We start from the raw sequence: 135,606 nt of genomic DNA, 5'->3' as shown, positions 1-135,606 counted from the left end.
GGAACCCTATAGGCTACAAAGCAAAATTCAGGGGGAATGAGGAACAGATAGATGGTGAGGGGATGTCGTGTCCAGCACATGTTTATTGAGAGAGTCTACACAGCAGCCCTAGAGCAGGTTCTGAAGATATAGCAGTGAGTTACTTATGACTCCTGACCTCCCATAGTTCCCAGTGTTGGGGGAAAAGTGGATCCGGAAACCACGGCTATTTTTACTCTTAGGAGCATATCAGAGATGGGACACCCCAGGGCAGGGAAAGGATGTCATCTGAGTGGAGCGTTGAACTGCTCCCAGTGGCTAAGACTGAAAAGCTGTGCTGAGCAGTAGAGAGAGAGACCAAGACTCTGGCTGTCCAAGAGCCCAGATCCTTTAGGGTAAGGCTGAGTGTTGAAGGGCCTGTGTCTGCAGCTGAGGAGTTAAAACTTCATTCTGGAGGTGAGCAAGTGGCAGGGAAAGAATTCAAGCTGTGGCCTTGGTCAGAGTCGTGGCTTCTCAGTGCTTGTCCTGGGAGGCAGGAGTCTTCTGGGAACACATGATGGTGCTTCAAGTTGTGCAAGCCTATGGCCTTTGACAGGGCGAGGGTCCAGTGGTCTCACTCAGTTCTCAACAAGGTCTATGATCACAAGTGGTGGAGAGCAAATGCTCAGGATGCTGTGTGGCCAACTGTAGAGGCCATTCTAGAAGGCTGGTCCATTAGTCCAGGAGCCAACTGGGAAAGGTCTGAAAGGCAGGGAAGGAGTCATTCATTCATTCACTCACTCATTCAAGATGTACATACATACATACATGCACACACACAGCCATCTGTGTACCAGTCAAGGTGCTAGACTTTAGAGATACAATACTGAGCAGGATAAACATGGTTCCAGAGCTGACAATTGAGTGAAGGGTGGGGGGAAGCAAACAGATAGGTAAAGGGTGACAAGGTCAAGGGCTGGGTGTGGAAAAGATGGTAGAGAGAGCAAAGACTAACCATGACCAGAAATGGTTTAAAGATCTGTAAGAGTCTCCTTAGGGCCCAGAGCCGTTGTTCTCAGCCAGGGCTGATTTTTGCCGCCTTGGACACACTTGACAGTATCTAGAGACAATTAAAAAACATTTTTTTAAATTAATTAATTTTTGGCTGCACTGGGTCTTTGTTGCTACAGATGAGCTCTCTCTAGTTGAGGCAAGTGGGGGCTACTCTCCAGTTGCCATGTGTGGGCTTCCCATTGAGGTTTGCAGAGTTTGGGCTCTAAAGGCACGCAGGCTGCAGTGATTTCAGTGCACAGGCTTAGTTGCCCCATGACATGTGGGATCTTAGTTCCTGGACCCAGGGATTGAACCCACGTCCCCTGCACAGGCAGGTGAATTCTTAACTGCCGGACTACTGGGGAAACTCCTGGAAGATGGTTTCATGAGTGGTGGGACCATTCATGAAGTCCATTTTGGACAAGAAACTTCAGACATCTTTGGGGTGCCATCAAAATACTCTTCCTGCCCTCCACGTCTCCCTGCTGGTCAGTCTCTTCTCCCTTCACAAAGTTCTAGAAAGCATCATCTACACTTGCTGTCTCCATGTCCCTACCTTGCATTCACTCCACCCACTGTTATCTGACTTCATTCCTGTGGCGGAGTCAGTGGGCCTCCTTCTCCAACAGTCAATCTCTCTTTTTGCCCTTGTGTCCTTGTGCTGAGAAAGGAGCCCGGCCCCAGTCCTCAGGGAAGGAGTCGTATTCAATCAAGTCAATCATAGTTATTATCCTTGTTGATGATTGGTTTGGGAAGAGGTTTGTGACTCATATATGGCCAATGAGGTGAGAGGAAGGTGTGGTGATTACTAATGGAAAGGTGCTGGAAAAGTTTCTTAAAAAGTTTTATCCCCAATAAGAAAGAACAGATCCTTCTCTAGAGGATCTTCCCGACCCAGGGATTGAACCCAGGTCTCCTGCATTATAGGCAGACGCTTTACTGTCTGAGCCACCAGGGATGTCTAAGAAAGAACACACAAGGAGGCAAGCCTTCATCTTTTGTCTTTTAATCTTGTTATGGAAAAAAGGTGATGCCTGGAGCCATGGCTGCCACCTTGTGATAATGAGGGGCAAGCCCGAGAAAGCAGGTTGACACACAGGATGGCAAGAACCCGATGCTCCAGGAGGCTGTCAAGAAAGAACCAGTTCTGGCACGTCCCTACTTCCAGAGGTCTTTTAGATGGGATCATAAATCCCTCATTGTTAAAGCCGTCTTTGGTTGGGTAGTGTGCTACCCACAGCTCAAATCGTCGTTGTTGATCGATTTCGTTCTGCTGCCCTGAAGACTGTTTTTACTGCAGTTGCCAATAACCAGGGCGGCCGCGTACAGGCACCACATCTGAGACATTATGAGTTTATTATTTATTATAACAGTTTTCCCACAGATGGCAGTAAAGTGTTTTGTTCTAATAAAATCAGCGTGTTACGGCTTTCTGATAGAAGTAAACTACCTTGAGGAAAGGGCACCTTTTTCTAATTCGCACCAGGGCCCTGTCTACCCTGGTTGTTAAATCTGTGGACGCTTACCCTCCCGACTCTCTGCAGCGGCTGGAAGCACTGCGCGTGCTCTGCTTCTTGATACACTTGTGGCCCTCATTCTTACTCTGCACACCGCCTTGGCCGCCTCACTCACTCCTGTGGCTCTGATTGCTCTCTACAGACTATTGACCCTGGAACCCCTATTTTGAGCCCCATTTTTGCCCTGTGCTGCAGCCATGTTATCCAACTGCTTACCCAGTGGGTGGCTCCCGCAAAGTGACTTAACAAGCACCGCAAACTCAACCCCTGCCCACCACCCCCGCTCGACATCTCTGTCCTCCACTCCATGAGAACAGGCTCTGCCCTGCTGTTCCCTCCATTGACCCCATTACTGGAGCTCAGTGTGTAGGAGGCATCCCTGAGTCCTACCTCCTCCTAAGCCTATATCCCAAACATTGGCATTTCCCACCAATTTCCCAGCTCTTGAATCTCTGTGGATCAAGCTACTTTTCTTCCCAATGCTGCCACCCCCATTGACTATCAGGCCCCCAGCAGGCTGGTCATTGGAACCTAGGTGCCACTCCATCAGCCTTCTCCTTCGCCATGCCCCAGTTCACTGTCCATGGGTGGCCAACCCGGGACCCAGCTGTGGCCCCTCCTCCCAGCCCCATCCTCACAAGGGAGGCCAACCATGCTGGCCCAGGCTTCTCAGAGGACGATCCTTCTGTCTTTCCTGCCTCACCTGTTGCTTTTCCCTGTGCTCTCCTAGATGCAATCCTGAACAAGCCTGGCTTTGGCCCGTGGCTCAGGCTTCAGCGTGGTGCCTTCCTCTAGGGGGTCTCCCGCGACCTGTCCTGGTGCCCATCGACCACCGAAACCCCGGCCCACTTGACTGTCCCCGCCCCCTTCCCCCCCCTACCCTGTGCCTCCAGGGCTGAAATCACATCCTGGTCCTTAATGAGATGTCTGCTTCCTTCACTAAAGGGACTTTACTGAGTGTTTCATTGCATGTTCTCTGTAAATAGGCAGGCCCTCGGAGCCATGGCAAATTGGATTTTTATGTTCTGAAATTCGGTTAGTTTTCAGCATTGGAGACCTATTCTTTTGCAAGGTGGAGAATCACTCTCATCTGTTAAAAAAAAAAAGGTTCAGTAAAACTTCATACACCTTTTAAATTCAGAATACTCAGCTCCCTGCCTTTATTTTCTCTGCTGGTGTTTTGAAGAGAGATATTCTGCTCACATGTGCAGACACACACGTACACTCACATGTACACACACACACATGAATGCACCCGCACACCATTTTCTGTTCCTTTTCCAGGGCTCTGTGGACGGTCCAGGCTGGTGTGACAGGGAGCTTGGACAGACAGGAAGAGCTAACTGTAACCCAGCCCTGGCTTGCAGCCCCCTCCCCGCTGCCCTTGCCCCCAGGGAATGCAAACTTGTCTCAATCCTCTCTCCACGTGTTTCATAAATGCAGGATTAGGGGATTTCCAGGGAGCCAGGTGGGCATCCCCTGCCTGGGACGTGGGGACAGCCCAGGAAACATTTTTTTTTTTTGCTCTCGGGTGAGAACAGGGTAAGGGCCAGGGTCTGCTGCCAGGCGGGCCCTTAACTGTGGCTGAAACTCCCACATGAAGAGTGGGAGCCTCCCTCTCCCTCCTTGCCCGCTTGCTGCTGCTCCGTCCTGTCCTCTGGGGGCGTCTCGCTGCAGTTTCAGCGCCCTGCGGCTTGGCCCCGTGTGGGCTTCATGCTGTTTCTCTGCCTTTGTTTTGGTCTTGATTTTTCATGGTGTACGTATTTGTCTGTGTGTGTGTGCATGCACGCACGTGTGTGAAAGATAGACAACAGTTGCTGCTGCTGCTAAGTCGCTTCAGTCGTGTCCGACTCTGTGCGACCCCATAGACGGCAGCCCACCAGGCTCCCCCGTCCCTGGGATTCAGATGTAAAGAGAGACAGATTCATGATGAGAGACAGAGACAGACACAAAGAAAGTACAGTGGGGACAAGAAAGAGACCAGAGCCTTTCTTGCACGTGCTAGATGGAGCATGGCCTCAGCTGCCCTCATTCCTTCAGAGCCGGCTCTTTTCCGCCCTCCACACTGGCTCCCAAGCTTATTTGGTTAGACACAGAATATAGAAGGAAGAGAGGGGCAACCTCCCTGGTCTGGCCACCCCACATCTGGTCAGGGAAGCCTCACATCACATTTCCCCGGAAACCCAGTAATTCCTCATAGGCTCCATCAGTTACCTCGGGCTCCGAGCCCCTTCACTCTGCAGGGCTGGCCAGGGTGTGTTTGGGGTGGGGTGGAGCAGGGCGCCAGGGTTGGTTCAGCTCCCAGGCAGAGCAGCTGAGTGCCACTCCTAGCCCGGCTGGTTCTCCGTGTCAAGAGTCTGGGGCTGGAGCCTGGTCACTCCTTCCCAGTGCAGAGTCAGGAGAACGCTGGGGCCTCTGGGGGCCTCTCCTGAGGTGACACACAGTGCCTGACTCATTGTGAGAGCTCTGTTTCCTTTGAAGAGGAGCTCTGAGCTGCCTGGGGTGTTGGGACGAGGGAGAGGGCTGAAGAAGGCAGGACAGGTGGGGGACTCCCCTTTCTGGGGGGCTCCTCCACTGCGAGGGTGACAGGGGCCCCATTTCTTCACTCGGCAAGGACAGGGCTTGTTGCTCTCTGGATGTGGGAAAGCACAGCTGTCCTGCCAGCCGGGCAGTACCCACCACATGGGCAGTCTTGGCCACCACGTCTGGGCTTTCCTTTCCTGGAGAGCAGTGTGACCTCAGCTATTCTGCCTGCCACCTTGGGAGGGGCTGGGTCACACAGTCCCCCACCAGTGACCAGAATGGGGATCCCTACAGTAGTGCATACTAGACAGACCCCTTAGAGACCCCTAAGAGACCCCACCCCATAGAGACCCCTTCGGCAGATGGCCACGGCCAGTCACGCTTGGACCTGCCCAGGAAGCCCCGTGCTCTCTGGGACGTGGTCGTACATGCCGTCGTCGTCACAGGCGCATGCCTGTGCACTCAGGACACGTGTGTGTGTGTGTGTGTGCATGTGTGTTTCACATTTTTGGCCAGAATACACTCTGGAAACCTAAGCAGAAAAGAGCGTGTGAATGTGGCCATCATCAGGGATAAATTAATCCCAGACATGTAAAGGGTTTTCTTTTTTCATTCTCAGCCCGACTGCAAATTCAATTATAACTCTCTGCCAGCTACTGAAATGAGGGGACCAGTACGGACGTGGCTGAGCCTGGAAAGTGGGGCAGGCCAGCGGACGCTCTTGCTCCCCTCCTGCACCCTGCTTCCCTGCTGTCCAGGACCCAGGAAAGACTTGCAGTCATTCCTGGATACCACACACTGGCAGAGCTTTGGGGCAGCAGCCAGGTACCAGCCAAGAACATGGGGCTGGTGGAAGCAGAGCTGCCCTCTGAGACCTGAGCAAGGAAATGGCCACATGTGGGGTCAGACCACAGGCTGGCAAAGGCTCTCTTACGAGGCGACCGTTCCCAGGGCCTGGCCAATCTAGGTGGCACACGTATCCACCCACCCGGGGAGAGAACCAGGAGACTCACCTTAACTGGCTCGGGGGAGAAAGTCTTGGCTGGAGGCCCCTTGGCAAGGTTTTTTACCTGCCATGGTTATCGAGCCCTGTGGCCATGAGAGCCTGACTTTTCCCCTCACCCTCGCAGGCAAACTTCTGATGGTGATTTGGCTTCCAGCGCCCGCCTGTGTGTCGGGCAATGCTGCCCCTGCACACTGGCCCGCTGGCTTTAATGTTTGTGTACCCTTTCTGAGCCCTGCTAATGACAGTCTCCCCTTGGAGCTGGACCCGCCTCCCTCAGACACATAATAGGGGTCTCCGCCTGAGAGTGTCTGTCTGAGACCCCTTGAGAAGTCCTACTCAGGGAAACTGCAACCAGTCTCTCCTCGGTCATACCCTTCCCTTGGCTGCGGGAGGTTTGGGCATGTCTGTCTGCTCCAGGCTGAGAACAAAGAGTGTTCCCTCTCTCACTGAAGCTTGTTCCTCTGTTCCTCTTCTCATCTTATTCTTTCAGAGGCAGGGAGGGGAACTGAGTTACTTCAAGGCAACTGCAGGGATGGAGGGTGGGGGGAATTGGGCATTCCACATGAATTCCCAAAGAAGGTCAGGTGAGGCTAGTTTTAAAAGAGAATGGATGAGTTGTCGGAGATTCGATTTTGAATGGGGGTTTGTGGGGGGCGGGTCGTGAGTTGACAGTCGGGGGAGGCTGGGAGGGAGGTGGGGGGAAGGAAGAATGGTCCTGGTGACCCTGAACAGGGAGATTGAAGGGGAGCCAAGGGGCCCATAGGAAGAGGCTTGGAGGGGCAGGCCTCAGGCTGGAGGTAGGGGCTCCGACTGCCCCTTCCCTGGGGCCTCTGGGGCCTTTTACATAACCTAGGCCTGGCCAAGGAGAGCTGGATTTTCACAGTTAGGCTCAGGCTGCCAGAAGAATGAGAAAAATGGGCCGGAGGGAACACCTCCACCGCAGAGAATAGGAGGGAGGAGAGTAGGAGCTAGGGATGGTGTGTGTGTGTGTGTGTGTGTGAGAGTATGAGAGAGAGAGAGAGAGAGAGAGAGAGAGAGAAAGAGAGAGGGAGAGAACTCTGGCTCTGTGAGCTTCTGGCCAGCTCTGGAGGAGCCCCAGTACCTGCCTCCCCCAAGGGTCTTAGAACAAGGAAGCTCCCACTGAATCCAGTCAGTCCGGCTGCCTCGGATGCCTGGGACCCCATCCCACCAGGTCAGAGAGGCACATGCCCCTCTCCTTTCTTATTCCCATCAAACTGGGGGAGCAGGACACTCCTAGGAAGACCCAGGTCTTTCCAGCCTCAGTCCAGGGGTGAGGATGAAGTTGGAGGTTGGTCGGAGAGGAGCCCTTGGCTACTGAAGCACTCTGCTACATACAGTGTCGCCTTTAACCCACACCTGTGAAAGGTAGCTGTTTGGAGCCCCATATTAGAGACAAGAAAACTGTGACTCGGGGAGGCCGCACATTTGTTAATGGAGGGTGTGCCCAGCCATGGCGATTCAGAGTCCTTGTTCTCTGCACCCCATCGCCAGGCCCAGACACCTCCCAGTCTTCACAAACGGTGATGTCCTGACCAGACCCAGGGCCACGCCCGGTGTGGGAGCTGTGGGAGGCAGCAGGCAGGTGGGGGTGACTGTGTGTGGAGCTGGCTCAGATATGGTGACGTTTTCTGGTTTTTCATTCACTCAGCAAGCATTTTTTTTGAGCACCTGTCCTGCCCAAGCTCTGCTCTAAGCACAGGATTCTTACCCTTGTAAAAGTTCTCTGTCAGGGAGCCAGACGAAAAAATCATTTCAGGCAGTAATGAATGAATGCTGGAGGCAAAATAAAGCGGAGGGAGAGATAGAAATAACAGGGGGTCATTTTTAAAACAGGTTTGAGGCAAAGCCCTCTGGAAATGCGACACTGGCTGACCTGAAAGTGTGAGCAGGCAAAACCAGGGTGAGAGCACTCGAGGCCCAGGGCGGCCCAAGTGCAAAGGCCCTGAGGCAGGGCTGAGCTGGCTGCGGGCTGGCGCGCACTGGTCTCTGCCTGGGAGCTGGTGTCCTCCCCCCCCCACGCCTCATCTGGAAATCCTGGTCTCAGCATTGTCATCAGGGTTCACCCCTGTTGCTCCATGTGGACTGACAAGGGCGCCTCAGCCACTCTGGGCCCACTGTGACCCAGACCCCCAGCCGGCCTCCTCCCCACGGTTGGCAGCTTCGGGAAGTCCTTCCAGCATTCGCACTCCTCACTGCCCACTCTAACCCCTGCCGCCAAGTCAGGCAACATGCTACTTCCAGATGGGCAAGGGTGACTATTTATTTTATTGTTAAAAATAGCTTTTATTGGGTTTTGTCTTATTACAAAAGTAATATACGTTCATTATAGAAATCTGAGAAAACAGCTAGCAAAAGGAAGAGTATAAAGGAGCCACTAACTAATCCCATTACCCAGAAAGAACCACTGTTGGCACTTGGGTATCTCTAGAATTTTCCATGTGAGTATAAAATATATGTTAGTATTTTTTAAAATATGACCTCACTGTTTATAGTGGTTTGCAACCACCATACTGTGACTATCCATCCGCATCACTGAGTGTGCCTCAACCGCACGGCTTTATGGCTCCATTACAGTCTATCATTTGGATAAGCCAGGGTTTATTTAACCAGGCCTCTACTGACGGACTTGTAGGTAGCTCCCCCTGCCCCCACCCCCTCTTTGAGCATCTTGTCCACAAGGTTTTTTCCTAGCCATTCTAGGAGGCTATCTGAGGTATCTGGAAAGTTCTTGAGATATCACGCAGGGCAAGACACGTCTGGATGCCAGAGGTCAGGACAGGGGTTTGGGCTGGTGGGTGGGTCTCTGCTTCCTTCTCGGAAGGGGATCAGGAACCCTTTAGGCCTCTTAGCCACCCCCAAGCCCAGGAAGAGTCACTGGGAAGACCGAGGAGACAGGATTTAACTAAGAAGACTGTGTTTTCCCTACAGGTGTCCATAACAGTGCTGCTTCTGGAGAGAGGAAACTTTAGACCTCTAGCCTGTCTGAAGCAGGCTTGGGGCAGGGAGTGAGGGGGAGGGGTGGGAGGGGAACTGAATCCTAGAGCACGGAGGGGCATGGGAGCCCAGCATCTCCTGCCCTGAGCTGAAGGTCCGAGAGTCTGCAGAATACAGATGCTCCCAAAGCCTTGCAGGAAAGCTGCTGCTGGTGGTGGGAAAGGGGAGGACACCAGGGGAGTGGAGTGCCGTATGGACAGGGTGGCTGCCCAAGTGCCACTGATGGTCCAAACCCCTCTTGCCTCCTCATGAAGCCGTCTCTGGTTTCTCCACTGGGGCAGGCTTAGAGACTTTGCTGTCATAGTTTGTGTCTCGCTCAAAGCCTTCACACTTGCTGCTCACCGTCCCACTGGTTCCTGGGGCCAGCCTGAACTTGACTGCCAGCTCTCAGGATTCTCTCACCACCATCTGTGAGACCTGGGACAGGCCTGCTCCCTGCTCCAAGCACACCAAGTGTGGAGTCATCGGACCCCCTTTGGAGAGGGCATGTGAGGCCCAGAGGCCAGGAATGCAGAGTGTGACGCTTGATAGATACTCAGTTATAAAATACTTCTTTTGCATTTTCTTCTCTCTCCTTAGGCTAAGACTTTGAGGGGAATAAAATGTTTTCACCATCGCTTATGTCTTCCCCTATGTCTCAGTGGGTCTCCACACACTTCAGGATGTGCACCATACTTCACTGGGTTATGGGAAGAAAATATTTATAAAATCATCGCCATCACTCTTGCCTAATTTGCAGTGTTCAGATTGATCTTGACCTTCATTTATGCTGTATGGCAGTTGGGCATGGGTTTTATGTCATGGGGTATTAGAAGCATCACCGTTGTTAATTGTTTTTTTGTTTTTTTTGCATACTGGCTTTTGGTGTGAGCTTGGTGAAGAGAATTGACACATTACATTATCTGGATTTATCTAAGTAACCCTCACAAAGAGGACACTTGGCTTAGAAAGATTCCTTCCCTGAAAACACTCTGACTAAAGATAAGTTAACAAAGCAGACAGAAAAGAAAAACAGATCGAAAAGAAGCTAGCAATGCAAAGGAAAAAATGCCGGACAGAGTGGGTACACACATCTCCTAGCCCAGCAAGGGCTCAACTGACAAGTTCATTAGGAAGCAAAACAAACAAACTCAAAGCAACGAAGACTTAATCAGATCTGACAAGAAGCAGTGACACAAACAGAGATACTGAGAGAACTGGTTGAAATGAGGCCTGTCCCAGTGAACCTTGTCCCAAACGTCAGCTCATGGCAGCTGTAATTTACGGAGAGATAAATAGCCATATACTGAGAGTGTTTGGATTTTTTAGTGCTATCAAAGGGTTTGGAGACCCCTGCCCCCCGGCCTCCAGTACCAGGCCTGGCCCCCAGCGGGGCTCAGGAAGCTCGTGTGGGGCTGACCTGTGCCTTCTGTGAGTGTGTGTCTGTAGGAGGTTTTTATGGCTGTGCAAGTGTTCCGCTCCCTCCCTCATCTCCCTTCCTCCTCCTGCCCCCCATTACTTTTCCTCTCATTTATCCCCTCCTGCCAGTGGGTGCCCCTGCCTGACCCTCATTAACTCAAAGTGTAAAAACCATTTGTCTGCAGCCCGCTTTCTCCCCACCTCCCCACGCTGGGGCCAGGCCCTTCTTTCCTCCCATGACTGTCTGAACCCAGGTTGCTGTGATTTTTATGACTTAGATCCAAATCTGCGGGGCCCCAGAGAGCAGGCAGGCCCTTAGGGGATAGCTGCAGGGCTGCCTGGAAGACCTACAAAGAACGGACGATGCCTTTGGGGGAATCCAGATCTGCCTCTCTCCTCAGAAGGCTGCACAGCCACGCACCGCTCACCTCCAAGGGCTCCAGCCTTCAGAGCAGTGATGTGGATGACACCGCCCCTCCTCAGGGCTGGGTGGGACATGCCCGGTGCAGCCATGTGTGGACACCCCCTTCACCTCTCTCCTCTCCATCTCTGCCCCAGCCTCCGGGGCAGCTCCTGCCCCAAGGCCCTCTGGCCCCAGCCTTCCCACCTGGAGAGAGTGACAGGGAAGAAGGGTGGGAAACTGGGCCTGGGATTATACCAGATAATAAATGTTGAGTGGTTGGAAGCATGTAGAAGTGTTTGCTGAGGTGCATATACCACAGGGGGAGAGGGCCTGTGGCCTTTGGGTGCGGCACTAGAGTTGTTGAGGATGGAGGGGACCACATTCTTCCCTCGCTCAGGCTGCCTGAGGGGCCAACTGCCTGTCTCCCTGAGGGCGGCCCCGCAGGGTGGGCAGAGGCGAGCCAAGCGGGGGTGTCCCTCCTCCACCCGCACGCTGGCAGTGGCCCAAGGGAACCTAGGAGTCAGAAGTGGGTCCGGGGTTTGTGGCCAGGAGCCCAGCCTGGCCTGGCATAAAAAGGTGCTTGAATTTTCCTCACTCAGGGGAGCCACAAATTGTCTTGATGAGCGTGGTTGGGTTTATATAACATAAACACCTCAGCACACAGCATCCACCTTTCAGGGAGGGCTGCTGGAGGCCCTGGAAGGGCTAGCCAGCCCTGGAGCTGGGTGGGGGCCACTGGGGCAGTGTGCCAGGCTGGCACAGAGTCCCAGATTCCCCAGCCTGAGCTTCACTCACTGGCTTTGTAACCACTTCTCCCAGCTCCTTATTTAAAGAACAACCCACTTTCCACTTCCAACGGAGGGTGACTGGACAGGCTTCCCCTATCATGTAAGTTAGCTGAAACCCTCGCTTCCTTCTTCTAATCTTCTGACTTTGGTGGCCCAGAGCATCTTCAAGGACCTGGGGAGGCAGGCAGTGATCCTTGAGTAGAACTGGGCATGGGGATGGGGACCAGACTCTGTCACTCGGCAGGGTAGGAAGGTCCCTTCTGTGCAGGCTCTCTTGTTCCTTGGCCTGAGGCGGGGGTAACTGTGGTTGCTTGGTGGGCTGCTTGGATGGTTCTCAGCTACCCTGGGCTGCCCACCCTCCTCCTTACTCCCCCACAGCTGTCCCATCCCAGGCCCTCATTGGGCCCTGTGGTGGCTTCTCTGGGGCTCATTCAAAGCCACGGCTGACCTGCCTCCCCACCAGGGTAAAAATAGATGTTTCCACCAAGGCCACCTCCGCAGCCTCAACTTTCTCCCACTTGAGTTCCTGCCAGCACTCGCTCTGCAGAGCACGATTCTGAGAGTTGAGCCTGGCCTCGGGGCCCCGTGGAGGAGCCCAGCTGCTGTGGAGGCCACCCTGTTTCCGGAGGTGACCCTGTGTGTCGCTCCGCCTGGCCCAGGGCCTACCCCGCTCACCTCCAGGTGTCTTTCGCTTCTCATCGGCCTTCTGCCTGTCTGGCATCTCAGTCGTCTGTCCCTTGCCTTGTCGGATGAGAGGCATCGTCTCTCCCTTACAGGGCCAGCCTCACTGGCAAGGTGACCTGTGCCCTGGGCCCCGTGCTGAGAAGAACCCTAAGCTTGGTTTAGTTTTCTGCTATCCCTGCCTTGAAATTCCTAAAGAGTTTTAAATAAGGGGCTGCGCTGGTGGCTGAGTGGCAATGCAGGAGACACAGGAGATGCAGGTTCAATCCTTGGGTTGGAAAGATTCCCTGGAGGAGCGCATGGCAACCCAGCTCCAGTGTTCTTGCCTGGAGAATCCCATGGACAGAGGAGCCTGGTGGGCTGCAGTCCATGGGGTCGCTAAGAGTTGGACACGACTGAGTGACTTCACTTTCACTTTTCACTTTCATGCATTGGAGAAGGAAATGGCAACCCACTCCGGTGTTCTTGCTTGGAGAATCCCAGGGACAGGGGAGCCTGGTGGGCTGCCGTCTGTGGGGTCGCACAGAGTCAGACACGACTGAAGCGACTTAGCAGCAGCAGCAGCAGGGTCTGGAGCACACAATAAATAAGGAGCCCTTCATTTTAATTTTGTACTGGGCCCCGTGAATTATGTGGCCAGGCCTGTTCCTTTAGGAGACGCACTCCGATAGGGGAGCCATGGGAGAGTTCCTTCCCCATGAAAAAGGAGGCTTCCTGGAGGAGGTGACCCACTCGAGGGGTTGGGTTTACAGGGGTTCTGAGAAAGCCTCTGTCTGCCCACCAGAGCACCCCTCCTTTGGGGGTGAACACTGCCCTCTAAGGCTCCTGGTTTAAAGTGACCCCAGGAGTCACCCAGAGGAGAGGCTTTTCTGAACAGTGTCAGGCTCCCCTGGCCCTCTGAGGAGTAAGCAGGCCCCCTGAGCAGAGACAAACGGCAGAGAAGGTGAGCCCTGGAATCTGTCCCCTCCATGTGAAGTCGATGCTCTGCCCTGGAGACCGCTCCCTGCATGGAGAGCCTGGGGCCGGGATGCTGGCTTGCCTCTTGCTTCCTCCTTTGGAATGGCAAGGGCACCTGGACCAGAGGCAGCCGGGCCTTGGGAAGTTCTCAGGGTCTTCTCAGCACACAGAATCCCAGCCTTCTGTGTGGCTGGGGCATGAAACTCTGAGTTCTCAGTGGGGTCTCTGGGATCCTAGAGGACCCTCTCAGTGGGGTGACAAGTAGACTATTCCATCAGGAATGTAGGAGGGAGGGGGCTGTTAAGAAGGGAGGAAAAAGAGATAGTGGGGAGAGGGCTTTGAGGGATAAGGGCAAGGGCTGGGCACAGATGGTTTTCCTTCTACAAAATAACTGTGTTGACCCAGGTGAGGTGGTAGGGGCCTCAGCTGTGGGGTCCACCCAGGCCTGCCTACCCAGCAGACAGTGACCCTTAACCAGACACCACAGGCATGGCCCCTGCCATGCTCAAGACCTGATCCCCTAGGTGTGCCGTGCACACGTGCAGCGAATGTTGGAGAGAATGTTGGAAGAACTCAGTTCAGTCTACTTCTGGGCTAGGGGAAAGCCCAGCATCTCTCCTGTGAGTCTCCTTTACTATTCACACACAACACTTCTGATACTTCTAGTCACCAAATGCGTAGAGGCTTTTCCTACACCAAGCACTGATCTGCAGGCGAAGTCCTGTAATTTCATTCAATTTTGATACTATCTACCTGGTTCAGTGGGTAAAGAATCCACCTGCAAGGCAGGAGACACAGGAGACAGAGTTCTGATCCCTGGATCAGGAAGATCCCCTGGAGGAGGGCCTGGCCACCTACTCCAGTATTCTTGCCTCGAGAATCCCATGGACAGAGGAGCCTAGCAGGCTACAGTCCATGGGGTTGAAAAGAGTCGGCATGCCTGAGCGACTGAACACATCACATATCACAGCGCATCTCCCTGGAGACAGTGTCACATTCCACAGATTAAGGGCTCAGTCCCACAAGACTATTCCCACCCCACTTCAGATGCCAGTTATAAGTAGTAGGTCTCCAGGTTACCCACAACTTCTGTTCAACTTGGCTACAAATTGGAGATTCCCATGATACCCCTCCTCAGGTTGGAGGTTAATTTGCTAGGGTTGCTCACAGAACTCAGGGAAATATTTTCTTATATTGACCAGTTTCTTAAAGGACATTATAAAGGATACAGATGAATAGTTGGAAGAAGAGACACTTAGGGTAAGGTCTGGGAGGGTATAGGAGTAGGTCCTCGTGCAGTTGAGGGGTGACATCCTTTCTGTATATAGTTTTGCTTGCGAACTTGGGAGCCCTCCAAACCCTATACTGTGGGGCTGTATGGAGGCTTCCCTGTGTAGGCATGCTCACTTGTTAACTTTGTCACCAGCCCCTTTTCTCTTTGTGGAAGATGAGAGATGGGGCTGAAAATTCCAAGCTTCTGATCACGGTTTGGTCTTTCCGGTGATCAGCCCCGTCCAGAAGGCATTCAGGAGCTCACTCAGAATTTCCTCATTAGAACAAAAGATGCTGCTAAGTGCTCTAATCACTTAAGAATTTACAAGGGTTTCAGGAGCTCTAGGCCAGGAACTGGGGGCAGAAACCAGTGTACATTTTCTATTATCTCACAGACAGTGTGCGCCGTGAGTTCTTACGTGCCCACAGTGGCTGGGCATATATGTCCAGCCACTGGACACATATGAGTGGTGGGATATATGTCCCTAAACACACGGTTTCTTGGATTGGGGGAAGCAGAGAAGAGCAGCAGGAAGAGCAGCCTTCCTATACTCTCTGTTTTTGTCTGATCCTTTGAATTAGGTCAGACAGCAGGAGGGAATGCAGTCAGACACCTAGAACTGGATGGCCCCAGGCACCGATACATCCTGTACCAATGAGCCAGCACTTGGGGAGTTTCTCCTTCCTGGGGGTCAAGGTCGGCCTGCATATGAAGCTGTGGACATGTGTGGACTCCGCCTCAGTCCGCACATGAAGCTGGATGGATCCAGCAGTAGCCTCCTCCCTGTAGCTACTCCTACAGAAGTAGCTCTGCCCTGTCCCCTCCCTTCCATCTAGGCTGCCACCTGCAGAGTCAGCTCAACCCCCTCCCAGAAGCGCCCCAACAGCTGAGTAAAGCAGTTCCTGGGCACCTTTCAGCCCCAGCACTTCAGATCCTACCATGTAGGGGAGACAGCACCCCCACTCCTAGCTCATCCAGTCCAACCCCTCCGGAGGCCAGAGATGGCAAGGAAGTTGCCTAAGTCTGAGCAGCCCAGCAGGGGAGAGCAGAGCATGGGGCTCCTCGCTGTCTCCCAGGCTGCCGGCTGCATGAGCGCTGTCCTGTCACTCACTCACTCACTCAGTCAGTGAGGATTTATTGAGTGTGTGCTGGGCACAAGAGCTTGTGCGAGGAGGGCAGAAAAAAGAGACTGATCTGCCCTCGGGGAGGCAGACGCAGGGCTCTGGGTGGGCGAGCATCCCTGTGCCCTGCAGGGTGGCTTTGGTGCCCTGGTGCGGTGGGTCCTCCTGGAAGTGGGGTTCCCTTGGGCGCTTTGGGGGAGAGACTTCTGGCCCAGGGCTTGTGGCAGGTGGAGGATGGGGTGAGGCGGGAGCTGAGACCGAGGGCTGGGACGTCTTGGGATGCGAGGGACTCACTGCCCCAATTTCCCCTAGGTCTGCCCCCACCAGGACTGTGTCTCTGCCTCTGTTTGACCTGGCCTCTCACCTCTGGAGCACGGCCCCTCAGCCATCTCCTTTGCTGCCCCTTGTGCCTCCCGAGGAAGCGTCCCCTCTCCTCGCCAGGCTCTCCCCCCTCCCCCTCCCCTCTCTGTCACCTCCACCCCAGAAAGAAGCCTTCACTTTCTCCACCAGCCTCTCTCCCCTCAACCCCCAGCAGCTGTGGGGGAAATTGGGCCATTTGAAGAATAAAGGAGAAGGCAGGAGGGAGGAAACCCCCATCTCAGGCCCGGTCCACAGCTGGGGTGAAAGCCTGTTCCTCGTTAACACCCCGACTCAGGGACCAGGACTGGGGTGTCGTGTCTCCTCCGCCTCCCGCGGGCCGGGAGGTGAAAGGCATGCTGGGAGGTGGTAGCCAGAGTTATTGGGAGCAGATGGGAAGGGATGGTGGAGGGGCAGGGCCGTGGGGGAGGGAGGGGCAACCTAGGGGTGGGAGGAAACCAAAAAGACCCTTACCCAGACCACTGGGGTCCTGAGCCAGTTATCTGGACGTTCTCCACGGGACATTCCTTGGTCCAGGTGACAGGTAAATCCAGATTTGAGGGATGGAGAGGCTTCAGAAAGGTCAATGCTAAGGCCATGTCTGTCTGGTATGGACCCTGGGGATCCACATCACCTGACCCTCTCCTGAGTCCCTCTGGGGTCTGAGGATCTGTGTCCAGGGGGCCTGACAGGGGTGGGGTGAGAGGTGGGAGCATGTGTTACATGTAGACTGTGCTCGAGGAAGACGGGGGCTGCTGGACTGGGAGTAGGAGGCTGGGCCCAGCGGTAGCTGACAGGAATGAGGTGGAGTCAGTCGAGGGGAAGTTCTCAAGAGCATTGAGGGCCAATGAGCCACGTTCCAAAGGTTGACTGTGATGCAGACAGGGATGCTGGTGAGTGTGGTGCTGGTTGCGGAGCTGACAGAGGCGGTGTGGTGGTGGCGATGGGGCCGTGAATGTGGAGCCTGATGTCCTCCGTGTCCAGTGACTCCACCCAGTTGCTCGCCTGCTTTTATGGGAGCCACTTGGTGAAACGTCCCTTTCTGTTTGGTAAGACCCCGCCCTCTCATCTCCAGTCCTTGGAAACACCTTGGTCTTAGCTGAGCTGAGTCCTGGTCTTCATCCCTAACCGTCTTTGCAGCCCCCAGACCTCGGCCCAGAGCTGAGTCCACAGAGACGAGTGGAAGGTGCTGAGTCCCAACCACTTTAGAATCCAAGCGGTTTAAGGTCTGGAGGAAGAGGTGGGGCCAGAGAGGGTGAGTCAGGACTGCAGTTGTGGACCCCCTTGGCCCCTGCTCCTTAGGCACTCCTCCTTCTTAGCCAGGCCAGGCAGGCCCCCGGGCCTGCACTTCCTGCCTCACATGGCTTGGGCCCAGATTCCTCCTCCAATGTTTTAATTAGATCCCATGCTCATTAGCTGCCCAAATGCCTTCCAGACACCCTGCAGCTGCTCTGGCCCTCCCCACACCTGCCCATCCAGCTGGGCCTCCCCCACACCTGAAAGACATCGGGGCTTAGAACTGCAGCCCCTCCCTGGGGCCTCCAACAGCCAGGACCAGGAAAGGAGAAGCAGGCTCTTTGGCTGAGGGAGGGTGGGAGGCCACAGGAGGGGCCTTGCTCTGCAGGGAAGCCTGGGAGGTGAGTTGTGGCACAGCCCAGGAGATAGGACGTTGGATGCCCCATCTGCCAATACCAGAGAGCCTGGGCTCTGGTCCCCTGCCACCTCACTGAGCCTAGGTCCTTCCCTCCTGGGCCCCCTTGAGAGGACTGATCAGCACCCAGGTGTTAGCCTTCTGTACAAGTGTAGTGGCCAAGAAGGGTGTGTGAGGGAGAAAGCTAGCCCAGAAAGGGTGCTTTGGGGAGCTGGGCTTTGATCTCAGCAGACTTCCTTGTAGGATTTGCCAGTCCAAATCATCACTCAGTGAGTGGCAGAAAGGGTCATATCCCAGATCATGGTAAGTGGCCCAAGCTTGAACTCGGATTCACCCCTTGCAGCGATTCTCCTTTCTGGTCTGTTGATTTCTACCAGCTCCAGGGACTCGAGCCACATAGACACAAATGAATTCATTAAACATTTGTTCATATACACTCATGAGGAGACAGACACTGCTGTAAGAACTCTAAATTCTAACTCACTTAATCTTGCAATAACGCTATGAGATAGAAATTATTTTTTATCCCCATTTAACAGAGCAGTAGTGGAGAAGGCAATGGCATCCCATTCCAGTACTCTTGCCTGGAAAATCCCATGGACGGAGGAGCCTGGTAGGCTCAGCCCCTGGGCTCTGCAGCCTCTCTAGAACAGAACATGTGTGGTGTTTCCTGGTGAGGGACAGTGGTGGCCCTACTTAAATCTTCCCTCCAGTAACCAGTAGGTTCTGGAACTACTGCTACCCCAGGAGAGATGGAAGATTTTGATTGTGTGGCCAGGGGCAGACAAGTTAGTTCCTGGCTTCCTGACTCGTTTTGTGTCCTGTGAAATGGGAAAGCCATTCTTAGCTTGTAGCATTGCCTTGAGCATTCAGCAGAGTGGCAGAGGCACTCCCGCTCTGCCCTGTCTGCTCTGTGATAATTTGGATCCTGCCTGGAGTGGCGGGAAATGAAAGTATAAGTTGTTGCTCAGCACCTCTGCTCCCAAGCTGGGTTTGGATGGGAGTGATGGTGAGAGGGTGGCCCTCAGCACTCTTCTGTTCCCCTAAGACACTTTGAAGAGCCTTAGGACTCCCCAGACCTCAGAATCATTGCCCTAAAGGGGCCAACTGACTACCTTTTGGAGGGCCAGCTGGTGCCCTGTTTGGAGGCCTAGCCCACCCCTCTGGAGTTTGCCTTGGGGCTTTCTCCCTCCCCTCACGTGATGACGATTCTGGGCTGAATGAGCTGGTCTGGGAGGATGCATGGAAATGAGCACGCTGAGCCAGGGCTCACTTACGCAGGTGGGGAGAAAGCCTGCCTGCCCAGCAGCCATCCTAGCTCTGTGTGTGTGTGTGTGTGTGTGTGTGTGTGTGTGTGTGTGTGTGTGTGTGTGTGTGTGTGTGTGTGTGTGTGTGTGTGTGTGTGTGTGTGTGTGTGTGTGTGTGTGTGTGTGTGTGTGTGTGTGTGTGTGTGTGTGTGTGTGTGTGTGTGTGTGTGTGTGTGTGTGTCTTTAGTGCCTTAACTAGTTTTTCCATCCGCCCTTCACTCCTCATCGTCAGTTTCCCCAGCAGCAGTCTGGAAGGCGCTGGTTGCCAGGACCAGCTCTAAATGTCAAGGCCTGGAAAATCCAACCAGCCCCTGGGCCCAGCATCCCCACCCCAGGTGGCAAGGTCCTGGGGACTGGCATGGGGAGAGAATGATGAAGCTAGCAGCCCCTACCCTACTGCATGTACCTCTGCACCTCTGCAGAATTATTGTGCTACTGGCTGGGATCCTGGGCCTCCCAGATCCAGGCTCCTCCCTGGACTAGACCAGGCGATGGCTTCCTACACCTGTACCAAGAAAGACCTTGTCATGGCCCGGCTGCTCAAGGTCTACAGTGGCCCTCACTGCCCGGCTGGTCCGATAGTAGGTCCTCAACTTAGTACTTAATTTCCTGCCATCAACAGTTCTCTTCAATTTGGTTGCTGGTTACTTCAAACATGACCACTCCATGCCCCCTTCTAGAATCCACCTTCTTTGAGAAATTTTCTTTGATCAAGGACTACTTTTCTTACTACCTAGTCTTGGGCTTCCCAAGTGGCTCAGTGGGTAAAGAACTTTCCTTCAATGCAGGAGACGCAGGAGGGGCGGGTTCTATCCCTGGGTTGGGAAGATCTCCTGGAGGAGGACATGGCAACCTACTACAACATTCCTGCCTGGCGAGTCCCGTGGGCAGAGGAGCCTGCTGGGCTACACTCCATGGGGTCACATAGGTCGGACACGCCTGAGGTGACTGAGCACACACGCAGTCTTGTGCTTAGGGAGAGACCCATTTGTCATGAGGGGGGAATCAAACCAGGCACATTGATGGCAGCCTCCTCAAATGGGGTCTTGTCTGCCATTCAGTCAGAACTGAGTTTGAATTTCGTGTGCTCAGTTCTGCCCAGCTGTATGGCTTCGGGCTACTCACTTTCATGCTCTTGGACTATAGTTTCTTAACCTTTAAAATGGGAATCATAGTCCATTTCCTGTCTACATGAAACTCATAATTCTCCTTGAAGATCAGGGGAATGAAGAACACAACTCACATCCTTCATTCCTAAGGTGAGTTCCATGCCGCCTTGTAGGAGGATGTACTGATTTGCTCAGAGTACCACAGACTGGGCAGCTGACAGAACTAATATGTATTTTCTCAAAGTTCCGGAGGCTCGGAGTCCAAGACCAAGATGCTGTTAGGATTGACTTCTGATTCCACCTTTCTTTCTGGCCTGTAGGCGGCCACCTTCTCACCGTCCTCATGTGGCCCTTCCTGGGTGCAACCAGCTGGAGAGAAAGACAGAGCGCGTGTCTTCCCCTTCTTTTAAGAACATCAGTCCTGCGGGATAACAACTCCGTTCTTATGACCTCATTTAGCCCTAGTGATCCACTGAAAGGCCCTATCTCCAAATACAGTCACACTGGGGGTTAGGCGAGTTACAACAGAGAACTTTTGTAGTGACATAATTCAGTCCATAACAATAGGTAAAGAAAAAGTTTCAACGTTGAGTAAGTTTGGGAACTTAAATGAATTAAATAGGGTTCTTGACTGAAGGTCTTCTCACAGGCTTTAACTGTGAACAGAACTCTCCAAGATGAGACTGTGTTTCCCAAACACATGTGACCTCAAAACTCATTTTTGATTGATTTTGCCAAGCTAGAGTTTTTAGGAGCTGTATTTGCTATCCTCTGTTCTAGTCAATTGTTGCATAGTTTTTTCTAACTTGAGTACCCATGGGGAAGGAAGTCGGAGAAGGCGATGGCACCCCACTCCAGTACTCTTGCCTGGAAAATCCCATGGATGGAGGCACCTGGTGGGCTGCAGTCCATCGGGTCACTAAGAGTTGGACACGACTGAGTGACTTCACTTTCACTTTTCACTTTCCTGCATTGGAGAAGAAAATGGCAACCCACTCCAGTGTTCTTGCCTGGAGAATCCCAGGGACGGGGAAGCCTGGTGGGCTGCTGTCTATGGGGTCGCACAGAGTCGGACAGGACTGAAGCGACTTAGCAGCAGCAGCAGCAGCAGCAGGGAAAGGAAGTTCAGCATTATTTACTGTTCACCTAGAGAACAGTAACCAGACAGCTTTCCTGGTGATTTTGCATCTCCAGCGAGTAATTCCAGTTTGTGATATTGCTGAGCTCACCTGTTAGAGTGCTGCATGAGGTCTCTCCAACCTACAAATTTCTTCCTTCTTTCATTTTTTGGGAGGCTCAGACTGGCAGCTGAATCTGCACGTGGCTCCAAGATCACAGTAGTTCAACCTAGGTCCCTGGAAGGCAGCTCTTTGCCATCATATGCCATCAGGCCTTTGCAACATTTCAGTTGTAGCCTTGTCTGGAGGCCGAGCGATGGACAGCTCTCAGCGGGATAACCCTCTTCCCCTTTCACTATGCATGCACCAAGCTCCTCGCCTTTTTGCTGAAACGGGCACTGTCCAGGAAGTTGTAGTCTGGAGCCTTTTACTCCCAGATCCGAGGACTATCATGGCACCATGTTGGGAGCTTGTTAGAAACGTAGCATCTCAGGACCCATTGCAGACCTATTGAACCAGAATCTGCATTTAGCAAGCTCCCAGGTGATTTATAGGCAGGCTTATTAAGGTTTCAAAAGTTCTAGTCTGGAACAGTGATTTTTCAGAAACACAGGTGGTGACTATAGTGGTCTGTGAAGATGATGCCATGACTTGCAATCACCGTTAAAAAAAAGAGTAGAATTGAAAATATAGGATACCCTAAGCAAGTATTTTTCGGGGGTAAACTTTGGGTTGTGACATAAAATATGTGTCACTATCAAAAAGTTTGAAGACAATGGTCTAGAGGCAATCAAGATAGTGAGACAGGGGACTGGCTCTGGTGACCTCTGCTGGCCCCACCCACCCCTCCCCACCTGGCCTTTCCAGCTGTACTGGCTGCCTAAGGGTTTCCTGCCACCAACCACATAGACCTTGTCACCACACCCTGTGGCCCAGTGCCTGGGTTTTGGGGTGTGGTGGGGGAGAGCTGGAACCCAAAAGAGTGACTTTTAAAATAGGTTCTTCCCCAGATTTATTTTCCCCTGGCTCCTTCTCCCCCTTCCTTTTCCAGCTCCTTGCCTTGTCCTCCTTCTCCCTCTCCTGTTCCGAGCTGGAAGGCGAAGCCAAATCCCGCTCATCAGAGAGTCTCCTCCTGCCACACGATACATTTCTCCTTCCCAAGGCCCCTCACCCCATGCTGAGGAGTCAAAATAACCTGACTGACCCCGCGCCTGCAGGGCCATTCCCACCTCTGGCAGTCGGCCACCAGCCCCAAGTCTGCCAGAAAATTTATCTGATCTTTGAACTTAGCACTCTCCCGGAGATAAACCTGGGCAACTGCTAAAGGCATCAGAGCTGCTGCAGAGTCTGAGAGTCAGGCATTCGAAGGTGAGCAGGGCGGGGAGAGGGCAGGAGGCCCTGGAGCAGAGATGCTGGGAGTCAGAGGGACTATCTACGAGCCCTTTCTCCCTCCCTTCATCCTCAGATTCTGGCCCATGGCCAAAATGGAATGTCTGAAAATCTACCAAGAGATCTTCTCTTTGGAAGTCCTTCACCATCAGCACCACCAACATCACTTTTATAGGCGACATAGGGTGATCCCATGTCTCCATATGCCTGGAATATTGGGGTTTGCATATTAATGGGCCCTTGTTTGACTATTAAGAGTGTTCCAATATGGATTTTAAATTATCTCGTCAATTGTTCTGGTCTATGTAGGAAAACTAAAGAAAACTTGACCAAAGGTCATAAAGTTTATCAGCAGTTCATCTGGGGCTTGCTGCAAATTATATGCTCCTCCCCAAATGCCTCATGCTCTTCCTAGGATGCCTCACTTCCCGCTTCTCACTCCACCTGATGGGAAGGATAGTGTAGATTGGTGTGTGAACTTGTGTGTTGGGATCCTAAACTCCTTACAGGCCTTGAGAGCTGGTTAGAGTGACCTCATTCACCCTCTAACAATCTTAACCAGCTGCAGGGTGCAGTAGAACTGAGAGAAATTTCTGAAGCCTCAAATTCTTCTTCATGGATGGATGGAGTTGAGACAGAAGCTGAAGTATTACCCAGGGGTGAAGGATCTTTCCTCAGGCTGCTCTTTGATTTTTCCCTTCAGGCTTGCTCAGGTGGAAGGTAGAAAGGTGAACTTTCTGAGAGTGTTCCCTCTTCCTGTTCTCTGCAAGGGTGTGTGTGGAGAGGGGAGTTGGGCAGGTGGACCTGGGAGTTAGTGGTTGGGGAGGAGGCAGGAGCTAGTGCTTTGTATGCTGAGGGACCTGGGGTCTGGAAACAGGGTTTGGGGATAGAGGGACAGCATTAGCTGCAGGTGATATGTTCTGGCAGTAACAGCCCATGAGCTTGGACTAGTTGGGGGAACAACTTAGAGGCATAAGCCTACCCAAAGGCTCTTGTTTTCCTTGTTCCTCCAAGCCACTCATAGGAATTGAACTTTTGACAGGTTCCTGGGTGTGTCAAGGCTACTGGCCACAGACTCAGAGGGCTTGAAATCTTGTCCCACTGAATGCAAACCCTTGAGATTTGCTGGGAATCTGCCATATCTAGTCCAAGGATTGTGCAGGAAACAGGTGAGCACATTGCTAGTCGGGGGTGGAAGAGCCACATATTCTCAAAAACATACACATATACAAAAGCACACATGTAGACACAACCCATAAATAACACAGTCACAATACTCATTTAACCCATGCACACCCACACGGATACCAAACACACATACTCACTGCTAGACACCTCTCACACACTCATTCATATTCATGTATATGTACACACGTACAAACATGCATGATAACACATTCATATACACGTGTATGTACAGCCACATGTATACATACATACGGGTAGGCACACAGCTGCATAGTAGGTGCTCACATGTGCATTGTCCCCTGGCCATGGGGAACGGTTCACTGCCATGAAAGAGGGAAGGTTCAGAGCTCTCAGAATAGGAGCTGTGTGCACGGAGAACATCCTGGTTCTTAGGTACTTGAGGCTCAGGAACACTGAGGACGGATGAGCGAGTGGGGCTTGGAGTATAGGTGCAGCAGATGGAATGGGGAAGATGTCATAACCAAAGCACCCTCAACCAGGCTCCCACCTCATTGTCCACACAGTGTCCCAAGGGATGAACTTCTCCTTGCCCCTTCTGTCCCATATCCCATCCTGACTCGCTGGAAGAGAATGAGTGGATTACATACAAAAGGAAACCCAAATCAAATTGACATCAGACTTCTCCCCAGCAATGATGTATGCAAGAAGACAGTGAAACATTTTTATTCAAGTAATGTTGATTTACAATGTTGTGTCAATCTGTGCTGCACAGCAAATTGACTCAGTTATGTACATATACACATTCTCTTTAATATTATTTTCTACTGTGGTTTATCACAGGGTAAGCTCAAATCATAGATATTATGTACTCATATCATAGAATACTGAGCACAGTTTCCTGTGCTATATAGTAGGACCTTGTTGTTTATCCATGTCTAAATGTAATACTTTGCATCTACTAACCCCAAGCTCCCAGTCTACCCCTCTCCCTTAGCCCTCCCCCTTGGTAATCACGAGTCTGTTCTCTATGAGTCTGTTTCGGTTTATAAAACAGATAGGTTCATTTTTGCCATATTTTACATTCCATATATGTGATATCATATGGTATTTGTCTTTCTCTTTCTGACTTAATTCACTTAGTAATGATAAGTCTAATTGCATCCATGTTGCTGCAAGTGGAATTATTTTATTCTTTTTTATGGCTGAGTAGTATTCCATTGTGTGTGTGTGTGTGTGTGTGTGTGTGTGTGTGTGTGTATACACACACCACATCTTGTTTATCCATTCATCTGTTAATGAACATTTAGTTTGTTTCCATGTTTTGGCTACTGTGAACAGTGCTTCTGTGAATATAGGGGTACATGTATCATTTTGAATTATAGTTTTATCTGGGCATATTCCCAGTAAACTGGAAAATTCTGAAAGAGATGGGAATACCAGACCACCTGACCAGCCTCTTGAGAAACTTGTATGCAAGTCAGGAAGCAACAGTTAGAACTGGACATGGAACAACAGACTGGTTCCAAATAGGAAAAGGAGTACGTCAAGGCTGTATATTGTCACCCTGCTTATTTACTTTATAAGCAGAGTACATCATGAGAAACGCTGGGCTGGAGGAAGCACAAGCTGGAATCAAGATTGCTGGGAGAAATATCAATAACCTCAGATATGCAGATGACACCGCCCTTATAGCAGAAAGTGAAGAATAAAGAGCCTCTTGATGAAAGTGAAAGAGGAGAGTGAAAAAGTTGGCTTAAAGCTCAACAGTCAGAAAACGAAGATCATGGCATCTGGTCCCATCACTTCATGGCAAATAGATGGGGAAACAGTGGAAACAGTGGCTGACTTTATTTTTCTGGGCTCCAAAATCACTGCAGATGGTGATTGCAGCCATGAAATTAAAAGACACTTACTCCTTGGAAGGAAAGTTATGACCAACCTAGACAGCATATTAAAAAGCAGAGACATTACTTTGTCGACAAAGGTCCATCTAGTCAAGGTTATGGTTTTTCCAGTGGTCATATATGGATGTGAGAGTTTGACTATAAAGAAAGCTGAGTGCAGAAGAACAGATGCTTTTGAACTGTGGTGTTGGAGAAGACTCTTGAGAGTCCCTTGGACTGCAAGGAGGTCCAACCAGTCCATCCTAAAGGAGATCAGTCCTGGGTGTTCATTGGCAGGACTGATTCTGAAGCTGAAACTCCATTACTTTGGCCACTTGATGCAAAGAGCTGACTCATTGGAAAAGATCCTGATGCTGGGAAAGATTGGGGGCAGGAGGAGAAGGGGACGACAGAGGATGAGATGGTTGGATGGTATTACTGACTTGATGAACATGGGTTTGGGTGAACTCTGGGAGCTGGTGATGGACAGGGGGGACTGCTATGCTGTGGTTCATGGGGTCATAAAGAGTCGGACACGAGTGAGCGACTGGACTGATCTGAACTGATTCCCAGTAGTGGGCTTGCTGGATTGTATGGTAATTCTATTTTTAGTTTTCTGAGGAAACTCCATTCTGTTTTTCATAGTGGCTGTATCAACTTACATTCCCACCAACAGTGTAGGAGGGTTCCCTTTTCTCCACACCCTCTCCAGCATTTGTTATTTGTAGACTTTTTAAGGATGGTCATTCTGACTGGTGTGAGACGGTACCTTGTTTTGAGTTGCACTTCTTTAATAATTAGCAATGTTGATCATCTTTTCATGTGCCTACTGGTCAACTGTATGTTTTAAGTAATCTTCCCCCCCCCCCCCTCACTGTGTGGCATGTGGGATCTTTGTTTTCTGACCAGGGAACAAACTTGTGACCAGCTGCAGTAGAAGTGTGGATTCTTAACCACTAAACCACCAGTGAAGTCCCAAAGACAGTGGAATTCCAAACTGGTTTCCACTGAATTTGTTGGGGGAAGCAAAACATAGCTCCTGTGTCTACTCTTAGAAAAAGAAGCTCCCCAGGGACCCTTTTAGAGGACATTTCCCATGAGGATCATATGTGTCAAAGCTGTTTGAAAATCTATGTGAACAGTCAGACTAGCCTACTCGGGCAGGTGGACTGGACATAGCAGGATTAGAGTAAGCAGAAAGGAGAAGAAGGCCTGTCTGGTGGGGAACTACAGGATAAGGTCCAGAGGCCATCAGGCATTCCAGAAAGTGCTTCTGAGCTGTCTTGCCTGGGAGCAGTCACTCAGGACCTGTTTGCTGCAGGGACTCTGAGTTTATATAGGACAGACCCTCCTCCTCCTGACCTGTCACTCAAGTACAGTCGGATGCTACACCTGTGAGGCTGTGCTATGGTTTGGTATATTCCACTAATGTTATTAATAGATCAAAGTTCAGTCAGTGGTCAGGGTCAGCATTGGTTTTTCAGCTGGGGTCAAGGCTAGTCTTAGGCCAGAGTCAGTTTGGTGGCCATTGTCAGAGGTTGGTCATGGCCAGGGCTGGAATCAGTCTGAGTCAGTGTCAGGGTCAGTCTGTGGTCAGTCTGAGGTTACATTGATGTGACCAGAATTAGGGCTGAGTGTGACTGGGAAGCAATTTATCCTCAATGTAATTGATGTGGATGAGACTTGCAGGGAGTCCTGTGACCTCCCAAAGCCCCAGCTGTTGAAAGGTTGCCTGGCCCCTCCTCCAGTGGAGACATACACTATCTCGACGTTGGTAGCTCCGAGTTCCCAAGTCTGTGGTGAGGCCTGGGGTGGGAACAGCATACCTGTCAATCCATGTGCTCCGCAGCTAGAAGGCCCCCGCTCCCCCACTGACAGCACTCCTGCACATGGCCTCAGCCTGGGAGGTCTCATGGGGGCCATGCAGATGGTGGCCCCGACTGTGGAGCTTGGCATCTGGAGGCCAGGCTTTGACATGGAATGTGGCCCATGGCAAGGGCTCTTCATATGTGTCACAGCTGGTCATGGGCTTCGTGGGGCCTCCAGCAAGTCTGAGTGACAACCTTCATCCCATGCAGACCCATTCTTCATCTGCGAAAACAACCAGCGATCCCACTTAATTCTGCTACTTTGCCCATGGAAAGGGGCAATGAGCAGTTTCTTTGCCCTGAGTTTATGCCTCTTTCAGTGTTTTGTCCTGGAAGCCGACCATTCCAGAAGGAGAAGCAAGGAAAGGAAGGGGATAGGAAAGCTAGGAAATGGCCAGGCAGTTGGCAAACTTATTCTGTAAAGGACAAGATAGTAAATGTTTTAGGCTCTGTAGGCCATTAAGTCTCTGCTGCAACAATTCTACTCTGTTGTCCTGCAAAAGCAGCCACAGGCAATACATAAATGAATGCGTGTGGCTGTGTTCCAATAAAACTTTATTTTTCTTTTGATATTTTCCCAACTCTTTAAAAATATAAGGAACTGTTCTCAGCCTTTAGACTGTGCAAAAACAGGAAGTGGGCCATGGTTTGCCGACCCCTGTTTCAAGCCATTGGGATTGAGGTGGTCTGTTATGCAGCAATAGATAACTGGAATACTAACCCGGCCTTGTAGATGGTTCAGTGAAATTGATGTGAAATTGAGGCACAGGCACTGAGAAACTCCTTTGAATTCACAGCCAGTCAATGTGTACTTAGCACATTGGTGCGTAGCTCATTTACAGGAGGCTGGGTGGGTTGGAATGGTGAGATTAGAATGAAAAAGATTGGAGGAATAAGAGCTGTTTGTTGCTTTCCAGCCGTGTTCAGGGAAGAGAGGCTCAGGAAACAGGGGAGGGCTCTCTTTTGTGGAGTTAAGATATTTTATTAGGCTTCCCCAGAGCACAGTAAACTTTCCCTCCAAGCCATTCCACACCCCCTTTCTAGTTCCACATTCACAAGGCAATCATCTGAATAAGAATTTGTCTTTGTAGGTAGTAGAGTTGTTATTATTAACATTTATCGGGGTGCTTACTGTATTCCAAGCACTGTTATAAGTTCTTTAGGTGCATTAACTCATTATCTTCACCATGATCAGTTATTACTCCTAATTTATAAATGAGGAAACTGAAATTCAGAGAGTTTAAATGTAGGGCTAGGACTTGAACCTAGGCAGCTTGGGTACTGACCCTGTGTACTTGACTATTCTGCTATTCTCTTCCTTATCCCAACCCTGGAAAAGGATGCCCTGGAGTGGAGGGCATATATTAGGCCTGAAGAAGGAACAGTCCCTGCTACAGAAGAATGAACTGACATCTTGTTTGAACTCTGGCTTGTGTGAATTGAGTTAATGCACTGTGATTGTGGATTTTTCAGTTTTTTGGAAGTTCTGATAATTTTTACTTTGTATACTTTTGAGGTTATGTTATTATATACAGAGAGTTTAAACTTGCTATACCTTTCTGGTGAACTAAATCTTTTTTGATTGTGACCAGATTCTTGGTTGGACATGACTGAGCGACTTCACTTTCACTTTTCACTTTCATGCATTGGAGAAGGAAATGGCAACCCACTCCAGTGTTCTTGCCTGGAGAATCCCAGGGACGGAGAAGCCTGGTGGGCTGCCGTCTATGGGGTAGCACAGAGTCGGACACGACTGAAGCGATTTAGCAGCAGCAGCAGCAGATTCTCGGTAATGCCTTTTTCTTAAAGTCTCTTTTTCATTACTGCAGCTTTTCTTTGGTAAGCATCCTTAGGTTTTTGATATCTTATGTAAATATTTAATTAGATTAAAGTGTTATATTTTAAATAATATGATAGTGAAAAACTGATTAAAGTTATGATCCCAATTACATAAAATCTCATAGCTCGAGATTCCTTGGACTCCCCCAGCAATACAGATTTGGTTAGTGATTCCAGTGAACGACCTGTAATTGTTCTGTAAACTCTCAGTGATGGGTTTCCTTGTCCTCTCTTTCTTCTCCCTTCTTCCTCCCCTCCCTACCTCTTCTTTTCCTTTCTTTTTCTTCTTCCCAGATCTGTTCTGTATCAAGCTAATTTTTGTATAATCCTGGGAGGCAGGATTATGTGTGTGTTTGTGTGACTCCCAGGTGGTGCTATTGGTAAAGAACCCCCCTGGCAATGCAGGAGACGTAAGAGACGAAGGTTCTACCCCTGGGTTGGGAAAATGCCCCGAAGGAGGGTATGGCAACCCACTCCAGTACTCTTGCCTGGAGAATCCCATGGACAGAGGAGTCTGGCAGGCTACAGTCCACAGGGTAGCAAAGAGTCAGATGGGACTGAAGTGACTTGGCGTGCACACACGTGTGTGTGTACACGCACCTGTGCGAGGATGCTGGGGAAGAGAAAGGGAGAGGCCATTTTACTCTTAATTCACCCTGGACAGTGCAATTCTTTATAATTCCAGTTTACTGTGGGAGAGGACTGTCCGAACTTGGGAAAGCCCTGGGCTTTCTATTCTCTTCTCCTCTTCCTGAGAGGTGTGAAAAATCACAGCTTGGTTTTGAGGCTTTGTCTTACAGATTGGCTAGTGCCTTCAGGGTTAAAGTGCTCCCTTACCTTTCTGGGCAATCTCCTCCTTCTAGATTTAGCCTGCTAATTTCCATTTCCGTATGATCTCTTCTATGCTCTAAAGATTATGTTTTTAAAAGTAATCCCCTGTCGCTTTCAATTGTTCTCAGTAAGAGGATTGAGTCAAATAACTTAGCCCACTAGTACCTGAAGCAGAAGTCAATTTGCTCCTTTTTGAAACTCTGCCTTCCCCTGGATCACATGGTATCACTCTTTCCCACCCAATTTCCCACCTGGCTCTGCGGCCCCTTTTCAGTCTACTATGGGCTCAGGCCTAAAATGTCAGTGTTCCTTAGCAAAGAGCCCCTACATGTTGGCTTTATCTTCCCTCTACATGTTTCCCGGGGACTTCACATATTTCCTTGACTTTACTGCCTGAGATACTCATGAACTGCAAACTGATGTCTCTAGTCCCAACTCCTCTCCTGTGCCCCACAACGTATGCCTACTGGATATTTCTCTAATCTTTTGGAGACACCTCAAAATCATCATGTTCAAAGCTGAACTTCTTGTTGCCTCCCACACGGGGTCTTCAGGATAACCACCTCAAGAAAGAGCATCACTGCCCACTAGTTCTTCACTAGATACTCAGTGGGGTAACTACCTAAGATCTCTAGTATCAAATTATACTTACCAAGCATAGGAGTGAATGCCAACATTTTGTGTTGAACTGTGTCTATCTCCAAATCCATATGTTGAACTCCTAACACCAGTACCTCAGAATGTGACCTCATTTGGAAGTAGGATCCTTGCAATGTAATTAATTAGGGTAAGATGAGGTCTCTAGGGTGGGTTCTATTCCAATATGACTGATATCCTTAATAAAAAGGGGAAATCAGGGCAACGACACACACATAGGGAAACTGTCTTGTGAAGATGAAGGCAGAGATGAAGGTGATGTTGCTACAATCCAAGGAAAGCTCCAAATTACCAGCAACCCACTATGGGAAAGCCATGGAACAGATTCTCTCTCATGCTCTCAGAATGAGAGTCAGCTCTGCTGACTCCTTGATCTCAGACTTTTAGCCTCCAGAACTGTGAGACACTCAATTTATATAGTATAAGCCACTTAGTTTGTGTTTTTTTGTTATAGCATCCCTAGAAAACTAATATGGCCATAGTTTTCTTTTTCATAAAGCAGTTAATCTTTTGAAAAAGTATAGATCAGATCGTGTCCCTCCTCTGTTTAGTTAAAAACCCTCCAGTGACTCCCCAGTTCACTTAGAATAAAATGGAAATGCCTCACCACGGCCTACAAGATCTGGGAGCTGCCCAACCCTCCATCTCATTTTCTCCAAGCTTCTTCTCATTTACTACACCCCAGTTACACTGGTCTTTCTTCTGTTCCTCAAAAACTGCAAATTCTTTCCCACTCTGAGCCTTGACTTTTGAGTCTGTCCTCTGGAAAAGGCTTCAAAGAACATTTAATCTAAGGCAGGCCCTTTCCCGAAACCACCCTATTATTTACCCTGTTTTATTAGCATCATAGTGTTTGCATGTGTGCTAAGTCATGTCTGACTCTTTGCGACCCCACGGACTGTAGTCTGCCAGGCTCTTCTGTCCATGGCATTTCCCAGGCAAGAATACTGGAGTGGGTTGCCATTTCCATCTCCAGGAGCTCTTCCCAACCCAGGGATCAAACCCACATCTCCAGACTCTCCTGCATTGGCAGACAGATTCTTTACCTTGGAAGCCTATCATAGCGTTTGCCACTACCTAAAAATGATCTTGAATTTGTTTATGTGTTCATTTTACATCATCCCTGTGTAGCTAGAATGTGAACCCTGAGAGAAGAAACCTGCTGTTTCACGTTCTGTATCCCCAGGGCTTAGCAAAGAACTTCACTGTGGAGCTGATAAGTGAATATGTGAATGAATGAACGAATGAGTGAATGTTTTACCTCTTTCTGTCTCTTCTTCCCACATCCAAGTATTTACCATGTCTTATGGTGTCTATCTCCTAAATACATCTCAGGACTTCCCAGCTCTCTCCACCCACTTCCCCCATCATCTAGGTTCAGGCTACAACCATTGCTCCCCTGGGCATCTGCTAGTGTCTCCTAATTGGTCTGCCCACATCCTGTCTAGGCTTCCCCTCTGCATCCACTCTATACTTTGGCCAAAGTACCCTTCTGACCTAGAAACAGATCAGGTTACCCCCTCTTACAACCCTTCAATGGCTCCCTATTGCCCTCAGGAGGATTTCCCTGAATGGGGTCCAAGGCATGATCTGGCCCCTTCTCCTTCCTCCAGCATCCTGTACCTCCTGTCTCTCTCCCCTTTGTTCTCAGCACCAGCCACACCACCCATCTCCCATACCCTTCTCTCAATCTAGGCCTTTTACACATAGGATCCTTGTCTGGAATCCCTTGCTTTACTGCCTCCCTGGCCTCCAAAGGCCTTCCTGATCCCTGTCCCCACTGGCTCAGCTTCCTGCCAGCTTCTGTCATCACTTCCAGCACATACCTGACTGTGTGACTGTGAGCAGTTGCTGGAGCAGCTCTTGGGCCTCATTTACTCATAGCCATGGTAACTGGCAGACGGTGGGCTCTTGGGCATCTTTGTGAAATGCAGGGCCAGTGCCCTGCATGGGGGCCCCAGAGTTGGCTGCACTGGGCCTGCATGACCAGCCCTGTCCCCACACAGTCACTGCCCCCACCCACTTCCCCACCTGCCCTATGGCTGCAGCCTGCAGAGACTGAGGGCTTCCTCTTGGTGTGCTCCCTGCTGAGTTTCACAGAGTCCTTGGACCTGACTCCTGAAGTGGGGAGTGTGGCATTGCTCCCCAAGACCACACTCGAGGCGCATTCCCCTAGCTTGGAAGGATGTTGAAGGAAGAGCAAGCAAAATGTGCCAAGTGTGCACCCATACCCTTGACAGAGAGAAAACTGATGAGCTCTGTGGGATCTGAGACATAGGCAGTCTCACAGCATAGGAACAGGGACACAGATGTTCTTTTTGTTTCTCCTTTCTCTGATGACACATTCTGGGGATGATCAGAAGGAAAGCAATATGGTTTGGCCCTCTGCAGGCTTGGTGACAGCCGGGCATGGAGGGGTTTTCAGGGGACAGCAGCGGCAGGGGCCGAGGTGAGACTCCTTCAGGGGGCTTACAGCGAGGTGTAAGGTGACGAGGCTTATCCCCAACCCTGAGTGAGACATGGCCTGGGACCTCCCAGAATATCAGTGACACGGACAGGGGGGCAGGGGGGCCTCAGATCTGGCTTTGTGACCCTATTTACTATTATCAGTAACTCTTGAAAGGGGGGGCACACTGAGTCCCCCACATTCAGAACTTAGAACCAAGATCCTGCTCCAGTGGAACAACTGAAGGGTGGGAGGAAACTGTTAGGAGCAAAGAAACGTTTGCCCAAAGTGTCACCTCTGGAAGCCCCTTCCCGTCAACCTGGTGTCTGCTGGTCCAAAATTCTGCTCTAGGGGAACCCTGAGAGAAGGAGCAGCCGTGGTTGCTTTTCTGAGGCCTCTGGACTCCAAAACTTTCCATATCTCTTGCTCCCATTTACACCCTGGCCTGAGTCTTCTGGAAGAAGAGGCTTCAGCATCAGTCCCGGAGCTGGTAGGGGCCTGGGGTCTTAGCCAGCTGGTTTGGGGAATGAGATATTCTTTGTTATCTGCCTCAGGGAATGGCTATTCCTCCCCATCAGAGTGGTACTTCCAGAAGATGCCAGCAGGGCCGCTGCTCTGGGTCCCCAGTTTATTTCAAATTTCTCCAGTGCCTTCAGCCCCATCACCATCAAGGTCCCTCCAGCCCCTCCCCTCCAGGCCTCTGGCTCTCACTTCCTTTGGGAAAAGGAGATCCAAGCCGATTTGGGAAACACTGCCTGCAGAGGAGGCTGGCCCCATGTCCAGGTCGGCAAGGCTATATTTAACTGGCTATATTTGCAGTCCCACTCACTTGTCCCAACCCTGGCCCCGCCTGCCACCCCTCTCCCCCCTCGGTAGCCTGTCCTGCACCATCCAGCCCCACGTCGCCCCTGCTCGCCCTGCTCCAGCTGTGCAATTGTGGTCTGGGCCACAGGCTATTTTTTGCTTGGTGCCAAAGATTATTCAGTTATCAGGAATGTGTGTTTAAGTGGCCGTCTCCGGAACAAGGACTATAAATAGGAACTTGGGGTCAAGGCCTGGGCCCCAGTGTCCTCCTCTTTGTCCCAGTTCCTGTCCCGGCTCCTGGATTTTTCTTGGGGTGAACACCAGGAGGCCATGGTGAGGTTGTCTGGGGGAAAGGACCCCAGACTGGGAGGCCAGAGGTCCAGAACTGAGTATTGCCTGACAGGCCAGTCTCCCAACCTCTCTGAGACTTGCTTTCTCCATCTGGGAAATGGGGAGACTCAGGTCCATTCCCTGCTTGACAAGCACAGGGTGAATCTCCATCCATCTATGGAGGAAAACCCAAGTTAGACAGATGGATATCTGGGAGGAAACAGTTATCAATCAGTTTTTGTGAGAAGATAGAAGGGTCCTGGGGCTTCCTTGATGGCTCAGTGGTAAAGAATCTGCCTGCAACGCAGGAGACACAGGAGAGGAAGCTTTGATCCCTGGGTTGAGAAGATCCCCTGGAGAAGGAAATGGCAACCTACTCCAGTATTCTTGCCTTGGAAATCCCATGGACAGAGAAGCCTTGTGGGCTACAGTTCAAAGGGTTGCAAAGAGTTGGACATGACTGAGCGGCCAAGCAAGCAAGCAAATAGCAGAGTATCAAAAAGAAAAGAAAAAGCAAGAAACAGTCTTGGGAGTAAATATATAGAAGTAGAGGGGAGAGAGACCCAGAATTTGCCTTTAGGGAACTCTCTAAGGGTAGAGGCTGGGCCCAGGCATGGTTCCAGGACAAAACATAAGCAGAATAAAGTGGGCAGGTGGGGGCACAAATACTTGAGATGAGGCTAATTGCTCTCTGACAGAAAGAGGGCTGATCCCCAAGGTGCCAGTTCTCCCAGACAATGGGTCCAGGTCAGAGGCCCTGGCCTAGGAAGTTTAGCTGGTGAGAGTGGGAGAGGGCACCTGGCCAAGAGGGCTGGGCTACCTCCTGGCGACCAGTGGCCTTCTTGTCCTGTTGAGAGCTGCCCTCTTTGACCTGGCTCTGGCAGCTCTGACTCCCCTTCACCCCAGTCAGTGTGGGCAGGGGCAAAGGTGGGGCTCCACCAAAATGCGAGGCTGGGACCAGCCCCTGCAGGCTCCATGGAGGGGGTCAGCAAGGAAGGACACAATGCCATCTCTCCTCCTTAGCTACTCTATCTGTAAAATGGCAGAAATAATGCACAGCCTCCATCCCTGGAGTTGGTAGTCATGAGAGTGACTAATAGGAGATGGTTAATAAACGACAATGATATTCTGAGCAAAAGGGCGTTGTTGGATCTGAGTGGTGTCGCCTCATGATGTCACTGATCAGGCCAAGGCCCCCTGGTGCTCAGACTTGGACCTCTGTCTTTCTTTCACACGCGGCACTTTCATCTATCCTGGTTTCTTAGTGGTCTTTTCCCACACTTGCCCCACTTTGATAGATCTCGGGCCTAAGTGACATCTGGAGCGTGATTATGGAGGCCCCTTGCTCCCTTCCTGCAGATCTCTGGCCCCGGCAGGCACTGAGCTCCTCTAATTCGGGGGGTGGGGGGCAGAACCTGTGCTGCATTCTGTCACCAGGGTGGGACTGTATTGCCAGGCATGGCATTGCACCCATGGCTTCAGCTCTCCTTGTAGATCCATCAAAGAACTTGACAGTCTCTTCTTTCTTATGTTGGCTCATTACATGTGCATTGTAATTAAATGTAATTGATTTCTGTATCTTTGTATGACTTTTCATTTAAATTTGCACATAAGAAAACAAAATCTTTTGATAGACTGCAGCTGGCTTCTAAAAAAGGAGCTGTAGATGGGAGGAGGGAGGCACTCCCAGGTGGAGGTGGGGGTTGGGCAGGGGCTGCCTCCCAGGATTCACAGGGCTCTGCAGTGAGCAGAATGGCAGATGGCCAGGCTAGCCACCTGGCAGGATCGAGTTCTGGGTATGGCAAGCTCATGGAGTGTCTTCAGGACAGGCTCTTGTGGAGCCCTTGCTGGGTCATTGCCAAGTGTTCCCTTGCCTTTACCTTTGGGGGCTGTCCTAGCTTGGGTTGTGCTGAGTGTCCTAGGGGACCTCAGTCTGGCTCCATAGCTAACAACACGTGACACCCAAGGGGGTTTTCCAGGAGGCCACTTAGTGTAGTATTCTGAGGAGGGAGGTCAAGCAGGAGATGCAGAGGGAATCAGAGAGAGGGCAAGCTTAGCCTAGTCAAGCCCCGATCCTCACCTCTCACTTATCTCCAGACCATGGCTGCTCCTCAGCTGGCTCAGCCGGTGCTTTGGGGATGGGAATGTGGACGTGTACTAGGCAGCCGCCAGGGTTCCATTGCACATAGACTGAATCAAAAGGGAGCCTTGAATATGTTTCTCTGAGGGCTCAGCTGCCACCTTCTATCCTTACGACAAGACCAGAATGACTCTCTGCCCAAAGACTTCCTGAGATCATCACTGTGTAGCCCCCAGTTGGAAGAGTCCATCCTTCACCTTTCCCAGGATGGATGCTGTCCACATTCTTTGGCTCATGGCTGCGACGTTGCAGTCTTTATTTTGATTGTCATTCTACCTTCTTTTATTTCATCTGTTCCTTTCAGTCCAAGCTGGTAGTGTCTCTACTGGCATCACATTCTCAAGATCCTCTCTTGGGTGATCCAGCCTAGGCTTTCCTCTCCTCCTGTCAGGCCTGCAGCTTGAACCCTGCTGACCTTGACTGCCTGTTTTGGATAATAGATCTTTACCTCAGCCTTCTGCCCTCCCCTCCAGGAGCCTGGCCTAGAGACCCCTCTTCTTAAGAAAAGATGAGCTCCTCCCCAGGGCTAGTGACTGAGACAAGTAGAAATGATGTTGGCCAGCACAGCCCACCGTGGAGATGCTGGAAGTCAGGGCCAAGATTCTAGACCTGAACCACACTGCCCACAGGCAACTCCACACTTTGCAGGCAGAGGCAGGACCAGGATGCCGGCCATTATGCTTACAACAGCCCTATAGGGTAGGCATTGCCATTACTGGTTTATGAATGAGGAACTTGAGGTTAGAGAGGAAGCAGAGGCTTCACTGAGGTCACATAGCTAGTAAAAAACAGTTTGCCCCTCCAGAACCGACCCCCCAACCAGAAGTACAAGGTGTCCTGCTGAGATGTCACTGTCTCTAGCCCCAGTACCATCCTTACACCTGGGAGAGAAAGACCCTGTCCTTGAAGTGAATTTCTTAAAACTTTTAGATCCTCTTCTGTGGTTAGGACAGACAAGGTCTGGCACTGCCATCTGAGTGGGGCGCCCTGAGCCTTAACCTGGACCTGTGTGGGTCAGGCCTTTCTCCTCCCTCAACTACCCTCCAACCCTCTACCCTATGTGTGGGGTTGACCAGATGCTCTGATAAGCAATGCAACTTCTGCCTATGCAGTCATCCCAGGGCTTCAAAGCAGGCAGTCTGGTGAGTGGATTGCTCCTCTGGCTGGTGAAGGATTTTTCATGTGGGATCACATGAGACTGGGCTTTCAGAATGGTGCTGACATGCTGATTTTGAATGACTCAAATTGTTTACATAGATAGGAGCCTGACAAAAATATATTTTCCAGGGGTCCCACACAGCCTAGGGACAGCTCTGCATTCCCCTGACATTAAACCTTCCTGCTGTATTGTTGCTTATTGTATTCATTGATTTTCCCTTTGTTGCTTTGAAACCTCCTTTAAAAGACCTACACCAAGGGATATTTCCCAAATTCCCTTTATTACCCCCTCCTCACCATGTTTCACAATCCTTAGATTTTAAAATTGGATCCAGATATGACTTCCAGGCCCCAGTTCTTCAGCTCAAACAATCTTCCTTTGTCCTGGTCTCTGTGGACAGTGCTCAGCCCCACCCGACCCTTAGCCTTCTCGCAAAAAAGCAGGAGGCCCACTCACACCCTGGGATTTCCAGGAGCCCAAACATGTGATAAAACCTGCTAAGGATCACAGGGCTGTCCAAAGGGGTATGGTATTGTCTCAGCTTATGCTTTCATCCTGAAATGGGGCCCTCTGGGTTGTCAGTGGAGACTGTGGCCTAAAGGGCCCCATTGGGCAGACATCCTTTGTGCTTGGCACCTGCTCCCCTCTCCTCTCTTTTTAGTCTGCTTGCCCAGGTCCTGACCCCCTGGGTTTCCTTCTAATGCATGCTCTGGCCTGTTCTCTCCAGTTAAGTTGGGATGAAAGGTTGGAATAAAACAGCCACAGTCCAGGGAGCAATTGTCCCTTGGCAGATAGAGGTGAACGGACCATCCCTCACCCCAGGAGGTCAATGCTGTGAACCACATTTCCTTCCCAGCAGCATCTGCCCATGGGCCCCTCTCTGAGCCTCTTTGTCTCTTTCTTCTCAGTGGGGCTGTCAAAAGCTGAGCCTCACAGGTTGTGACTAATCACTAGCAGATATTTTCCATCCAAGAAGAAGAAAAAGCTGAAGGAGATGAAGAAAAACCCCAACAGTGAATAACTCGGAAGAGTTTCCAACATGTGGGTGTTTTTCTGGGACCAAAAATCAGGAAGATTCCAAATGTAAACAATCCCAAAATAGCTCAGCTCTCCCAACCCCAGGCATTCCCAGGACTGGATGTCCACACTCCCTCCCTTTCCCCTCTGGGAACCCAAGGTCAGGGAGAGGTGGCAGGATTTGGGCATTGTGAAGAATTGTTTGAGTGAGCCTAGGCAAAGCATAGGCTCTGTGAATCTGGGATTTAATCTTGTTCATTAATAACAGTCTTCTTTCTGAGAGAGGGGCGTCTTCCTGCCTCATCAGATCAGATCTCCCTGAGATCAGGGACCATGACAATGGCTTTCTTTACTCAGAGTCATAACCCATTGTGCTTAAACCAAGCTCTTGAGATTTCTTGCCAGCATAGTGTAATGGAAAGAATATGGACTTTGAAGTCACACAGGGTTGGAATCTTGGCTCCAACACTTATTAATTGTGTGGCCTTGAGTATGTTATTTAGCATCTGGGAATCTCAGTTTCCTCCTTGTAAAACTAGGGCAGTGATTCTTACCAGAGAAAATCCTCTAACTCATGTGCCTAGTATGATGTCTATTACCTAGAAAGGGCTCAATGAATGTTCCCTTTCCACCCCACCCCTTCCTATCTATGTAGCTTGAGCTGGAGAAACCAGTATGTTCTTTTCTACCCCTCCACCCAAGCAGAGAATTCTGTGTGTTGAAATGTAGATATTACTCCTTTTCTGTGTACTAAAAAATCACTATTGTAACCCAAAAGGAAGAATATACTAAATGTATAATTTAAATGAAATTTCTGGAGGTGATAATAAAATACCTGAGGAGATAACGAAAGTTTTGGTGAAAATCATGGAATTTGTAACAGTGGAGTTGATGGTGCTCGTGGCGATGAAATGATGGTGGAGGGTGTGGTGGTATTTTCAGAAGTAATGGTGGACATGGACACCAAGGAGTATAGATGGAGACAATAGTTATGGTGATGGTGGAGATGGTAATGGAGGTTATGATGAAGTCAAGGAAAGGATAACAGTGATGATGTGGTAATAAAGGCTCTGACAGAGGTGAAGATGGTTGTGTTGTGTGGGATAATTGTGTTACACTTGACTTGGAGTCACGGTGAGTTATGGTGATTAGTGACCAGGATTACCTCCAACCAGTTACTCACTCCAGGAGATAAAAGCACAGAGGAAGCAGGCACAGCAAGGTGGAAGAATGCTATATGATTAACTGTTACTTTCACCCTAAACTCCAATGGAGAACGTTTGACTTCTTAATCACTGCTGATTAAATGCTTATGTTTATCTTGGCCACTTCCAGAAGCCTCACTAAAGTGCTATTTTAGTGGGATTTTTTTTTTTTAATTAATAAACCCACAAGGAAAAGGAGAATGGGAGAGGAAATGGCAGCAGGCAAGAGAAGTCAAGAATTTGGAAATTAGAAAGTGGATGGATGAGTGGTACCTGACATAGCAGACCACAGAAAACTGAAACCCAAGCCTGCAACGTTGTGGGGGTAGATGGCAGAAGCAAATATGTAGCAAAACATTTCTAGTCACAGAATCCCAGAAAAGCTTGGGAATTGGAAGTACCAGTTACTTCTGAAGGCAGGGATTCAGAATGAGGGTGAAAAATTGGGAGGGTTGGTTACAAGTTTTTTTTAAAAAAAGACCTGTAAGAACCTCCCCATCTCAGACTTATTCCCTACCCCATGCAACCAGGTAATCATCCCCTCCCATGCTGGCAGAAGACAGAAGGTTTATGTTCTGAGATGTTGAACCTGGGAAGGTTCTGAACACTGAGGCGTCAGGCAGAGCAGGTGGAGGGGTGAGGAGCCAATCTGAAAATAGGATATGTCTGTTTCCTGAAAGGTGAGGATTTCTGCTCTCTTCATCATCAATTCCCAGGTCACTAAAGTCAGGTAAATATCAAGCAGGAAAGCTATTTGAAGAGACTTTCCAGAGGAAACTGGCTTTCTGCGGGAAAAAGTTCTATAGGTTTTGGTATTTGGTCTTTACGCTTAGGCAAAGCCCACATGTCAACAACTTTATCTCTTCTTCAAACATTTTTATCAAAATTTTAGTGCCTCACACTTCAGTATGAATGGACAGCTAAGAACTACTTGATATTTCAGGAAGTTCTTCAACATGAAAGGTAGATATCAAGACAAACTAAGAGGAAAAAGGAACATAGAGGAAACAAAGAAGAAGAAAGCACAGATATTATGATTGACATTTTAAGAATTATATTAAAAAGGTGATGCTTCCTTTAAAAGAGAACTGGAGGTGATTTTTTAAAAGTATCAGAGAAAACAAAGCTCTTGGGAATAAAAATATAATATTTTCATTTTATTAAAAGTAAAATTAAGGCTGGAAGATAAAGTAAGGACAAATTCCCAAAAAAGAACAAAATACCAAAGAGATGAAAATTGACAGAAATGGTGATCAGTCTAGGAGCATCCCCTAAAAAATAAGTTCTAGAGAATAAAAAATAAAGGAAGGAGGTAAAATCACCAAAGAAGCAATATAAGAAAACTTCCCCAAACTGCAGAACATGAATTTATAGACTGAAAATTTGCTATGAGTACATGGCAAACTGAATTTAAAAACAAAACCAATTTCCCTCAAGGCACAAACACCGGAAATAAAAATGTAAAAGTTTCCAGGGAAAAAAGATTACTTACATATTGCTGGGAATCAGCATTGTATCAAAGATCTCAACAACTACCATACAAAGTAGAAGGAAATGAACAATGCTTCTAAATTCTGAGGGAAATAATTTCCACACTAGATTCTATACCCAGTTAAACTAGCAATTGAGTATGATAAAAAAATAAAGATATTTTGGGGGCATGAATGGTGTTTAAAAATTAGTTCCCAAGCACTATTTCCAGGAAGATATTGAAGAATGTGGTCCAACTTAATTAAGGAGTAAACCAAGGAAAGGGAAGGAGACAAAGGATCTAGCAATCAAGATAGAGACAAAGGGAAGTCTGAGAATGAGGGTGAAGTAGAGAGGATGAAAGTTGTACAAAATATGCAGAGGACAGTCAGTCCATGTTGGCCATGAGGATGAAAGACTCCAGGTGAGAGTTCTCCAAGAAGAAAATAAAACTGACAGTTATGTACATTCAAAGGAAAATTTCAGTTCCATTGGAAAATTCAGGGATGAATTAGTAAATGACACATAGAAAATTAAGCAAAACAGGTAATTATTAATACCAAGAGAACCAAAAAGTCATACAAGAAAGGAAAAGTGGTGCAACTGTGAATGATAGTAATTTGGTAATAGTAATGCAAAGCCTGGATGTGGTTGCGATCAAAATCAATATTGCTGTGCAAATGTGTGTGTGTGTGTGTGTGTGCGTGCGCACGCACGCATGCATATGTGGGTGGCGGTGTTGTAAGAGAGCTGACTCCTCATCTTCTATAGCAGAATGGCAGTAAATAAAACTGAAAATGGAAAAATGCAAGATATATCAGTATTATCATATCATTTATAGGCATGGAAATAAACACTAGAAGAAAGAGTTAAAGCAATTCAACGTACTTGCCTCAGGAAAGGAGGACTCAAAAGTAAGCAGGATTGGAGCAGAAGTCTTATGGTTTTCATTACAAACCTTGTAGAACATTTTACTTTCAAAAATATGTACATGTATGACTTTGATAAAAAAAATAAAGATTTAAATAGAATATAAAAATCAAAACTCGAGTGAGCTGTGCTAGATTATGCGGAGAACTTCTTTACCAAATAAGTCAATCCAAATGGCTTGGAACCAAAATCAGCTGAAAGACCTGCTCCATCTATCGCCTCTAGGTCCAAACCCAAGTCTTGGACATGTCCACACTCACCAGAAAGCCACAAAAGGGAGCTCAAGAAACACGGAAATATCTTGCATTTGCTCCATTGCTTAGGCCCTTCCAGGACCATGTGGCTGCCATATGGGAGAGAAAGAGAGGAGTGGGGAGAAAAGGTTCAAGGCGAAAAGGAGAGATGATTGGGCTTTCTCCCCGGGGGAGCAGGCTGTAACCTTCATACTGCACCCATGTGGGCCAGGAGGTAGTCTGGCATACTACCTCCTGAACTAACACAGCACATCGTAAGATATTCTTAGACCTAAATAACATTGCAACACTCCTTGATGCAGGAAGCTGGAAGAGGAGAGCTGTGAATGACCTTTAGAATCCACCAGTGAAGATGGCAGTGAAGCTGGAGGTGATAGTATGATGATGGAGCTGACAGAGAGAGAGAAATTGGTAGTGACAATGGGAATTTTGTGATGAACATAATAAAGGAAGTGACAGAAGCGATAGAGGCCGTGACAGTGAAAGTGATATTCCAGGGACAGTGAAAGTGATATTGATGATGATCTTGGAAGTAATGGCCAAAATTATTATGGAGGAATGATGAGAGTGGTTGTATTAATGCTGACAGGGGTGACGAGATAGAATATTAGAGGAGAGACATTAGCAGTGATAGTAAAGTGACATGGTAGTGAGACAGATGGTAATGATGGGGTTCATGTGATGGGAGTGATACAAAGAGAGGTGATAGTAATGCGGTTGGCATTGACAGTTCTAGCAATGAAGGTGGAAGTGATAATGCCTGTGCTTGGTGGTGAGAATGGTGAGCGTGATGGGAGTGATGGTGGAATTGGTGTTGGACGTGGCATCGGTAGGAACATTGGCGGGGATGATGGATTCATAGTCGTGGGGATTTTGGAGGGATTATGGCCAAGATGTCAAGTTTCATAATGGTGAGGACAGTGGTATTCATAAGAGATGCAGTGATGCTGGACATAGCAATGACAGACACAATATTATCAGTATAGGAGTATTAATCAAGATTGTAGGACAGATACATATGTAGGGCATCTAAAGACAATAATCAGAATAGGCTGGGTTATGCTGTAATAACGAACAGCCCCTATACCTTAGAGAGTGTACACAGCATAAGCTTAATTCTAATACTATATGTTAGAAAGTGGTTCCGTGTTCTTGGTCACCCGTGGACTATGCTGATGGAGAATCCAATTCTATGTGCTTTTAGGATCACTGTGGCTATAAGAGAATATGGCGAATCTTACATTGTTTCTGTATTGGTCAGCTTAGGCTAGGTTGTGTGTGTGCATGTTAAGCTGCTTCAGTCCTGTCTGACTCATGTCATCTCTTAAGTCTCCTGCATTGGCAGACAGGTTCTTTACCACTAGCACCACCTGGGAAGCCCTTAGGCTAGGTTGAGTGCATGCTAAGTTGCTTTGGTTGTGTTCATTATGGACTGTAGCCTGCCAGGCTCCTCTGTCCATGGGATTCTCCAGGCGAGAATACTGGAGTATGTTTCCATGCCCTGCTCCGGGGCATCTTCCTGACCCAGGGATTGAACCCATGTCTCCTGAATTTCTTGTATTGCAGGCAGATTCGTTACCACTGAGCCACTGGGGAAGCCCTAGGCTAGTTTAGGGGGTGGTAATGAGAGACTCCAAAATTTCTATGGCTTTCAACAACAGACTTTCTCACTTACTTTTATGTACATTGCAGGTTGGCTGTGGCTTTGCTCCACATCAGTTTCACTCTGAGATCAAGGCTGATGGAGCAGCCTCAAGACATCTATAACTTTGCAGTCTTGCGGCAGAAAGAAAATAGAATATGGTGAAGCATGTTTTGGGTTTTCAAGCTTCTGCTCAGAAATGCCACCTATTATAGTCTGCCTATATTTTATTGGATAAAGGATGACTAATTTCCAAAGAGGCAGGAAAGTGCAATCTTCTGAGGAGGTTGGAAAGAGGAGAACTGCAATACTGGTGAATTCTTTAATGACTTATAGCAGCTGTTTGTTCATAGAGTTTAGGAAGTACTAAGGGCAACGGAAGCATCATGAGCGGCTGGTATGGTCATGGAGGAAGGACTTGGTCAATCTGGAGGGGCTCTGGGATAAGAGGAAGGCAATTAAAACCGGGGGGGAGGGCAACACCAGGAGCTAGAGGCAGGACACATCATGGTTAAGTGCTCAAACCTGCTAGCCATTGCTCCTTGATTCCCAGGGTATTTCTGGCTTCCCAGAAATTCAACAAAATCTGGGAAAGTTGTTTGGAGCACAAGATTCATAGAGAGAAGCAGCAGAATATATGGACTGAAATGCTGGCTAGAGTCAGAGCAGGGAGGACTTTGAATGCCTTGCTGAGGTATTTTGCAACCTAAACCACAGATCAAATCTTCAGCCGGATAAGTTTACTGGGATGCTGCATGCTCTATCCCCTTGTTGTACATTAACTCTCTTCACACCAGGAAACCCATTGCCATTTTTAACACGTGGCTTGAACATCCCTCCCAACTCCATCCCCATCCCACCCCTCTAGATCATTACTGAGCCCAGTTTGAGTTCCTTGAGTCATAACAGCAAATTCCTGTTGGCTATCTATTTTACATATGATAGTATATGCTTCCATGTTACTCTCTGCATACATCCCACCTTCTCCTCCCTCCCCCATCAGTTGTGTTCATAAGTCTGTTCTCAACATCTGTGTCTCCATTGCTGCTCTGCAAATAAGTTCATCAGCACCATCTTTCTAGCTTTCATATATATGCGTTAGTATAAAATATTTATTATCCTCTTTCTGACTTACTTCACTCAGTATAACAGGCTCTATGTTCATCCACCTCATTAGAACTGACTCAAATGCTTTTTTAATGGCTAACATTCCATTGTATATATGTACCACAGCTTCTGTACCCATTCATCTGTCAGTGGACATATAGGTGGCTTCTATGTCCTAGCTATTGTAAATAGAGCTGCAATGAACATTGGGGTACATGTGCCTCTTTCAATACAGCTGTCCCAATTTTTTGTTTTCCTGTAATGAGCAAATGACTTCCTTTGGCCAGTTTTGCAAACCACGTATCTCTTTAAGGGACTTTGCTTCACACCAAGGCATCTACTTAGAAGAGGCAGATGTTACATCACTATATCACTTCCTTAGGAGTCAGAATCACTGCAGTTAATCAGGGTGTCAGATGTTTTAGGGTTTTTTCCCCTGCTGTCCATCCATTCATCCAATCATTCAGTACCTTATCCATTGAGTTCCTACTATATATCTGACACATGGCAGGTAACGTCCTAGTATAGACCAAGGACTCAGTAACTGACAACTCCTTTCCTCCCTTCCCTTGGAAAATTCTCCCTGTAGGTGAAATGACACGTCTACCACAAGGCATCCAGTTCTGGATGCCAGGGACAGCTGTCCATCTGTGGAATTGGCTGCCCCTGAACTTAGGGCCCCCTCTGAGTGTTCAACCTCCAAGGCCACTCTGGCCTATTACATCTTTGATTGAAAATGGCAGTGACCCTGACAGTCTCATGTTCCCTATACAGACAACAAATCTAGGCTTCATTGTTGATAAACTAACAGAGTTTCTGGGTAGCTCTCTAGGGAAGTCTGATCTAGTCTCACAGGTGCCAGAGCCATTCTTATCTCTTCTGTAGTCTCACTATCTAATTAACTGAAATCTGTCTGATCTTGTCCTAATTTTGTGAGATGCAGTGGGCCAGTTTCCTTCTGTAGCCTCCCTATGGGAAGCATGACCCTGTTTAGACTAGAATGTCCTAAGCAGGGAGGACATCTAGGTGTTCCCAGAGAGACACCCAATGGTCAGGTGACCAGGGTAGCCCCACTCTCCAAGCATGGAAATTTTGGACAGCCATTCCATCGAGTTGGGGCTGCACCACTCCCAAGAACTCCGGTCACAGCACAGGGAGAACCAGGCTTATAGGCTACAGGGTGAATAGTGCCCCAGGGGTTTGGGCAGTATGACTGCTTTGAGAACAGTACATTTTTTACCTGCATCAATAATATGCTCCCTGTGAGTGCAAAGAGCTATGAGGTTTCAAAGCCCACTTCTGTGCTTCCAAATGATCCTCAAAACCCTCTAAGGTCATAAGGGAAAACTGAGGCCCTGAGGCAGAAAGTGACTTTACTTGAGTCATAGGACTATGAAGTGCTGAAGCGGGAGTCAGGGAAAGATGCTCTGGCTCTTGCCACCGTGCTCTGTCTGCAGTGTCATGTGGCAGCTCCTTGCCTCCTCCCAGGACGCCCCAGCCCCACAAGTCTCCTGCCTCCCTGACTACCTCTTCTACCCTGCTTCCTATTCCTTTTAGGTCCAGGACCCTTGTTTCCAAAGCAAATATGTGATAAGTAGTCTGGACTGATGAGAGAGGACAGAGGTGCTGTTGGTCCTCCAGGTAACACAGGTGCGTTTTCTTAGGTGCCTGATCATTAGGGCTCCTTAGGTGCCTTAAAAGGAAATGAGGAGGAAAGGTCACCCCTTTGGATCTGGTCTAGGATAGAGCCAGGCAGGCAAGAGCAGCACTGGAGTGGAGGGAACACTGCTGGGCCCTATATCCCACCTTGGGTCTATATCCCAGTCGCCTTCTTGTTCTCTCCTTTTGTCTGTCAGATGTGCCTGACATCCAGAAATCTGAGATGCCTGGAAAAGAAGGGAAGAGGCGCAAGCAGCTATGAGCTCATCTTTGCCGGCCGGCGCCGGGCGCCCCTGCGGGACCCTTTTTCCATGGCGGAGTCCAGGCTCTTCGGGTGGTGATGACTTCAGGGCTGGAGATTCCCTACTGGCTGCCCCGGGGGATGGACACTGGCTTCTGGTGCATTCCAGCCATGCTCCCCTCAGCCCTGGAGACGTGAGAACCAGAGCTTGAGACCCTCTGTCTCCCAGCTACTCTCCAGGGGAGCCTTAGGCCCAGAATGTCCCCAGACGTCTACTTGTCACCTCCTCCTGACCCAGACCTTTCCATTCCCCACTCTTCCTGTTCCAGGGATGGAAAGTCCAGGACCAAGAGATGGGTCCCTCCTTCTTCTTTCTCTTGGCCTGGTTTCCCTTCTGCCTTCCTCCCTCCTCCATCAGGCACCCAATTGGCCCTGAACCCTTGACCCTGCTTGCCCAGCAGACATTAGACCAGATGGAGCCAGAGACCGGACACTGACTAATGGCTCCATGAAGGCTGTGACCTGAGAGAGGCAGTTGTGGGCAGACCTTGGATCTGCTGTTCATGTTGAGAATGGGAACTTGGTTTACCCTTCTCCTTCCCAAACCCACCATGAAACACTCCAGTCCCAGCCTTATGCAGGCATCTCTGTTGTCTAGCTTCTAGAGGGCTTTGATTCTCCCACCTCACACTGCCTTGGCAGTTCTTTCCTTTCTCCCTAACCCAGCCAGCATGCTCTAGCCTAAAGGGTTTAAGGGGCTTCCCTGGACCCTTTCCCTCACTGCTGCTGCTGCTGCTAAGTTGCTTCAGTTGTGTCCAACTCTGTGCGACCCCATAGACAGCAGCCCACCAGGCTCCACCATCCCTGGGATTCTCCAGGCAAGAACACAGGAGTGGGTTGCCATTTCCTTCTCCAATCCATGAAAGTGAAGTGAAAGTGAAGTTACTCAGTCGTGTCCTACTCTTTGAGACCCCATGGACTGCAGCCTACCAGGCTCCTCCATCCATGGGATTTTCCAGGCAAAAGTACTGGAGTGGGGTGCCATTGCCTTCTCCGACTACCCACCCTCTACTAGCCCTTTCTCCACACTGCTGGTAATCTCGGCTCTCCCTCTCGATCTAGCCTCTTGAACTTGTCTATATCTGCTTCTCCACTGTACTTGATGTTCACAACTCAGCCCACTCCACTTGGACTTAGGCTCCTCTACCCCAATGAGTCTGTGTTCACCATGGGCACCAGTGGCTTCATGACCAAGTTCTTCTCTAACCTCTCTCCTTTAACCTCTCTCCTTTAACCTCTATGGTGTCCCATCACACTGACAACCTTCCTCTTTGACTACCCTTTGAGACAAAGAATCCCCATATCCCCACATGTGGCTTAGGCCATGGAAATTTACTCCCCTTTCAAGGAAAGGGCTGGGTGCATGGTGGGGGTGGCAGTGTGAAGGCTTCAAGACCCAGTTCCTATTTGTTCTGCCATCTGTGGCATTTCCATTTCTTGGCCCCAGATGGCTGCTCCAGATCCTGCCATCTGTGGGAAATATGATGTCACTTAAGCTCATAATTCACTGGCCAGAACATAGCACATGGCCATACCAAGCTGGAGACTGTGATCTCTAGCCAGGTATATTTTCCCCCTCCCATGTAAGATAGGGAGAACAGATACTGGAGGATGACTACCTGTGATGGGTCCTTGTTAATATATTTCATGGGCGGTTTTCCTCCATCTGTCCCTTTAAATGTTGGTGCTAGCTTTTCAAGCCCACTTTCTTTATTCTGTGTGTGTTTTCCATAGAGATCCAAAGCACCCCACAGATTCAAATATTGCCTTTCCAAAGAGCTCCCACACCTCTATCTTTAGTGCAGAAGTATCTCCGGAGAAGGCAATGGCACCCCACTCCAGTACTCTTGCCTGGAAAATCCCATGGATGGAGGAGCCTGGAAGGCTACAGTCCATGGGGTCACTGAGGGTCAGACACGACTGACCAACTTAACTTTCACTTTTCACTTTCATGCATTGGAGAAGGAAATGGCAACCCACTCGAGTGTTCTTGCCTGGAGAATCCCAGGGATGGGGAAGCCTGGTGGGCTGCTGTCTATGGGGTCGCACAGAGTCGGACATGACTGAAGTGACTTAGCATAGCATAGCATAGCATCTTCTGACTCTACACCTCACAATGGGGTAATTCCTTTAGGAGGTCCCACTAACACCTTAAAGTCAAACCTAACTCATGGTTTTCTTCCTCAACTTTATTTTTCTTATGGGACCCTTGCTCCTGTGTGTGCCCCGACTCTTCCCCAGGCTCTATCAGTCCCCTGTAATTCAACCCTTGAACTCCCCCAAAGCCACCTCTTCTGCTCCATCTCCCTGCCTCAGTCCAGGTCTCATCACTTCTCTCCTGGTCTCACAGCTGTCTGCTAGCTGTCTCTTGTCTCCCACTTGAACTTGCCTCTCCAGGTCTATGGTGCAGCCAGATTCTTTCATACATGTACTTCCCCTGCTTACACATCTTCCCTGGCTCCCTACTGCCCACAGTGCACACCCAACGGCCTGCTCCTTCTCATTCCAACCCCTCTTCTTCTTCTTGCTTTGCTTTTCCAAATGGCTCATGACCTCTGAAAACTGTACATCCTGTTTCTCAGCCTGGGTTTCCCACCCATCTCACTTTTGCCATCTCCCCAACCACATGGGCAACCAACCAAAGGGCTGGGTGCATGGTGGGGGTGGCAGTGTGAAGGCTTCAAGACCCAGTTCCTATTTGTTCTGCCATCTTCTATGTGGCATTTCCATTTCTTGGCCCCAGATGGCTGCAACCACATGGCAGACACCTACTCAGTCCCCAGGACTTGGCCCAATTGTCTACCCCTCTGGGAAATTTTTATTGCCCCTTCAATGCCTTTTAGGGGCTCCTATGCCATGATTCCAGCCATGACCTCTAAGGCATAGCTGCTGTCTGTCCCAGGGCCAGCACCATAACCATCCATTTATGCATCTCTTTCTCACCTGTTCAGGAAGTGTTTGAGGGCAGGACCAAGACTTTCCTTCTCTCTGTCCCCAGCACCCAGCACAAGATCTGGAAAACAGCAAACATCCAGGAAGTGTTTCTTGTGTGAATGAATAATCATGTCACCTTGGCTCAAACATCATCAGTGGCTCCTCAATGACTCTTAATAAAGTCAAAGGACCATCAGGTCCAACGCTGACCCCATCATCCAGACATACCATCTCTGGTCATAGCCACATACTCTCAGGCTCCCACATCTTTTGCAATTTGCTCCTCTTGTGTGGACTGACTTCCTATTTTTCTTCACTCACTGTGGTGCCACCTTCTTTGATCTACCCAACTCAGTCACATAATCTTTGCTCTGCACTCCTGAGGCTCATGCCACCATTATGGTTCTTTATTGAGACTGTCAACAGACTGCAGTGACCAGCCGTGGTGTTAATATCCAGCCTCCCTCACTCCACCTGGAGTTTTTTCCCTTCCCTGCTGTCCCAAGCACCCACATGGCTGAAGAGAGGGTACTGGCCTGGTCTTTGGCAGCCCTGCCTTTGTGGTCACCATTGGGACTTCCCCAAGCTGGGTCAACCATAGCTCCTTATCCGCCTGGTTCTGGTTCACTGGTTCAAGACTAGCTACCTCATTCAATTTCATATACCTGATATGCTTTTAAAAAACAGAAACTGAGGAGAATGAGGTAGAAGTGGTATGATGGAAAATTTGGAAGCTATTGAAAGCTGTTTCTCTGTGTGAGAGAAGTCACTGTGCATTAAGAGAAGGAAGCTACTACCCAGACAGCCATCGATGAGAGACAGAGATGGAGATGGAGGTGGAGGTGGAGGTGGAGATGGAGATGAAGGTGAAGGTGAAGATGGAGATGGAGAGATGGAGACAGATAGAGATGAGAGTTCAAAGACAGAGATGGAGATGGAAATAAGATGCAGATGAGAGAAAGATGGAAGATGGAGATGGAGAGATGGAGACAGATGGAGATGAGAGATCAAAGACAGAAATGGAGATGGAAATGAGATGTGGATGAGAGAAAGAGGAAAGATGGAGATGAAGATGAGAGATAGAGATGGAGATAAGAGAGCAAGACAGACACACACACACAGAAATCTGGGGGCACCTGAAGCCCAGTTGTATTCTTGCTCTTGCCATTACTTGACTGAATTCTGTGAGGCAATACTCATCTTTTTTCCTGAACTTGTTCAAGGTGCAACCAAAAGTCTTGACCCATACATATACTTGTCTGGTTCTACTTATTACTGGAGTTGTCTGGATGCAAATCTGACCGCTCCCCATCTGTCTCCCAGTCTGTAGAGGGCATATCCCTCTTTGGGTGCCCCCATGATGGCAGAGCCCCCACTCAGGCCTACAGCCCTAGACCAGGACTGGTTCACCTTGCTATTTCAATGACTAAATGCTCCCATACAGGGTGACTGGGCTGCTGCCTGACCATGGCTTTCTTCTCATTTTAGGCTGTGTAAACCCATCAACAATCAGCAAATTAATAGTCTGTGAGCCAAGGTCGCTCGTGGTTTGTTTACTGCAGCCGCTGTTCCCCTAGGCTGAGGCATTCTTTCCACAGGTGTTTCTTCAGCCTGGGCTTGATTTATTCCTTTTCCCTTTCCTCCCTCACCCAGGCTAATTATTGCTTTTGTTTATAACCAAGTTAAGCAAACTGACCTCCATCTTGCCCAGCAGAAGTCTCCATGCCTACACGGTCCATTAATGCTGCAGTGGTGTGGCTGGACACTGGCCAGACTGCAGGACACCAAACATCTGGATCCTGAGGAGGTTTCAAGGTTCACTGCCTGAGGGCAAGTGTCGGGGCTCAGGGAAAGGGATGCTGCAGCAGACTTTTGTTGCCAGTGACCCAAGACTTTGCTTGGCATTCACACCAAACCATTCCCCAAACAAAGTGGAGAGGTCAGCCTGGGTGTACATTCTGAGCCGTGGGCCAGGCCTGGGAGGAGAGCAACATGTCTCCCTGGGAAGAGACCATGGAACAGATTGGTAGAAAGGGGTGGCCAAATAGTTGAACAGGGGCTGCTTTGTTAGGGGCAAGGGAGGCTCTGTGCTCTGCTTTGCTGGGAGTGCTGGGATGGCTAGTGACTTGGGTCCTTTCTGCACTGGAGCTGCCTGCACTGGAATTGGAACTGCAAGGATTGAGTCCAAAGCCTCCCACTGCCCAACTAGGGCCCAGAAATTGTGGGCTTGTTTTGGTGTATAAAGACAAGCCCCAGGCCCATTGGCAGGGTGTCCTCAGCAGGGAGGAACAGGCACACTTCTTTACTCTGGCTCCCATGTGGTTTAGCACATGGGGAGCTGTCTAGGCAGGGGGCTACCAGCCAGAACTTGGCTGTCCCCCAATCCCTTGCCTTAGGCCCTGATGTCACCAGCCTAGACATCTGGCTGTTGGGTTTGATTGGCTCATGCTTGGAGGGAGCTGTGGGCCAGGGAGCTTAACTCCATGCACAGCCATGCCACCCAGCCATGACCACTCACAGACATGAACCACACTGAGCCTGAGGTCCTCATATGTTCCATGAGGATAATAATAGCATCAGCCTGGCAAGGTTGTTCTGAGGATTAATAAAGATCATGAATGGAATATATTCAGCATGCAAGAACTGGAAGACTGTAAATATCCAGCTAGTGATAGCTACTACTTACAAGTCGCTCCTCTTATTCTCTGTGACACCAGCATGTTCTGTGACCTTTGGCAAGCCAGTGTCTCTGAGTCTCAGTCTTCTTATCTATAAACTAAGAGAATTTCCATTAATTTTCCTTTTACAAGCCAAAGTTTCATTATTTGTAGAATGAGGATGATATTATTTTAAAATTTATATTAATGGGGACTGGGGGGAAGAAGAGTCTCAAATGACATATGGTCAAAGTGATAGAGCTTTGAAAAGTTAAAGAGCTGTTCTAACTTGAGGGATAATAATGATAATAAGCAATAATGATAAGTGCTAATTAATGCTATGGGAAAGGGCATGGCAACCTACTTCAGTAGTCTTATCTGGAGAACCACATGGACAGAAGATCCTGGTGGGCTACTGTCCAAGGGGTCACACAGAGTTGGACAGGATTGAATTGACTTAGCACAGCACAATTAATGCTGGTAGTTTCCTCATAGGTTTCTATCCACTTGTCAAGGGTTGTTGGGGAGAATTTCCAGTGTCTGTGTTGAAGAGGAAGTCTGGCAAGTGGTCCTGAGCAGAATGGAAATTCTGCAGGGATGTGGCTGAACTGGAGACTTTCAGCCCACTCTTGGGATGTTTCCAAATTATTAAGTGTGTGGTTTGGACAAGCTCCCCACGTTGTGCTGATGCTCTTGACTCCCACCCCATTGCCCTTCTTGGGTATTCCTCACTTTAGCTCAAGGCTTTGAGGCTTGTTGTAAAGTCAGTACCCCAGGGATCCCATTCACAGCTATTCTCAGATACTCACACTTGTGAGTGATTGAGATTCCTATAAGGGAAGAGTCTGGACTAAGAAGCAGTAGACTTGGGGTTGGATAATGTGGGGAGAGCTCACAGAAGGGAAGACTACAGGCAAATACCTCTCTGGCCAATAATGCTTACAGGTCTCCCTTTTGTATTATCTGAGGTTGGTTCAGTTGGTCTGTTCTCAGGGCCTAGATTCGGTTATCTTGGCCTCTTTAATACAATGTTCCCCTTCTCTCCACCGATCTGCCCCTCTCTCCAAGAAATCGTTGCCTGTCTCCAGGAGTCAAGTTGAGAGGGGTAAGCTTAAATTCTTTACTTGTGCCTTGTATTGTGAGGACAATATGTTTCATTTTTTTGAATAAGAGTGCATTATAATGTTAATTAAGTATCTTTGGTTAGGGTCCCCTAGAAGCAGTCCTGAGACAAGGATTTGAGTGTAAGTAGAGAAGTGATCCCAGAAAGTACTGGGAGGGCAAGAATGAGCCAGAACAGGGGAGAATCCCAGGGTGTGCCATCAAGTAGCTCTCCATGTGGGCAACTGGGGCCCAGTTCCACTGGGAACTTGGGAGACAGTCATCTCAAGCAAGGGGAAGGAAGCTGGGGTGTCTATCCACCACCTCCTCATCTTTCTTTGACTGAGGACTACTTCCAGGAACGCTAAGCCTCCAGCACCACAGGCTTATCCTGTGTGTAGGCTAAGTACCTGTAATACTAACAGTCTTTAGTTTGTCAAGTGACTGCTGAGGATGATGGCCGGGCACCAAAGAGCCCGCTGCAGCGTGCTTCTATAAATGGGGTACAACCTCACCAAGACTCTGAGTGTACTTCAGAGCTGGAGATCACAGGGTTTGGGGACAATGCTAGCCAGAGATGGTCACTATAAGCTTCCTGTTAGGAGATAACGTTCCATGGGTCTCTCCTGTACTCCTCGCCAGCACAGGCCCAGGCCTGCTTTGTTCTTGATGACCTTTTCAAGGTTGTTTGCATGGTTAACAGTCTATGAAGACAGAGAAGGTGTCTCCCTCTGCAGCAGAGGGCAGCTTTGTTTACTACTGAGTACAACAAAGAGAATGTCTTCCTCTGGGTCAAGTTTATGCATGCTTACTGCCTATTATAAAACAGTCAGGCTCCCTAAACTCAGGGATCCACCCCTGTAATTCAGCCTATGATATATGCAAGCATCTCATGGCCCTCGTTGCCTCTCCCTGTAGGGATGATGACTCCCTGCACTGGTTCAAATGCTGGTGATCTGGATATTACCATCATGTCAGTAGGAAACTATCCTTTGTCTCTGAGCCAGGAATCCTGTGTCTTTTGCCAGCATCTCTGAAGCAGTGTCAGGCAAACTTGCTAGCTTGCAAGCAGGGTAAAACATCTCTGTTCCTTCTACAGTTCTTGAACCTTTCCCATCCGTGCCCCAGATCAAGTGCCTAGTCATGGTGTAAGTGATGAAAAGAGAGCTTAAAATCGAACAGTAAGTCAAACAAATGGCAAGTAAGAAATCATCACATGGTCTGATGGCTTGAGCATAGTACCTGGCTAGGGGCTCTGAGGGGAGGGGTTGGGGGAAGGAAGAAGAGCTGGAGCAAATGGGGAAGTGGGAGTAAACCCAGAATGTCCATGCAGGCCTGGAAGAGGTGTAGGTCAAGCCCAACACAGAGTCAGGAGTGAGTGAGGAATGCAGACTGGGCTGGGGGGCCCTGGGAAAACCTTAAACCCTTTCCCTCCTAGGGCCTGTTTCTCCCACACTTTACTCTTACCTTCTCTGGGACCCGCTGTCCTGACCCCTTCATCTCCTTCCACTCACAGTGCCCAGGGTGCCTTGAAACCACCCCCCGCCCCCCCCCCCCCCCCAGAATCTGTGGCACTTTTTGAGGCATGTAGTTGTGTGGCCTGGGAGCTGGGGTGGGAGCTGAGCCCAGAGTCCACAAGCGCCCCCACCCACTTTCCCTGTGGCAGCCAAAGACCACCAGGAACGTCCACCGAGTAGAAGATTTACGGTTGAGCCAGGAGGAGTATCCTTGTGAAGATACCTACACAGTCGTTTCAATGGGAGAATTTACAAGCATCTTCCTTCTCTTGCTACCGAGTGGAAAAATACACTGGGCCCAGAGCTGTGAGTTCCTTGCCAAGGCCTGTGACTCATCCCCAAGTCATAAATAACGGGTCCCTCATGACAAAGCAGAGAAGAGAGCTGGGCCCAGGGCCACATATTTATTAGAAAAGAGAGTAGAACCATTATTTGGGGGGCTTGGCTTCCGGAAAACTCAAACCACGTCACATTAGAAAAGGTCAGGAGGCACTTCCACAGGGATGCAGACCTGACATTTTTTCTCATGTTCTCAACCTTTCATCTGGAGCAGAGACCACCCCCTCCCTGCTGACCCAACGCATCCACCAGAGGCATCCCTGGCCACCTAGTTCCCTGGACCAAGATGAGGCCTTGCTATGTCCCAGGCCCTGCTGGGATCCCCCTCCACCTCCTGATGCTGCTGATAGCCACAAAGGGAAGCAGAGAAGTGAACCCCAGTGGCCACCACACTGCAAGCATCAGGAAACATTTACTGCCTAGAAGGATGACCTCTGGTAAGTTACAGTCCCTCCTGGGGCCTCCATTTCGCAAGGCTTCAAGGACTGCTGTCAGAATGAGGTGAGGGAGTGGATGCAGGCCCCATGCAGGCCCCAGGACTGGCCACCCTCGTGAGAGGCAGAGACCAGGGGCAGGAGGAGAGAGAAAGACAGACTCAGTCCTCTCTGATCACTCTCTCTCGGGCTCTCTCCCCTTCTCTGTGCCTCTCTCTGTCTCTGTGTATAGGACTCAGAATCCAAAGGATAATGAATGCAGACAGGGAGGAGCAATAAATCATTTATGAATTGCCGACAGAACCTTTTATGCTTGAAGGAAACATGGCTGTGTGTGATTCAGGGAAAGCTGAACTTGGCATCTTCTCCTAAACCCACTCTGATGTGTTCAACGTCGCCTCCTTCATTGCTCAGATGGGAAAACCAGGTGTGTAGGATGATATCCCGCTTTCCCCAGCTCCGGAGCAGTGGTCCGGGCCAGTGCATGCTCCCTCGACCCTTTCTTCCCTCCTCACTGCACCTGCTCAGGGCCCTGCTGGTCTTAACCTGATGGCACAAACTGGAGCAAGTTGCATTTCCAGCCCTTCTGTGGCCTCTGGCTAAAGTCCATTCCCTGCAGCGTGGCTCCCAGCCCCCTGGGATTGCAGGCCTGGGGGTGCTGGGCCATTGAGGCCTCTGGTCCTCGATCACCAGCCCAGCACCTACCCACACAGCAAGGTCCAGGGCTGGTTCCTCCTTCTGCATGCTGCTCCCTCAGAGCCACCCCTGCCAGGCAGACACCAGACTCGGCCTCATGAAGCTCTGATGGCCCTTAACTTGTACTACCCATCTGTGTTCCTAGCCTGGTCATGCACTCCTCTGGGTAGAGATGGTCTTACTCACTTAATTGTCACAGATCCTGGCATATAACTGCAGCCAGGGGAAAACTCAAAGAATGAATAGTGGATGGTTGATGAGCTGAATGGAGTGATGGATCAGTGCTGCCTTTATGATCACTCTTGGCCCACACAGGCATTCATGCTGAGTCTACTTCCCCGCTCTGAGCTGTGCCCTACTTCCATGGGGTTCTTCTGGCCTTCAAAGCCCATGGCCTTAACTACAACTGGCCTTGAGCACAGATGACTAACAGAAGCTCTGTGTGTGGTTTGGCTGTTTGATCTCTGCTACTTTGGCTGTAAGGGAGATGCCACTCTTCTACCCTGAGCTGCACTGGTCATTTCAGACACTGCACAAGGACCATAGCATTTACTAATGTGGGCTTCCAGGGCTCTGCTTTAGAGATATTGAGGTTGGAAACACATTCCACCACTGTGCACTGCGATCCCAGAGCATGGGATTAAAACAAAACAGAATCCTGACGGTCAGCTCTGGGAAGCCTTGTAGGAATCTTCTGGACCACTCAACACCTTCATCATCCAGATGAGGCCCTTGGAGCCAAGGGTTTGGCCCACAGGCCACAGTGCTGTTGGGAAAGGCAGCCCCGCAAGCCCAGGGCTCACTGGTGAACTCTGTGGCTTGGGTGGTTGTCCAGTCATCACATCTTGTTGCCCTCTTCCTCATGTCCCAGCAGCCCTGGGCTGGTCTGGCTCCCTCTCATGCAGCAGATGCCCCCAAGTCCTCCTAGACTCACACTCCAATCCTTGTTTCTTTTCTGCCTCCCTTCAAGCGCTTGGTACTCAGGGTCTGGGATGGGGTGGGGGGGTACAATAAGACCTCAACCCTGAAGACGATGGATTTGGGTCTCAACCCTGAGGCTTAGAGGCAGCTTCTTGGGACTGGTTCACGGCAGAAGGTCATCAAGTGCCTCCTCGATACTGTCCCAGTTTCTGGCAGGCTCAGCGAGGCCCGGAAAGAGCCTGGAGTGGATTAATACAGACCCATCCTTCTCAGAGGGAAGAACATAATCAGCCAGAGGCTATAAGAAAAGGGAAATGAGTGTGGACTAACACAGGGCAACTCGTGGGCTGGAGTCTTGAGTCCTCAGCTCCCAAGTGTTCTTGGAATCAGGAAGGGTATTTGGGGAGGACACTCTGGAGGGGAAAACTCTGGGAAGGCTCACGGCAGAAATGGCCTGGGAGGACAAAGGCCAAGAGGGTGCTCTTTCCTCCCTGGACCCTGCTCAGCGCTGGCCTGGAGCGGCAGCACACTGGGCTCAGGCTGGGCAGCGGCCCGCCCCTTGGAGTCCCAGGTGCAGGGAGTGGGGTTAGATATAGCCTAGAGGGGCTGTTCAAGCTGGGATCCTGGCTGGAGGCCTCAGCCTCGCTGCCTTAGTCTCCAGAGGGACATTACCACCTACAAAGAGGGCCCCCCACGTGGTCCTCAAGGGCTAGTTCTCATCAACCCTTACTTTCTGGACGCAGAGTCTCCCGGTGAGCAGATGAAACTGGATTCACACCTTCCCTCCCCGCCCCAGTCTAGTTCAGCTGCATTTGTGGGCAGTGAGAATCTGAGGGATGCTGGCCTAATGGTGGAGTTGGAGGCAGCGGGGATGAGCTTGAGCATTACTTGGAGGCATAAGGGCAGCTGGCTCCTCTGACCCTACATGGGAAACTTCTCGGGGAGAGAAGTCAGCCCGGTTGGTTTCTTCAGCTGCGTTTCCTGCCTTGACCCACCTCCCTCTGTGTGCTAGGCACTTCCAGCTCCAGAACCGTTGCTATGTTCCAGGTTCTTACCCAAACTGTTTTCTCTACTCAGAGTGCCCTTCCTACCCACTTCTAGCCCCATCTCAGCTGTCCCCACCATACCTCCTAGATAATAAGAGCCTTTTCACACAGCAGGCATGTGGTAAGTGTTTGTTGAATGAGACACCAAGGTCAGATGCAGGGTCTTAGGGACAGAGAGATCTGAATTCACGTTCAGTTCTCTTTTGCAGACAATCTTCCGTACTGAATTTGCTTGTGACCTTGAACAAATGTCTCCTAGTCTCTGGCCTCCACTTCTTTATCTGTCAATGAGGAGGCTGAACTGGCCGAGCTGTGAGCCTCCCGGCTCTGACACAAATCCTGGGTGGCAGTGAAGCCAAGGTCCTGTCCCTGTGCTCCCCGCTGGCCTGCCTCACCCTCCTCAGCTGGGAGGAACATCCTGAGCAGCGTTAAGAATAATAAACACGGGCTGATAAACATCAATAGGCCCACTCGGTGCCAAAAGGGGAAGAGGGAAGACTATGCTTTGCTGGCTGGGCCTCCCTGGACCAAGGGAGCCACTGCCAGCTCCTTAATCATCTGGAGACAGCCGGCCGGCTCCCCTGGTCCCGCCCCGGGCCCAGGGCAAGTGGAGGCCAGGCCAGGCTCTGGGGAGTTGGCCGTTAGGTCTTCAGCCACAGGCGGGCCTCAGATGGCCCCCATCCCCTGTGCCAGGGCTTTCCTCTGGATGGGACTTATGTTCCTGCCCTACTTGAAACCTTTAGTGGCTCCCCACTGCCCATAAGACAGAGCTTGCCTGCCCTGGCCTGGCACGAAAGGCCTCTCAGACTCTGGCCTCAACCTGCTTCTCCAGCCCCGTGGCTCACAGCTGTGGAGTGTCTTGCTATTTTCTGGAAATGCCAAGCTCTTATTCCTCTGGGATGGTTCATAGACTGATCCCTTCAGGAGAAGGCAGAATCTTACTTTGATGTCCAGTTAAGGCACCAGGGCCCTGCTGAATTAGCAACCTTGGCTCAGAGTGCTCCATGTTCTGATTACTTGGTTCCTTACCCTACTCTCCCCTAGATGGTGAGCTGTTGAAAGAGACCTGTTAGTGGAGGAATAGGGTCAGCTGCTACCTGGAGAATCCCAGGGACAGAAGAGCCTGGTGGGCTGCCGTCTATGGGGTCGCACAGAGTCGGACATGACTGAAGTGACTTAGCAGCAGCAGCAGCAGCAGGGTCAGCTGCTACCCAGAGCTTGAGTCCTGGAATCAGGTGGTCTGGATTTGAAATCTGTTCTCTCACTTTGCAGTATGGCCTTGGGTAAATTACTTAATGTGTTTGTGCCTCAGTTTCCAGTAAAATAAAGTTGATACGAAAGGCTGTTCTCAGGCTTACTTGACCTGACACATGCAGAGTGCTTAAGACAGTACCTGGAACCCAGCAATGCTCACCAAGTTGTAGACTGTATTATTAACCCATTCACACTATGCCCTACCGGTGTCCAGCACACAGATTTCAGCTGTAAGTGTTGAATGACTACCTGACCGTTTGACTCAGAGGAAAGACCATAGGTATGGCTCCTGTGTTGTATCCTGGTCTGTTGTGGTTCTGTAAACGATGTGTGTTGAGTGCCTAGCTGCGGTGGCCACTGGCATGGCCAAGGACAGGGCCCTCCTAAGGGGAAGGGTTGCATTTTCTCCATCAGGGCGGGGGGATCATTTCATATGGAGCCCATAGATGCTAGTAAACTTGGGGACTTCTGGTTGCCTGGGCCTCTCCAATGGGGATGATGAACTCAGTGGTTGGCGGCTTTGGGTGCTGAGTCATGTAACACTTAGAGTCAGTGGTGACTGGGGATGGGAGTGTGGCCAAGACAGGAAGTGGGCTACTGTGGTCAGGGTGGGCTGCCCCTGTGACCTATAAGACCTCAGGGGCTCCTCCCAGAGCAGGTGACCTGGCTCATTTATTAAACCGCAAGTTCAAGGGCACCACCATTCCCAGGGAGGTTCAGTTTGCCGACTTCAGCCTTCCCGCCTCCCTGGGGAAGCTGTGTCTCCCTGCTTCAGTCCAATTTTCCGTGTGGGATTTCCGGAGACACCAAATGGGTCATGTGATAGGAGACATGGTTTGGGAACTTCATACATTTCTAAAATTCCTAATCCTATTTTCAGATGACTGCTCCCCTGTGCATACCCCTCCCCAAACATACCCTTTTATTGTGAGCAATATCCTCCTCTCTGCTGGAGAATAAGCATCTTTAAAAGATTCATGAATCAGAGTTCCAGTGGGTTGCGAATCGTCCCTTAATTTGAGTAGGCCTCTCTGCTAGATTATGGCTCAGGCTTGACTGAGGGGTCCTGGTAGGAAATGCACATCAAATTTGGAATGTAAATACACTGAAGGGAACCCAAACAATTTGCTTTTGCTGGGGATCATCTACGTATGGTTATTCACAACAAGGAGCTGTCCTGCCCTGTCCTTCAGGGAACTTGGGTATGACCCCATGTAAGGCTGTCTCAGGGAAAGTTCTGTCCCAGTTCCTTGTATCTGTACTACAGCAGTGTGTGGGCACCTGTAGCTGTGGGCTTCCCATTCTGAGTAGCACAGAGCTGGGGAGTGCAGGGCAGGTAGCAGGAAGAAATCAACACCTGGAAAGGGTGAGTCCTGAGGGGGTGGGGCCTCACCTAGGCAGGGGGTGGGAAGCAGCCGGGGAGACTGGGGTTCTAGGAAGAGGCAGGGCCAGTGTTGTGACCTAGGGAAAGTGGGATTAGAAAGGAAGTGGGAATCCAGGTGTATGCCCAGAGCTGCAGCAGAGACCATAACTTTGAGCAAATCAGAAAAAGATACCAGAGCACAGCCCTGAGCCAGTGTGCAGGGCTCAGTGGGCAAAGCTGGGCTGGATTTCAGCCTCGTGTGTGTGTGAGTGTGTGTGTGTGTGTGCGAGTGTGTGTGTGTGTGAGTGTGTGAGTGTGTGTGTGTGAGTGTGTGTGTGTGAGAGTGTGTGAGTGTGTGTGTGAGTGTGTGTGCACGTGCAAGTGTGTGTGAGTGTGTGTGTGAGTGTGTGTGTGTGCGCGAGTGTGTGTGAGTGAGTGTGTGTGTGTGCGAGTGTGTGTGTGTGTGAGTGTGTGTGTGTGTGTGTGTGAGTGTGTGTGTGTGTGAGTGTGTGTGAGTGTGTGTGTGTGTCCCTCCTGTTGGGGCCTTTCTACAATGAATGCCTGCACATACAACCTCGCACTGTGGCCCAGAGCTCTAGGGCAGAAGTGCTCTGTGTGAGCGCATGCTGGAGCTTCCAGTGTCAAGGGCTGCGTCTCTTCTCTCACCTGTGTCCTTCTGTTGTCCCTTCTAGGGAAGTCGCTCCTCTATGGGCCACACTTCGGGAACTGTGAGGCTGGCAGGGAGGGTAGCCTGTTGGCTGCTGTAGCCTGGGGTCTTGTTAACCAGGCTACTGAATGCAGCTAGGGTGCCCTCTTTCCCTCTGCTGAGGTGCCCTGGGGACAGCTGATTAAGCAGGCTGGCACAGTGTCTGGGTGATTTACAGCTACCCAGAAGCTTCTGCCTGGAGAGCTGGGCTGCTGCATTATTCATGGCTGTGAGCTGTAAATCTGCTCCTGGCGCTGTCTCGGCTCTCCCCTGGAGGATGAAGATGAAGGGAAGGGTGGCGGGGGGAGGAGGGCTGAGGTTCTCAGAGCGCCAGGCCCTTCTGAAAAAGGACCTGACCTTCTCCGTCTTCCTTTGGTTACTCTGGCCCAGCCACCCTCCTCTCAGCTAGCCTGGATACCTTTTACTGTAGTTGAAGCCCAGTGCTCCTGCCTGAGGTGATTCTTAACAGGACTTTAAAGATTCAGGTCACCTTTCTTTAGACTAAACAGTCTGCCTAAAGTCCTGCCACTGGGCAGCAGGGGCCTCCATCACTCCAGACTAGGCTTCTGCTGGTCTTACTGCTGGCTGTGGTTACTGGCCTAGCATGCCAATACCTTTATGTGAGCAGAGGCAGGGCAAGATATAGCCTTCAGCAGGAGAGGAAATATTGGTGCGGTGCTCCTCAAACCTTAGCTTGCATCAGCATTACCTGAAGGGGTTGTCAGAACACAGGCTGCCCTGTCTCCAGTGTTTCTAATTCAGGAGGTCCCAGGTGGGGTTTGAGGATTTTCATTTCTCACAGGTTCCTAGGTTATGTGATGTTGCTCTTCCAGGGATCACACGTTGAGAACCATGGTCTCAGTGCAATTTAACCCAGCTTTCCTGTGCTAACATCACCTAAGGAAGGCAGGAACCAGAAGTAAAATATGCGATTATTAAATTCATTCATTCAATAAATATTTTTTGATACCTACTAAAAACAGACATGAAGAGTCAGACACTGGCCTCCATACCAGTTCATACAGGAAGAGAAGAAAATGTGAACAGGCTCTAGGCATTTGTTGAGAGTTGAATCAAACAATTTAACAAATTCAGCCCCTGTAGGGGGCCTATAAGCGCTTTGCTCCTGGCTCTTGCTGCTGCTGCTGCTAAGTCGCTTCAGTTGTGTCCGACTCTGTGCGACCCCATAGATGGCAGCCCGCCAGGCTCCCCCGTCCCTGGGATTCTCCAGGCAAGAACACTGGAGTGGGTTGCCATTTCCTTCTCCAATGCAAGAAAGTGAAAAGTGAAAGTGAAGTCGCTCAGTCGTGTCCGACTCTTCGCGACCCCATGGACTGCAACCTTCCAGGCTCCCCCATCCATGGAATTTTCCAGGCAGGAGTACTGGAGTGGGGTGCCATCGCCTTCTCCGCCTGGCTCTTGACTGTGATCTAAATACATGGAGAAGACGTATTTGTGTGGTGCTTGCTCTTCTGTAGCTGACTCGAGAAATATTTCAAGATGTATGTGATGGGCTGGGAGTTGGTAAGTTTGAAGATACCACTGTCCTAAAAAGGAGAGATCCTTGAAGATTGGGGAATTGGGAGGATTTCTTGGAGGAGGTGAGACTTGAAGGATGGATTTGGGAAGGAGGCGGACTGGCAAACATGGCTATCCAAGCTAGACCGACAGTCTTCAAAAGTTAAAGACCGCATGACTATCCACTTGCTTTCTGAGCTTTAGACTGAAAACGTTTTCCTCTGACCTTATTGATCCCAGATCCTTAGTTTTTATATAATTTTTCATTTTTTAATAAGTAAACTTGGAAAGTTTATTTGTTTTTTTATTCATTTATTTGTCTATACCAGTTGTGGCATGTGGGATCTAGTTCTCCAACTAGGGACTGAACCCAGGCCCTTTGCTTTGGGAGCACAGAGTCTTAGCTACTGGACTACCAGAGAAATCCCTCTCATTTGCATTTTTTTTTCCCTTGGGACTTGCAGACAGCAAACATGCTGTCTCAAAAACTTAATTATAAGTATAAACAGAAAGTAAAGAGTAAAGGAGATTGTCTGGGTAGTGTCTGAGCCCGGCCAGGGGGTGAGGGGGAAGATAGTATTAATAAGGAAGGGGATTTGTGACCGAGTAGAAGTGTGTTGCAAGGCGATGCCTGGCTGGGAAAGGGACGTTGCATGGGGTAAGGAGCGGATTATTTGGATGCTGTAGTAGGTAGTTTTACTGAGACCCCTCACAACTGTACTCATCACCCTCCTCCCATCCTACTCCCCAGAAGGAAGCATTTTAAGCTTTTATAGTGCTCCTTTTGGTATTTATATCCATGTTTCTAACTAAAATAATGTATGGATTTTTCTTTATCCATTAACTTCAAACATTATTCACTTTCTATTATGACAGATACAAATATACACTCATTTATATACTCTCTTCTGTAGCCCATATTCTTTTACTATTATATCTTGATTCTTAATTAAAATCATTTTCAGAGTTTCATTATTATGGCTATAAATTTTGCTTACTGTTGACACAAGTGGTATAGTCTGGTTACATCTCCATTATTGTTCAACTTTTCGTTTTTCCTGGAGTTAATAATTGCCTCAGTTTTCCATCTGTTTTGTTTTCTTTGATCCTCTGCCTAAGGAATTTCACACCGTTTCATAGCTCTGTAAAATACCTCTCAATACAATTTTCCAATTAGTCAAACCTACCAAATAATTCACCACTTTCATTTCCTCCCCTTTAGAGTCTTGTCTGCTTGTGCTCCGAGATCTGCTGCTCTGTCTTGACTCACATCGCTCTATGGTTGCTGCATAGCCTCAACCTGCCTCTTCCCTACCATTCTTGCATTCCTTTTATCCCCCATTTATGTTTAGTTTTTGTTGATTTGATCTCATGTCGTGTCTCCTCTCTCTTGATTTACTTCCTTGGTTTTAACTGGGTTTTAATCTGGAGGCCCTTGAGTTTCAATTCTGGAAAAATTTTGTGTGGCCCTCTTTTCCTTCCTTCCCCTTCCTTCCTGGCTTCCCTGATACTCAGTTAGTAAAGAATCCGCCTTCCTTCCCCTTTCTCTCTCCCTCTCTTTATCTCTCTTTCTTTCAACTTACTTTCTGCAGTTACTTTGGTGCCATCTTCTTTCTTTACCTTGGGAACACCTAGAGGTTGGAAACTGGAACTCCTGCATTTATTCTATAATATTTGAATATCCATTATATTGTCTAAGTCCTTGTTATTTTGTGTATTTATCTTTCTTAATGTTATCCTCTAATTCTTCTATTCATTTTTTGGCTCATATGCTTAATTTTCAAGAGCTCTTTGTTATTGTCTGATTGTTGTTTTTTATATATTATCTTCTTATTTCTTGGATGAAATATTTAAAAATCTCCCTGAAAATATTAATTACCTATTTTGTTATCCCTTTCACTGCTTTTCTTTTCATCTCTGTTTCTTTTGAGTTTTTGCCTTGTCTATTATGTGTGCAGTTTACTTCGGATGTCTACCAATCCTTGATTACCCATTCATATTTAGAGGTGTGGACTGAAAAGCAGATCAAAAGCTGGGAAAGGAGGAGGGGCTTGTAGACAGGTAGCTCAGAGTCTTGTTGTGAACCTCCAGAAAATGTGTGCATCTTTTCTTTAAGGTGATTCAGTTTCTCCACTGGAAAAAGTCCTCCATGCCCCTCTCTCTGTCCTCTGTACAGTGTGAGTATAGCCTCAGTTGCATTATACAATGGCTGCTAGTGTTCTGGACCTCGGTGAGTATGGCGCATCAAAGAAGGTCATTGACTTTTTTTCCACTTTTCTCTCAGAAAGTGGGCTTTTTCCCCTTAAATCTGAATTGGCTTTGTGACTACTTTAACCAGTAAAACACAGTGGAAATGATGCTGTGACAGTCCTAAGGTTAGCCTTCAGAAGGCTTGGATGTGTCCACTTTTGTACTCTTAGCAGCCCTGAGATACCATGTAATAAGGCTAGCTATCTTGCTGGGGAGGCCATGAAGAAAGGCTACATGGAGAGGCCAAGCATAGAGAAGGCAGCCCTGAAACATGGGTAAAGAGAGGCCCCAACTTCCCAGCAGCCCAGCTTATCTCAGCCTTCTAGAGTGAGCAACCAAGGCACCAGATAGGTGAGTTATCCATTTTGGATGTTGCAGGCCAGATGAACCCTCAGATGACTACAACACCCAGTCAACTTCCTATGCTGTAGAAGAACTGTCTAGCTGGATACAGTCAACCTCCAGAATTGTAAACAATAAAAGCTTGTATTGCTTACAGTTGTAAGCATTTGTAAGCTTGTTGTCTTAAGATAGTACATTTTGGGGTGGTTATTATGTGACAGTGGAGAACCAAAACAGTGGGGAAAGAGAGCTTGGGTCTACACTGCATGATTCAGTCTGAACATTTTCACTCAATGCCCCATATTAGCTGACTGCTTACTTCTACCATCTCTATGCTGCTGCTAAGTCGCTTCAGTCATGTCCAACTCGGTGCGACACCATAGATGGCAGCCCACCAGGCTCCCCTGTCCCTGGGATTCTCCAGGCAAGAACATTGGAGTGGGTTGCCATTTCCTTCTCCAATGCATGAAAGTGAAAACTGAAAGTGAAGTTGCTCAGTCGTGTCTGACTCTTAGCGACCTCATGGACTGCAGCCTACCAGGCTCCTCTCCATCCATGGGATTTTCCAGGCAAGAACACTGGAGTGGGTTGTCATTTCCTCCTCCAATGCATGAAAGTGAAAAGTCAAAGTGAAGTCGCTCAGTCGTGTCCGACTCCTAGCGACCCCATGGACTGCAGCCTACCAGGCTCCTCAGTCCATGGGATTTTCCAGGCAAGAGTACTGGAGTGGGGTGCCATTGCCTTCTCTATACTTAGATTCAAAAGCATATATAATTTGGAAATTTAACTACTGATATGACCTCAACATTAAAATTGTAGCATTCAAGATCTCTGCTCACATGTAGGTCAGACCTAAAATTTGGCACTATGATGATCTCTAAATTTTTGAGGATCCAATATCCTGACTGCAGCTAGCAAACCTTTTTCATCAAATCCGCTTCTCTGTCTAATCTAGGGCATTTTCCTTAACAATCCTTTTCTTCATAGTCCACCTGCTTCCTTTGAGAAAATGGAATTAGAATTCCTTTTGCACAACATCTTCCTAGAATTACTCCCACTCATGACCTTCCTCCAGCAGGTGTGATATGGGCTTCTATCAGATACTCTATCAGATATTCTAAACTGCTAAAGGTTTTAATGGAGGCAGGGTTTGCAGTCCCTGATGTGGCCTCTATGATTTTCTTTCTAAAAGTCTTAGAAAAAACTTAGAAAGAGATGAAAATATATAACATCACTGAAGCTGATAAACAACGTATTATCAGATTATGGAAGGAATGTTTATTAAATATAATACTGATAAAGTTGTATTGAAACCCAGACAAGTGACATACTCTTGCTTCTCTTAAAATAAAGCAGGATACTTCTTTTTTCTTACTCTGGTTGCCCTAAAATATTCTGATGTGAGGTTAATAAAAACCTAGGAAGCTGCCCCACTACTCTGTAATGCCGCTTGTTCTGCCTTCCTACAAGCATTTCTACATTCATTTGGAGACTGAAACCATGCAAAACAACAGGGCAATATAGGGGAGCTCAGTGGAGGTGCTTTGCTTTCAAGGAGGACATACATGTAGGTGAAGACAGAGACTTAACATACCTGGTAACAAGATATGCTAGAAAGCGTAGTTTCAAAGTTCCAGGAAGCTAGGTAGGAGGATGAGACTTCACCTTGCAACACAGCAACCACATATTGCAAGAAAGCCTGGGAAACAGACCCTGGGAGTTGGGCTGAGATCTCTTTAGTATACAGAGTCCCTGAAAGTCCTGTTGCTATTAAGCCAGAAAGGAGACCCAGCTAACTTCAAAGTAGGAGGACCAGGGGAGATCTACACAATCTGTTGGTTGTTAAAACAATTTATTAAAAAAAACACAAAATTTTAATATATCTTTTATTTCCAGAAATGAATAAAAAAGGAAAGCAGTCAACTTGATCTATTTAAAAAAGATGAACTGCAGAACATTAGAAAGAAAAATTCATCTTGATGACTCATAAGTACATAGAGTAACTAAAATTCAGTTTTAGGAAATTGTTTGGAAACTGCATTAAGTTGCAAAGAAATGTGGCTTCTCAGTTCAGTTCAGTTAATGTGGCTTCTATGAACAGCTAAAGACAATCATAAGAAGAGAGAAGATCAAGAGGAAATAAGATGAGATGAACAAATGACAAAGTAAGATGAAAAGAGAACCATGTAAGATGTAGGAGTGTGTCAAGTTACCTATTGCTCAAATAAAATCACACCATTTTATTTGCTCACAATTCTGTGGGAAGAAATTAAGGCAGGGTCAGCTAGACAATTCTTCCCCACGTGATGTGGAGTCTGCTTCATGAGATGGTGGCATTCAGCTGGGAAGTAGGCTAGAGCTGAATGTTCAAGGTGGCTTCATTTCATACATCTGGCACCTGATGACTGGAGAACTGTGGGACCATTTGCTCTCTCATGTGACTTGAGTTTCATCATATGGCAGCTGGATTGTCAAATTGGAAAAGTGGAAGCTATTAATCCTCTTAAGAATGAAAACTGGAAGTCTTATAATAGCACTCCTTCTGCATTCTATTGGTTATGTCAAGTCACAAGACATCCCACCCCTTGATTCAGTTTCAGTTCAGTCACTCAGTCGTGTCTGACTCTTTGTGACCCCATGAACAGCAGCACACCAGGCCTCCCTGTCCATCACCAACTCCCGGAGTTTACTCAAACCCATGTCCATTGTGTCAGTGATGCCATCCAACCATCTCATCCTCTGTCATCCCCTTCTCCTCCTGCCTTCAGTCTTTCCCAACATGAGGGTCTTTTCAAATGAGTCAGCTCTTTGCATCAGGTGACCAAAATATTGGAGCTTCAGCTTCAACATCAGTCCTTCCAATGAACACCCAGGACTGATTTCCTTTAGGATGGACTGGTTGGATCTCCTTGCAGTTCAAGGGACTCTCAAGAATCTTCTCTAACACCACTGTTCAAAAGCATCAAATCTTCGGCGCTCAGCTTTCCTTATAGTCCAACTCTCACATGCATACAAGACCACTGGAAAACCCATAGCCTTGACTAGATGGGCCTTTGTTGACAAAGTAATGTCTCTGCTTTTTAATATGCTGTCTAGGTTTGTGATAACTTTCCTTCCAAGGAGTAAGCTTCTTTTAATTTCATGGCTGCAATCACCATCTGCAGTGAATTTCGAGCCCCCAAAATAAAGTCAGCCACTGTTTCCACTGTTTCCCCATCTATTTGCCATGAAGTGATGGGACCAGATGCCATGATCTTCGTTTTCTGAATGTTGAGCTTTAAGCAAACTTTTTCACTCTCCACTTTCACTTTCATCCAGAGGCTTTTTAGTTCTTCTTCACTTTCTGCCATAAGGGTGGTGTCATCTGCATATCTGAGGTTATTGATATTTCTCCTGGCAATCTTGATTCCAGCTTTTGCTTCATACAGCCCAGCGTTTCTCATGATGTACTCTGAATATAAATTTAGTAAGCAGGGTGACAATATACAGCCTTGACGTACTCCTTTTCCTATTTGGAACCAGTGTGTTGTTTCATGTCCAGTTCTAACTATTGCTTCCTGACCTGCATACAAATTTCTCAAGAGGCAGGTCAGGTGGTCTGGTATTCCCATCTCTTTCAGAATTTTCCACAGTTTATTGTGATCCACACAGTCAAAGGCTTTGGCATAATCAATAAAGCAGAAACAGATGTTTTTCTGGAACTCTCTTGCTTTTTTGATAATCCAGTGGATGTTGGCAACTTGATCTCTGGTTCCTCTGCCTTTTCTAACACCAGCTGAACATCTGGAATTTCATAGTTCACATATTGCTGAAGCCTGGCTTGGAGAATTTTGAGCATTACTTTGCTAGCATGTGAGATGAGTGCAATTGTGTGGTGGTTTGAGCATTCTTTGGCATTGTCTTTCTTTGGGATTGGAATGAAAACTGACTTTTTCTAGTCCTGTGGCCACTGCTGAATTTTCCAAATTTGCTGGCATATTGAGTGCAGCACTTTCACAGCATCATCTTTCAGGATGTGAAATAGCTCAACTGGAGTTCCATCACCTCCACTAGCTTTGTTCTTAGTGATATTTCCTGAGACCCACTTGACTTCACATTCCAGGATGTCTGGCTCTAGGTGAGTGATCACATCATCGTGATTATCTGGGTCGTGAAGATCTTTTTTGTATAGTTTTTCTGTGTATTCTTGCCACCTCTTCTTAATATCATCTGCTGTTGTCTTCCAACAACACAAAAGAAGACTGTACATAAGGACATCATCAGATGGTCAACACTGAAATCAGATTGATTATATCCTTTGCAGCCAAATAGGGGGAAGCTCTATACAGTCAGCAAAAATAAGACTGGGAGCTGACTGTGGCTCAGATCATGAACTCCTTATTGCCAAATTCAGACTTAAATTGAAGAAAGTAGGGAAAACCACTTGACTGTTCAGGTATGACCTAAATCAAATCCCTTATGATTATACAGTGTAAGTGAGAAGTAGATTTAAGGGACTAGATCTGATAGATAGAGTGCCTGATGAACTATGGACGGAGGTTTGTGACATTGTACAGGAGAAAGGGATCAAGACCATCCCCAAGGAAAAGAAATGCAGTAAGCAAAATGGGCATCTGAGGAGGCCTTACAAATAGCTGTGAAAAGAAGAGAAGCGAAAAACAAAGGAGAAAAGGAAAGATATAAGCATATGAATGCAGTGTTCCAAAGACTAGCAAGGAGAGATAAAAAAGCCTTCCTCAGCAATCAATGAAAGAAATGGAGGAAAACAATAGAATAGGAAAGACTAGAGATCTCTTCAAAAAAATTGGAGATACCAAGGGAAAATTTCACCCCTTGATGGGAAGGGATAATTGTGCAAACAGGTTCAGGAGGAATTGTTGCCATCTATCTTTGCAGTCAACACTCCCATGAATTGCAAGTTCAAAGGAAGGATGAGAACAAAATTTAAATATACATAAATGGTTTATATAAATATATTGTATAAATATAAATTTACATGCATATAAATTATATATATATATATACACATAAATTTAAATATTTATATAGAGAAGACTCTTGAGAGTCCCTTGGACTGAAAGGAGATCGAACTGGTCAATCCTAAAGAAAATCAGCCATGAATATTCATTGGAAGGACTGATGCTGAAGCTGAAACTCCAATACTTTGGCCACCTGATGTGAAGAACTGACTCAATGGAATAGACCCCGATGCTGGGAAAGATTGAAGGCGGGAGGAGAAGGGGACAACAGAGGATGAGATGGTTGGATGGCATCACTAACTCAACAGACATGAGTTTGAGCAAGCTCCGGGAGTTGGTGATGGACAGGGAAGCCTGGTGTGTTGCCATCCATGGGGTTGCAAACAGTCAGACATGACTGAGCGACTGAGCTGAACTGATAAATATATATATATATATATATAAATATATGTATTGCTTCTCTGGTGGCTCAGACATCTGGTAAAGAATCTGCCTGCAATGTGGGAGACCCAGGTTCTATCCTTGGGTTGGGAAAATCCCCTGGGGAAGGGAATGGCTACCCACTTCTTGGAGAATTCCATGGGCAGAGGAGAGACTAGCAGGCTTACAGTCCATGGTATGGCAAAGAGTCAGACATAAGTGAATGACTAATACTTTTCACTTTCACACACACACACACACACACACACACACATATTTATACCCACACTAAGGCAGGTAAGGAGCGGCGCTGACACTATGGAAAACTGTAATAGCGATGTGGAAAACAAACTTGAGTGTTTCTCCCCAAAATGTGAATGGATACAGAGATGAAAATGATGAGCGAGAAGAGGGAGGACAGAGAAGCAAGGTCCTAGTGGAACTTCCTTTCTCTGCTTGTGAAATTTCTCATGTTAGGTGTCTCTAGTGTCTGACACATAGAATCAGAAAAGGCCAGAATCCCATTTTCTCAGGCTGCTTGCTAGGGTACCAGCATGTGACCTGTGCCAGCCAGTCAGGCACAGGCAGATGGAACTTTGGAAAGGGGGCTTGTAGCACAATGATTGGAGGATTGAGGAGATGGCATTCTGGGGGTGGCAGTACTGGTCCAGGACAGTGGAAGCCACGGCACACACTGCAGTGTCCGGGGTCCAGTGCTCCAGCGGTAGTGCTGTGAGCAGCCCCCAGGGTTCAGTGGTGGCATCGCTGGAGTCCTCACTGGTTGATATTTTGGTTAGATTCTCAATATCTGTTTAATAAATTAATTCATGACTAAAGCAGCAAGAGTTAGTATGGGTGCTTGCAATTAAGACTTGCCCAGGATATGAACAAAGAACAATAGGTGTAGCGGTGGGAGGTAAACCAGAATAACTGGAGGAGGCAATGATCAGTCAAAACAAAAAAAAAAGTTTTCTTTTGATTTCTTAGAAGCCAAAAGGGAAACCAAGTATGTGTCCATAAGTGTTTTACTATATTTTAGGCATGATAGTAAAAAGAGATCTCATCTAGACATATCATGGAAGTAATTATATTTAATAAGAAAAAGATATTCAAGAATCAAAAACTTAAAAAAACATTATCCACAAGTTAGGATGACTTCAGACTTCCCATCTGCAACATTGACTGCCAAAAGAAAGCATGGAAATGTTTCCATTTTTCAGTTTTGTGGGTAAGAGTGTATGATCCACATTCTTCCTTTAAAAAGAATTATTTGAAGATGTTTAGCCCAGAACACAGTGAGTGATTCTCACACTTCATTCTTCTTTCTGAAAGTTGTTTTAGCTGTTCTAGGGCCTATGTCTTCCACACAAACTTTAGAATAAGCTTGTTTATGTCTAGAAAAAATCTTGCTGGGATTTCAGTAGGAATTGCATTAAATCTAAAAATCAACTTGAATAGAGCTGACATCTTTATTGTGTTGAATCATTCAATTCATGAATACAGTATGTCTTTGAATTGATTTAGATTTTCCTTTTTCAAATTTCATTTTAATTTTTTAACACCAACAACATTTTGTATGCTCTACAGCTGTTTAGCAATGTTGTGATAGTCGCTGGTGAACAGTGAAGGGCTCAGCCATGCGGAAACGTGTATCCACTCTCCCCCAAACTCCCTCCCATCCAGGCTGCCGCATAATGTTGAGCAGAGTTCCATGTGCTATACAATACGTTTTGTTGGTTATCCATTTTAAATACAGAAGTGTGCACATGACCTTTCAAAAGTCCTTAACTATCCCTCCCCATGCCCACCCCTGCCAGCAACCATGAGTTTGTTTTCTAAGTCTGTGAGTCTCTTTCTGTTTTGTAAGTTCACTTGTATAATTTCTTTTCGATCCCACATATAAGGGAAGTCATGTGACATTTCCCCTTCTCTGTCTGACTTACTTCTCTCAGTATGACCGTCTCTAGGTCCATCCAGGTTGCTGCAGATGGTCTTGGCTATTGGAAGCAGGGCTGCACTGAACTTTCAGGTGTGTGTATCTTTTGTGGCTATGTTTTTCTCGGATTCTTTACCACTGAGCCAGCGGGTAAGCCCCTGGTAAATGCATGCCTAAGTATTTAACTTTATTTGAAATCATTGTAAATGCTACTATGCTTTTAATTTCAGTTCCCATAGGTTCATTATTAGTGCATAGATAAACAATTGATTTTTGTGTGTGTGTTGAATTTGTATCCAACAAAAACAGAGAGAAAGTAAGAACAGTAAGAAAAAATATATCTTACTCCTGGATATATGCCCAGGAGTAAGACTGCAGAATCATATGGTAGCTCTATTTTTAGTTTTTTAAGGAACCTCCATACCGTTCTCCATAGTGGGTGTAACAATTTACATTCCCACCAACAGTGCAGGAGGGTTCCCTTCTCTGCACACCATCTCCAGAACTTTTTCTTTGTGGATTTTTTGATGATAGCCACTCTGGTTGGTGTGAGGCTATTTTCTTTGATTTAGTTCATCAGCATTTTGTAATATTTAGCATATAGATCCTGTACATGTTTTGGTAAATGTATGCATCTGGGCTCGGTCAGTCAGTCATGTCTGACTCTTTGCGACTCCTGTAGCCCACCAAACTCCTCTGTCCATGGGATTTTTCAGGCAAGAATAGAATGGGTTGCCATTTCCTACTCCAGAGGATCTTCTTGACCCAGGGTTTGAACCTGCATCTCCTGTACCTCCTGAACTGACAGGTGGATTCTTTACCACTGTGCCACCCGGGAAGCCCTGGTAAATGTATGTGCTGTGCTGTGGTCAGTGGCTTCAGTCGTTTCTGACTCTTTGCAGCCCTACAGACTGTAGTTGGCCAGGCTCCTCTGTCCATGGGGTTCTCCAGGCAAGAATACTGGAGTGGGTGCCAGGCCCTCCTCCAGGGGATCTTGCCACCTAGGGATCAAACCTGTATCTCCTGCATTGCAGGCAGATTCTTTACCACTGAGCCAGTGGGTAAGCCCCTGGTAAATGCATACCTAAGTATTTAACTTTATTTGGAATCACTGTAAATGCTATTATGCTTTTAATTTCAGTTCCCATAGGTTCATTATTAGTACATAGATAAGCAATTGATTTTTTGTGTGTTGAATTTGTATCCAGAAACATTACTTAACTCATATATTATCGACTTTTTGGTAGATTCCATGTAATTTTCTATATGGACAATCATATCATCTTCAAATAAAGACAATTTTATTTCTAAACAACATGCCTTATATTCCTTCATTTCGCCTTATTGCAGGGGCCAGGACTTCTAGCACCACATTGAACGAAAGCAGTGAGTGCAGACATACTTGCCTTGTTCCTGATCCTAGGCAAAAAGCATTCAGTCTTTCACCATTAAGTACATTAGCTGTAGTTTTTTTTTTTTTCTTTTTTTTTGTAAATGCTCTTTATCAATTTGAGATAATTCCCTTCTATTCCTAATTTACTGAGTTTTAATAATGAATGAGTGTTGGGCTTTGACAAATACTTTATCACAGACTTAAGTATAAAACCGACTATAAAACCTTTAGAAAAAATAGAAGATCTTGGGATTTGGGTCTAGACAAAGGGTTCTTAAATTTGACATGAAACCATTATCTATACCAGAAAGCCACAATAAATTGGACTTCATCAAAATTAAAAGCTTTTTATCCATGGGAGCTATTTGAAGGGAATAAGAGGAGCCACAAAGAGGAAATATTTGCAAATCACATCTTTGACAATGACTAGCACCGAGAATCAGAGAACCCACTCCAGTACTCTTGTCTGGAAAATCCCATGGACGGAGAAGCCTGGTGGGCTGCAGTCCATGGGGTCGCGAAGAGTCGGACACGACTGAGCGACTTCACTTTCTCTTTTCACTTTCATGCTTTGGAGAAGGAGATGGCAACCCACTCCAGTGTTCTTGCCTGGAGAATCCCAGGGACGGGGGAGCCTGGTGGGCTGCCGTCTACGGGGTCGCACAGAGTCGGACACGACTGAAGCGACTTAGCCGCAGCAGCAGCAGCACTGAGAATATATAAAAGTCACTCAAAACTCAATAGTAAAGAAAATCCAATTAGAAAAAAACACGTACAGGTATTTTGTAATAAACAGAACATACAGATAGCAAATAAGCTCATGAAAAGATGTTCAACGTATATATTCATAATACCCCCAACTGGAAACAATGCAGATATCTTCCAGAGAGTGAATGGTGACACCCGTTGTGGTGCACGCTTACTGTGGAATACACTCAGCAAAGCAGAAACAAGAACAGCTATTGACGCACACAACAACTTGGATGAATTGCCAGGGGATTATGGTGAAACTGTTAAAGCCAATCTCAAAAGATCACACACTGTATATAAGTTTATTTCAAGGAAGTATAGAGAATGGAGAACAAATGAGAAATGAGAAAAGTATAGGCATGGAGCACAAATGAGTGATTTTCAGGAGTCAGGGATGGGGTGCGAGGGTTGGTAAGGGGGCAGAGGCTATTGTGGCTATCGAAGAGCAATACAAGGGATCCTGAGGCGGTGGAGCTGTCCTGCGTCTTGACTGTGTTAGTGGTTACAAGAACATGATGAAATTCCTCAGAGTTAAAACACATACACATGCGCACGCACAAATGCAAGCAGACCCGGGAAAATCTGAATACGATGTAAATTGGATTAGTATTAATATCCTGGCGGTGATTCTACTTTTTCAAGCTATAACTTTATGGGAAGCTGGGTAAAGGATACATGAGGTCTCTTTGCGACTTATGACTGCATGTGAATCTATAATTATCTCAGAACAAATAGTGTAATGAAAAAATAAGACATTTTCCTTAAAGTCAGAATCAGCACAAATATGCTAACAATTACCATTATTAGTTGACATTGTTCTCAAAGTGTAAGCTAATGCAATTGTTTAAGAAACTGAAAGAAGAAACTAAGAAGTAGAAAATGAAATTATCTTAATTTCATATAATAATTTTTTTTCTTTCTTGAAAATCCTAGGGAAGCTATAGAAGAGAATTTATAGGGGAACCAGCTACAAGAAGAATTCAGTTAACAAAATCAAGAGCTTTCTAATAAAATAGCAATAGCTAATTCTGAAGGAAAAAAATTTCCCTGGCATGAACTCTTGAAAGCTGTGCAGAACCCATAGGAATGAAACTCTGAAACGGTACTGAAATTCACAAAAGAAGACTTGAATAAATGGAAGGACATGCTTCTTGTTGAGAAGATTCAATATGTAAAAATGTTGTTTCACCACATATTAATTTATACCTTTAATAAAATTCTGATAAACATTCTCATAGTAGTTTTTCAGAACTTTAAGAGAATGTAAAGTTCAGTTGGAAAAATGAATAGGCAAGAATGCTTCATTATTAAATAAAAACATTACCATTCAGCTCAAAAAACTCAAAAAAGAACAAAACACACCAAAGGAAATAGGAGGGAAAAGTTATAAAGAAAAGATGAATTACAAAAAGAAAAATAGAAGTGATAAATATATTCAATAACACTTTCTATGAAAAATGTAATACAATAAACAAGTTCTCCCTTATATTGTTCATCATAATAAATCATGAAAGAAATAAAGTGAAACAAAAAATCTGTAATTCTTTTCTTATGTTAGGAATAAGATAGGTGTATATATTTTTTCCTATTAATTTGTTCAATTGAGCCCTCTTTCTGTACCAGGTTGTTTAAATTACTCTAAGCTTTGTAAGATATTTAGTCAGTATAGTAGTTAAACTTTTAAGCCCTGAAGTAATGAGTTTCGGGTTCAAATAAAACTCCTAACATTTATAATAGTGCCTCTGTGTTACTGGCAAACTTTTTAAACATCTCGAAGTTGCAGGTAATTGTACTTTAAGTTTTGAGGAGGAGAAAATAGAATCCATAGTGCATGTGAAACACTTAATTCAGTACAATGTAAGCACTCAATAGATGTAAAAGTTTTAGTATGTGATACATACACACACACACACACACACACAGGCAATATCCCAAGATTTTCCTGGCTTTTATTAAGCGTCCCACCTCAATTTTAGGATTGTATCATTAAATTCTGAAAACAACACCATTGGGATTGAATTGAATTTATAGATTTATTTAAGGCAGTTGGACATTTTCTTCTTACCCATGAACATGCCTCTATTTTCACCAAATTTCCTTTTTATATCATCACATAAAATATTCTACATTTCTTCAATATTTGTACATAACTAGCATCAATCCTCTAGGTTTGTTATAGTCTTTCATTGATACTGTTTTTGTTGTTCAGTCACTCAGTCATGTCTGACTCTTTGTACACCAGGCTTCCCTGTCCTTTGCTCAAACTCATGTCCATTGAAAAGGTGATGCCATCCAACCATCTCATCCAATATTGAGCCCTTCTCCTACTACCTTCAATCTTTCCTAGCATCAGGGTCTTTTCAATGAGTTGGCTCTTCTTATCAGGTGGCCAAAGTATCGGAGCTTCAACTTCAGCATCAGTCCTTCCAATGAATATTCAGGGTTGCTTGCCTTTAGGATTATCTGGTTTGAGGCTGTCCAAGGAACTCTCAAGAGTCTTCTCCAGCACCACAGTTCAAAAGCATCAATTTTTGGCACTCATCTTTCTTTATGGTCCAACTCTCACATCTGTATAAGACTAATGGAAAAACCATAGCTTTGACTATATGGACCTTTGTCAGCAAAGTGATGTCTCTGCTTTTTAATATGCTGTCTAGGTTTGTCATAGCTCTTCTTCCAAGGAGCAAACTTCTTTTAATTTCATGGCTGCAGTCACCATCAGCAGTCACTTTGGGGCCCAAGAAAATAAAGTCACTGTTTCTATTTCCCCCCCATCTATCTTCCATGAAGTGATGGGACCAGGTGCCATGATCTTAGTTTTTTGAATGTTGAGTTTTAAGCCAGGTTTTTCACTCTCCTCTTTCACCTTCATCAAGAGGTTCTTTAGTTCTTCTTCACTTTCAGACATTAGGGTGGTGTCATCTGCATATCTGAAGTTATTGATATTTCTCCAGGCAATCTTGATTCCAGCTTGTGCTTCATCCAGCCCAGCATTTCACGTGATGTACTCTGCATGTTAGTTAAATAAACAGGGTGACAATATACAGCCTTGATGTACTCCTTTCTCAATTTGGAACCAGCCCATTGTTCTAAGTCTGGTTCTAATTGCTGCTTCTTGTCCTGCATATAGGTTTCTCAGGAGGTAGGTAAGGTGGTCTGGTATTCCCATCTCTTGAAGAATTTTCCAGTTTGTTGTGATCCACACAGTCAAACGCTTTAGCTTAGTCAATGAAGCAGAAGTAGACGTTTTTTTGGATTCTCTTGCTTTTTCTATGATCCAATGGATATTGGCAATTTGATCTGTGGTTCTGGAATTTTTCCCCATTGGTTTTTCGAGCTAGCTGTTATTGATTTATAAGAAATTTATTGATTTTAGAATATTTATTCTTAATGGACAGATATAAAAGACAACTTTTTCCTTTTCCTCTCCAGCAATTCTTTTTGGTTCTGATTCATTGCCTTTCATGAGATAGATCTATGTGTGCAAACTTGACTTGGATTCTGTTACCTGCAACCAAAATTGACTTGACTTTCTAGAAAAGAACCTTAATTAAAGAAAAATTAATTTACTAATTTGGCTGTGTCCAGGTGTTTGTTGTGGCATGTGGGTTCTTTGTAGTGGCTCATGGACTTCTCTCTGGTCGCGGCTCATGGGCTCAGTAGTTGCAGTGTGTGGGCTTAGCTGCCCTGTGGCATGTGGACTCTTAGTTCCATGACTAGAGATTGAACCCATGTCCTCTGAATTTCAAGCTGGATTTTTTTTTTTATTCAACAGTAAATTTATTTCTTTTTTCCAAATGAGAACCGTCTTTTCATGTGGATCATGTTTAAAAAATACTTTATAATTTATATATTAAGAGCTTAAGTACATTTTAGTTTGGTCTTTAGTATGTCCCATATTCCAACTAATGATTTCTTTCTTGGGTTAGATTTAAAAAAAAGTTAATTTATTTTTTATTGGAGGATAATTGGTTTAGAGAACTTTGCCGTTTTCTGTCAAACCTCAACATGAATCAGCCATAGGTATACATATATCCCCTCCCTTTTGAACATCTGTCCCAACTCCCTCCCCATCCCACCCCTCTAAGTTGATACAGAGCCCCTGTTTGAGTTTCCTGAGCCATACAGCTCAGGAAATTCCCATTGGCTGTCTATTTTACACATGGTAATGAAAGTTTCCATGTTACTCTTTCCATACATCTCACCCTTCCCTCCTCTCTCCCCATGTCTATAACCATTGGACCACCAGGGAAGTCCCAATAATCTGAATTTTTTAAAAATCCATTTGATGTCAACTGGTGTCTCCATATAGTTCCTTTTACCTATTAGAGTGAAGAGACTTCCTAGCATTGACCCATCCCTGGATTTCTGGAGTTAAATCTAGTTGCTCATACACTACTTTTTTTTTTTTTTTTTTAATTATTTTATTTTATTTTATTTTTAAACTTAACATAACTGTATTAGATTTGCCAAATATCAAAATGAATCCGCCACAGGTATACATGTGTTCCCCATCCTGAACCCTCCTCCCTCCTCCCTCCCCATTCCATCCCTCTGGGTCGTCCCAGTGCACCAGCCCCAAGCATCCAGTATCGTGCATCGAACCTGGACTGGCAACTCATTTCATACATGATATTTTACATGTTTCAATGCCATTCTCCCAAATCTTCCCACCCTCTCCCTCTCCCACAGAGTCCATAAGACTGTTCTATACATCAGTGTCTCTTTTGCTGTCTCGTACACAGGGTTATTGTTACCATCTTTCTAAATTCCATATATATGCGTTAGTATACTGTATTGGTGTTTTTCTTTCTGGCTTACTTCACTCTGTATAATAGGCTCCAGTTTCATCCACCTCATTAGAACTGATTCAAATGTATTCTTTTTAATGGCTGAATAATACTCCATTGTGTATATGTACCACAGCTTTCTTATCCATTCATCTGCTGATGGACATCTAGGTTGCTTCCATGTCCTGGCTATTATAAACAGTGCTGCGATGAACATTGGGGTACTCGTGTCTCTTTCCCTTCTGGTTTTCTCAGTGTGTATGCCCAGCAGTGGGATTGCTGGATCATAAGGCAGGTCTATTTCCAGTTTTTTAAGGAATCTCCACACTGTTCTCCATAGTGGCTGTACTAGTTTGCATTCCCACCAACAGTGTAAGAGGGTTCCCTTTTCTCCACACCCTCTCCAGCATTTATTACTTGTAGACTTTTGGATCGCAGCCATTCTGACTGGTGTGAAATGGTACCTCATAGTGGTTTTGATTTGCATTTCTCTGATAATGAGTGATGTTGAGCATCTTTTCATGTGTTTGTTAGCCATCTGTATGTCTTCTTTGGAGAAATGTCTATTTAGTTCTTTGGCCCATTTTTTGATTGGGTCATTTGTTTTTCTGGAGTTGAGCTGTAGGAGTTGCTTGTATATTCTCGAGATTAGTTGTTTGTCAGTTGCTTCATTTGCTATTATCTTCTCCCATTCTGAAGGCTGTCTTTTCACCTTGCTAATAGTTTCCTTTGATGTGCAGAAGCTTTTAAGGTTAATTAGGTCCCATTTGTTTATTTTTGCTTTTATTTCCAAACTACTTTTAAAATGTATTGCTGAATTCAGCCTATTATTATTTCTGTGAAGTTTTAATTTCTTTAATCAGATTTTGATATCAGAGTTTTACTGGGTTAGTAAAGTAATTTGAGACACTACCTAATTTTTTCTCTGGTCTTGGAACAGTTTGTATAGCACAGGAATGATCTACTCCTTGAGAACTGGGAATAGTAATACTTCTGGGCCTAACACCTTTAGGTGGGTAAGGCCTTAATAGTTTTTCAGGTTTTTTGAAGCTTATTTCTCTATTTAAAAAAATATATTTGGTATTCTATATTGCTTGCTTTCTAGTCTGTCTCTTTCCCTTTCTCCCTTCTTGAACAATTCTTTCAGAAGTCATTGGGGGATGGCTGGACAAGGTTGGGATCCAAACAAAGTAGGAGGTGTCCATAAATCTAAGTTGGGGTGTTGGGGTCTGAGTGGGTAGAGAAAGCCTACATTGGGTGGCAAGGGCAATGAGAGGAAATTGGTTATAAATGGAGGGTGGGGAATTGACCTAATAAATAAGTATATATTAAAGAATACTGTGAGTCAGTTTTTCACTGTCTGAGAAGGGAGTCACAGTTTTGGGAAGGAAGAAAACTAGAATTAATCCCATGGTGTTGAATTGGAATTGGAAGTGTGGTGTGAATTCATGGTTTTCAATACATAGAATAGATACAGAAATAAGTGTATGTATGTGGTTTTCTTTTGTTGTGTAATAAATTACCTCAAACCTTAGTGACTTAAAATGATAGGTCATATTTATTATCTCATAATTTCTGTGCATCAGGAATCCAGAGTGACTTAGCTGAGTGCTTCTGCCTCAACTATGCACAAGGCTGCCAGGATTGTAGTCTCATCTGAAGTCTCTGTCAGCAGAAGGTCTGCTTCCAAGTTCACTCATGTGGTTGTTGGAAGGGTTCACTTCCTCACTGGCAGATGACCAGAAGCACCCTCAGTCCCTTGCCATGTGGGCCTCTCAATGAGGGAAGCTCATAGGAGGGCAACTGGCTTCCTTCAGAATGAGTGAATGAGAGAGAATGCCCAAGATAAAAGTCAGTCTTTTTGTAATGTAAAGTTGAACTTGAACTTCTGCCATATTCTGTTGGTTATAAATGAGTTCCTAGGTCCAGTCTATGTTTAAAAGGAGGGGATTTCATAAGTACTTGAATACCTGGGGACAATCTTGGAACTACCAACCACAGAGAGATAGATGGTAGATAGACGGAGAGATAGATGGTAGAGATATTGGTGGATTTCTCAACTCTATTATCATTGTGCCCTAATAGCAATGAACACACCTCATACCTAGATCTTTGTTTTTAAGTACTTTTTTGCACCAAAAATAAACAGGGATTTTGAAAGAAATGGTGGATTCCTGGACTGGGGCAGGAAAATTACAAGATGAGACTGGAACATCTTGTTATACCAGAAAAGAAGTACTCAGAGAATGATGAGTACAGGTCAAAAGGACATAGAAAATAGTCTGAAGGGACTCCCACTAGATCTGGAATAATTTGAAAAAAAATATAAGGGAATAGTAACAGAATTTTAGATTTTCCAGGTGGCACTACTGATCAAGAACACACCTGCCAGTGCAGGAGACCTAAGAGACATGAGTTCAATCCCTGGGTCTGGAAAAACCCCTGGATGAGGGCATGGCAACCCACTCCAGTATTCTTGCCTGGAGAAACCCATGGACAGAGAAGCCTGGTGGGCTACAGTCCATAGGGTCACACAGTGTCAGACACGACTGAAGCAACTGAACACACACAACAGATGTTTCCCATTGAATAAAATAGGAATCCAAAAGTCCACATTGATATAAATAATTAAATGAATATGTAAGAAAAGAAAAGAACCTTTCCTTAAGAGCAGAATGTCAACTAATTTATAGTAGAAGGAATGGTGGGGGTTCAAAATTACCATTTGATAAAACCAATGTCCTACTGTGTAGAACAATGAACCACAATCAGTATCCTGTGATAAGCCATAAAAGGAAAAATCTGAAAAAGTGTATATAAATATATGTACATGCATATATATATATATATAATTGAATCACTTTGCTATATAGCAAAAATGAACACATTATAAATCAACTATTGAACAACAACAAAATCAACTATACTCCAATAAAATTTTTAAAAACACAAAAATTACAATTTGAAAATCATCAAGGTAATGATTGATTCATCCAAGAAACATCATTGTATGTTTGGATGTGGATGAGGAACTTGTTAGTTATGTAATCTAAAAGTACTTCCCCAGTAAGTACCTATTGATTACAAAGGGTAGAAGGGTCCCTTGACATTGGAAGATATTTCCTTAATTCAGTGATTGAGGTTAAACTGAAATCATGTGACTCCTGAGAGGATGCAATGGGGAGTCAGCAGGTGATGTTCTTATTCAAAATATGAAACATAAGGAAACATCATACAAGTCCAAATTGAGAGACTTTCAACAAAACAGCTGGCCTTTATCTTCAAAAATGTCAAGGTCAAGAGAGTCAAGAAAAGATTGAAGAATTGTTTCAGACTGAAGGAAACTAAAGAGAAATGACAACTAAAATGTAACACATGATCCTGGATTGAATCTACTTGCCTATGGACATTGAGACAGTTGGCAAAACTTGAAAGATGTCTGTGGATTAGGTGGTAATAATATAGTGATATTATTCTCTTGGTTCCAATGGGAATATCTATACTTCCCACCTCATGGTTGATTGTGAGATGAATGTGTGGTGTGTTTAAAGTGCTCAGTGTGATACTTGGTCATCAGCTGAATACCCAGTAAAGATTCACTATTCTTCTTGTTGTTATTCAGTTGCTAAGTCATATCTGACTCTTTGCAGCCCCATAGACTGCAGCACACTAGAATTCCCTGTCTTTCACTATCTTCTGGAGTTTGCTCTAACTTATGTCCATTGAGTCAGTGATGCCATCCAACCATCTCATCCTCTGTCACCCCCTTCTCCTCCTTCCCTCATTTCTTTCCCAGCATCAGTCTTTTCCAATGAGTTGGCTCTTCCCTTCAGGTGGCCAAAGTATTGGAGCTTCAGCATCAGTCCTTCCAATGAATATTCAGCATTGATTTGCTTTAGGATTGACTGGTTTGATCTCCTTGCTGTCCAAGGAACTCTCAAGAGTCTTCTCTAGCACCATAATTCAAAAGCATCAATTGTTTGACTCACAGCCTTCTTTATGGTCCAACTCTCACATCCATTTTTCTGGAATTCCTTTGCTTTTTCTATGATCCAACAGATTTTGGCAATTTGATCTTTCGTCCCTCTACCTCTTCTAAATCCAGCTTGTACATCTGGAAGTTCTCGGTTCACATACTGTTGCAGCCTAGCTTGAAGGATTTTGAGCATTATCTTGGTTGCATGTGAAACAAGTACAATTGTATGTTAGTCTGAACATTCTTTGGCATTACCTTTCTTTTGAATTGTAGTGAAAACTGACCTTTTCCAGTCCTGTGGCCTTTGATGAGTTTTCCAAATTTGCTGCCATATTGAGTGCAGCACTTTCACAGCAACATTGTTTAAGATTTGAAATAGCTCAACTAGAATTCCATCACCTCCACTAGCTTTGCTCACACTGATGCTTCCTAAGGCCCACTTGACTTCACACTCTGGGATGTCTGGCTCTAAGTGAGTAACCACACCACTGTGGTTATCTGGGTCATTAAGACCTTTTCTGTATAGTTCTTCTGTGTATTCTTGCCACCTCTTCTTCTTTTTTAAATATAAATTTATTTATTTTAATTGAAGGCTAATTACTTTACAATATTGTATTGGTTTTGCCATAGATCAACATGAATCCGCCGCAGGTGTACACGTGTTCCCCATCCTGAACCCCCCCTCCCACCTCCCTCCCCATCCCATCCCTCTGGGTCATCCCAGTGCACCAGCGCCAAGCATCCTGTATCCTGTATTGAATCTGAACTGGTGATTTGTTTCACATATGATATTATACCTGTTTCAATGCCATTCTCCCAAACCATCCCACCCTTGCCCTCTCCCACAGAGTCCAAAAGACTGTTCTATACATCTGTGTCTCTTTTGCTGTCTCACATATAGGGTTATCATTACCATCTTTCTAAATTCCATATATATGCGTTAGTATACTTTATTGGTGTTTTTACTTCTGGCTTACTTCACTCTGTATAATAGGCTCCAGTTTCATCCACTTCATTAGAACTGATTCAAATGTATTCTTTTTAATGGCTGAGTAATACTCCATTGTGTATATGTACCACAGCTTTCTTATCCATTCATCTGCTGATGGACATCTAGGTTGCTTCCATGTCCTGGCTATTATAAACAGTGCTGTGATGAACATTGGGGTACACATGTCTCTTTTAATTCTGGTTTCCTTGGTGTGTATGCCCAGCAGTGGGATTGCTGGGTCGTATGGGCAGTTCTATTTCCAGTTTTTAAAGGAATCTCCACACTGTTCTCCATAGTGGCTGTACTAGTTTGCATTTCCACCAACAGTGTAAGAGGGTTCCCTTTTCTCCACACCCTCTCCAGCATTTATTGCTTGTAGACTTTTGGATAGCAGCCATTCTGACTGGCATGAAATGGTACCTCACTGTGGTTTTGATTTGCATTTCTCTGATAATGAGTGATGTTGAGTATCTTTTCGTGTGTTTGTTAGCCATCTGTATGTCTTCTTTGGAGAAATGTCTGTTTAGTTCTTTGGGCCATTTTTTGATTGGGTCTTTTACTTTTCTGGAATTGAGCTGCAGGAGTTGCTTGTATATTTTTGAGATTAGTTGTTTGTCAGTTGCTTCATTTGCTATTATTTTCTCCCATTCTGAAGGCTGTCTTTTCACCTTGCTTATAGTTTCCTTTGTTGTGTGGAAGCTTTTAAGGTTAATTAGGTCCCATTTGTTTATTTTTGCTTTTATTTCCAATATTCTGGGAGGTGGGTCATAGAGGATCCTGCTGTGATGTATGTCAGAGAGTGTTTTGCCTATGTTTTCCTCTAGGAGTTTTATAGTTTCTGGTCTTATGTTTAAATCTTTAATCCATTTTGAGTTTATTTTTGTGTATGGTGTTAGAAAGTATTCTAGTTTCATTCTTTTACAAGTGGTTGACCAGTTTTCCCAGCACCACTTCTTAAAGAGATTGTCTTTTCTCCATTGTATATTCTTGCCTCCTTTGTCAAAGATAAGGTGTCCATAGGTGCATGGATTTATCTCTGGGCTTTCTATATTGTTCCATTGATCTATATTTCTGTCTTTGTGTCAGTACCATACTGTCTTGATGACTGTGGCTTTGTAGTAGAGCCTGAAGTCAGGCAGGTTGATTCGTCCAGTTCCATTCTTCTTTCTCAAGATTGCTTTGGCTATTTGAGGTTTTTTGTATTTCCATACAAATTGTGAAATTATTTGTTCTAGCTCTGTGAAAAATACCGTTGGCAGCTTGATAGGGATTGCATTGAATCTATAGACTGCTTTGGGTAGTATACTCATTTTCACTATATTGATTCTTCTGATCCATGAACATGGTATATTTCTCCATCTATTAGTGTCCTTTTTGAGTTCTTTCACCAGTGCTTTATAGTTTTCTATATATAGGTCTTTAGTTTCTTTAGGTTTCTTGAAGAGATCTCTAGTCTTTCCCATTCTATTGTTTTCCTCTATTTCTTTGCATTGTTCAGTTAGGAACATTTTCTTATCTCTCCTTGCTATTCTCCGGAACTCTGCATTCAGTTGGGTATATTTTCCCTATTCTCCTTTGTCTTTCACGTCCCTTTTTTCTCAGGTGTTTATAAGGGCTTTTTGGATGATCATTTTGCCTTTTTGCATTTCTTTTTCTTTATGCTGATTTTGGTCACTGCCTCTTGTACAATGCTACAAACCTCTGTCAATAGTTCTTCAGGCACTCTGTCTACCAGATCTAATCCCTTGAATCTGTTGTTATCCTAATTACAGTCTTTTCAAAGATCCAGCCCATGAATTTCTCAGATATATAGTTTTTATTTGTAATTTATTATGTTCTAATTCATTATCTTTAAATTCTTCTCTAGCTTTTCCTAGGTTTGCTTTCTTGCTCTTTTGCTTGCATTTTGAGTTGAATACATTGTTCAGTAAATTTCTTTCTTCTGTTTAATGAGAAAAATATAAAACTATATGCATTCTGTTCTTTAGAGTTTTGTGTTTCTTCTTTGCTATAGTTCTCCATTGTTTCTGAAACAAACATTAATTGTAATTTTGATTTCTTCTTTGACTCTAGGGCTATTAAGACAAGTTTTACTCACTCCAGAGGAACTTCATATTTCTTTGTTTTTTCTGTTGCTATTAACTTCTAGCATTGTTACATTGTGGTTTGAGTTTGTGTATTATACTATTTCTGCTTTTGAAACTTTAATGAGATTTTCCTTGTGGCCTAAGTTATGATCAAATTAGCAACTATTCCTTAGCAATTTGAAATGAATGTGTATTTTCTGTTTCTAGGAAACATATTTTGATATAAATCTATTACTTTAATAATGTTTAACTCTTCTATTAATATTTTCTTATTAATTTATGTCTACTTGATCTCACAGAAATGGTGAAGAATATTAAGCCTTCTAACTATGACTGTGGTTTTTTTCAATTTCTCCTTAATTTCTAAACTTTTTGGCTATGTATATTTGATACTATATTCAGTACACACAGATTCCTGGTTCTTATATTCTCATTTTATTGTTCAGTTGCTAAGTCATGTTTGGCTCTTTGCAACTCCATGGACCACTGCACTCCAGGCTTCCTGTCTTTCACTATCTCCCAGAGTTTTCTCACACTCATGTCTGTTTGAGTCAGTGATGCCATCGGACCATCTCATCCTCTGTTGACCCCTTCTCCTCCTACTCTCATTCTTTCCCAGCATCAGGGTCTTTTCCAATGAATTGGTTCTTGCATCAGGTGGCCAAAATATCGGAGCTTCAGCTTCAGCATCAATCCTTCCAAAGATTATTCAGGGTTGATTTCCTTTAGGATTGACTGGTTTGATCTCTTTGCTGTCCAAGGGATTCTTAAGAGTCTTCTCCAGGACCACAGTTCAAAAACATCACTTCTTTGGCACTCAGCCTTCTTTATGATCTGTCACATCCATATACAACTACTGGAAAAACCATAGCTTTGACTACATAGACCTGTGTTGGCAAAGACACGTCTCTGCCTTTTAATATGCTGTCTAGCTTTATCATAGCTCTTCTTCCAAGAAGCAAGCATCTTTTAATTTCATGGCTGCAGTCACCATCTGCAGTGATTTTGGAGCCCAAGAAAATAAAATCTGTCACTGTTTCCATCCACTCCCCCCACATCTCTTCACCATGAAGTGAGGGGACCAGATGCCATGATCTTAGTTCTTTGAATGTTGAGTTTTAAGCCAGCTTTTCCACTCTCTTTCACCCTCATCAAAAGGCTCTTTAGTTCCTCTTCACTCTCTGCCATTAGGGTGGCATCATCTGCATATCTGAGGTTATTGATATTTCTCCTGATAATCTTGATTTTAGTTTGTGCTTCATCTAGCCCAGAATTTAGCATGATGTACTCTGCATATAAGTTAAATAAGCAGGGTGACAATATACAGCCTTGATGTACTCCTTTCCCAATTTTGAAACAGTCCATTGCTCCATGTCCCTTTCTAACTGTTGCTTCTTAACCTGCATACAGGTTTCTCAGGAGGTAGGTGAGGTGGTCTGGCATTCCCATTTTTTAAAAAGAATTTTCCACAGTTTGTTATTATTCACATAGTCATAGGCTTTAGCTTAGTCAATGAAGCCGAAGTAGATGCTTTTTTTCCTGGAATTTCTTGCTTTTTGTATGATCCAATGGATATTGGTCGTTTGATCTCTGGTTTCTCTGTATTTTCTAAATCCATCTTGTACATTTGGAAGTTCTCGGTTCATGTACTATTGAAGCCTAGATTGTAGAATTTTGAGCATCATCTTGCTAGCATGTGAAATAGCGCAGTATTACTGTTTGAATGTTCCTTGTCATTGGCCTTCTTTGGGATATTCTCATTTAGTTTGTATAATTTACTAAATATAGGATAACATTTTCCCTTACTTTAGGGTTTTTGTTTTTGTTTTTCTGTGAGTTCTACATTTTCTAATATGAATATTGCTATCTTTTTGTTTGTCCTTGAGTAGTGTACACCTAGCAGATTTTCTAACCTTCTCCTGGAAGGTGGTACACTTTGTGTGGAGCTCTATAAGACCCTGTCCCTGGCTACACTTGTTTGCTTGCTCTAAGGGGGCATCTGATCCATGCTGGGCCAATAAGAATCATCCCTGAGTGGTGGAAACTAGGGTTAAGGGTATACACTCAGCTTCACCACTCTAAAGATCAAAGGGACGTATACACTGGACTTGCTTGCTGTCCTTGCAACAGCTATCTTCCTACAGGTACTCTGAGAAACAGAGGGCATGGATTATTGCAAATGGGGAAATTAAAGTAGACCTAACAGGTCCGTCTAGACAAGGCTATGGCTTTTCCAGTAGTCATATATGGATGTGAGAGTTGGACTGTGAAGAAAGCTGAGCTGAATTGATGCTTTTGAACTGTGGTGTTGGAGAAGAATCTTGAGAGTCCCTTGGACTGCAAGGAGATCCAACCAGTCCATTCTAAAGGAGATCAGTCCTGGGTGTTCTTTGGAAGGACTGATGCTAAAGCTGAAACTCCAGTACTTTGGCCACCTCATGTGAAGAGTTGACTCATTGGAAAAGACTCTGATGCTGGGAGGGATTGGGGGCAGGAGGAGAAGGGGACGACAGAGGATGAGATGGCTGGATGGCATCACCTACTCGATAGATGTGAGTCTGAGTGAAATCCGGGAGTTGGTGATGGACAGGGAGGCCTGGGGTGCTGCGGTTCATGGGGTCGCAAAGAGTCGGACACGACTGAGCGACTGAACTGAACTGAACTGAGACTCTCCTCAGTATGAAGTTCCCAGTGTCATTTTAGTCCTGAGTCATTGGAGACAGGATATTTGACCATTTATCTTTCATGATTTAATACTTTCTACTCTTCATGCTTCCTTATATTTCCTTTTTTCATTTTCCCATTTGCTTAAGCTTGCTTTGCAAGTGTCTTTATATTTAGAGATTAGAAAGTCATGTTTTACATTTTGAGTTCATCTTTAGCTCCCTTAACAGGGAGGGACAGGGAAGCCTGGAGTGCTGCAATCCATAGGGTTGCAAAGAGTCAGACACGACAGAGTGGCTGAACTGAGTGAACTGTGCTCCTTTAATCTCACATACACACACACTATATATATACTATCTGTTTTCCAACCTCAAAAAGAACATAGTATATGTTTATTTGTGTAAGATTATTTCATGCTTTTCAAGCTTCTACCTCCTATTTTTCCTGATACAATGACATTTTAGATTAATGTCATTATTATTATTATTATGACTTTATTTCTTATATTTATGTACCTTCTTTTTCAGTGATTATTTTGAACATTTCTACTATTTTAAAAATTATGTTAATATTGATTTTAACTTAATTAACCATCAGTTCAGTTCAGTTGCTCAGTTGTGTCCGACTTTTACTAATTATCCTTTTTGTTTCTTGCTTAGCTGAACCATTATTTTGAACAAATTTTTCTTGATGGTTGAGTGTGTGGTATACATTTGAATGCTTAAATGTTTGAAAAATATTCTTTTAATTGATCTCACAAATGAGTTATAGCTTTCTTGTCTTAGATCGCAGGTTTCCCCCTCCTCGGAACTTTGTAGATATTATTATATTTATCATATTTCTTTTTATTTTTAGATTTATAGAGGAGAAGTCTGATTCCAGTTCAATCCTCTCCACACTGACATTAACCTTATTTCCCTCAAATACTTCAAGGATTTTGAACTTTCTCCCTGACATCTAAAATATCACCAGGAGATATTTAAATGTGGTTCCTCTTTTACTAATAATGCTTGGTCCTCCCTGGGACCTTTTGTTTCTAAGGTTAGAGAGATTGTTCACATCTTACATTTCCCACTTTATCTATTTCCTTCTCTTTCTCCTTCTGGATTAGTGGTGAGGAACTTGGTTTACAATGCAAGTTTTATTGCTATGCAGGTGTAGTAAGGTCCAGATCTGAAGACGATTGCACTGAAAAGGTAGTTTGTTCCTCACAGTTCCCAAGAGGAGGGAAAATGCTGCACCATCAGGCCCACATGGGGAAGCACCAGGGTCAGTCAGGAGGCAGTATGGGTGAAGGGAAAATATGAGCAAGGGACTTTTTTGTGGTTTCTGAGAGAATGGATAAGGTAGAGTAAGGAGGCTTAGGATTTTCTAGTTTGAGTAACTTCAGCAGGCTCTGGGACACACCTAGCTGTCTGGTACCTGCCCTGAGATGATTAGGGCAAGGGGCAGGTGGATAAAGGAAGAAGATGGAGTATGGGCACTGGATTGGTTGGTTTGCATATGAAGGGTGCCTGCAGGTGAGTCCTTCACTATATCTAGGAATTCTGAGGGGGTCACCATGGCTTCAGATATTAAAGCATCAGGAAATATTAAAAAAAGACATGATTATTATACAGAATAGCTACTGGAAGCCCCCCAAATAACTCTACTGTATCTATAATTATGTTTGCTTGATTGTAAGAATATTGCAATATTGAAATAATATTATTACTATTTTAACATATTATATTATTAAAACTTACTAGAGATTTTCTTTTTTCTCAAGCAAACACTTTTTATTTCATTGATTCTCTCTATTTTTTATTTTTATTTTATTATTTTGGCTTTAATCTTTACTATTTTCTTTTTTCTGCCTTTTGGTTTGCCCCATTATCCTAGTTTCAACCTCTTGATGTTACTCCTCAGTCTATTTATTTTAAATCTTTCTTGATTTCTGATAAATACAGATTGATCTAGACATTTCTCTCTAGGGGCAACTTCACAAATTTTGATGTATTATGCTCTTGTTATTATTGTTCATTTCTAAAATTTTCACAATTTTTATTATGATTTCCTCTTTAACCTATAAATTATTTGGCAGTGGGATTGTTTTGCTTGTTCATTCCTAAATATATGGGCTTTGGGGGTGCCCTCTCTTAATGGTTATTTTGAGCTTTATTATGTGGCAGTCAGAACATGTGTTCTCTATCATGCTGAGTCTTTGGAATTTGGTGAGACTAGCTTTGACATGCAGTTTCAGATCAAATATCACAAATGACCCATGTGTACTTGAGAGATATGTGTGTTTTCTATTTATTGGGTGCAAAGTACTACATGGTTTTATTATATCAAATCTATACTTTTATTATTCAGATCTTTAATAATCTTGGCAATTTTTGACTGTATGATCTATTCATTTCTGAGAAGGTGGTCTATTCTGATTGTGGATTTGTCAACTTCTTTTAATACTGTCAAATTACATACTTTGAGTCTGCACTGTTAGTTGTATACCAACATTATAGTTATATCATTTTAACAAATAATACTTTTTAAGACTAGAAAATGTTCCAGAATGTTCTTTTTTATTTCCATAAAATTAATGTTTTCTTTTATTAATTAATGTTTTACCAGTTACCTTTTGGATAGCATTTTATGTGTATGTGTTTTGCCTATCTTCATTTCCATCCCTTCTGTCTCAATTTTATACAGTTCTTTCATAAATAACATGTAATGAATTAAAGCAAAAACACTGTGAAATTTGCCTTTTAATAAAGGTTTAACCCATTTACATTTATTTATTAAGAATATAAAATATAATTATGTCTGAAATATCATTTTTATTTCACTTAGCATGATTTGTGTTTGCCTCCTTACCTCCCCTTCATTTATACTTTCTGTTGAATCAATTTTTGTTCATTTTTTTCTCTTCATGTTTGAAAATTACACTTTCAAATTCTATTCTTTGGGTGAACAATCTTTTTTGGGAATTGGTATTTCATGGGTGTGTTCTCCCAAATGCCCTTCCCTATAGGGCAACTTCGTGGTTATTGTTCAGTTGCCCAGTCATGTCTGACTCTTTGTGACCCTATGGACTGCAGGACGCCAGGCCTCTCTGTCCCTCACCATCTCTCAAAGTTTGCCCAAAGTTTGCATCAGTGATGCCATTCAGCCATCTCATCCTCTGACACCCTCTTCTCCTTCTGCCCTCAATCTTTCCCAGCATCAGGGACTTTTCCAATAAATCAGCTGTTCACATCAGACGACCAAAACACTGGAGTTTCAGCTTCAGCATCAGTCCTTTCAACAAGTATTCAGGGTTGATTTCCCTTAAGATTGACTGGTTTGATCTCTTTGCTGTCCAGGGGACTCTTGGGAGTCTTCTCCAGCACCACAGTTCGAAGACATCTATTCTTTGGCATTCTGCCTTCTTTACAGTCCAGCTCTCACAACCATACATGACCACTGGGAAGACCATAGTCTCGACTATACGGACCTTTGCTGGCAGAGTAATGTGTCTGCTTTTAAACACACTGTCTAGGTTTGTCATTGCTTTCCTGCCAAGAAGCAATTGCCTTCTGATTTCATGGCTGCAGTCACCATCCCCAGTGATTTTAGAGCTCAAGAAGAGGAAAATTGTCACTACTTCCACCTTTTCCCTTTCTATTTGCCTTGAAGTAATGGGGCCTGATGCCATGATCTTCATTTTTTTAATATTTAGTTTTAAGTTGGTTCTTTCACTCTCCTCCTTCACCATCATCAAGAGGCTCTCTAGTTCCTCTTCACTTTCTACCATTAGAGTAGTATCACCTGCATATCTGAGGTTGTTGATGTTTCTCCTGCCTATCTTGATACCAGCTTGTAACTCATCCAGCCTGGCATTTCTCATGATGAGATCAGCATATAGGTTAAACAAACAGGGTGACATCAGACAGCCCTGTCATACTCCTTTCTCAATCTTGAACCAGTCAATAGTTCCATACAGGGTTCTAACTTTGCTTACTGACCTGTATACAGGTTTCTCAGGAGACAGGTAAGATGGTCTGGTATTCCCATTTTTTAAGAGCTTTCCATAGTTTACTATGATCCACACACTCAAAGGCTTTGGTATAGTTGATGAAACAGAGATAGATTTTTTTTTTTTGGAATTTCCTAGCTTTCTCTATGATCCATAGAATGTTGGCAATTTGATCTCTGGTTCCTCTTCCTTTTCTAAACCCAATTTGGACATATGGAAGTTCTTGGTTCGATAATGCTGAAGTCTAGCATGTGAGATTTTAAGCATAACCTTACTAGCATGGGTGTGTGTTAGTCACTCAGTCATGTCTGACCCTTTGTAACCCATGGACTGTAGCCCACCAGGCTCCTCTGTCCATGAAATTTTCCAGGCAAGAATACTGGAGTGGGTTGCTATTTCCTCCTCCAGGGGATCTTCCCAACCGATGGATCCAACCTATCTCTCCTGTGTCTCCTGCATTGCAGGCAGATTCTTTACCTGCTGAGCCATCAGGGAGGTCAAAAGCTAGCACAAGGAGCTGGGCGTGCGTGGCCTGGGGCACAGGGCAATAGGTGGCAGAGGAAATCCATGAAATGGGGAAGAGGGGAGGGGATCACCCGGCTAGACCACCTGCTCTGCCCCTGCTGTGGCTAGGATAGGCTGACTGCCCATGCTGGGTCCATGAGGGCCACAGCACGCTAACCTGGCAGTGTGGAGGAAGGAGAGGGGTCCCCCAGTCGTGGGCCACGTTGGGGATGGCCTCACGTCGGCATGGGAGATGAGTGCAATTGTCCAATGTTTAGCACATTCTTTAATACTACCCTTCTTGGGAACTGGAATGAGGATTGGCCTTTTCCAGTCCTGTGGCCATTGCTGGGTCTTCCAGATTTGCTGACATACTGAATGCAAAGCCTTGATGGCATCATCCTTTAGGGCTTTGAATAGTTCTATTGGAATTCCATTGCCTCCACTAGCTTTATTGACAGCAGTGTTTCCTAAGGCCCAATTGACTTCATTCTCCAGAATGTCTTGCTCTGGGTGGCTGACCACACCATGCTCAACATCCATTCATCTGGATATTTTATATACAGTTCTTCTGTGTATTCTTTGATCTCTTCTTGAATTCTTCAGTGGGTACTAGATCTCTACCATTTGTGTCCTTTATTGTGCCCATCTTTGGGCAAGATATTCCCTTCATATCTCCAGTTTCCCAGAAGAGATCTCTAGTCTTCCCCCTTCTGTCGTTTGCTTCTAGTTTTATGCACTGTTCATTGAAGAAGACCTTGTCTCTCCGTGCTGTTCTTTGGAAATCTGCATTTAGTTGGATATACCTTTCCCTCTCTCCCTTACTTTTTGCTTCTATTCTTTCTTTAGCTATTTGTAAGGCCTCCTCAGATAACCATTTTGCCTCCTTGCTTTTCTTTTTCTTTGGGATGGTTTTGTTCTCTGCCTCCTGTATGACACTACAGACCTCCATCCACAGTTCTTCAGGCACACTGTTTACAAGTTCTAATCCCTTGAATCTATTCGTTACCTCCACTGCATATTCATAGGGAATTTGATTTAAGTAATACCTCGCTGACTTAGTGTTCCCCCAACCCCAACTTTCTTTAATTTAAGCCTGAATTTTGCTATGAGAAGCTGATGATCTGAGACACAGTCAGCGCCAGGTCTTGTTTTTGCTGACAATTATAGCTTCTCCATCTTCAGCTACAAAGAATGTAATCAATTTGATTTTGGTATTGGCCATTTGGTGATGTCCATATGTAAAGTCGTCTCTTGTGTTGTTGAAAAAGGGTATTTGCTATGACCAATGCATACTCTTGGCAGCATTCAGTTAGCCTCTGCCCTGCTTTAATTTGAACTCTAAGGCCAAACTTGCCTGTTACTCCTGGTATCTCTTGACTGTTTACTTTTGTATTCCAATCTCCAATGATGATTAGAACATCTTCTTTGAGTGTTAGTTCTAGGAGATCTTCTAGGTCTTCATAGAACTGATCAACTTCAGCTTCTTTGGCACTGGTAATAGGGGCATGTGAAGTGAAGTTGCTCAGTTGTGTCCGACTCTTTGTGACCCCGTGGACTGTAGCTCACCAAGCTCCTCCATCCATGGGATTCTCCAGGCAAGAATACTGGAGTGGGTTTCCATTTCCTTCTCCAGGGGATCTTCCTGACCCAGGGATCGAACCCAGGTCTCCCTCATTGCAGGCAGACACTTTAACCTCTGAGCCATGGTGGCATAGGGGCATAGACTTGGATTACTATGATGTTGAATGACTTGCTTTGGAAACAAACCAAGATCATTCAGTCATTTTTGAGGTTGCACCCAAGTACTGCATTTCAGAATCCTTTAGTGATTATGAGGGCTACTCCATTTCTTCTATGGAATTCTTGTCCACAGTACTAAATACAATGGTCGTCTGAATTAAATTCACCCATTCCAGTCCATTTTAGTTCACTGATTCCTAAGATGTCGATGCTTATTCTTGCCATCTCCTGCTTGACCACGTCCAGTTTACCTTGACTGATGGACCTAACATTCCATGTTCCTGTGCAATACTGTTCTTTGCAGCATCAGGTTTTACTTTCATCACCAGACACATCCACAACTGAGTATCCTTTCCGCTTTGGCCCAGCTGCTTCATTCTTTCTGGGGCTTTAGTAGTTTTCCTCCACTCTTCCGCAGTAGCATATTGGACACCTTCAGACCCGGGGGACTCATGTTTCGATGTCATATCTTTTTGTTCTTTTATACAGTTCAGGAGGTTCAATGTTTGTTCATTTCTTTCTCTTCATGTTTGAAAATTACAGCCTCAACTTCTATTCTTTGGGTGAATAATCTTTTTGAGAGTTGCTATTTCATGGGGGTGTTCTCCCAAATGCCCTTCCCTATAGGGCAGCTTTCTGCTCACCTTATCCCTAGCTCTGAACCTTGGGATTCAGAGTTGTGAATAAGAGATTATGTGAACAACTTTGTCTAGGAGTCTTCTCCATGTGGATGGGGTAGTTCTGAACTTCATATCTACATAGGGAACATGGAAGAGCTCGGTTTTGTTATTGGGCTTCATCTCTATTTCTGGCCTTGGATAGACAGCATGTTTCCAGACCCCTGCCCAAGGCTGATCAGAGTCAGTCCACCTCCCCGGTGGGTAGGCTGTATGTTCATGGCACCCTCTATGGGCTTCACGGAGGAACTCAGTCCTGGCATAGCAGCCCAATCCCCAGTGACTGGTCTTTGTACCCAGTTTTCAGCTGCACTTCAGCTCCTGTTCACCGCTTTGGTTTCCTTCTCCATCATTTGCCTGTGAAGGTCTTCCTTTTTATATTCTTTTTAACATATACATATATTCTGAATTAACAAACATATCTGTTCTTCTTATATATAGAGATGGAGGTAGACGGTTTGATGTCTTGACCCAAAAGTCTCATATTAATTATTCATATATAAATTAGAATGAGTGACTAAATGTGCTAAATGACTGACACATTTTGGAACATGTTAGGCTGCCCTCTGGGCAGCCATCATCTGGGAAGCAGGCCCCTGTCCTTTTCAAGCAGCCCTAAAAGCCACATCTTCATTGTAGTTCATCCTGTGCCTTCTTTGGTCTCTCTGGGCTCTTCATGGATCGTGGTGGTCCTTACTGCCTCACTCCTATTCTCACTGGCCCAGACAGTGAAACTTGACAATGTCTTCTGAAATACCCACAAGCAACTTGAAGGTCAAAGAAGGTAACTCAACAATGCAATAGCAGAGACAAACCGTGCTGACAGAGATGGATGAAGTGGAGCTAAGGAACAATTTCTGAACTGTTCTGAATGCTAAACAACTCTGTTCAGATGTTTGCCTGCGGTAGTGCTGGGCTGTCTCCAGAGCTGCTGACTGGGCAGATCTGGCTCTGGAACCTCTTCCTCATCTGTGGGCACTGGCATCAGAGTGCCCAGGTCATGGGTGCTGCTGTTGACCAGGCTCCTGGGGTCCCCCCAAACCTCTTACATGGTTCCCCAACACTTCTTCCTGCCTTTTTGAGTCAAACAAACTCACTGACTGCTTGATGAGGCTGGCGCAAGCCTCTCCATTCTCACCCCTCAGTGTAGCACTTTAATGCTAAATATCATTTATTGAGCACTTACATGTGCTTCACATCAGACAGACCCTGTGCTGAGGGCTGTGTCTTCTTTCACCCTTGGTGGAATCTTACATGCTCTCATGATGTGGGGACTAACATTATCACCATCGTAAACTCTTTTACATGAAATCGAGGATTATAGAATTTAAGCTCATGCCCAAGTTCATACACCTTGCACATGGCAGAGTTAGGGACGAAACCCAGATCTGTCTGATCTCAAAAGCTGAGCTGTTTCCTCCATACTCTTATGCTGACCCACACAATAGGAGTGAGAAGTGACGTCAAGATTCACTTCCAGGGTAACCTCTGAGGCAGCTTCCAAATGGCCAGTCTTGGCTGGGGGAAGAGCTAGAGGGGCTCCCCAATTGCCTGCTTCTCTAGGAAATAACATAGCCCTTCCAGGGTCTTCTGGAAGGAACTCAACACATTCTATAGGATGATGAGCTCTTTCAGGCCACTCTGGCCAGGTGGGGGAGATTCTAGACAGCTGTGAGTAGGTAGATGTCAGGGAAAGAATGAGCCAAGGCTGGCCGTGACTGGAGGGAAAGGAGAAAGTGATGAGAAGATATTTGGTGGTCACACGTGCCTGGTGGGTAGCATCCCTCTACTCACCCTAACCCAGCAGTTGCCACTTAAGGGAAATTCTTTCTACCCCCTCCCTGCTTCTACAGGCATTCCCTTTGAGCATGCAGTTCCAGTTCTAGAATCTCTCCCAGATCAAGTCCAGTTTCAGAACCACCTGATCCAGAAGGGTCTGTTCTGCAGTCTAGCCACTTTCCCTTCAGCTGTCTCTTGGAACTGTGGGATGGGGTTGCTCTGTTTGTGCTAGAGGAGGGGAAGAAATAATCTGACAGAAGGTTAGAGCTACACTCCTCCACAGGGTCTCCCCACTTCCAGGAGATCCTCTGGTGTCCTGTAGACCAGTCCCACTGCAGCAGTTACTGTTCCACAACTCATGCCCATGGAGGACCCTGTCGACTGTCTGCAGAGTCTGCCTGGGCAGGGGAGACTGCATTCAGGTGGCAGGGCCCCAGTGCCCAGGGCCTGTCTGCCAAAGTAAGCATCTGCAGTGATGTCCATTGCCCGTCTGCCACTGTGAGAGGCCCTGCTGGCGCTTGGCCTGGCAGTGAGCCAATTCCTCCCAAGGCCAAATTCTGACTCCTCTTCCAGGAGGCCTGGACAGCATGGATAAGAGCCATGTGAAATAAGACTTCCCTGACCCAGCCCTCCTAACCTCAAGTGGGCCAGATGACCCTCCTCTAGTCTGAAAGCTCTGTGGCTCAGTGCTGTTGGAATCCTTGTCTTCCCTAAGGCTTGTTTCTCCTGGGCCTTGATGTCTTTGAAACATGAAGGTGTGGTGGGTGGAAATGTGCCCCTGTCCTTTCCCTTTGCTGGACATTACTGGCTACATCTAAAAGGATTCACTGATTCATCCTCCCAGGAAGAGAAAAGTTTCATTCAGGATGGGATATGTTCTACTGCAGTGCTGTGTGTGTTCAGGTGCTTCAGTCATGTCTGACTCCTTGTGACCCTGTGAACTGTAGCCTGCCAGGCTCTTCTGTGCATGGGGATTCTCCAGGCAAGAATACTGGAGCAGGTAGCTGTGCCCTCTGCCAGGGGATCTTCCTGACCCAGGGATCAAACCTGGGTCAAGATGTCAAACTGTCTACCTTCATCTCAATATATAGGAAGAACAGATATGTTTATTAATTTAGAATATATGTGTATGTTAAAAAGAATATAAAAAGGAAGACCTTCACAGGCAAATGATGGAGAAGGAAACTAAAGTGGTGAAAAGGAGCTGAAGTGCAGCTGAAAACTGGGTACAAAGAGCAGTCACTGGGGACTGGGCTGCTATGCCAGGACTTGGGCTCCTCCGTGAAGCCCATAGAGGGTGCCATGAACATACAGCCTACCCACCGGGGAGGTGGACTGACTCTGATCAGCCTTGAGCAGGGCTCTGGAAACATGCTGTCTATCCAAGGCCAGAAATAGAGATGAAGCCCAATAACAAAACCGAGCTCTTCCATGTTCCCTATGTAGATATGAAGTTCAGAACTACCCCATCCACATGGAGAAGACTCCTAGACAAAGTTGTTCACATAACCTCTTATTCACAACTCTGAATCCCATGGTTCAGAGCTAGGGATAAGGTGAGCAGAAAGCTGCCCTATAGGGAAGGGCATTTGGGAGAACACCCCCATGAAATAGCAACTCTCAAAAAGATTATTCACCCAAAGAATAGAAGTTGAGGCTGTAATTTTCAAACATGAAGAGAAAGAAATGAACAAACATTGAACCTCCTGAACTGTATAAAAGAACAAAAAGATATGACATCAAAACATGAGTTCCCCGGGTCTGAAGGTGTCCAATATGCTACTGCGGAAGAGTGGAGGAAAACTACTAAAGCCCCAGAAAGAATGAAGCAGCTGGGCCAAAGCAGAAAGGATACTCAGTTGTGGATGTGTCTGGTGATGAAAGTAAAACCTGATGCTGCAAAGAACAGTATTGCACAGGAACATGGAATGTTAGGTCCATCAGTCAAGGTAAACTGGACGTGGTCAAGCAGGAGATGGCAAGAATAAGCATCGACATCTTAGGAATCAGTGAACTAAAATGGACTGGAATGGGTGAATTTAATTCAGACGACCATTGTATTTAGTACTGTGGACAAGAATTCCATAGAAGAAATGGAGTAGCCCTCATAATCACTAAAGGATTCTGAAATGCAGTACTTGGGTGCAACCTCAAAAATGACTGAATGATCTTGGTTTGTTTCCAAAGCAAGTCATTCAACATCACAGTAATTCAAGTCTATGTGTTTCCTGAATTGGCAGGCAGGTTCCTTACCACTAGTGCCACCTGGGAAGCCCCAAGCAAACCTCCAGTCTCACTTGTTTAAATACTGCGTGCATGCTTGGTCATTCAGTAATGTCTGACTCTGCAATCCCATGGACTGTAGCCCACCAGGTTTCTCTGTCCATGGGATCTGCAGGCAAGAATACTGGAGTGGATAGCCATTCCCGTCTCCAGGTATCTTCTTGATTGAGGAATTAAACCCAGGTCTCCTGTATTGTAGGCAGATTTTTTACCATCTGAGCCACTAGGGAAGCCCAGGTTTAAAGCAGTGAAGTTTTATTTCTCACTCATGCTTCATTGTCCACCGTGGGTTCACAGGAGGCCCATCCACATGGTCCTGATGTAGGATGCAGGCCGATGGAGCAGCCTCTTTGGAACAGTGCTGGTTGCTGTGTCAGAGTCCAAGGGCTCTGAAGGGCTTCGTACTGACAACGAAATGCTCCAGCCTGGAAGTGACCCATGGTCCACCAACCACAAGGAGACTGAGAAGTGTGTTCAGAAAGCAGAGGGGTGGAAGTATAAACCACAGGATTTGCAGTGTGGCAAAACAAGGACATATTTCTGGAAGGGTGAGGGCTGGGGTTTCACAAATCAGTAGGCACTGGGGAGACTGATTTCCCCAAGTGCCTCTTTATTCAACACTATTGGCTTTGGAGCTAGACCATCCTGGTTGAAGTTTGGATACTGCCATGAGCTAGATGTGTGACTTTGGGCAAATTGCTTAGCCAATCTAAGCCTCAGTTTCTTCATCTATAAAATGGTGCAATACCACCCAAGATGCCACAGCCAGTAAATGATAGGGCTGTGATTCCCAACCACCTGGGTCTGGGTCCACAGCCAATTCTTTCAAAATCTAGAGTCTTCACTGGTTGCTGCTGCTGCTAAGTCGCTTCAGTCGTGTCCGACTTTGTGCGACCCCATAGACGGCAGCCCACCAGGCTCCTCTGTCCATGGGATTCTCCAGGCAAGAACACTGGAGTGGGTTGCCATTTCCTCCTCCAATGCATGAAAGTGAAAAGTCAAAGTGAAGTCGCTTAGTCGTGTCCGACTCCTAGCGACCCCATGGACTGCAGCCTACCAGGCTCCTCAGTCCATGGGATTTTCCAGGCAAGAGTACTGGAGTGGGGTGCCATTGCCTTCACTGGTTAAACAACAACAAAAAAACAAAGTCCAGGTGGCTTAATAATACTCAAGTGGCACAAGATGGGAGTGTAACCTCTTCCTTGCTCTACTCGCCCATTCTTCTTCCCCTTGCCCTTCTTGTCCCAGTTTTCTCCCCAGTAATCCTGGGTGCTCCTGAGCCTCCCTCCAGCCCCAACTCCAGTCTGCCTGAGGGTAGAACTTGTTCCCAGCTACTCGAGAGTCGTTTGCAGGGGACTGATGATGGACCTGCTTCAGACCCACAAAGCCCAGGTTCTCACCTGGGCCTGCCTCTCATTGCACATGGAGTGACCCCCACCTAGCCAGAGGCCCTGACCTCAGCCTTCCTTAGCCCTGGGTGCACTTGGGAGGGATGTGGGGGGTCCCCTTTGCAGAAAGGAGAGATGTGGGGGATCCCCTTTGCAGAAAGGAGGGAAAGGTTACAGAATCACTCTAAACAAGGCAAAACAAAGCCATTTATCTTGGGACATTAGTCACTGAGCTGCTGACGCAGGAAAACATTCTGTACTCTTGGCAATTGCCATTTACATTAGAACAGGATGATTTGTGGACTTGGAGGCCTCAGACCCTTCCAGATTCCCCCACCCACTTCTGTCTGTCCCTGAAAGTGCCAGTAGCTTCTTCTTGGGGAAGAGGGGCTGGCCTGGGCCTTGGCCTAACAGGTGCCCAAGTCCCAGCCCCATTCTCTTCCATGTAGACACGGGTCATGGGATTACAGGAGGTGCCCCAGGCTCCCAGAGCTGCACTCGCTGGCTTCAGTGTCAGCATCTCATCGTATGTGTGGTCTTTCTTTCTTGGCTATAACCGTTTAGTGTTTGAGAGGAAGGCTTTTCAATCCCCACATCTGCCTATATTCTAAAAGATGACATCACCACACACATACACACACACACACACACATACATACACAAATTGCCCCAAAGAGGAATGGAAGTTGCACTCTTCAGAGATAATGCTCTCTCATACCAGCTTAGGTGATGAAAGTGAGAGTCATCACCTTAGTCGCTCAGCTGTGTCTGGTTCTTTGTGAGTCCGTGGATTGCAGCCCACCAGGCTGCTCTGTCCATGGAATTCTCCAGGCAAGAATACTAGAGTGGGTTGCCATTTCCTTCTCCAGGAGCTTAGGTGATATGAAAAAGTAAGTCAGGGGAAAGGAACTTGAGGGAAGTTGGGGGCCCACTATTTCATCCAGAGTCTTCTTTGCAAGGTGACCTGATATTTGGTTTGAAGTAAATCCCGGGTGGCGCTCTTGCCCACTTTCATGTACAGGACAGGCGCCTTCTCCAGCCTTAGGTCCATCCATCCTCTGCGCTCCTGGCCATGGCGTCTTTCACGCCCACTCTCTGCCTATATGCTTGAGGGTGGAGCATAGGGCCTGGCCCAAGCCAATAGGATGATCAAATTCTCCCAGTCTCAGTGACTGGTTCACAGATGGATTTTTAACCCAGTCAGAGTCAATGAGTTCCAAGAAAACATTCGCTGTATTTCTGAGGGAGTGAAGCTCTAGCAAGGAAGGAAGGGAGAGTGAACGTGAGTATGTCATTGGCACACGATTTCTTCTCCTGCGCAAGGTGATGTGTGGGGGTCAGGCACTGCTCTCTGGAAGGGGGAGCTGGGAGGTGCTGGAGGGCCACCATGTAGAGCTGAGGATGAAGTGAAGACACAGAGAGAAACTGAGTCTCTGGTGATGTCCTTTAAGCACCTGGGTTGAACTTCTCTGGCTCAATGTCTTGAGTTTGGGGTGAAAATCAACACATTCTTTTTGTTGCTGAGATCAGTTTGAGGTGTCCTTTGGGACATGTGTGATCATAAGAGCCCTTGACCTGTGTGATGAGTAAGTGTGCACAGGGCACAGAAGACTGTGAAATCGGCCTCAAATCCTTTGCCCAGCGCATCCCAACACTGAGCACACCACTGTGGCCTAGAGGGGCTCTTGCCCTTTTTGTGCACCCACCCTCCTTAGAAGCACTCCATGACCCTGGGACCCAGCCCGCACCTGGGGCAGACTCTGTGCTGCAGCAGGATGCTGCCACATCGACTGAGTCTTGTCCATCTTCTCCACCAAAAGACAAACCTGTCCTTGCCTCCAGTTCCTGTAGCCCCAGCACATAGCGGGTAGGCATTCAGTAAGTGGCTGCTCTCCTGGGCAGCTATGCTGGTGGGAAGGCGGGGTTAAGGGGGCTGGGGGAGCAGGCAGGCCTCAGGGGTAGGACTGCAGGAGTCCAGATCAGAAGCTGTGATGACCTCAACTGGGCAGCGGAAGAGAGCAGATCTGGGACAAGGAGAGAAGATGCTTTTAAAACATGGGTGAGGCGGGGGAATGGGGATCCTTGCAAGCTAGAGCCAAGAACAGTCCATGTTTGACACGGGAGGTGTGGTGAGTGGTATGGAAGTCCTAGGACTGACTCACAGAGAACAGCTTCAGAATGGAGTGCGGTCGGGGTAAGGAGGCCATCTCTTGGTCTTGGTTGGGAGGGGTGTTTCTCTGTGCCCTCCTAGCAGGACAGACAAATTAGCAGGTGACCCCGATCCCTGCCCACAGCCTGTGCTGACCTAAGTCATCAGAATGAGGGGTGGCAGAAAGTAAACATTCCTGACTAACTTTGGAACACATTTTATACTTCAAATGACAAATAGGTTCCTGAAGCCCAGACTGTAACTTGGAACTGATAATCAACATTGGGCTGGGAGTGGGGAATCAGGGTGTCTCCCCCACTTCAGGTCTCCTTCCACTCCTGAGCTCTTCTTCGGGGCTAATACCATTTTGAGGATGCATGGAACTAGCTCAAGTGGCATTGTCTTTTCTCTTTGAGCTATGGATGTCCTGGCCTTCCATTCTGGCTGCTGCCCAGTGGGGATAAAAAGCAGCCAGGGTGGAGTCCTAGGGGTGAGGGCAGGGGCTGGGGTAGTAACCTGGAGCAGAATGTTTGAGGCTCTAGTCCCAGCAGGGAGCAGAAATGAAAGTAGGGAACCAGAGGCACAGGCAGAAGATGGCAGGCTGAGGAGGAGGCTACCTCCAGATGTCCTTGAGGGTACTTTGGGTCTGCCCACCTGAGGCTGCCAGACAAGGCTGTGCAGATTCTGGTTGCCAGAAGAGGAAGAGGCTACCAATGTCTCCCTGGGCCAGTCTTCTGATTCAGAGCCTGGCATGGCTAAAGCTGAGGCTCACAGGCTAGTACTGCTTTTCATGACCAGTGTAGGCACAGAAGTCAGGGTGGTGGAGTGTGACCTAGCCAGGAGCGGAGTCGATCCTAGCCTGGCCTCACCCAGCAGCAGCTTGCTGAAACTTTCGGCCTAGAAGCTTGATGCCACCATCCCTAGGGAAAATCCAGCCAGATTTACCCTGCCTGGAGCCCTTCAGAAGCATCGCAAGGGCAAGTGCTGAAGCTTTGAGCACTCACAGAGCTGCCGTGCTGCGGGCCTCTGGCTAATACCTGCATCGTGAGCTCCTAACCTCTGTGCTCAGCTGGCCTTAGTTCTACTGTCTGCCCAGTGCTTGGCTGTGCTGCTCTTCATTTGGGCCAGGGCCACTCCTCCCTCTCCCCTGTCCTTGCCTCCCAGCCAGCCCAACCCAGACCAGACCAGCCCTTCCCATCAGCGGGGACCCTGCTTCACACCCATGACAGGTCAGAGTTGGGACTCAGTCACTAGCAGGCCCTCTGAGCACTGTCCAGAGCCCCGTGGCCTCCCCCTCCCACCAGCTTCTCCCCACGAGGTTGGCATGGAGCTCCTGAGAGCTTTTGACTTGAATGAAGGAGGAAGGGAGCACAGTGAGGCAGGCCAGGGGTGCCAAGCTCTGCAGCCCATCCTGACTCTGCTTTCCCTTCCCTTGTTCTCTGCCCAGCCCCATTCATGCAAGAGTCTTTATATAGACACAGTATTTCATTTCTTTTGGGTGTATGTCTAGGAGTGGAATGGTTGAATCATACAGTAGGTGTATATTGAACTTTGGAATAAGCTCTGTGAGTTTAAATGTGACAATTATTCAAAGTACTTTTCCCACTGCATGTTCCCTCCAGCAATGTGGCAAGGACTGGATGTTCCACCTGTGTGCCAACACTTGGTATGTTAGTCGTCTTAGATGAGGGCTGAGGTTATGTGGGTTATAACAGCACCAAGAAAGGGACAGAGTACAAGTGGAGAGTAAACCAAGAAGAGAAATTGGATTTGGGGATGCTGTTTGCATCTTGCCTTCATTGGTTATCTGCCCTGTGACCTTGGGCAAGTACTTGAACTTGGCTCTGCTTCCATTGTCTCACCTGGAAAACAAGAAATCACACCTACCTATGTTGAGATTAAATGAGGTAATGGAGGTAAACGTATTTTCACAGTACTTGGCATCGGGGTTCCTGTTAGTGTACAGGGTCTTTGCATGAATGGGATAAAGCTGTCCCCTTTCCAGGTTGATGCAGTCCAGGGCCATGATGCAGGAGTTGTACTTGTATACTGCTGTTCCCTAGACAAGAAGCCTTAGGCAGCATACCAATGGCACAGTTATTTGCAGTGATTCTATCTGACCCACACATTCTCAGCAAAAGTGCAATGAACAAACGAAGTTGAAAGGAGGAGGTGAGTCTATTTGTCAGGGGGGTCCTGTGTGTGTTGACCTCTCCCTGGCAGCCCTCTCACTTGCTCTGGTGGCTTCCCCTACCCTCCACCACCTGCTCTTTTGAGTCTCTGAGACCTTGGGCACCAATCTCCAGGTCGAATCTCCCAGCGGGGAATGTCTATGGAGTTTGGTATTTGTGTTGAGTCATACAGAGTGTGTTGTGTGTTAGTCGCTCAGTCATGTCTGACTCTTTGCGACCCCATGAACTGTAGCCTGCCAGGCTTCCCTGTCCATGGAATTCTCCAGGCAAGAATACTGGAGTGGATTGCCATTCCCTTCTCCAGAGGAACTTCCCGGCCCAGGGATCGAACCCTGGTCTCCTGCATCACAGACAGATTGTTTACTGTTTGAGCTACAGGGAAGTCCTGTCATACAGAACCTTGCTTCAATTCATAGTTTGGTTCTCAGAAGAAAGCCAACATCACAGAGATATGCTCGAGGCACTTGTGGTAACTGGACTTGGTCTTTGGAGGGGGACAGAAGCGGAGAATAATTGGGATCCCCAGGAAGCACGGCCAGAGTTGACTGCAGCAGAGAGATGCCGAGGAGTGGAGACAAAGTTGAAGGATCCCAGCCTTACTTGGAAGGTTTCTGGGTTTCTGAGGTGAGGCATTGGGCAGGAAAGCACCCCCTCAGAAAGCAGGCATTCCTGCTGCTCTCTCTGGCCCGAACACCCAGAAGCCCGGGCCATATTTGCCTAACATGAACTCAAGGGAGGCATGCTACACTTAGAACACAGAACTCAGTAGATGAGTAACTCAACTGAAGCAGGCTTTTTGCTTTATGTGTTTATATCCTCGAAAGGAGCCCTTCTTTACCTGAGGGACTTAGGTCCCCTTACCTGGGCTGGCCTCCTTTAATTATGAGAACCGAACACGGGAAACTGTTTACAGAGAGGCTGTGGTGGACGCGGAGGGAGAGGCCCTCAGAGCTGGAGGCTGGGCGGTCCCGAGGACCGCCTGGTGGAGAGTTTTGCCTCTGAGACTTCCTGTTCTCCAGCCTCAGCCCGGCACACAGTAGGACTTCCTGGCGGAGTGACACATGAGTCATTTCTGAGACACTCAGTGGTGAGTCACTGGAGAGGCGGCGTCACCACGCTGTAATGTACCCGCGACAGGGGATTTCAGGGGGTGCAGGGTGGGCGGGGCTGCGGTTTCCTGTGTCCCACCCACAGCCCGGGGCGTCCACCTGCTTGCTGGCCGGGAGGAAGCTGGAAGCCAGCGGACAAAGCAAGCACCTTCCAGCCAGGTGAAGAGGAGAGAGATAACTTCCTCTTTATGGTCTCCCCAAACGGATCACAGTGTGACCTTTCCCTTTCCAGCGTTAGGTTAGACTCTAGGCCTGCTCTGATGAGGGAAGGAAATGCAATGGAACCCACTTTCCTCCTCTTCCTGGGCAGAAAGTTTCCAAGCTTAGAATAGCTGGCCGGACACAGATAGGACCCCAGGGAAGAAGGTGACAGTTGGGGTTAGGTGGCCCGGGTGAAGGGAGTCAAGCTTAGCGTGAAAAGGCCACCGAGAAGAGACCACGTGGGAAGGCCTGGGCAGGGGTCAGGCTGGTAGCGCTCCCTCCGTCCTTCCCTCTTCTGTGCATCGTGGATGGACACCAGGCTGCTCTGTCCCATACCGCGGCTTCTGAAGGTGAAAGTCACCTTCCGCAGTTCTCCCCACTGCCTGCCGCAGGGCTGGGGAAGCAGGCGCCATAAATCCTTCCTCGTCCCTGTCTCGTGGCGCTTGCCTGCGTGGCCGCGGGGAGGAGACTTTCGCGGCTGTAAATCAGCGTCCCCTCCGCGCGCCTTCTGCCCTTCATCACGGTGCTTTACGGCGCTGACACCGCCAGGATTTAGTGGGCCAGCCGGGCTGAGGCCTCCTCATTGAAATGCCCCCTCTACCCTCCCACCTCCTCCCTCAGAACGGAGGCCGCCCGTAAATCCTGGGGATGGCTATTTGCATATCCGTCTGCATACATTTGCCCCTCAAATTGCCTGCATCAGAACTCACAGCATCACCGGAGGAGCCAGAGTTTCTGTTGTCCGAGCTCTTGTAGAGGAAGGGGAAACTGAGGCTGGGGAGGGATGGGGCCCTGTGAGGCAGGGCCGGAGTTGGGGTTCGGTGCAGAAGGGATTTACCAGAGACTTTTGTTGTTGGTCAGTTGCTCTGCTGCTGCTGCTGCTGCTAAGTCGCTTCAGTCCTGTCCGACTCTGTGCGACCCCATAGACGGCAGCCCACCAGGCTCCCCCGTCCCTGGGATTCTCCAGGCAAGAACACTGGAGTGGGTTGCCATTTCCTTCTCCAATGCATGAAAGTGAAAAGTGAAAGTGAAGTCCTCAGTCGGGCCCGACTCTTAGCGACCCCATGGACTGCAGCCTACCAGGCTCCTCTGTCCATGGATTTTCCAGGCAAGAGTACTGGAGTGGGGTGCCATTGCCTTCTCCGGTTCAGTTGCTCAGTCATGTCCAACTCTTTGCGACCTCATGGACTGCAGCATGCCCTGTCCTTCACCATCTCCTGGAGCTTGCTCAAACTCATGTCCGTTGAGTCGGTGATGCCTTCCAAACGTCTCGTCTTCTGTCCTCCCCTTCTCCCCCTGGCTTCAATCTTTCCCAGAATCAAAGCCTGGGGACATATAAACCAGGGTCCCCTCTGGCTCCTTCTGGCTCAAACTGGGCTCAGCCAAGACCAGGCCCCAGTCTGGACATGAGTAATCTGTTGGGAAGGGTGAGGGCCTGGTGCAGCCGGATTCTTCTATCTGCATGAGCCCCCTTGCCCTACACCTCAACACCAATCTATTGACCCTTGGCCCAAGAGCATCACTCATTTGTTCAGGGATGGCATCCCTGGGCTCCTTTGCCTGGGCCTCTTCAAGGGTAGGTGAGCCCTGAGCCCTCCCTCAAGCTCCCTTCTGCTCAGGAAGCCTCAGAACTTTCTGGGCTCTCAGGGAGAGGAAGGGCCATGGCAGGGTCAGCCCTTCTTTCTTCTCTTGATCCCAGGCCCCATTCAGTCTTCCAAGTAGAAGCCCCATGGGTGGGGCCCAGCACCCTGAGCTGGGCCCAGGGCTGGCTGGAGACCAGGTCAGGGAGGTTTCCTCTGGTGGCACATGTCTGCCCCTCCCCTGTCCCTGCTCCTCTATTGCTCACCCCCGTGGTGTGTGCTTCATGTGTTTCTGATTGACTCATAAAAAATGCCTTCTCATCAGAAGCCTGTATTGCAACAGTCTGAGGAGGCACAGGCTTTGGGGGAAACCTGCTGCTCCTTCTGAGACCCAGAGTCCTGACAGGACTGATGTGGGCTCTTCCTTGACCTAGGCTGGGCGGCTTACCCCCTCCCTCCCCCAGGATAGCACCCAGGGAGGCAGCTGTCCTGGGCCCCAGATGTGGCGCCCTTCACTGCCCAGCTCTCCTCTCCACCCCACCTGCCCTGTCCCACCACCTGGAGGCTGGTGAACAAACCCCAGGACAGGACAGAGTTGTGGGTTGGGGACCCTGCTGGGCTGGGCCCAGCCACCCTTGTCTCTGCAGATCCTTCCTGGATCTCTCCAGGGCTCTGTGCTGGGAGCCCTGTATGTCCACATCACCCCAGCTCAAGGAGGGGATAAGTGAGCATTGGAGCCAGGATGCTCCGAGTGGGGAGAGGCAGGAAGGGGATGTCCCTGAGCATGGGCACCGCCTGGCTTCCCTGAGAAATAACCCCAGGAGAAGCATGGGAGCCCACCCCGGCAGCCCTGGCTGTGTACTGGGGGAGGGGTGGACCCTAATGCCCCTCCTTTCTGTTCTCCTTCTCCCCAGCCCCTGCCTCTCCTCTCCACAGAGGTCCTGGGTTGTTCCGTTTTCTCTTCTCTGTTGAACGTCCAACGGCCTCCCCTGGTTAGGGGAGAGTCAGGTCCTTCCCTCCAACCCCTGTCTTCAGGGCAGACTGGTCCAGATGAGGTGGACAGAGAGTGTGTCGGGATGCTGAGACTCTGGACAAGGAGGAGGGTGACAAAGATGAGCCCAAATTCCCTGTCTCTGCAGCTTTTTAATAAAAATAAATAAATAAACAAAGAATAATAGTAAAGAATGAAATATGGCTTGCTATTGGGTCCAGGATAGTGGGGAGCACAGAGTCAGAGGGATGGCTCGGAAGACCTCCCCAGAGCCACCCTGGCTAACATTTGCTGGGATTCTTAGAAAGCACTGCATAGACTTTGTGGCGGCATGGCAGCAGAAGGGACCCCCATCTGGAAGCCTTTAAAGTCTCCCTCCCCCTCTTCTCCAAACAGCTTGTTCCCAGAAAACAGGAGGAGAAGTTACCCAACAACAAGCTGGGGCTTCCTGTGGGGCTGGCGGCCCCCTCCCTGCCTCTGTCGTAGCACACCATGCCCTCACCCGCCCCCCATGCTCTGCTCAGCGGGGCCCCTGCCTGTTACACGTCACGGAGTTGGTTCCTGACACCTCCTTGACCACCTGGGTGCACAGCTCACTTCCCCCAGGAAGCCCTCCGGAACCACCTCTTGGCATTCTGGGAACTGCTCCAACTCCCTGTGAACACACACACCCAGCCTTTGTGTGTGCCCTTGTTCTGGCTCAGGCCTGCCAGCCTATTTTCTATGTTGTCTCTCTTCATCCCGTCTGGGCTGGAAGAGTATTTAGGGCTTGGTGAGCCCTCCCTTTTTATTTTACATAATGGAAAATTGAGGCCCAGAGAGGCCAAATGACTTGTCCCAATGCGAACAGAGCCAGATATAGACCTCAGCTCTCTCTCTCCCAGTCCAGGGGTCCATTGCCCGCCCAATATGTCCATTTGGTTGTGCTTGTCTCCCCAGGATGACAGCATGGCCCCAAAGAGAGCCCGTAAGTTCTGACTTGATGTGCGGTTGGGCACAGCCGAGGTATAGAAGCTGCCAGAAACTGAGGGGCAGAGACCTCGGAGAGGTGGCAGGACTGGCCAGTGACTGGGGAGCTGTGGTGTTCAGAATAAGAGCTGTGGCCCACCGATGCTGACCCAGAGAGCTTGGCAGCCTGGCTTGCATGCTGACTGGCCAATCTGGCTCCTGACCTGCTCACTTGGCATTTGAGGGAATCACCTTGAAATGAAAAATCTCCAACCAAAAGAGGTTTTTAATTTTTAGATAAGCAGAGAGTTCAGTTTTAAATGAGACTCTGGTCCTTATAAAATCTTTCCAGAAATACAGTGACTGCTGGGTCTCAGTTTCCTTCTTTTTAAAATGGGGACAAAAGCACGGAGGCTTCAGGAGGAAGATGGAAATGGGCTTTGAAGGATGGGAATAGGCAGAAGAGCCTTCTAGAGCAGGGCATGAGCACAGACTCAGAGGGTGAGTGAGCACCAACTGATCTCAGTCACTCTGACCAGGTGTGTGGCCTGGGACAAGCTCCTTAATTAGTCTCTGCCCTGGTTTCTCACCTGGATGAAGAGTAGCACCTCCCTGAGGAAGCTGAGGCCATATTTGTAAACATGAGGTAATATTTATAAAATTCTTCACATAGTAAGTGTCCTCTGAGAGGCGCACTTATTTAGTCATTTACTTAACAACATCGCTTTCCTTGTACTATCCATTGTAGTTCTTATAGGAACAAAAGATGGTATTTACTGGAGCTTATGACTCATGGATACTGGGCCTGGGGGCCTTTCAGGGAGAGAGATCCTGAGACTTATACACCCCGGCCTCCTCATACAAAATGTTGTCCACTTCTGGGCCACTCCCTCTCAGGACGCACCAACCTGTGCCAAGGACCAGAAACCCCACAAGCCCTGACTCTGGAGGCAGCCTGGGTAGAGGCGGAGAGGGTGTGGGGAGGGGGCATGTGTGACCATGGATTACAGTTCCAAGTGAGAAATAAGCAGGAGCAGATGGAGCCCAGAGCACAAAGTTCCTGTTCTCATGCAAATGTCTGGGACAATAAAAGTCAGGGGGGTAGCCATTGTGGGGGGCAGGGAGGAGGTGGAGGGAAGCAGGGTAGGCTGCGCAGAAGGAAGACGCCATGCTGGCAGAGTTAGCTCTTATTCAGAGTTGCCGTTGAATTGCTTGGGGATGGGGGTGGCCTTTCCAGTCTGCTGCCCAGGGCCCTTGGCCAGCCTACTAGGGCCCAGGCGGGGCCTGGGAGAGTGGGGAGGGGTCTGGGCCTGTGCCTGCTGGGGATGGCTTGACAGCAAGTGCTCTTCAGAGCTGATTGCATTTCCTGGCCTTTGATGCCCGAGATCAAAGCAGTGCCAAGCCCTCCCCGCCTCCCAGCTCCTGGCAGCTCCTCCCTGCCCTGGGGGTCCAGGCTGTGTGGTTGACATAGTGGCTGGAGGGGGCAGGCCAGCCTGGCATTAGTGGCAGGCCCCAAGTGACTTAGAGCAATTGACATGTGAGCTCCTTCCCACTCTGGGGTTGCCAGGAGCTCCAGCTGTGGGTGGGTGCAGCCCACATCCACTCTGTGCTTGTCACACTGGCTCTGTATCCTCAGACACCCTGGGGTTAGATATGCAGGTCACCAAAAGCCAGGCCATGGGGGTTGGGTTTGGGGGTGAGGTCCACGTGGCCAGGATCAACCACAAGAGCCAAGACTAGAAACCAAGATTGGAAACCATATGGAGATGGCACGAGGTCTGTTTTGCTGTGGCAAGAAAGGATTGTACCATCGGTCACGCAAACTGACCTTTCACAGGATCCTAGCTGGGAGAGGCTTGGTGCTAGTTTAGACGAGGGCCCCTACACAGACCTTCCTTCCTCTGATGGATCCTCTAGCCTCCTACTGACCATTCGGGCTCCATCCTGGAGGATCTTCCACTCCCTTGTTTCTACCTGACCTGAGCACCCCAATGGGGAACTGGCCCCGGGGACATCGGCTGCTGGGATCCTACCCTGAATGTCCAGGGATGCACTGTGTAGGTTTGTAAGGGTCCTGCACCCAACTGGGAAGCTCTCCTGGGTCTTTTTGCCCATAGTGCTCTTGGGAGGGCTTCAAGTTCAAATAGCTGCTCAGGGCAAACCACTTCTTGCCTGACTCCTTCCACCCAGGTGTCTATCAGCCTGTTTCCCTTTGGCAGAAGTATGCAGGGCCTGCTAGGCAGAGGACGGGCTGAGAGTAGAAGGTGGTCCGTGTGGAAGCTCTGGAAGGAAGGCAGGAGTTTCTGTGGTTACAAACCTGCAGGTCCTAGGGGAGGGGTCCTTGGACAGAATGCTGGTGGGACTCTGGTGGTCTGCGTGCCTGCAGTGGGGCCCTGGCTCTCCATGGTGCCCACCCATGTGGAGAGGATTAGGGCCTGGAAAGACATGTTTTCCCGCTTTCCTTCTTGGAAGGAGGATCAAGGGGACCTGGTGACAGCCCAGAGATTCTGGGCATGTGGACAGGCCCGCTTTCCTTCCTGTCCGTCTCCCAGGCAGCCTGAGAGGTGCACACCATCTGCTGGCAGCCCCGAGCCTCGAGCCCCCAGCCAGCTTGGGGAAGAAGCAGCAGGCAGACCCGCATTTCCATTCCCAGAGCCCCACCCCAACCCCACCCGCTGAGAGGAAGCACTGGGCTGGGGCCCAGTGTAAATAAGACAGCAGGTATTATGCACAATGATTATTGGGCTTAGTGGACCTGAGCAAAGTTGGTTAGGGTTGCAAAGATGTAGGGGCTCCTTCCACCCCGAATTCCCTCTGCTCATTAGATCTAGGAGACAAAACTGCTTCAGGAGAAGGAATTACAGGACCCTGGAGGGTGGGCTTGGGTTTGGGGCTGGGACTGAGGGTGATTGTGGCATCCTGTGCTTGTCTGGGTTTGTGTGTGGCAAGTGGCAGAGCAATTCTTAAACCCAGATGCATGCACTCATGTGTACACACATGCCCAGACACACCCTTACACTTCTATGAAGACAGTATCCAGCATTGCAGTGCTTGCGTTTGGTGAGTGAGTGAGAGTCGCTCAGTCATGTCCGACTCCTTGCGACCCCATGGACGATGCATTTGGTAGGTACACAATAAATATTTGATGCTGCTACTGCTAAGTCACTTCAGTCATGTCCGACTCTGTGCGACCCCATAGACCGCAGCCCACCAGGCTCCCCCATCGCTGGGATTCTCCAGGTAAGAACACTGGAGTGGGTTGCCATTGCCTTCTCTGAAATATTTGATGAATGGATGGCTAAATTAGAGAATGAATGGCCCCCAAGGTTCTAGCCCACTGGGCTTCTCCTCTTGTACTCAGAACCTTTGTTTTTGAGGCTTTTTCATTCTTTATTCCCGGCTGGTGACTCAGTTATCTGGAGTGGTCACTTCTCACTGGCTGGTTGTTCTCTAGTTCTTAGCTTAAGAATTAAATTGTGGCTTTCTGGGATAGAAGCTTGGATCTCACCGCCCCCCCCCCCCCCAAATTCCCTTACACTGGGTTTGGTCTTCATCAGTCCCTGTTACTGATTTCTTGGGGCATCTTTAGGGTTGTGCAAAGTTCGGAGTTGGGCTAATCTGAGCTGTGTCCCTGGAGCATGGTTTAGGTGACCAGGAAAGGTCTGGGACTCAGGGGCCCGTCAGAATTAAGACTGGAACAGGAATTTCTAACCTGGGATTATATGTGGGGCCAGGCGCCCCGCCCCTTACCCCCAAGCTCTCATTGCCACGTGTGATCCGTGTGAATGTGCTCAAGAGTACATTCTAGAATGAAGTGAAAGATATTTAACTTTGTCCCCCACAGGGATGGAGCAGTCAGAATGGACACCAAACAGGAATAGCTGCAGGTCAGCCCTGTAGCATCCGTTGGCCTCTCCTCTCCCCTCCCAGTCTCTCCCTTCCCTGCCCCTCTCCTCCCCTCCTCTTCCCTCCCCTTGACTCTCTCTCCTTCCTTCTCCCCCATTGCTACCACGGATTGGGTGGTACTCCTTCTGTGTTCTGTGTGGAAATGGCCCTCCTAGAGCCATGCCTGTTACTAAGGGACTAGAAGCTTCCATGCTGGCCCTGGCTTCATGGGATGACCAGTCTGCCCCTCTCCTCTGAGACCTAAGCACAGGTGGACATGGCAGGATTGATCACGTGGGGGAGGAGGGGATGGAGACCTTGGTCACTGGTGAGCTGTGGGGTTGGAGACTTTCAACTTGGCTTTTGTGTGTGACTCTGTAGGAACCCTCCCTGGAAGTGACTCAGTGTGACTGAAGCCACTCTGCCACATACCCAGCAGGACTCCGAAGGGTCCCTCTTGCCAAGCTGCGAGCTCCCAGGTCGCTGAGCAGCAGGGGGCACCCACCCCCTGGCAGGCTGGCACCTCATCTGAGCCCCTCTGTTCTCCCTGTGTGTCTGGGTGTGTACGCACATTTGTGTGCACTGGAGTCAGCCTGTGTGGGCCCGCGTGTGCCTGTGCACACATGCCCAGAGTGAGCGCGGGCACAGTGTGCTGTGTGTGCACGTGTGCACGGGTACACGCACGCACGTGAATCTGTGTGGGGATGACGTGCCAGTGTGTGCGCGCTCACAAACGGAAGACTTGGCTGGGAAACCCGAGTCTCCCCGTCCGAGGCCTCAACCCTGCTCCCTGGGGCCCTGCTGGAGGAGAACATAGAGTCCCCAAACCCCGTGATCTGGGACGGTGGCTTCTGTCGGATCCCGCCCCCTCCCTCTCTCTCGACACAAATAGCTTGTGGAACAAAGGGAGCTGGGGATTTGGATTATTTATACAGTCAACATTAAGCAACTTGCGGTCTATTTAAATTCTTCTTTATTAGGCCGGGAAATTCCATGGCAAACACTCAGGCTGTAAGGAAACCTCCAACAAGGCAGCTCCCAGCTCCATACTGCCCTTTGCTTCCTCATCATCTTTCTTGCTCCTGACCTCTGACCCCTGCTTCTTCCAACCAGGCTCCCCCAGGCCATGCCCAACCCTGTCTCCCCACCTGCACGCCCTCTGGATTCTCCCTCTGTCCTTCAACCTTCATCTCTCAAACCTTCACCCAGGCCCCCATCCAACACCTACCCATGCTTTCTGTGACTTGGGAGGGTCGGCCAGACACCAAGCCTTACGCTTCAGAGACAGCTCTGCGGGAGCAGCGTGGGGCCACAGGGAGGGGGAGTCAGGCTTGGGAGAAGGTGGGGAGGGGCAGGCTGTGGGCCTGTGCTCACCATTAGTGTGCTCTGAAGGCTCAGGGGACCTCTGCTCCCAGAAGTGCCTCCAGTAGACAGCTTAGGCAGCAAAAGAAGGGGTCTTACCAATAGGACGGGCCACCAGCCTCTCCCCACCCCTGGCTGCTGGGGTTGTACTTGGGGCCACACAGGGTCTGGGGCTGAGGAGGGGCCGAGGGTGGCGGAGCTCAGGGACTGCAAGATCCCTTCGGAGGGGGCAGCCTCTGGGCTGCGGGTCCACAGGAAAGGCCTCTTCTCCTGACAGTGTGCCCTCCCTCTTCTCTCCCTAGGCTGTGGCCCTGAGGGCTCACCCCGAGGCAATGATGCTGAGGGCAGAAGGACAGCTTGGGAAGTGGGAGGGAAGTGGGGAGGAGAACCAGCGGAGCATCCTGGGGTCTGAAGGATCTACCATTTCTGGGCAGGTGTGGGAGCCCCTCTCCTAGCCCTCGACTCCCAGGGGCCTTCCTGGCCCTGGTCTTACCTCCAGTGAAAGCTCCTCTCTCCCTGTTTCTCTCTCCAGCTAGACTGTGAGCCCCTGAGGACAGAGAATGCAGACATTCACCTTGTAGCCCAGGGCCTGGCATGCAGGTAATAGCAGGAGCTTCATCGATGTTCCTTGAACTCAAAGAAATGGCACTTTGAGGGCTTGTGGCCCAGTCCAGTCCTCCACGTTCTCCCCTAACATAACCTCGGCCCAGAATCCTGTCCCGTTCCTGCCTTTCCTAGGGGACAGGGCCTTGCCCAGATGGAGAGGAGTCCACTGAGGGCTCAAGGCTCATTTTGAACCTGTCCTGATGGCGGGCTATGCTGGGAGAAGGGGGACAGGCTGTGCCTCCCAGACTGGGGAGGGGGGCATCACCAGGGAAGGAAAGAGGTGAAGGTCGCCATGCCGACTCCATTCTCTGGAGATCTGACGAAGGCTCAGCTATTGCTTGAGCTGATGTTTGGGCTATGGGTAAGCAATGAGTCCAGATCGCAGTGTGACAACCTCTGTCTCTAAACGGCAGCCGGCGGAGAGGGTGGGGAGACCGACCTAGAGCTTGCTGCCGATTATCACCTCGCTGTCAGCCCTGCCCTCTGGGCCTGTCCTTGCTGCCACCTCTGGGCCCGTGTTTCTGATTAGTGGGCCCCAGCTGTGTAGCATTAGTTGCATTTTTCCAGGATGAATCTTGGTTGTGACTTCCTGCCACGGGTCTGAACCAGCTGCCTGCTTTTGCCGCCTGCTTCTCATCCCCATCCCCTAGGCTGCCCCAAATGCCCTCACTCCCAGGGGGCTCCTCCCTGAGGGGATAGTGAGGCCTCCCCTGTCTCAGGGGTTTTTTTCTCCTAGGTCGGGGGAGATGTCCTTTTGCCTGCCTGGGGATGCTCAGGGCACAGCTGCTGCTCACCAGCAGAATCCAGGCAGCTTCTTAGATGTGTGGCCTTCAGTGGGTGACAGAGCCCCAGACCTTCACAGATGGTCAGATGCCATCAGACAAGGGCTGAGCAGGTCAAGACCAGGGAGGTGTTTGTACAGGGCTGAGGAAGTTGCTCAGGGAAGTCTCCAAAGACCAGAAGCATCACCTTCTGGCTTTCTGGGGTCTGTCTTCTGTGCAGTCGTGGTCTTGATGTAGTCAAGCCAGTCTCCAACTGAAGCCTTGAGCGGCATTAGCCCTTTCCCCTCTGGATTTGCAGTGTGCTTCCTGTGAGTTACTCAGTGAAGACACCAGCTCAACAGAGCATCCGCCTGAGAGGTAGTGAGTTCCCTGTCCTGTAGGTGTGTAAGTATGAGCTGGAGAATCAAATCTTTTATGTTCACAGTTCACAGTGGCCTTTATATTGCGTGTGATCTTCACTGCATCCCTGTAAGGGGGCAAGGCAGGGGCGGGAGTGATCCTTACAATCTTCAGAGAAGGAAACAGGCTGGAAGGAGGGAGTGAGTATGTGTTGAAGCCTGCATTAGAACCCAGAAGGGAGACCCACCCTAGGTCAGCATGAGTTTAATCAATATGCCTCTTCTCTGGGCCCAACCTGACTCCCAGAGACTATAAGCCTGGAGCCCAGCCTGGCCGTTGGCGTGTCCCCTTCCATCTCTCCCTGCCTCCCGGTTTCCTGATGGATACCCCAAAACAGTCTGACAGCCCTGTCCCAGGCATGCCTGCCTGATTCTGACTGTCCCTCCTTGTCCCAATAGCCTTCCTGCAGCCATAGCTGCTAGTCTCTGCCAGGATCATGACCTGAGACTAGTCTCTGGAAAGCAAAGCTCTAGAGGATTCTTGAGGCTGTCAGCATCCTGAGTAGGAGTTCCATGGAGGGCAGGCTTGCTCCTGTGTCCCCAGGGCCCAGAGCAGGCCTGACACACGAGATGACTCAGGCTGGACAGTGGGTCCAGCAGGTCTGAGATTTGGAGCCCAGAGTGACCTAGAGAAGTGGCTACAGCTGGCACTGGGGACCCTGGGGAGTCAGGGAGACCTGCTCACTCTGGGAAGGAGGCAGAGGCTGGAGGCAGGAGGTGTGAGCTGTCCTTAGGGAGAGGGGACTTGTGTTCCAAGAGCATGGGGCTCTTGAAAACTCTGATCAGAGAAGGGCCGAGAGCAGCACTGCGTGCCAGACACTCTGGGTGGGATGATGTTCTCTTGTGGCCTTGGGCAGGGCTGCTGAGAGGGGACCAGAGGCTGCTGGGAGCTAGGGGCTGCCAACAGGCTGCTTCTTTTCTGGACCACTGCAGGGGTGCTGCGTTACAGCCCAGAACCCATTCCAGGAGCCCCAGTCAGCAGCAAGGCCCCGGAGAGATGGGCCCATCAGTTCTCTCAAACACCCTTAGAGAGTTTTCTGGACTAATGTGTTGGGTGGTGTCAGGCAGGGGACAGAGGCTCTGACCTGGGGAAGCCTCTGTCCCAACCAGGGAGACGCTGCCTCTGCCCTCGGGCTCCTCTTCAGTTTATGATGTGTTGACATATCATAACCCTCAGGTTTCCTTTGCCCTGGAACTAAAGGTTTTATTCCTTCAATTCTTTAGTTATTTTAGGCAAATGTGAGTTGTCTCTCTAATTATTGCAAGGAACTGCCAACAGCTACATTTGGCTAGATTGAGACTATGAATGAAACTTGTGTTTGTCTCTCACGGGCTTGGTTGGTTTTAGCCTTCTCTGTCTCTTGGATGGCTGGTGGCAGAGTGCTGTGTGTGCTGATCAGCTAATGGGAACACAGTGTCGGTTTGCCTGGGCCATGTCAACAGTATCTTGGAGCAGGGTGGACCTGTGTCAAACTTTTGCATGAGAAATGAATTGCCCTGTTGAAGGATGACTCCTTTAGCCTCCATCCCATACCTTCAGAGACAGGGAGTGCTTTCTCTACTAGCTGATTTTAGGTTCTGTCATTTGCTGTAGGGCTCCAGGCCAGGCAGGGGGTCACTGAAGTTTCTCTTCCAGAAGTAGCTCTTGCGGGGTCCCCCAGAGCCCCCTGGTGGTCACTGTGAAGGTGTGCTGCTCTCCCCAGGGGTTCTCTTACAGCCTCAAGTGGACAAAGGGAGCCTCTTCCTTTGGCAAGGGCTCCCTGTGCTGGCCCTGCGACTGGCAAAAAGCCCCGAGTTAGAGTTTCCTTGCTGTTCGCCAGGCATTAGGTCAAGGCCCATCCCCCACTCCATGCAGTGACCCTCTTTGGGTACCTCTTCCTGGACATTCTTACCCCACCCAGCCAAGTCCTGGCATACCCAGAACCAGACTGCATAGTGCTCAGGGTAGACCTAAGCTTCCCTGTGCTGAAAGGCCCCCACCTTCTAAGAGAGGCTCAGCCATCATTACAGGGAAGAAGTGACCATGGCCTGGGGAAAGACAGAGCAAAAGCAGGAAGCAAGGCAAGGCCATCCTCACCTGCCATCAGGCCAGGGCCTCTTTCACTGTCTTAACTAGATAGCTCTGCCTAGAAGCAAACCTCTCCTGGGCTGAAGTGTCCTGGTCCTTGTGGGTTCAAAAGAGAAGAGGCCTTTATCATACCTAAGAGACCAGGGGAAAGAGTATAATTCTCCTGATGTCTTGCTTTGGGACATGGCTACCTGTAGCCCCAGTGATGGGGGTTCTGAAGAAGGACCGTCCATCTTCCCCCTCACCAACCGTATCACCATGGCCATATCCATCTTTCAAATCTAAGCCTTTGAAAGCCATGTCTTGATAGGAAGAGCAAGAGGTGGCTCTTCTATAATAGTAGAGTCTAGGCTGTGATTTTAGACTCATTGAAGAGTTGAGGATAATGGAAGGGAAGCAAGGGGCCAGTGGGGCTCCAGTCAGCCCTTTGGCCAATTCCATTAGACCAGGGTGATCTAGCCCAGCAGCAGGCCTGGGAGCACAGGTGGTCTTCAGACTTCCCTCATAGTCTATGTTCTGTCCCACCATAGACAACAGGCAGTGTGGGCTTGTCCCATGGCCCTTGCATGGCAAGAGAGCATCACAGAGCACCGTAGCAGGAAACTGTGGGCCTGTCCAGTTATACAGCCTCCCCTAGCCTGAGCTGAAACCCATGCCTGCAAGTCTTTCCTGCAGCCCTTGGGGTTTCCTCTTCAGCCTTCTGGCAAAAAAACCATTCCAACAAAAACCTCCATAGTCCCTCAAGAACTTGCTATAATTTATAGGCATAAGGCAGCCCAAATCCATGCAGAGAAAAGTAACATTCTTCCCCAAAAAGCAACTCAGCCAGTTGAGAGAGAGGGAGGAAGAGGGAGCATGGAGAGAGAGAGAGAGAGATTTTGCTAAAAGATTAACTCACTTACAGAATAAATTGGTGAAAGACAAAGAGGAAAGCTGCAAGTGAGCATATCTCATCCTCACAGCATTCAGTCTAAGAGTGACCAGTTGTCTCCAAGGACAGAGGGTGCCTTAGGACAATGAATGGCTACTAGTTTTTATTTGCCAAATGGTGTTTTTTTTTTTTTCCTAGAACAAAGGGACACTTTTTCTCAAAGGTAATCAAGCCACTTCCTTTAGAGAAGCCCAGAAAGATTTGCAACTTTTTAACGAGTTTTTCCAGCATTTACGCCATCATACAATTTAACTTTTACAATAAACTGGGGAGATTCGGTTTTATCATCCCCATTTTATGAATGAAGAAACTAAAGTTCAGGAGGTTATGTGGCTTCTACTCTGATGAGGTAACAAAAGAAGGCAGAAGGCAGAGCTAGGTTTGCAGCCTGCAGAGCCCACACTGGGGAAGGGGATACCAGAACTTAGAGGATGTCAAATCAAGAGAAAAGGCCACTTGGACTGCACAGGGATGGGAGGGGTTAAGTGCCATACTGTGGAGGTAGTCTTTTCAACACCACCCCCTCCCCCTTTTTTCTCTTCCTTTTCCACTGAGTTGACCTTTAAATTATGGCATCAGCTGCCGTGCCAGACAGGCTGCGATTTCCCCTCTCTCCATCTGCCTAGGCTTCCTCCTGGCGCAGTCTCTCCTCTTGCTGTGCTCCCCTCCCTCTTTCCCGCTCAATCCTCTCTCCTCTGCCCATCCCATTCACAAAATCCCAGGATCACAGGAGCCCTGCTGCAGGTGGGCAATACCGCCCCTCTGACTTCCCACTCCCTGGCCCTGCTCAGGGGTTGCCATCAAGAGTTTCTCCTCTGCACAGACCTGTTTCCACCTCCCCTGCTCTGGCCCCCAAACCTTCACGCCAGCCCCTCCCCGCCGTTTCCCCATCCCCAGCTCTTTCTGCTCCCCCATCTGCCCCAGCCTAACCCCTCCAAAAAGCCTCACTGCAGGGATGTACCCTCTGCTTAATGTTCATTTGCATTTGGCCCAAGGCCTGAGCAATATTTTTTACCATGACTGTAGAATATAGCAGACATTAAATCTTATCGGTTTAATTTTCTTCCAGATAATAGTACAGCCTTTGATTTTTTTCCCCCAAACTATGGAAAAAGTGTCAAAGAGAAGTGGAACATTAATCAATGCACTTTGATGAAAAGAATGAACGTGTTTTCCTAAGAGCCCAACATGTGGTGCAGCTGCTGGTGGATATTTAAATGACATTTTTCATATGTTGCTGTAAAAAAAAAAATCTCTTTGAGTCGATTCTGGAAATATATTCCAATTTGCTACAAGGCCAGTGGTTTTAAAATTATTTAGAAATAAAACGTGTTTATGATTTCTGCTCTACTTTGTATATTTGTCTGCTGCAGGCCTCTTTCCTTTGAGGAGGGCCTTGCCTGTTTCTCCCAGAAGCTGCAGGCCTCTTAAAGGCAGCAACATTCAGCTTTGGCCTAGCATGCCGCTCAGTCCCAGAGGCTTAAACTGTGATGGGAGGGATTTAGATGAGGAAGAAAAAGAAGGTGATGGGGGAATGTCATTATGCTTTGAAAGATCTGGGGAAACTTTTATAAAAGGCATGATTTCTCCCATAAAAGAGAAAATTATTAACTCATTCAACTCCTAGGTTCCCTTAGAACCTGAACACCTACCTGAGTGAGGGAAAGCCAGGAGCTGGAAAACCTTGGCCTCCGGACTCTCATGTGTGGAGGGAGCCCCAGTCTCATCTGCACTGGGGAGACCTGAGTTTTCACTTTATTTTTGTTCCCACTGGGCTAGGAAATCCTTGGGACGATGCTTCCCTCTCACCCTGTTGGGATTCCTCCCTTGGAAGATCCTTTAGAGCTTTCCAGACTCCTGATTGCTGAAGGACCAGTTTCTTCTCTCTGAACCGAGCCATATTTGGGAACTTCACCAACCCTGATATCAGGGGAGGGAGAGAGACCTCTGAGAGACCCTCTTTGGAGTGAGACAAGGTGGTTCTGTCCCCAGTGCTCTGATGACACAGGCAAGGCCTGGTCTGCAGCAGTGGGAGACCATAAATGAAGCTCCAGATAGGGAGTAGCTAAAGACCCTCCCCAGGGCCAGGAAGGCACGTGACCAGGAGGTTTGCTGACCTTCCCGAGGCAGGGTGGCTCCTGGGTGAGATAAAGAAAGGCCCAAGACTTTCTCTGGCCTGGCCTGGGCCCTGCACTCCCAGTGGCCCTGTCCTGGCTGGCCAGTTGGGGGCACACTCTCCCTAGTTTTCCTGTCTCCATGGAAGTTATGATGGACCTGAAGGGATGTGCAGGGGTGTTGGGGCTCTCCCTTGCTGGAAGCCTCCTGGGGGCGGGGTGTTCACTGTCTGCCGGGGCCATCTCCACACTCCCAGCTGTCCCGTCCTCCTGTACCAGCCTTTGGCTTCCCTGCCCTGTCCTCACAGGGTCTTATCCGGAGAAAACCTTTTCTGGGATATCTGTGGTTTGGGCAAGGGAACATGTCTGCCCAGACCCAGGGCCGAGAGGGCAGTGGCTGAGTTTCTTCAACTCTGAGCTCAAACCCAAACTCAAGCCTCCCCTCCTTTCAGATCTGCCCCTCCTTCCATCCCAATCTTTTGTCCTCCTCTTCCTACTCCACTTGCTCAGTTCCATAAGGTCCCTCATGTCCAGTCCAATCCCATCGCTGTGTCTCGGCCCCATTGAAAGGCCTCTGGCAGGCCCAGCAGAGGCCCCACCTTCTCTCTAGGGCCTCTATGTCCAGTTTCTAAGCACTCACTGAGTGAAGCTGGGAAGGAAGAATCGGAGTTGGGCTAGGCCACTTACCCATCTGTGTTGTCTCATCTTGCATTCTTGTTGGACATGAACTCCCAAGACAGACCATGGGGGCCCTTCCTTTGTTTTCCCAAACACTGTTAGGTGTGAGCTGAGGCTTGGAGGAGCTGTTCTAGGAGGGTTTGGAGGCACTTCTTAAAAAAAGCCTACAGTATCAAAGAGCCCGATTCTATCTGTTGCTCTAACTTAGCTGTCATGCTAGTTTCATTATCTAAGAATGGATTATGAAGGATGTCTGTTGGGGGCTTCCAGGAAATGATTCCTCACTCTCAAGACAGAGGAACAGGAAGACAGGTCCTTTGCCTTCCTCTGGGCATAGCCATACCTGGATGGGGTGCCAGGAATTTCCAAGCATCTGGGCATGGCACTGAGACATGGAAGGGAAGATCAAAGGCATCACATAAACAGGGAGCAGGAGCCCTGGTGAGCCTCCTTAGAATAGGAGACAATCAATTTCTCTCTCAGCTTGGAGGCGAGATGCCATGTTATTTACAGCTATAAGGCAGTCTGCTGGGTAGGGCGAGCACTGGGGTGGTGTCTGGGGAAAACCCTACTGCTGCCACTGAACTGGGACTCCTTGATACCAAAGGTTTCCCCTCTCTGGGGATGGCCAGCCTGCCTCATTAGGCCATTCTGAATATTCTCTAGGATAACATACTTACCAAAGGCTCATTAGATGGTCCTTTCCTTCCCCTTTCCCCTGCTGTCTTACCTGCAAAGACAAAGGTCTTCACTTGTCTTCCTTGCTGCTTGCTAAAGGTAGTCATTAGACTGGAAAGGGGAGCTGAGGGCTCTAAAGTGGAAGAATCCTGCGTCTGCGCTTGAGCCCAAACCAATCAGATCCAAGTATTTTCAATAGGGACAGGGCATTGCAGAATCCCACCTTGCCCTGAGCTCTGTATTTTATAACTTAATACCATCGGGCAATGGACTGCATTTAACAAAGGACCTGAGAACACAAGAGTTGCCCCTTGTGCTGCATGACTTTGGTTGGTCCCAAGGAGCCCATACCCTGCTGGTCTTATCAGCCCAAGCCATACCCTAGCAGCTGCCCTTGAGGATACTGGGAACCAAAGACCTGGCTGAGAGCATGCCAAGCAGGAGAAAGGACAGAACCTGGCCTCTCATGGCCAGTGCTCTTCGACTTTTGAGTGTTAAGTAAAACTCAGTGTTAACCAGAGCTCCAAGGAGTCAGCTAAATCCTGTGTCCCTGCAAAACAGAGCCAATGAATGAAGCATGGCAGCAGAGTGCCAAGTTTCACTATGAATTGGCAGGTAGAAACAGGCTTGAAATGCAGCCAGCAGGGTGTGGGTGAGCTGCAAGGAGAACTCCTGAAAAAGTGGCTGGGCCATGGGTAAAACAGGCAAGGAGTGATATTTACTCTCTTTACTGTTTTAGACCCAGGTGTCTTCATAGACAGGAGAGTTGCTCAAGAGACAGGTGTAGAGTTTATGCTGCCCTAAGTTAGAGACCAGGGCCGAGTGACCACCCATCCCTCTTCATGCATGGGCTTAGTCTCAGTCCTGCAACACAAGGATTGAAACATTACACAGCCTGTCTCTGGTTTGCTGGAACTTTAGGAAAACCCAAATTCAAAGTAATGAGTTGGGTTGGGGGAAAGGTTAAATGTCTTCAAACAAATAGCATATTTTCCTACTATTTTCCCCTTTGGGGATTACTTGCTATCACTGTTTTGTCTCCAACCTTGTTGAAAACTCATTCATCCAGTTTCATGAACACACAGAGAGAAGGACGAAGTGGGCCACAATTCCATGTACATGACTAAATCTCAGACCACGAAGACTGAGGAGAGGTTGGTGGTGAGCTCTCTAATGAGAGCTGGGCCCTGGGAAGGAGAGAGGAGGCCAGGACACAGTCAGGGAAGTGAGATGATCAGAAGAGAGAGGAGCAGACAGTGTCCACCTCAGCTTTATGGCTGGGCTCTGTTCTTGTGACCAGTTGAGTCATCTTGGGCTGGATTTCAGGAGAGCCATGTATTTCCTGCCTTTGGGAAACCCTAGACTGATGAGGGAGTCAAAGTCCTGGTCTGCAAGGAACTGGCAGGTGATCTCTGGATGTGGGAAGCTTCATGCTCATTGGCTCAGATAGAAAGCAGAGACTAGTCCTAATACTTAGCACAACTAAGAATCTTTGAACCTGATTCTGAATACTTATGGAAGGGCAAAGGGAAAAAAAGGAAACCCTTTCCCCGGGGAACTGGGACAATAGGGACTTGAATTCCTAGACCCTCATCCCCAAGCCCTAGCTTCCTAGAAATGGGCTACTTTTTTTTTTTTTTTTTTTGATGAGGGGGACACAGATGTCCCACTACTCCCACTGTCTAACACCGCAAAAAAATCTGTCAATTTTACAGTCTTCTTTGACTAGAAGGCATAACTACTTAGCCCCCTAATGTCCTTGGCTTCCTCTTAAAACATCCTGGTTATGAACTCCTTTAAGACGATGTCTTTGTTTGGGTTCCCTAGAAAGCAGAGCCTGAGGCAAGGCTTAAGTGCTAATGTTTTATTTGGGAGGTGCAAATTCAGCAGCAAGAGTGAAGCAAAGTGGAAGTGAAGCATAAAGGCTGGGAACCAATGCAAGACGACAGTTATCACATTGACCCTTGCTTCCTGATGAGTTACAAAGAGACACAGCTCATCAAGATGTAAGTGCATCAGCCAGGCAGGACATCTTTGGACAGACTGTACAGAAAAAAATGTGTCTTAGAACAATTCATTAGAAAGGAAAAGCAGACTGTTATCTGAAGTTCTCTCCCATCTTCTCTCTGCCAAAATCCATTTCATAGGGAGTTGTCTAACCTGAGCTTCCTGACTGTGTCACTCAGCTCCTTCAGTCACTGCTTATGAATTCAGAGCCCAGACTCTGCGCACTGATGTTTCTTCTAAGAATGGAAGTGCAGCGGGAACCTGAAACTGGCAGGGCAACTGGTCAACCTCAGATGGCAGAACTGCGCAAGCATGTGTGGAGTCAGCTGACTATTTCCCAGGTGGTGCTACCCCCCTGCCAGTGCAGGAGACATAAGAGACTCGGGTTTGATCCCTGGGTTGGGAAGATCCCCTGGTGGAGGGCATGACAACCCACTCCAGTGTTCTTGCCTGGAGAATCCTACAGACAGAGAAGCCTGGAAGGCTACAGTCCACAGGGTCACCAAGAGTTGGACACAACTGAAGCGACTTAGCACGCGTGCACAAGCACAATGGAGACTAAGTGGCTGAGGGTCTGATGGAATCAGAAGTTTCATAAGCCGTGTCCAGCAGAAATCGAGAAAGTCCCTGGAAAAGGAGGATAAAAAGGGGTCCACGAGGACCATCAGACCAGTTTACAGTATGGTAAAGTGTAAAGTGGCTATAAATTCTTCCCTTCCTTGAGTTCATGACCTTGCAAAGTGATTTTGTAGATTCTCTCATCAGGAGGTGGTCTCTTTCTCCATCTCTAGAGTCTGTACCAACCTTGTGAGTTACTTTAGACAATGGGATATTAGCAAGCGTGATATAAGTAGTGGCTTGGAAACCACCCTTGTGCATGGGGGCTTGCCTTTTTGCTAAACTTAGAACCCCAAGACCACTGTGTGTATGAGCCTGAGCGAGCCCACTGGAGAATGAGAAGACACATGAGGCAGAGCTAAGGGGCCCCATCGATGTGAGTCGGACCACCCTTCATCTGGTTGCTACCTGACCTATCAGCTGATTAGGGACACATAGCAGCAGCAGCAAGGAAGCCTAGTGGCTTCCATGCCAGATTGGAAGGACTACCCAACCGACCCATGACTCATACACTAAGTAATTAAATATTTGTTATTTCAAACCACTTATTTTGGGGTTTCTCATTATACCCCAAAAGCCAACTAATTCAACCTGAATAACCCATTGTGTGTTAAACTCACAGGTTGTGTTTAGTATAGATTTTTAGAATAAAGAAGAATTTCATAGAATCTATTACAGAGAAAAATCATCTGAATAAAGAAGGACATGGACAAGGACGAGGACAGTGATGCTTGGTGGTGATAATGGGTGGCGATAATGGGTATGAATCCCATCATAATGGTATTGATGTTGGTGGGTGGTAAGTGCTGATGGAGGTGATGGCAGTGGGTAATGATGTTTGTGAAGGTGAGAGTGATGAGATGCGGGTGATGCTTGATGATAGCAGTGCTGACGTTCTGTGAAGCAGATGGTGAGTGTGTAATTGTTGTGGTGTTATGCTAAAACTGATGAGGATGATAACCTAGAAGTTGGTGAGGATGTTTGTGAAAGTGGAGCAGCAATGACGGTGGTGGACATGCTAATAATAGCAGTAATGTTCAGTGGGATGATTGCGCTGGTGGTGGTGGAGGTGGTCATGGGTCTTGGTGATGGTGATAATAACCATGGTGAAAATAATGGAGAAGGTGATAACGATCAGGGTGATGAGGAGGGCGACAATGTTCGTTGGATGGTGGTAATGATGTAATGGTCGTCATGACTGTATTATTCATGGTGGTGATGATCACAGTGTTGAAGATGATGGTTTTGATGGCAGTAAGTTGATGTTGCTAGCTATGTCCAGATCTTTATGGTGAGGAAGTCTCTTGGCCTGGATTTCTCAACACCAAAACCTAGCTGTCAAGGAAAGAGGGGTTTTCTGAGCAAATTATTCTCAGAGCTGGGAAGATTAGAACCCCTGGCTTCAGTTCCTTTCTTGACAAGAACTGATGAACTTGAACCAGGATAAAGTGGAAGAAGAATGCGAGGCCTCTGCTGTTAGCACCGGCTGCCTCTGTAAAGGCAGAATAGGAGAAAAGGCCCAGGAAAGGCTGGGCAGCTGGTGCAGGGAAGAGGAGAAGGAAGTTATCACACCACCTCAGGCCAGAAGCCATAGTTCTGGGTCTCCAGGACCTCCAAGAACATGCCCCTTCAGTCCTGGAGAGAGCCAGCAGCCAGGGAGCGGGACACAGACAGGGAGGTGTCCCCAGCCTCATGTGGCCAGACTGAATACCTATGGCATGTGTGGGAAAGGCCTCAAAGGGTCAAAGGCTCAGTTTTGTTGGGGCTTGGAGCGCTTATCACCTGCCACCTGAGTTGGGAGGAGCCCATGGTGCCCTTGCTGTTTCCCAGACACCCTGGGAATATGAGCTGCGGCTTGCACACTGGAGGACGGGGAGGCGGTGAATAAGACGCTGATGACAGGCTCCTGGCCTGGGGCGCAGTGTGATCCTCAGGGCCATGCAGAAGTCAGATGAGGGGAGGACAGGGAGGGCCAGAGCTGTCCCAGCTGCAGCGCAGCTGCTCACTGACCGGTCAGCCAGACCTTGCCGAGGGCTGGGGATGCTACAGTGGTTTTATCACCCAACGTGGGCTCTCCTGGTGGTCAGCTGGATGTGGTACTGGCTTCTCTACTACCTCCCAGAGCCCTGCTCTCAGAACTCATACCTATGTCTGTTTTCCCTCTAGCAGAATGGAGACCCCCCTTTACCCCTGCCACCTGCTATCACTAATCACAGAAGCATAAGCTCAGTGGAGTTTCATGATGATAAGGCTGATGATGAGAGCATGCAGCAGGGCACTGACTTCCGCTGAAGGTCAGGTAAGATGTTCCTTTCTGAAGAAGTGCCACTTACAGCGAAATGTGAACGTTGGCAAGAAGCAGAGAGTGAGGGTGAGGACAAGTGTGGTGGGCTGGGAGGGGCGTGTGTGTAAGTTGTGAGGGATGCATGTGCAAGCTGACACAAAGCCGGTCTCGAAGAAAACCAATGTGTCTGTAGCAAGCAAGGGGACACACAAACTTAAGATGGGACGAGGGGGACATTGAGGTCCAGATCAGGCAGGAGTTTGTAACCCTTGAAGGATGTGATCTGAGGTGTGTTCTGGAGACTCTCCCTGGCTTCTGAATAGAAGTGGACTGGGGGCTTCTGAAGGGGGTGGTGGCTGCTGCTTGATGATAGCTTCTTCAGTGAGCCATGGGGAGGCAGGTGCCCCTGGGGGCCTCACTCAAAAGGGGTTCTTGGAATTTACTCTCTGCTCTGCACACCAAGTCCTGTGTCCCACTCAGTCCTGGGATGGACCACCTATATCCTTGTTTAGACTTTATCTTGGCCTGGGATCCCTGGCTCTACTTCATAAACGATTTTTTTTTAATGGAAAAGAAGAAAGAAGACAGAAAGTGCCCAGCACTTTGTATATTGCGGAGTCTTGATTAATATTTGGCAGATGACAGACCAGTGAGAGAAACATAAGGAGGAGCTGGTGAAAGACAGCAGTAGAGACACCCCATCTCTGCGCAGTTTAATCAAGTTCTGTGAAGGTTAGAGGGCAGAAATGTGAGGTCAATATAAGGAAGGGAAGGAAGGGCCTAGACTTTGCAGAAGAGCTTGCATTTTAAAAAGAAAATTATTATTCAAACAAATCCATTAGAGGCACATTTTTTTAGGCAGTTGGGAAAAGGGAAGGTAAAGAATTGAGGCTAGAAATGAGGTATTTTGGACTCTGGCCAACTCTGGGATCACCTTCTACAGTGTTCATACCATACAGGACCCATCAGAAACCAGATATATCCAGAAGGACAGGCCATGACAGCGCGTGGTGTTTCAGGAGCAATATGCTCGAGGGATGAAATGAGTATGAAAGAAGCAGGGACATCCACACTTAAGAGAGACTTGGCATGCTGGTGGGGATCCAGGCGAGGGTCAAGAGAGCTCATGGAGACCTCAGGAGCACTGAATATGAGCAGAGGCCTGAGAGAGGAGCACAGCTGCAGAAGGGATACTGCTTGAATACACCCAGTGGAAAGGCCAGGGGAATAACTGGGGACATGGTAAATAAATCACCCTCCAAACATTGACACTGTTAGGCTACCATCTTAGGCTTCTAGCTTCATACTTGGAGCCAGTGGGACAGAGAGAAATGGACAAAGGATGAGAGTAAGCCTCGAAGGGCTCGGGGCCAGAGAGCTCTTCCTGATGGCAGAAGAGTATCTACAAAGCAGTGAACTGTGGGTGACCAGCCCCTCCCCACCCAAGGTGGGCTGTGAGGAGGGTCTCCAAAAGCCTCTAACATTGGCTCCCTCAAGTGCTTCATGTCCCATTCTTGAGAGTTGGCTGGAGGGGCCTGGGGTCATTGTGAAGGGACAGATGAGGTCAAATGAGGACCAGAGTTAGAGACCTATCTGTGTCTAAGGCAGGACAGTCTGAAGCTAAGGAGACAGCCCGAGGGAAAGTCTCTCACTGGAGTATGGTCTCTACACTGGCTTACTGTCTGTGACAGGAAGGGAACAGTGCCAGCTTGAAATCCCTCATATGGCAGGGATGATGTAGAGCCCCAACTTCATTAGAACTTTTATAAGATCTCTCGGCCAGCAGGGACAAAGGAAAGGGATGGCAGGTTCATGGGGATCCTGCTGTGTTAGTGAGGTCCTCAGGGCCTGCCAGCAGGGAGAGGACGAGGCGACCTTGGAGGAGGCTAAAGGAGGGGCTGTGAAGATTTGAGCCAAGATTCCTTCATGCAGCTTAGAGCCAGAAAGCTTGAGAGGGGATGGGAAGGCAGAGTGGAGTGGAGGGAAGAAGCCGGGCTGTTCCCAGGAGCTCAGACCACCTTGGTGTCCTCCTTGTCTCTCCCACCAGAGTCTCGCCTGGAATGTAGCAGAGGAACACAAGGCCCTGGGATCTGGAGGCCCAGGAGGGAGAGATAGCGGCCTTCCTGCGGTCTGGGTGCTGGCAGTGGGAAATGGCCTTGAGTCTGGACCCCTGGGAAGCCAGCAAGCGGAAGAAGATGCTAAGAACATGGAAAGAGAGGCAGGAGCGAGGAGCTGGGGATGCATATGTGAGAGAGGATGAAGAAACTTGCTTTCTTGATGATCCAATAGGTTTTGGGAGCTGGGTCCAGCCAGGATTCCCACCCTAGACAACCTCCAAGACAGGGGTGAGCTCTGAGCATGCACAGACCAGGCTGGGAGGATAGGCCCGCCAGATGGGACCTGGTGAGCTCCATATGGATGCTGAGCTGGCAACCTGATGGCTTAGGGACTGTCCTGGGTCTACTGTGACACTGAGCACCCAGGAAGAAAGAAGAAGGCTGGAAGAGTCCTCCAGGCAATGGAGAGCTATAGGACCTGAGCTGGTGGAGGGAGGTGGTCCTCTCTGGATGGACTGATACATTTTGAGAGGTGGCAAATAGTGGTGGGGCTTCCCTGGTGGCTCAGATGTTAAATAATCCACCTGCAATGCAGGAGACCTGGGTTCAATCCCTGAGTTTGCATGGCAGCCCACTCCAGTATTCTTGCCTGGAGAATCCCCATGGACAGAGGAGCCTGGTGGGCTACAGTCTATGGGGGTGCAAAGAGTCAGACACGACTGAGTGACTGAACATAGCACACAAACTGTGGTGAGGGGCAAGTGAGGTGAGATGCATGTGGCCACCCCAGAGTGTCTTTCCTGATGGGTTTCCTTTTAATCTGTGGGCTGGATGTTCCCACCAATTCTTTTATAGTAGGTTCAGGCCTCTGCACATCCAACAAATGATGGTGTCTCCATTGTGCTATGTTCTAGGGGCTTTGGATTCATCAGTGAACAGGAGACCTAAGGTCCCTGCCCACAGTGTTTACATCTTAGTGAGAACCCAGCTAGCCAGGAGGTGGGAGGTGTCAGGGATCTGGGAGCAGTGCTTGGGCACTGGCTCTTGGGCTGGGGATTCAGAGGGAACTTGAGCCTCTGGGAGGAGAAGCAAAAGCAAGCCCCAGGTCTGGACTTCCAAACGGTGTTAAGACTATCTCAGGATGGAGGTTCAGAAATGGGGAAAGGGTTGAGGTGGCTCCTGGGTCTCAGGCACAAGGTAGACCCCATTTATCAGAATCCAGGCACAAGGTTGGGGCTGCTAGGGGACGGGGCTGCCTCTCCCCTGCTCGCCTTTCTCTGGCCTGCCTAAGGGCTCTGTGAGCCAGGTGGGCCTCCGTCCTCCCACTTGCATGCAGGGATGCTGGAACAGACGCTCTCATGGGTACATTTCAGGCTGTGGACGGAGTCAGCATCTTCAGCAGAAAATTACCAAAGAGATTTTTCAAGGTCAACTGTAATTCCAAGTTCAGTAACTCAACATTCAGAGTCACTACATAATATATGCCATCTTATTTGATTCTGTTTTTCAGACTTCCTTCTAGAGAACATTGTTGAAAGTGTCTCGGAGATAATGTGTGCTTTAAACACTCATTAACAAAATTCAAAATTCAGGAAAAATGTAAGATTTTGTTTTTGCCCAAAAAACAAAGGTGTTTGTGAATGTAAGTTAAAAATTATATTTGATTTAGATTCAAATATTTATAGATTTACACTGTATCTATTTTGTCAAAATGTACTGTACAATATTTGATAAAATCAAATACATAAAATAAAGTTTTCAATACTATCTATACAAACCCCTAAACAAAAAGAAAATTCCCAAAGAGAGACCTCTCTCCTGGAATACTTTAGATGTGTTAGTTTGCTTCCTGGGTGCTCTGGCCACTCTGGTTTCTTGTTAACCCGCAACTGTGAGGTGAGGTGAGGGGAGGTCAGGATATACCTCCATTTTTCAGAATGGGGATACTGAGTCCTGACCATTTACAGTGATCCCAAGGTTACAAAGGGAGTTGCTGGGAAAACTGGACCTGGCTGGCATAGCCCAGCTTTCCCACACAGCTGGGAGCCAGAGCAGAGAGCATCTCAGACTCTGTCAGACACACAGGGAGAAGGAGGAGCAGGTGGGCTGCACCTGTGCTCTCAAGGTCACGGTGGTGGCTTGGAGGAGGAAACCCCACACTTTCCCTTCAGGCCCTCCCCTGTTTCCAGGGGCTGTGGCAAGCTGAGAACCAAATCTGGGCCCAGCACTGCCTGCTGGCTCCTGCCCCGTGATAGAGAGGTGAGGCTGGGACACGTCATGGATTCCTGAACAGCAGCAGTGTGGGGTCAGCCTCAGTACATCAGAGGCCTCCTGGGGAGCCAGAGGGCTGGGCAACCTCAGTCTAACCTGGACTCTCATCCACTTGGTCTCACTTGGCCACTTGGCCTGGGGCTGGTCCCCACCCTGGCACTTTGTCTCCTCCCAGGGACCATTTTTCCTTTCTCTGTATCTACTTCTAATCTTATTCTTCCTTGTAATGATCTCCATGCCAATCAGCGGCCAATCCCTGTAATTATTGCCACATCTATTCCACAAAACTGGCTTTTGGAGAATATGGGCTGGACCTTATAGTAGGCAAGCTGAGATACATGTCTTTCTGTACAGTGGGGCCCTCCCAGCCTTGGGGCACATCTCTCCCTGCGGGCTCTTTGCCCACCTCCAGCCCCAGGGATATGACGGCCTTGGACCTCCCCAACCCCCCGTGTCTGGCCCCTTCCCCTGCTCTGCGCCTCTGATCCTCGTCCGGCTGCCTGCCTCCCTCCCTCTGCAGGCAGCCTCCTGGCTGACTTCACTCCTTGTCACATTCCTGGCTGTGAAAGGGACCTCTTCCAGGACCCTGGGGAGATGACATGAGTTTGTTTGTTTTCCTCCTGTCTCCACTTCAAGGGCTCCACTGGCAAAAACAACACCCTGATGACTTCCAGCTCTTCCCCTCCTTTGCGCCGAACATGGGAAAGACGGCCTCCACTCTCAGCCATGGCAGCTGGGGAGAGATGAGCACAGGCGCTGGCTTTGGGATGGCCACTTCCTCCCACTGCCCTTTGGAGGAGTAGTCAGAGAAGTCACCTGGCATCCACAAAGCTCTCCCATGGGACCAGTCTCAAGCGCTCCTCAAGGGAGGGAGGAAGACCACTGTTTAAAAAGAAGGGTCTGTTTAAAAGGAGGGCCAGTCTCAACCCAAAAGAATGAGTCTAGTG

At 47.8% G+C, this 135,606-nt stretch overlaps 1 long non-coding RNA gene across 3 annotated transcripts; it reads left to right on the top strand.

Annotated features, from left to right (window-relative positions):
• Positions 1-15,335: 15,335 nt before the first annotated feature.
• On the top strand, positions 15,336-77,682 carry LOC123328414. 3 transcript variants are annotated; one of them, XR_006543223.1, is made up of 6 exons: positions 15,336-16,594; positions 55,107-55,188; positions 55,674-55,830; positions 56,078-56,300; positions 56,530-56,724; positions 76,805-77,681. It is a non-coding gene; the product is annotated as an uncharacterized LOC123328414 (long non-coding RNA). The 3 variants fall into 3 exon arrangements; XR_006543224.1 differs by lacking the exon at positions 15,336-16,594 and adding an exon at positions 23,667-23,793 and having other exon boundaries at positions 76,805-77,682; XR_006543225.1 differs by lacking the exon at positions 15,336-16,594 and adding an exon at positions 53,904-54,011 and having other exon boundaries at positions 76,805-77,682.
• The last annotated feature ends 57,924 nt before the right edge of the window (positions 77,683-135,606 follow it).

Source organism: Bubalus bubalis, chromosome 12, assembly GCF_019923935.1.
Source record: "Bubalus bubalis isolate 160015118507 breed Murrah chromosome 12, NDDB_SH_1, whole genome shotgun sequence".
Lineage (NCBI taxonomy): Eukaryota > Metazoa > Chordata > Mammalia > Artiodactyla > Bovidae > Bubalus > Bubalus bubalis.
Note: the sequence above shows the minus strand (reverse complement) of the source record. Positions and strands in the feature narration are given on the sequence as shown.